The 144,179-nt window shown below is 39.8% G+C and overlaps 3 protein-coding genes across 7 annotated transcripts; 1 reads left to right on the top strand and 2 right to left on the bottom strand.

Annotated features, from left to right (window-relative positions):
• The first annotated feature begins 16,850 nt into the window (after positions 1-16,850).
• On the top strand, positions 16,851-18,025 carry LOC140889865 (uncharacterized). The gene is made up of 3 exons (XM_073297604.1): positions 16,851-16,881; positions 17,016-17,405; positions 17,511-18,025. Exons 1-3 carry the CDS (start codon positions 16,851-16,853, stop codon positions 18,023-18,025), a joined length of 936 nt encoding a protein of 311 aa, XP_073153705.1.
• A 28,912-nt stretch (positions 18,026-46,937) lies between these two features.
• On the bottom strand, positions 46,938-100,460 carry LOC140889864 (uncharacterized). The gene is made up of 7 exons (XM_073297602.1): positions 100,359-100,460; positions 100,159-100,293; positions 97,797-100,062; positions 97,343-97,679; positions 96,965-97,142; positions 96,771-96,863; positions 46,938-47,351 (listed from the first exon to the last, which is right to left on the bottom strand). The coding sequence occupies exons 1-7, from the start codon at positions 100,458-100,460 to the stop codon at positions 46,938-46,940; spliced, it is 3,525 nt and encodes a 1,174-aa protein (XP_073153703.1).
• A 4,850-nt stretch (positions 100,461-105,310) lies between these two features.
• Positions 105,311-109,633, bottom strand: LOC140891791 (uncharacterized). 5 transcript variants are annotated; one of them, XR_012152608.1, is made up of 9 exons: positions 109,470-109,633; positions 108,945-109,346; positions 108,787-108,862; positions 108,573-108,703; positions 108,399-108,469; positions 108,218-108,299; positions 107,050-107,096; positions 105,789-105,937; positions 105,311-105,617 (listed from the first exon to the last, which is right to left on the bottom strand). XR_012152608.1 is itself a non-coding variant. In XM_073300439.1 (8 exons), exons 2-7 carry the CDS (start codon positions 109,344-109,346, stop codon positions 107,076-107,078), a joined length of 783 nt encoding a protein of 260 aa, XP_073156540.1. In that variant the 5' UTR covers positions 109,470-109,633; the 3' UTR covers positions 105,311-105,950; positions 107,050-107,075. The 5 variants fall into 5 exon arrangements, 4 of the variants coding, with proteins under 4 accessions (XP_073156540.1, XP_073156539.1, XP_073156541.1 ...); XM_073300439.1 differs by having other exon boundaries at positions 105,311-105,950; XM_073300438.1 differs by having other exon boundaries at positions 105,311-105,937.
• Between the last annotated feature and the right edge of the window lie 34,546 nt (positions 109,634-144,179).

Genomic DNA, 144,179 nt, shown 5'->3' with positions numbered 1-144,179 from the left:
GCAATAATCCGATATTCAAAGCAGCCCGAAAATTCCCATAAATAACACCACATCGGCTCAACTCCACTAAAACATTATCTGTAACACCCCAAATTTATCTTAATTGACTTTATTTGAAATAATCGAAGATTAAAGAATTCAAGAGCCGATTTGTTTTTTATCAGGGTCTATTTTGAAATTTTTGGAATTTTTAGGGACTAAAATGTAAATATGGAGTTTATTAGATATTTATACTTTGTTTGACTTGTCTTCTTCATTCACCTTCCTCCTCCATCGCCTTTCCTCCATTGTAGACGCCCAAGTTCTTCTTCAAGCTTTCAAATTCTGGTTTCCTGTCGATCCGTCCATTAGAAATTAAATCTGAAGGTGGTTTAGCGATCACAACATTGAGAGCTCCGTTCTGAAGTAAGATTCTTTCATTTCTGCGATGTTCGAATTTTTGAAGGTTGTTAGAATCGATTGATTTTTGGAGAGGTTTTTCTCAAGCTAGCTATTATCGTTTACTCTCTGTCAGATCGGAATTAGAGCGTCGTTCGGATTTGTTACGAATTTATTGTTAAATTTTGAGAATTTAGGTTTTGAGATTTGTTTGTTTTGAGTTGTTATTGATGATGTGATATTGGTTTGAGTGTATTCGATGTAATTACGGCTCTCTGTGATTTCGGATTGATCAGAATATAGCCGTTATGTCGTCGGTTTGAGTTGAGGGCTATAGTTCGGTTTGAGTTGATTTAAGTCGCATTCAGTCGAGTTTGAATGTCGATTTTGATCTCGAGCCTTTATTACTTCTTTTATAGATTCGTTCAAAGGCTGTTGAGTTGCGAGGTTGCAGGAGTTGAATCATTTTGAAGATTGAAGCCGGTATAGTATCGATTTCTTATTATCGATTGAGGAAGTTTGAATGAGTTTTGAATGATTAATTGTTGTTTTACAGATTTGAAAATTGTGAAGCATAAAAATAGGTATAAGACGACTTAGACTGGAATGGAACGAGTGACTCGAATCTGACTTGATTCGAGTGTTTTGGAGAAATCACATACTTGCATGTTAATTGAATTACTTGAATTTATTGAATGAGTTAAGATTTACACTTGCATTCATATTGAGCCAATTGATTCATTTCATTTTGAATTAGATGTTATGAGAATTATAGTAGAGGGCATTGGTAGGTGATTTACTACAATGACCGACTTAACTCTCTATAATTGCTTCAGAGTCTAGAGGATTGAAATATGCACTATCCACCTCGAAGGGAGAGTCGGCATGATTTGTGGGATATTTCATCCTCGGGATCCCATTAGAGGAAGAGAATAATCGGAGTACCTTTTGATTATCCAGACTTGATAATCCCGGACTTTAAAGTCATGCACTTCATTTTAGATTCCTCTTGAATTGCATTGTTGATATTTGTATATCATGAGTTGATATATTAATTGATATTGCATGTTTGTTGCTTATTCTGGGAATATTATTCTCACCTGTTTATCCGCCTGTTGTCTTGTCTTTGTATGTGTGCTTGGAAATAGGTGGGGCAGGACCGAGTCAGAGATCGCATGGCTATATGGTTGAGTTGATAGAAGTGAGGACTTGGTGTTTTAGAAGTCGAATATGTAATCGAACTTAGATTTTATTTGTACTCGTTATGTATTGTATTGAATAAGCTAGACTGAAGCATGCTCTACTAAGTTTGAGATCGTACAACTCTAGATCTACCTTGTACTATTTATGCATGTTTTATTGAATTTATAGCATTGTGGAATTGAAGAATGGGATTGTGTTAGCATGGATTTTGTTCTGCTGAAGCTTAACTTTTTCTGGTGCAGCAGGGCACGGACCCCGTGCCACGTCCGTGCAAGGGTCCATGTCCCTTCGCAAGTTTTATAGTGTGCTTATTTTTTAGTGCACGGACCCCGTGCCACCTCCGGGTGAGGGTTCATGTGGTCGGACAGAAACTCAGGTTTTTAGTGCAATGTTTAAGCACGAACCCGGACACGGAGGTGGTGCGGGGTCCGTGTGCGCCTCAGTTAAATGCACGGACCCATGAACGGATGTGTGCACGGGGTCCGGGTATGTTCTTTAAAAAAAAATTTCTTCTATTGCTTTTAATCTTGGATCTTGTATGTTTACTTATTTTTTAATCCAAGATTAGATGTCTAGAACCGAGGTTTCACATTAATTGGTATCAGAGCAATAAGTTTTTGGTTGAACTAGAAGTGAGCGGGGTAGATCTAGTCCACTTGAATTGGCTCCTCGCATGTGATTGAGTTATTTAATTGTTTATTTAAATCTCATGAGAGCATGCTTTATTATTGAGAATTGTTTGAATTACATGATTATGTGATTTAATTTATAAAGCATGGACTACTTGAGATATAACTGTTTTTGTTTATCGACTTGTATCCAAAATTCTGAGAGGTTGAAGGGCACCGAATATAACTGTTTTTGTTTATCGACTTGTATCCAAAATTTTGAGAGGTTGAAGGGCACCGAATTGCAGCGATTGAGATATCTTGTGTCCTAACCTTTGATTATCAGATGGGTCCTTGTCGAGTAATTAACAGAAACCCACCGCCACTTACTCCTCCAAACGAGCAAGCTAGTACCGAAACTGATCAGATGGATGCCACAACAACGCCTATGGAAACCTTACTGAAGAGGTTTCAGTTGTTTAACCCGCCATTGTTGCAGTGTACAGAGATTCCTATTGACTGTGAGAGCTGGTTGGACGACATTGATCAATTGTTTGATTCCCTTGACTATACTGATGACCGCAGAACCAGGTTGGTTATTCATCAGCTTCGGGGTGTTGCTAAGAACTGGTGGATCACGGCAAAGAGAGCCATGAAAAATCGAGGTACAGCTATTAACTGGAATTTTTCAAATCTGAGTTTTATAAGCGGTTTTTCCCAGTTTCGTACCGAAAGGATAAGGGAGCCGAGTTTGCCAATCTGAGGCAGGGGAACTTGAATATCGAGGATTATGTATCCAAGTTTGATAGTTTGCTGAGATTTGTACCGCACATTGCCGACAACGAAGAAGCAAAAGCCGATCAGTTCATTAATGGTTTGAACCCTGATATCTTCACATTGGTAAACGCTGCTAGTCCTGATAATTTTGCGGATGCCATGAATCATGTAAAAGGAGCTGAAGCAGGTTTGTGGAGAAAGAGAGGAGCTCCAGTTGTGCCTCAACAACCTAGTCAGTCTTATAACCAACCACCTCATTACCAGTATCAATATTTTCAATTTCAGAATCAACCATCGAGTTCTAAGGGTGGTAGCAGTGGAGGTAATATGAAAGATTACTATCATCCGAAGAGGAAGCAGTTTAAGGAGCACGAAAGAAGTTCTTTGAGCTTGAGTGGCTCGAGGCAGTTTGGATCGGGACAGAGTTCGAGTCAGTCAGGCATGTCTTGTGCCAATTGCGGAGGTTGTCACTCCAGTGATCAGTGTAGAGGTATTTTTGGAAGCTGCTATATCTGTAACCAGGCGGGGCACTTTGCCAGATCATGTCCTCAGCGGGGCTCTGAGCAAGCACAGAGTGGAAGTTCTTCGAGACAGACAGCTCAGCCTCAGCGGCAAGCATCTGCGGTCCACTCTTTTCAACCTCAGCAGCAGAATAGACAGGAAGGTAACCATCATGCGAACCAACCTCTCAGACAGCAGACACGAGTTTATGCTCTGACTGAGGATCAGGCTCAGGCTCTACCCGATAATGACATAATAGGTAAACGTTCGATTTGGGTTTTTTTGCTCTTTTTGGACTGATAGATACTGGTGAGTCTCTTTCCTTCTTATTGAAGAATATGTTTAATCTTTATCGTGCGTCTAACTTTTGTCGGGTCATTTAAAGTGACGAACACTCATGTAGTGTTGTTAAATTTTCTATTAACCGGATCTTTCAGAAGTATTAGTTGAAGCCAGGAATTCTTATCAATGTTTTTTTTCTTGTCGTTTTGGAATAAGAATTGTACTGATCGTTCAGAGCTTTTGAGAATAGTATTTCAGATTTTGGTGCCGAGCAGTTGTATGCTATTATTCGATGTCTGAATTCTGATTGGATCGAGTTAAAATTTCCTCGATCGTATGATCTGGTGATGGAATTTCTGTTGATCAGAACTCCAGTATTCTTGAATTCAATACGGACGATCTTTCAGTACTCGATATTTCTTCTTATCGAGAATTTGGATATACTCTTATTCAGAGGAATCACGCTCTATTCTATACATCGAGTCAGCTGAAGATGCTCGAGACTCAAGGTCTGGCTCTGAACTTGAGCTCGCAGCGATCTTATTGATTGGAAAATTTGGCATCGTTTCATTACGAGGAGATTTCCGCGATCTTTTCTAATCTTAGACGTCGAAGGATTGTTCTTATTTTATCTACTATTTTATTTTGATTGACCGATTGATGAAATCTGCTACCGTATTCTATACAAAATGACTTTCAGTCAGGACCAGAGGATTGATATTTTAATCAGAGGTCATCAGATGTCATGTTTTGCCGAAGTCTGTCAGTTTAGACTGAGATCCTCGATGCACTCGTTCTTTCGGCTTAGACTTCGAAGAGACATTTTTTGTTTGATTACAACGTATTTTATTTCAATATCCTCAGAACGACGGATAGTCTAATCAGACGAGACAAACGTAGAGGAGATGCCATGAGTTATAGTGCTCGACTTAGCACTAGTTGAAAGAATCCTTGATTCTTGTGGAGACTTCGTACAACGACAACTATTTGATGAATTATTGAAGGCACTTTTCAAGAGTTGTATGAGAAGAGAGGAAGATCCCCGTTAATTCGAGATGATTTTTTTTGTGTGTCACATCAGTTAGAACTAGAGATGATTCGATTTGTTTCTGAGCATATAAGGATTTTCTGACGAGAATGAGACGACTTTCGATAGACGAACGGAGTGTTGCGGAATTAATCGACAAGAGTTCTTATGTTCTTTAATTGTTGAGATGCCGAATTTCTTGAGAAAAATGATTCAGAGTTTTGACCAGAATTAGAAGCAGATTCGAGACTAACCGAATTCAGTTTTTGATAAGTGCAGTGATGGTGTTTCGGACTTGAAGGAGTATTTGAGAGACAGAGTTCGAATTGGAGCAGAATTTCTGGACTTATTTGTGAGGAGTGAATTCTTATTGCAGTCTTTTGATTCTATCTCGTCCTTGTTTTGAAACCGTATTTGATTTCGAGGACGAAATCTCTTCTTAGAGGGGGAGAATTGTAACACCCCAAATTTATCTTAATTGAGTTTATTTGAGATAATCGGAGATTACAGAATTCAAGAGCCGATTTTTTTGATCAGGGTCTATTTTGCAATTTTTGGAATTTTCAGGGACAAATGCAAATATGGAGTTTATTAGATATTTATACTTGGTTTGACTTGTATTCTTCATTCACCTTCCTCCTCCATCGCCTTTCCTCCATTGTAGACGCCCAAGTTCTTCTTCAAGCTTTCAAATTCCGATTTTCAGTCGATCCGCCCGTTAGAAATTAAATCTGAAGGTGGTTTAGCAATCACAGCATTGAGAGCTCCGTTCTGAAGAAAGATTCTTCCATTTCTGCGATGTTCGAATTTTTGAAGGTTGTTAGAATCGATTGATTTTTGGAGAGGTTGTTCTCAAGCTAGCTATTATCGTTTATTCTCTGTCAGATAGGAATTAGAGTGTTGTTCGGATTTGTTACGAATTTATTGTTAAATTTCAAGAATTTGGGTTTTGAGATTTGTTTGTTTTGAGTTTTTATTGATGATGTGATATTGGTTTGAGTGTATTCGATGTAATTACTGATGTTTGTGATTTCGGATTGATCAGAATATAGCCATTATGCCGCCGGTTTGAGTTGAGGGATATAGTTTGATTTGAGTTGATTTGAGCCATATTCCGTCAAGTTTGAATGTCGATTTTGATCTCGAGCCTTTATTAATTCTTTTATGGATTCATTCGAAGGCCATTGAGTTGCGAGGTTGTAGGGGTTGAATCATTTTGAAGATTGAAGCCGGTATAGTATCGATTTCTTATTATCGATTATGGAAGTTTGAATGAGTTTTGAATAAGTAATTGTTGTTTTACAGAGTTGAAGCTTGTGAAGCATCAAAAGAGGTATAAGATGACTTAGACTGGAATGGAACGAGTGACTCAAATCCGAATTGATTCGAGTGTTCCGGAGAAATCACATACTTGCATGTTAATTGAATTACTTGAATTTATTTAATGAGTTACGATTTGCACTTGAATTCACATTGAGCCAATTGATTCATTTCATTTTGAATTAGATGTTCTGAGAATTATAGTAGAGGTCATTGGTAGGCGTTTACTACAATGACCGACTTAACTCTCTATAATTGCTTCAGAGTCTAGAGGATTGAAATATGCACTATCCACCTCGAAGGGAGAGTCGGCGTGATTTGTAGGATATTTCATCCTCGCAATCCCATTAGAGGAAAAGAATAACCGGAGTACCTTTTGATTATCCAGACTTGATAATCCCGGACTTTAAAATCATGCACTTCATTTTAGATTCCTCTTGAATTGCATTGTTGATATTTGTATATCATGAGTTGATATATTAATTGATATTGCATGTTTGTTGCTTATTCTGGGAATATTATTCTCACCGGTTTATCCGCCTGTTGTCTTGTCTTCGTATGTGTGCTTGGAAACAGGTGGGGCGGGACCGAGTCAGAGATCGCATGGCTATATGGTTGAGTTGATAAAAGTGAGGACTTGGTGTTTTAGAAGTCGAATATGTAATCGAACTTAGATTGTATTGGTACTCGTTATGTATTGTATTGAATAAGCTAGACTGAAGCATGCTCTACTAAGTTTGAGATTGTACAACTCTAGATCTACCTTGTACTATTTATGCAAGTTTTATTGAATTTGTAGCATTGTGGAATTGAAGAATTGGATTGTGTTAGCATGGATTTTGTTCTGCTGAAGCTTAAATTTTTCTGGTGCAGCAGGGCACGGATCCCGTGCCACGTCCGTGCAAGGGTCCGTGTCCCTTCGCAAGTTTTATAGTGTGCTTATTTTTTAGTGCACGGACCCCGTGCCACCTCCAGGTGAGGGTCCGTGTGGTTGGAAAGAAACTCAGGTTTTTAGTGCAATGTTTAAGCACGGACCCGGACACGGAGGTGGTGCGGGGTCCGTGTGAGCTTGATTTAAATGAACGGACCCGTGCACGGATGTGTGCACGGGGTCCGAGCATGTTCTTTTAAAAAAAAATTTCTTCTATTGCTTTTAATATTGGATATTGTATGCTTACTTATTGTTTAATCCGAGATTAGATGTCTAGAACCGAGGTTTCACATTATCAATAACAGAATATCAATTTTTAGCAAATATTGTATTTCACCTTATTTTTTCTGTTTAGAACGTTAACCCCTGAACATGAAATATTCACAATTTATGATATATGCATGACCTAAGTTATGCCTAAAACAAAATGTAATGTGATTCAACAATAAAATGCATGTAGAGTGTGTGCACACTACATGTTAAGCACTAGTGTTGGAAACATCTTCCAGCAACACTGTTGTCTTCAAAATTTATTTTGATGATTTTTTCACACTTTCAGAGCCATGTATCATTATTATTTTTTTTGGTTCAGAAGTTGTAGCCTGCACACTAAAAAAAGGGTCTTTCTCGGACTCATTTAGGTAGCTTTTTCCAATTTTCTTTTGATTTTTCTAGGAGTTTGATTTTCATGACAGATTGGTCAATGAAATTTTATCAAACTAAACTCTAAATTTGCGAAACCACTTTTCACATGGGACAAGATCATGGAATACACGAACATCCATCAAATACTCCGTGGTTTAGTTAGAGCACATTATCATGGCAAGTGTGATCTAAAAACAACTTTTGCAGAAAAACTACAACATGTTAGTCAATGTTATCAAACAGTGAAAAACATAGGACAAGATGAAAATGCAGTATGCCTAAAGTCCTAAAAATGCACATGCATGTTTGGTGTTGTCTTTCAGTGTTGGAAACACTTGGGGACAACAACCGTAAGCGATTATAATGAACACATGCTAAGAGATTTCCTTAAGTTGGAGAATCTCTCAAAATTTAATTATTTTGTGAATATATCTGCCAGTTGGTTATTTGTTCCAACAAACTCCATATGGATCAAACCTTTCTCTACTAAATCTTGAATAAAGTGATGTCCAATGTCAATGTGTTTTGTGCGAGAGAGTTTAGATGGATTCATTGAAATGTCAATTTCTCTCGAATTATCACAATAAACACTGGTACACGAACACATACTGAGAATAATATCAGGACGACTAGCATTCAAAAACAAAATAGTACCAATAATGTTGTAGTACCCAGTGTTGTCCACACAGTCCGCAACACTGTCCTTGCACAGCTTTTCACTCGACTCCATAGGTGTTTTCTTTGGCGCAATATTAGATATAAAACAGAAGTGATTTACCTGTGAGTACACGGAACTCATGCATACTAACCTACTCATCTTTCAATAGTCAACCTTCTCTTTTCTTTGGGTTTGTATGTTTCCATGTAAATCTCCAATTATTTGTGATGATGGATGGTTCTTTTGGATTTTACTGGGAATGTCCTTTCCATCATTGTTCACTATACCATCAGTGTCCTCTATATCATCAAAATGTTGATCACCATCCAGATCTGTCAAGGACAGAGGTAGTGTTGTGTTAGGTGTTGTGCTGGGTGTAACAACACTTGGGGCAACACTTGGATTTTCTTGAGGTTTGGAGAATTCCAGCAGATCATCTATCTCATATTCAACTATTTTTCTTCTATGATCGCGTACAACATCAAACTTGCTTAGTTTCTTCAGGGCTCTAAAGTTAGAATGTCCTAACTTTTGATGCCACAAGTCCAAATCATCAACTTTGGTGTGTTTGCGTGCAATATCTTCTCCAAGTTGATAACAGTTGTCAGATGATCTGGAACCTGTCAAAACACATGCATTATTCTTATCAAACACTTCACAAAGATTCTTATCAAATTTTACATAAAGATCATCATCACAAAATTGACTAATGCTAATAAGATTAGCATTCAATCCTTCAACATGTAAGACATTGTGAAGTCTGGGCAGTCCTTCCACATTCAATGTGCCTCTACCAACAATCTTTCCATTAGCTCCTCCTCCATATGTCACTTTTCCTTTATCTTGTTCAGCATAATCAGTAAGATACTCCTTCGATCCTGTCATGTGACATGAACTCCCACTGTCAAAGTACCAATGACCTGAAACATTAGTTTTCAAGGAAGTATAAACAACATTACAGTTGGATTTATCTTTTGGTACCCAAACCTTTTTCACAGTATTTTTCCTCTTGGCATTGTTTTGGTGCAGTTTTGGCAACACTAGTCGCAACACTTTCTTGGTATTCTAGTACATATAGTCATACCTGAGCTTAAAAAAATAAGGCTTGATGTGACCTTTCTTGTGACAGTAATGACAAACAAATCTATGCTTTATTTTCTTTACTTTCTGAGCAGGAACTTGAGCTTTTGATTTTGCCTTAGGAGTTGCATATGGAACACTACCAGAATTACAGTTATCTTTGATAAAAATAGTTTTTGATGATTCCCCTACTTCAAACTTGATGTTCTCAAAGCCTAGAACAACTCTGTCATCTTTTCCCATTATCAATATGGATTCCACCTTGGTCTTGCTTGAATTAAACTTTGCAAGAGTTTCATTAGATCTTCCAAGTTCTTCTTTGATCTTGCATAGTTCCAAATCATTCTTGCTTAGAAGAACTTCAAATCTAGCAACTGCTGCCTTTAGTTCACTGTTTTCTTTTGATAGAGCAGTGTTTGACTTGTTCCTTGTTACCCAATCAGCAAACAACACTTCATACATCTTCTGCACATTTTCCAAAGATAACTCATCCTCATCAGCATCCTGATTAATCGAGTCTTTAGTAACTGAAGCATTCAGACAAAATAGCTTTTGGACAGTGTTGTGGCCAAGTGTTGTGACACCTACGACAACACTGATTTTCTTCTGCATCAGAACAGTTAGATCATTGTGAGTTTCTTCTTTTCCTGGTTCATGATCTTCTTCAGACTCACAATCACTCAAGGAGGCATTCATACCCTTGCTAAATCTGTTGACACACTTATTTGCAAAGTTCCCATATCCTTTGCACTCATGACACTGTACGGAGTCAATTCTCTTAGCTATGGTAAGGACGCTTCCCTCAATTTATGATTGATATTGACCTTTAGTTGGTGACTTATTTTGATCTGGTATGCAAATTCTTAAGGGCATGTTAGCAGTAGGAGGGACCGGGACTTTGGATTTTTGTTATGGTTTCTTGGTATCCCTCATCCTTCTAAGATAATCCCCAAAATTTTTGGTAAGCAAGACGATGGATTCATCCCCTTGATCAGAATCATTGGTATCCTATTTAAATTCAACAAGTGTTAAATCCATCCTGTCAAAACACAAAAAGAAGAATCACACTTAGTATCGTCAAGTGAATGTCTCTGATGCCACTTGTAAGGGTTTTGACAGTTTTGATCAAGAAATACCAACAATAAATTTCAGAGTAAGGGTTATCTCTTAGTGTGGTCAACACTTCAAGAAACACTACGCAGCGGAATGATTAAATAAAAGTAAATAAATAAAACAAAAATTTATGCACAAGTAATCAATACTTGTGCGGTGCCTCAGGGAAAAATAATCACTAGAAAAAAACAAACCAGTTTACACAAAAACCAACTAGTGATTGAATATGAAAACCTACTTTTCTCAACTAGGTGAGAAAATAAATAACTTTCTAAAAACTAGAATATAAAAACCAATAGGAAGTTCTAAACACATGTGCCGAAAAACAAAAAAAAACCAAGGAACCAATTTCGGAACAACATTTCACTCGTGTATTCTTCAGTGTTTCCAACACTACTCGGCAACACTGTGTAACGACAAGGAGTACTTCAGAAATTCTTCAGATCTTCAAAGCTTCAACTTGTGAATCTCTGCAGTAATTAGCTTTTCTTTTCTGCACTCTATGTTCTCTAATCTCCGCACTCAACATTTGTGTAGGATTGTCTTCTTAAATAGATATTTAATATTTTTGGAAATCCGACCCAAAATTCAAATACAAATTTGTTAGGATAAAATAATTTATCAACAAATTTGATAAGGTGTAATTCATATCTTTAAACAAGAGATAAGATATTAAATGCTGATCAATTAAGATAAACATGATAAGATCAAATTAACAACATGTCAATGAAAGACAAAATTTAAAATTCTCAATTAGAGAATAACGTGATATACAAGTTCTTTCAAAGTAGTTAAAGTAAATTATATTATATTATTCATCAAAAAGTTAGAACATAAATAGATTAATTTCAGTTAACGCCGTTGAATAATTAAGAGAAAGCTTTATGTGAAATACTATGTTGTAAATGAAATACGAACTTGAATTAAAACTTATATAATTTAAGATGAATTTAAAAATTGAGTGGTGCTGATTCATGACCTTCAATGCACAACTGGTTTTCTTTTCTTGTCACATAGATCCTTTCACGATTGATTAAACTTCTAAAGATCTGTTTTCAGTCAATAACAAGACAAAATTTAACATTCTTTAGGCCATCATGAAATTATATTATGTAGCAATAATAAAGTAGTTTTTTTCCTGTTTATATTGTAGAGAAGCCAGATATATTGTGACAACTAAATGTCAACATTATTGACCTGATGGAGGCTGTAAATAAGAGGAATAAAAATCCTAAAATCAACTCCTAGAAATTAAATCTAACAACTACAATTTAAGCAATGAGCAAACATTTATATTTGCTGTGATCAAACTTTCTACACAATCAGCTCGACTCTCCGTACATTGACACAAAAAAGGTTGGGAACCAAAAAGAGCAGGAAATTTCTCGGAGAATCAAAATGAGAACATGCAACGAACCCCACGTAAAACACACCTCAAATAGCAAATCAAATATCTGTACATATCTCACAAGCAAAGCCAATATGTAGGATCAAGCGCTTGCCTCTTTACAAAAAGCTATAGTTGGTGGTAATGGTGAAAATAAAATCTTTTAAACCGCACATCAGCCCAAGCACCATGAATCGATTGCTCTATCTAGAAGGAACAATTATTGCACCCCAACAATATCTCTCCTAATAATTGCACTCCTTTCAATCAATGGGAATCAAACCCATGACCTTGGCTCTGATACCAATTGTAGAACCAAGCGCTTGTCGCTTTACCAAAATTTATAGCTGATGGTAATGGTGCAGCCCAAATCTTTTAAACAGTACAGCAGCCCAAGCACCATGGTTCAATTTTTCTACCCAGCAGGGACAATTATTGCATCCCAATACAATAAGATTCAACAAATTTCCATAAATTAGTTTAACTCACTTGTAGTTGTATTCCATTAAAACCCAAATTGATTTTGCTAAAAGAGAACCCAAACAAGAACAAGAGACAATAAAACTAAAGAGAGAACACCGAGAATGTCAGAGAACGAGGAAAAACAAAACAAAAACAAAATAAGAGAACACCCAATAGAATAAGGATCGACGTCGAGGATGTCGTACGCTGTTGAAGAAGCTGCGAGAAATAAGAAGAGGCGAAGAATGAACGAGGAGGTAATGACTTGATGAGTCGATGCCCTAGCCCACCCCGTTTTGATGCGTCTCTGTTATTGGGGCAGTGGAGCGAGCAACACATTTCCCAACCAGCCTAAAAAGTGGGCCGGCCCAACCCGCCCCGCCCTGCCTAGCCCATTTGACACCTACAATGGTATTATAACTTTTGACAAATTCATGTTAGATATTATTCATATGTAATCGATTTTGAAATAAACATATTTGTTCAATAATTTTTTTAAAAAATGAACTAAATTTTGTCATGTCTTCTTTTATCGTATCATTTTTTTTAGTTTGTCTTATTCTAGATATAAGTACATTTTTTTTGGTCTTTTGTTATTTGTCTTATGCTCTCAATACATTTATTTTTGGAAATATGATACAATACTGTAACATTCCAGATCCGAACACTGTCCTTGTAACGTCCCAAATTCTATTGGAACGTTACTAAGACATAGATACTTAAATCTTTGCGGAAAAATTTTCGAAAATAAAATTTTTTCATTAAATAAAAGTATTTAAAAGTGCATCATAAATAATGAAATATAAAATCTTCAAATTTTTCCAAACATGGCCATTAAAAGATAAATACTAAAACTTCTCTCCTTTCAAAAAAAAATATTGTTACTCCACATTCCTTCAATAGATATCGCACTCATGCATCGCCCACCAGCCCGACTCCATGCTCCACTTCATGCCCATTTTCATAATCATCGATGAAATCATCTAAATAATCGTCATTACCTACACCATTCAAGTATAGTGATTCCAAAGGTTCAGCAAAAAAATTCATATAAACATTATCATAAAAAGCTTGAAACTCAAAATTATGACATAATATGAACACATAGTAAAAACTTGACATCTTAGGTGATGAAATATGAAAGGAATTTTTATTCCTTGAAATTCTCGGTCTTGTGAATATCTCATATTATTTGATTTTGCTTTCTAGACAAGTAATTAGATTTGGTAAATATTCCTTGTGCAATTTGAAATCTATGTGGAATATATTTACCATGATCAAATATAGATAAGGAAATTCTTTGATATATTTTTTTATATGATATTATCAAGATATGATTTGATATGATTAATAGAGTTGTATTCCTACTTATAATTGTTTCCTTATTCATGTAGGACTCTATTCATGGAAATCAAATTATCTTGGATTCAAATATATTTAAAGAGGATTTCCACGCACAAGTTAGAGCTTCAGACGAAAACTCTTGGAGCATTGATTGAAGAATTCCGATCAAAGAGTTGGATATTTTTGAAGAAGATTTTGCAATCATCGTTATTTCTTGTCCCCGTGTTGCCGTTGGTGTTGAAAAAATCGGAGACAACACTTAGAGAATAGTGTTGTTTGAAGATCTTTATTGTCTCTTCAAATTTAGGCTACGAGAGTTGCATCTATTTGTTTTACTCTAATTTATTTAGTATGAAAATTTGATTTCTCAACTTGTTGAGAAATTTAGGATTTATTGACTTTTCTTAAAATCACTACTATTGCTTTGTAAGACTAATCTTATCTTTTTTAGTGATATTTAGCCCTAAGGCACCCGCACGAGTTTTTATACTTGTGTAAAATTAGGGTGTTGTCTTTAGTATTGTAACACCAAGTACAACACTGCTTGTTTTACATAACAAATTGCATACACTACTTTTTTCACGTGGCATCAGAGCCATCACTTGACTTTACTAAGTGAGTTCCTGGTTATTGTTGCAGGTTTGGAATGCATACTCCGTACTCCAATATTTCAATTCGTCCACCAATTTTGAATGGGACAAATTACGGCCCATGGAAACTAAAGATGAGCATGTACATACAATCTATTGATTCCAAGGCTTGGCAACGTGTTCGAGATGGTTGGTCACCACCAATGAGAAATGAAGAAGGGGGTGGACCCAAACTTAGAGCACAATGGATGGCTGATAAAATTTCCTTGGCTAATTTTAATGCTAAAGTTATTAATGCTATTTTTACCTCTGTTGACAATAATATGTTTATTGTGATTTGTACTTGTGTCTCTACTCAGGATGCTTAGGACAAAACTCAGACTCATTGTGAGGGCTCGGAAAGTATTAAGAAGACAAGGATGCGTCTTTTAACTTAAAATTTTAGAAACTAAGAATGGAGGAAAATGAGACCATCATGCAATACAATGCTAGATTGAACAGCCTTGATAATGAAGCATCTGTTCTTGGTGATCCTATTTCCGACGAACGACTTGTGTGCAAAGTACTTCGTTCTGTTCCAAAAAGGTTCCACACTAAAGTTTGAGCTATAGATGAATCCAAGGATACATCTATAATGGGTTTGTGTGAGTTAATAAGTTCTCTTCGCACATATGAGATGTAGATGGAATTAGAAGATGACTATAAAGGTAAGCCCATTCATTTTCAAGTGTCTAATGATTCTTACAATGATTTTTTTGAGATGAAGCAGGAAGTTGGTGAATCTGATCTGGGATACGACTCTATTTCCTTGATCACAAAGAAATTTGGTGATTATCTTAAGGTGATGAGAGAAAAGAAGAAAAGTTAGAAAGGTGCACAACCTTCAAAATTTCCTAATCTACCTACGATATAAAAACCTCAAAAACCAGCGACTAATCGAGGACCTCGTCCAATGTATGAGAGTCAGAATCAGTCCTCTAGTAAGAATTTTGATAATATTCAATGTAGGGAATGTCGTGGATATGGACATTATGCATATGAATGTGCCAATCGACTTCGAAAAGGTATGAATGTCTCCTTGAGTGATGAGGATTCTAAGGAAGAACAGAAAAAAGGTGAATAGGTAGACCTTATATATTTTACTGCTTTGCTGGAAGGCAAGAATTTTTTTTAAATAAATCCACTCAGTGTTGGCTCCGGTGTCGTAACACCTGGGCGCAATACATTTCAAAAATCTGTATGTTTTGTGGCTTCTAATTTTGATAATTCCAGTAATAATGAAGAACAGGTAGCTGAAGAGTTTACTCTAGAAGGCGTCTAGAAACTTTATGAGGAGTTGTATACTGACTGAATCAAGAGGAAAAAGTTAAAAAACACAACTATCTCTAAAAAGAATGCTGAATTGAAAGTTGTTGTGGCTAGGCTGGAAGTTCTCATGAGCAAGAAAGATCTGGAATTGGGGTTGCTGAACAGTGAACTTGAAAAAGCAAAAACAACTCTTGCCAGATTTAATTCAAGTTCAACCAAACTTGACGCTATTTTAACTATGGGTAAAGATGATAAGTTTGGAATTGGTTTTAAAAATAGTGTGTTTGAAATTGGTGAATCATCTAAATCACCAATGTTTGTGTAGGAAGGTAGCAATACTTTGAACCATCCTTCAGTTGCTTCTCAAGGTAAGAAACCTATTTCTGAGAAAACTGTTTCTGTCCCAAAGCCAAAAAAATGGAAGCTGCCTTTTGTTTGTCATTACTGTCTCAAACCTGGTCATATCAGACTATTTTATCACAAACTCAAAAGTGACTATATTTTGTGGGAGTCTAAGCAGATGTTTCCCCCCGTGTTGCACAACACCAAGCGCAACACTGACAAAATAGGACCCACAACAAATAAAATTTGGGTACCAAAGTCTGATGCTAAGTGTTTTGTTATTTATAATTCCTTGAAAGATAACACTGCAGGAAATTGGTATTTTGATAGTGGAAGCTATCGTCACAAGACAGGTTTGAAAGATCACCTCACGGAATACATTGAACAAATGGGTGGTAGATTGACCTATGGAGGTGGTGCAAAAGGAAGAATTGTTGGCAAGTGAACACTCAATGTGAAAGGGTTTCCAAAGCTTCACAATGTGTTGCATTTTGAAGGATTTAATGCGAATTTAATTTCGATTAGTCAATTGTGTGATGATGACTTGCATGTGATGTTTGATAAGAATAATTGTGAAGTATTTGATAATGCAATCGATGTATCATTACAGGTACAATATCAGCAGACAACTGTTACCAACTCGGTGAGGAATTGGCTTGTAGACACTCAAAAGTCGATGAGTTTAGTCTATGACACCAAAAGCTTGGTCATGTGAATTTCAAGACTTTAAAGAATTTGAGTAAGTTTGAGGCTGTCAGAGGACTGCAAAATTTAAAGTCTTGAGTTCCATACATCTGTGGTGCATTCTAAAAAGGTAAGCAGACCCATGTGTCGCACCCCGTGTTACAACACTATGGGACAACACGGTGCCTTGAACTTTTACTTATGGACTTAATGGGTCCTATGAATGTTGAAAGCTATGGAGGTAAGAAGTATTCTTTGGTATGTGTTGATGATTTTTCTCGTTTTACATGGGTAAGATTTATTAGAGAAAAGCCAGAAACTTTTGATGTTTTTAAGAATTTTTCAATAAGATCACTAACTTGCATGCCTCGACAGTAGCAAGGATCAGAACTGATCATGGAAAGGAATTTGAGAACTCATCTTTTTCGTCCTTGTGTGACAAGAAGGGCATATCTCAAGAGTTCTCTGCTTCAAAAACTCCTCAACAGAACGACATAGTTGAAAGGAAGAATAGAACGTTGCAAGAGATGGCTAGGGTGATGATGAAATCAAAGAATATCTCCAAGAGATTTTGGGCAAAATCATTGAACACGACTTGCCATATTTCTAGCCATGTTTATTTGAGAAATGGTTCTACTATGACTTCCTTTGAGATTCTTATGGGAAAGAGGCCAAATCTCAATTACTTTCATGTTTTTGGCTGTGTGTGTTATGTTTTGAATAATAGAAATCACATAGAAAAATTTGATTCCAAGATTGATAAGTGTATGTTTTTTGGTTATGCTACTAATAGTCATTCTTATAGGATGTATAACCTTAGAACCAAAATAATTATGAAATCTATTAATGTTGTTTTTGATGATTTTGCAGATTTTGAGGGCAAAACTGCTGAAGATGATGTTGAAGGCTTGCTGGAATTTACTGTTGAAGAACCCAGTGTTGTCCCTGATGTTACAACATCAAGCACAACACCAGTTCCAGCAGAAACTGATCATGAGGATAATCATCAAAGTGATGAAGAAACTGAGTTATTTATTGAAAAGGACATTCCAAGCAAGAAACAAAAAAATTGTCCTTCGTCACAGATTATTGGAGATGTTTATGGAACTAGGCAAACCCGAGCTAAGGACAAAGTGGACTACCGCAAGATGGTTGGGTTTGTATGCATGAGTTCTGTGTACTCGCAGGTAATGCATTCTTGTTTTGTCTCCAATATTGAACCTAAGAATGCCAATGATGCTTTGAATGATGAATTTTGGGTAAATTTTATGCATGAGGAACTTGAGCAATTTGTCCGAAATGATGTGTGGTTTTTTGTTCCACCTCCTGATCATGGAAATGTCATCGGTACAAAATGGATTTTCAAAAACAAAATCGATGAATAAGGAAACATCATTAGGAATAAAAAAAATTTGGTTGCTCAAGGTTATACTCAGGTTTGTTGGAAAACGGTGTTCAGATCAATCAGAATTGATACCCGGTGCAGCGGAAGTTTTAAAATTTTGTATGGAACGATTCCATATCATGGGTATCAAAACTTTACGATTAAATTGTGCGTGTAAAAATTAAATAACAATTAAATTTTTACCTTGAATCTCGAAACGAGATTATGGACACCAACAGATAACTCTGCTCTTGTTGTATATCCCAGGAACTGATGGACGAACAATTCTTCAATCAGGTCCACGAACAGAAGTTTAATACCTCTGATAGACTGCACTAGAAAGTCTATCAGAAGTTTCTACAATGAGAATTAACGAATTTGATCCGTTAAACCAGACTGCAAATTCAAAATTCACAGGCTGGATTTTTCTGACAGAGAGAGGAGAGGGGCAGCGGCCACTAGAGAGAAAACCCTAGTGTTTTCGAAATTATGCCTCTGTTCTATAATTTCTGTACTGCAACAACTTATTTATAATGTGGGCTGCTAACAGCTTAGGGCCCATTAGTCATAAGTTCAAGCCTGACAAGCAAAGCCCGCATGTTCAGAAATTAATATAAAATTCATCGTGACTCAGATTGATAAACCAATTTCACCAATGTGTACAGAAACCATTTCTGCATCTTTTAAAGTCAAGATAAATTTTCTGAATCCGAATTCAGTGATTTCCAAAAATGCCCATCCCTATGTCATTTTAGGAAATCTTACTCTTCTACTCTGATATAAGAAGTCCCACTTCTTTATTCACTAAATTTAAATCTTTAAATTTAATTATCTCAACGGGGATTAAAAATCCATTACTTGTGTGACCCTCAATGGTTCAGGGATACAGCTAGCCATGGGCTCACAACTCCTTGTGACTCGGAACAACAATTTCCGACTTGTCCATCGAATCATGGTAAGAGCGCCTAGCAACATCGCCCCATGATTCCCTAGGTATCACTGATAGTGCCTGCAAGAACCAATAGATTTTGGTTAGCGTACAGTACGGTCCCTTCATCCATATATCCCGATCGAATCAACAACTATTGGTAAATCAAGAGTCGTTCGAGATTCGATAACTATGCAATGCATCTTGAAGATCAAATAGTGACATCGCATGTGCTACTAAGAAACCATTTCTTAAAACACATCATGTACTCTGGCCAGAGATTCGTCACACTAATATCTCCTCAGATTGCATAGGATATCCACACTAGCAAGTATGTGATGAATCCTTGACAACAAAGCATCGACTCTTATATGTGTCGTAACTGTACCCAATCCCGACACCTGATGACCCCAATAGAGTCGGTAAACGAGTCAAAGTACAGTACTAGCATATAGAGTCTCAATGATGTTTCAAGTAGTAAGGACTAATGGTGTACAACCAAAACCGCGGACTTTATCCACTCGATAAGTAATAACCACTTGGAAAGTCCGGATAGGGTAGTTCGATCATTCATCGTATGAATATCCATTTGCATGCTTTGAACATCTCTATGTTCCATACCAATGAAACGTGGTACTCGGCATCACAAATGCTAGTCTCAATCTCGAGCGATCCTTATCCTTATTAACGGACGGCTCAATCGACTAGGAACTGTTTAGAATATACAGTGACTATAAGATGTGTTTTATGATAGCCATCCCCATGTGCCACCACATCTTACATACACTATAGTATATTCAAGGTCTTCATCTAAACATCTTATAGTATGTCACAACATAATAATATGATAAAAGATAAAGTAAACGCCATTATAAAATTGTAAATTATATTAAACAAAAGATTGTTTATACATAGAGTCATAAAAGCCCTTAGCCACAAGTTGGCTCACCGGGCACCCACTCTTTCAAGGTTGAGGGGGTTGATTTTGATGAGACCTTTGCTCATGTTGCCCGCATTGAGTCAGTCCAACTATTGCTTGCTATTGCATGTCATATGGATATAAAAATTTACCAAATGGATGTGAAAAGTGCTTTTTTAAATGAGATTTTAAGTAAGGAAGTGTATGTGAAGCAACCAAACGGCTTTGAGGATCCACACCACTTGGATCATGTTTACAAGTTGAAGAAGACACTTTACGGTTTGAAGCAAGCTCCACGAGCATGGTATGGTAGGTTGACTGAATATTTGCTGAAAATTGGATTCAAACGAGGTGAGGTTGAAAAAACTCTTTTTATTCAAAAGTCCAAAGGTGAAATTCTTATTTGTCAAGTTTATGTGGATGACATAATCTTTGGTGATTCTTCTCAAAATCATGTTGATAATTTTGTTGAATGCATGTCTTTTACTTTTTAAATGAGCATGGTAGGAAAATTGACTTATTTTCTTGGATTGCAAGTTAAGCAATTAAGTGATGGCATTTTTTTTTTCAAATTAAGTATGCAAAGAATTTGGTGAAAAAGTTTTGTAAAGAGAATGTCAAGCATATGAAAACTCCAATGGGATCGAGTGAAAAATTGGAAAAAGACAGTTTTGCGGCTGGTGTTGACAACACCATGTATCACAGCATGATAGAGAGTCTTTTGTACTTAACTGCAAGTCGTCCTGATATCATGTTTAGTGTGTGTTTATGTGCTAGGTACCAATCTGATCCAAAGGTAACTCATTTAAAGACTGTTATGCGTATTTTGAAATATGTTTTGAATACTTTGGATTTGGGATTGTGGTATACAAAAGAAACCAACAATAATCTTGTGGGTTTTGGTGATGCTGATTGGGCTGGTGATGTGAATGATAGGTAAAGCACAACTGGTGGTTGTTTTTACCTTGACAATAATTTGGTTTCATGGTATAGTCGTAAGCAAAATTGTGTGTCACTTTCGACAGCTGAATCTGAATATGTGGCAGCAGGAAGTTATTGTTCACAACTTCTTTGGATGAACCAAATTATTGAAGATTATGGTTTTAAGAGTGAACCTTCGTGGATAATCCTACCCTTATACACGGTTGTTCCCTGTGAGTTATCACCAAAGGTGATCTTAGGTCCAGTACATTGGATCAGTTCAGATAGTAGTTAAGCATTTCCCGTCATATGTATCGAGCAACCATTGTCTAGATACCAAACTGATTTCTTTATTTCTTCGAATCATGTTACCTGCATTCACAAAGTTGAATGATTTTGGTACCCAAATCTATTTGGGTCTATGCTGGATTAATCCTTTAGGTACCCAGATCTGGATCAGTCTCACGACCTTACCAGTTTCTGTGTTCCTAAAAGTTTGTGCAGGTGCAGGTGTTAGTGATCATGGTGTGTTATATGCAGTTGAAACTAAATAGTGTTTAACATTTCCCTCCTCATCTAGTTGCCTGTATCTTTTCTGAATGGGCCTTCTGTTATAGTTTCGGTTTTGGTTTCCTATCCTAGAATTGTTCCTTTCCCAACTGGACCGAGTAGGCATCCAGTTTGTCTTGGTCCTAGAATTCTTTGGAACAAAACCGATTCCAAACTTTTTTCCATTCGTCTTTCCAACTTGCCTTTCAACTTGAGGGATAGGTTTTTCATGAATTTCTCCATGTTCATATCCCATACTGGAATTTACAAAGTGTATGTATTTTACCTTTGCACATGTTCAGTTTTGGGAGAGTACTCGAGTCACCGATACAATAATTTTTTCCAAACCCAAGACCACTCTTGTCTCCAACAGATTTTTGAAATCTTGAATTTTGGTTAGCAATACTGAAGACCTGTTCCAGGATTTGCCAAATCATTCAATTTTTTATTTTCAACAGTAAGCTTATGGAAACTTGTCTTAACTTGCTCATTCTTAGTTTTCAATTTAGCAATCTCTACTATCAGACTGATTTTCTCTACTTATTGTTACCAATTGGGTTCAATCGAGATGGCTCGCAAATATTGTTGCTTCACTTTAACTTCCTCGGATGCTATAGAGAGTTTTTGTACTCATTTTCCATCTTGTGAAGTGCATTTATCAAATCATCTCATGTAAATTCATCGGAGCTAAAGTCAAATATTTGTTCACTGGTAAAACCAGTTCTTGATCATTGGCCATCAAGCAAGTAACTTCTTCATCGTCACTCGAACTTGAGGAGCAGTCTGACTCAGATAAGTCACTATCAGTCTTGGCCCACTTGGATTTGCTTTCCTCAGCAACTAGAGCTTTATGTTTCTTCTTGGAAGATTTTCTCTCATCTCTGGAACTTCTCTTCTTCTCATAGGGCTTATTTCCCTTGTCAGTTGACTTTCTCTCATATTTCTGGGCTTTGAGCAGTATGCTATCGTAGTGACCCGCTCCGGAATCACCTATTGATAGAGAATTAAGCATGCAATTAACTTAAACAACAATAATCAGAGATAATTGCGGAAAACTTAAATCAATACTAACTCGACAATATACAAACGGTAACAACTGGAACTCAAAATATTATAAAACCCAATAAAATTCCAATACACATGAGGGTCAATACTAACTAACTCTGTTGGCATCAACAGAGACCAAAACTCCTGGACAACCTGCAACTGCCCTCTGAATGGGGTGTCCAAAGAAAATACACAGAAGTGAGCGAAAACAATGGTCATCACGAAATTATAAGTATACACATGCTATGAATGCTAATGCAAATGAAAGGGTACCGAAAACCTATCACGGTAAAAATTACTGCTCAGTCTGGAGGCGCCATGATATCTAGCACGTTGGGACGTCGCATCAGGAGGTGACTCACATACCATAAACTGAGGAAATAATCGGATTCAAATCCATGAAATCCATCCACACAATAAATCGAGGCTAAGAGACCCCACTACGGGTAATTTCAAGGTAGAGGCTCAACATGATAATGCATGCATCATAATAATTGTGACATAATATATGCACATAATCCATTTCATATAAAACATGAAAAAAAACATGCATACTCAACCAGTATATCTCGGATATACGTTCGTACCTCTAATCAAGAAACCTAGCCACTCGGGTACTCAAGTCCAAGCCTATAAGTAGATAATCACCATATCACTTATCGCTTGCTAAAAGTACATAATCCATGCCATATAAAACATGCAAACATAGAACATGCATACTCAACCAAGATATCTTGGATAGTACGTCTGTACCTCTAATCAAGTAACCTATTCATTCAGTACTAAAGTTCAAGCCTATAAGTAGATAATCACCATATCAGTCATAACTGGCTAAAAACCTTAATTAGACTAATAGCTACTCACAAAAGCTAATCAGAGTTTAGCAATATACTTGCATCCGTCGTTAGACCTTTGATGGCAATAGACACCAAACCTAAGCACAACTCCGCTATGATACCAATAGCGCCTGGCTATCATCCAGCCTCCGAAACGACACCCAAAAATGCCTAAAAACCAACAAGAAGCCGAGAGAGAGAGAGAGAGAGAGAGAGAGAGAAAGAAGAGAATGGTGAAAAAATGGGATTCTCGGCCCTTATTTATAGACCACGATCGGAACGTCCGATATCTTGTTTGGAGCTTCCAAAAGCTCTTTGAAACTTCCGATCATCCTTTTGAACTCCCTCTTCCGAATACGTTTCTTTTGATTGGACAACAAAGCTTCCGAAAACGTTCGGACCTTCCAAACTAGGGGTTCGGAGCTTCTGAACTCACTTTTGTCAAACCGCCAATCAGAAACCCATATCTGCCTGTCGGGAGAAAGTTTGGATATTCAGAACTCAGGATCGGAGCTTCTGAGCTACCCGGAGCTTCCAAACTAAATTTTATCTTCCGAAGGATTTGGAACTACCGAACTGTTCCTAGCTCAAGTTTGGAACCTTCCAAACTGTTCCTATAACACATGCAAGAACATTGGATGCTCTATTATATATATATATATATATATATATATATATATATATATATATATATATAATTGATATACTTTTCAAATAAGACATGCATTTAATTTGAAGGACAAGGCATGTGCATGTACTTTGAAAATACAACCATTTCAATCAATTTTGCAAGAAAAGAGCCGTGTGATTTTTACCAAGATTATTATCAACTTTCTCCTCTCTCCTTGGCATATACTTTTCTCCTCCTTTTCTCCTTCATCTTGCTTCCTTGGTTTAAGGATTCTGGCAAGGAATTCTCATCAAAACTGTCATATATATTCTACTAAATATATAGGGTAGATCTAGATCGTCTAGTCGTGGACCTTATTTGAAGAAAGGAGTCCATAAAGATCAAGGAGTGCTCTTGAAGCTTTCAGAGGAGATCAATCTTTTGAAGAGCTAAGTTGTTTACAACTTGGTTGGAGCCATCATCAATCTTTTAATATTGATAGGTAAAAACTTATTAAACACCCTATGGTTGGTTTTGTTATAAAATACTACACAAGTGCTCGGTTTACATAAAAATTTTAAACTTCCGTTGCGTTTCCTGGTACTATAGTCTGAATCAAATGGTTACATCTGTTTCACGGATTGATACAGTAGTCCTAGTATTCAAACGAGAATACAGTTTATTTCTTACTGGCAAAAGCAAGTCTTATCATATCCTAACTCACCCGTCTTGGTGAACACAAACAAAGAAATCTGATATTGGCGAAGTCCTCAAAACTCTGCCGCGGTCTAGTTTACTCCTGAACCAACTCTGTCAAAACAGTGACATCAATGTTCTAACACATCAAAAGATACCTGGGAAGTCAGTGACAATAATCCCGAAAGACCTGAAAAAAACTGCAGGTCTCAGCTACTGTCATCTTCCACGTCTGATCACTAATTCTATCATGCTAGAGCCCATTGAAAACAATTACACTTGTTCTTACTATACTGCAGCTCCGAATCGCACAAAGAGACTATAAGAACTTCCTCACATTGCAGAGCAAATCATTCCTTGAGCGAACCAATAAATCTCACATAGCTAGTCTGAAAAGCCTCAGCTCACTCATCAGTGCACTGATATGCACCACTGTCCAAGATGACTAACACCGTTGCTACTCAAAAAATTCTCACTCCGAACAGAATGCATCTTAGATATTTTATCTGATCGTACTTAGATTCTAAAGATCAAACATCTCTTCCTTTATCTGTGAGAAAGATATTCATGTTCATTACTCTGAATAGTACAATATGTAAAACTGCTGGATGCTTGTAGTGACCCAACCCGGATCCACTATTTAATCAGAGTTTAAGTTTGCGCATGCATAATAAATTAATATAAGAAAATAATATACAATACATCCAATCGGCAGAATACAACCGAAGATAAGAACCGAGCATAATTCTGTTATACAACCAAATCGAATTAGGGTATCGAAATCCCTAACCACTGCACTCACTATGAAGCCCTAGCACTGGCCTCACTCCTGGTGCAAACCTCCTGGACCGTAAGCCTCAGACTTGCCCCGCCACCAAGGTATCCAAGATACACAAACACAGGGGCATGAGCGACTACTCTCAATACGGAAGCAATGACATATAAAATATATGCAACACATAAATGACTTTAAAACCATGGTAAAACAGTCTGCTAAGGGGCGCCAAATGAATACACAGTACCGTGCCAGAGAGCGACTCCGCGGGATACTCGTATATTACCCTATCACTGTAGCGTCTGCCCCACCATCGCGGCGTCTCCCAGTGATAGACAAAACATGGGGCTGAGCCTCCCCTCAATTGACATGAATCCATAGGGAATCACCCTCGTATGGAAACTGTCATGACTCACCTCTCACGAGATGCAGTCCCATATATAAAAACATGCATGTGCTAAAAACAGTAAACCATGGTAAACATATAGCACATAAAATGAAACACATATATCATATATCACGCCAGCTATCTCGGTCAGTACTTACGTACCTCTATCACCGTAGGTCAATCCTAGTACACCGCTCTAGATCCAAGCCTACAAGTCCACGCTATTGCGTCTACAATGCAGAAGACCCATGCATCACTATTTAAGCCCTAAAAGCCTTAACTAATCTATTACATACTCCTAAATATATTTAGGAAGCCAAAGCTATACCTGCGTCCGTCATCAGCCATCTGCTGTCGAGTGCCCCTACTACTAGGCCACAGCTCCGCTATGACTGTTGGAACGCTTTGCCAACTACGGAATATGCCTAGAAGCTAGGAGAAAGCCTAAATGTAATAAGATGCTAGAGGAAAGGAATTGATTTTGGTGCACCAAATGAGCTCTCGGACCTGCCTTTTATAGAGCTCGATCGGACTGTCCGATCTGCCCATCGGAGTGTTCGATTGCTGCATGCACGCCACGTGTCCTGCCAGTACATCAAAGCCTTCGATCGGGACATCGGATCGTCCGATCCCCCATCAATGACATCATCCCTTACGTCACATTGCTAACATCATTGCTGACATCATGTGTACAGCTGGCTGCCATAGTTCGGAGCCTCCGAACTCCAATCGGACTGTCCGATCGCACCAGAGCTTCTGATTCTTCGAACATAGCTTCCGATCTGCCATTTACATAATTAATTAATTAATTAATTGTGATTAATACCTTAATCAACTTATTTTGGGTATGAGTTACTACATTCTCCCCCATTTAAAAAATTTCGTCCTCGAAATTTAAGTTCTACGGAAAAACACGGTAAACCAAAACAAATTTTCTTTATTACAACTGAACAATACAAAGTACAAAATCAAAAAAATTCTGGATTCTCAGCACGCATCCGGCTCTCCAGTTCCCAAGTCGATTCCTCTGTCACTCTTCGCTGCCACTGCACCAAAACCAAGGGCATGCGCTTGTTACGAAGCACCTTGTCCTTTCTGTCAAGAATTCTAAGAGGTCTCTCAACATACGACAGATCCTGCTCTAATTGCACCTTAGTCGGATGCAAAATATGCGACTGTCCACCACGTACTGTCTCAGCAAAGACACGTGGAACACATCATGAATGCTGGAAAGATAAGGCAGTAAGGCTAAATGATAAGCCACATCAACAATCTTCTCAAGAATCTCAAATGGACCCATGAATCTTGGCGACAACTTGTCCTTGAGGCCGATTCTCATCACCTTTCGGAAAGGTGAAACTCGCAAAAACACATGATCTCCTACCTCAAAATGCAAAGGTCTGCAATGTGTATTAGTGTAACTCGCCTGCCGATCTTGGGCAACCTTAATCCTTCATCGAATCAACTCCACTGCATCAGTCATCTGCTAAATCAACTGTGGACCCTCAACCTGACGCTCGCCAACCTCATTCCAAAACAAAGGTGTACGAAAATAGCATCCATACAAAGTCTCGAATGGTGCCATGTCAATACTGCATGGTAGCTGTTATTATAAGCAAACTGCACAAACGCTAAATGGTCATGCCACGCTGGACCAAAATCTATCACCATCGCTCGAAACATATCCTCAAGTGTACAGATAGTCCTCTCACTTTGTCCATCAGTCTCTGGGTGATAGGCTGTACTCAGACTCAAAGTAGTACCAAGAGCACGCTGGAAGCTACCCCAAAACCTAGAGGTAAACCTCGGATCTCTATCGCTCACAATGCTCAGCGGAATTCCATGCAGACGAACCACCTCCTACAAATATAGACGTGCCATCCGATTGAAATTAAAGTCCCGATTATACGGTAGAAAATGTGCGGACTTAAAAAATCGATCCACAACAACCCATATCGCATCACAATTCCTGGAAGAAAAAGGCAAGTGGGTGACAAAATCCATCATCACATGCACCCAGTTCCACTCAGGAATCTCTAAACTCTAGAGAAATCCACCAGGTCATCGGAATTTTGCCTTGACCTGTTGACACACAAGGCATCGAGACACGAACTGATACACGTTGTGCTTCATTTCTTACCACCAGAATCTCGTACGTAGATCCTTGTACATTTTCATGCTGTCTGGATGAATAGAGAATCTACTACGGTGAGCCTGCGACAAAATCTCCTCTCTCAGTGCAGCATCATCAAGAACCACCACACGGCCGAAAAGACACAACAGACCATGAGCCTGGGAATGAAAACCAGAAGTATTCCCCTCCTGAGCCAATAGGGCTAGCTTTTGCGCCTTCGGATCATAAATCCGCGCCTCTCTAATCCGAGTATACAAGGCTGGATCGGAAAGCACTTAAGAAACGCAAACGTTTGGCTGTTCCTTCTCGTGTCGAAATGTAAACCCTAAGGAACAACATTCCTCCACGACTCGTGAAATTGAGCTGGTACAAATGGAACTCACGTACACTTTGTGACTAAGCGCATCAGCAACTGGATTCGAATATCTTGGATGGTACTTGATTTTGCAATCATAGTCTTTTAACAGATCCATCCATCGTCGCTGCCTCATGTCCAACTCAGCCCAAGTAAACAAATACTTCAAGATCTTATGATTGGTGAAGATCTCAAACCTCTCGCCGTACAAATAATGACGCCATAACTTCAGAGCAAAGACAATGACTTCAAGCTCCAGATCATGTATGGGATAGTTCTCCTCATGAGTCTTCAGCTGTCTGGAATCATAGGCAATCACATGACCCTTCTGCGTCAGCACACATCCTAACCCTTGCAGAGAAGCATTGGTGTATACCACAAAACCACCTGATTCAGATGGTAAGGCTAACACTGGAGCTGTCGTCAAACGACGATGCAACTCGTGAAAACTTTCTTTGAACTCTGCAGACCAAACGAAAGAAACATCATTCTTTGAAAACTGCGTCAAAGTATTAGTGATCCGAGAAAAGTTCTCCACGAATCGACGATAGTATCCGGCTAATCCCAGAAAACTACGAATCTCAAAAGCTGTCGTCGGACGCGACCAATTCAGAATAGCTTTCGTCTTACTAGGATCAACTGATACATCGTCTCGTGACATCACATGACCAAGAAAGACAACTCAGTCAATCCAAAAATCGCACTTGCTGAGCTTAGCGTGCAGCTGACGCCCTCTCAAAATCTGCAAGACAGTATGAAGATGAAAGCATGCTCGTCCACACTGCAAGAATACACCAATATATCATCGATGAAAACCATCACGAATTTATCCAATAAACCATGAAAAACCCTGTTCATCAAATCTATAAATATAGCTGGTGCATTCGTCAATCCAAACGGTATCACTAGAAACTCGTAGTGCCCATACCGCGTACGAAATGTTGTCTTAGAGATGTTCTCATCTCTAACACTCAACTGATGATATTCTGGTCGCAAATCAATACTCGAATAGACTGAAGTACCCTGCAACTGATCAAACAGATCATCTATCCATGGAAGAGGATATTTATTCTTCACTGTCACCTGATTCAACTGTCGATAGTCTATACACAGACGCATCGAATCATCATTCTTCTTGACAAATAGTACTGGGGCTCCCCATGGTGAAACACTAGGTCGAATGTAGCCTTTTATCAAGAAGATCCTGCAACTGTTTCTGCAATTCCCTCATCTCAAAAGGAGCTAATTGGTAAGGAGCTCTGGAAATCGGCGATGTCCCTGACAACAACTCTATGCCAAACTCGATCTCTCGCACATGTGGTAAACCTGGAATCTTGTCCAGAAACACATTTGGGAACTCGCGGACCACCGGTATCTCCTGAATGTCTGGTCCCTCCAAAGATTCATTAAAGGCGTAGATAAGGTACTCTTTCCCGCCAGACTCTAAAGCACGCCAGGCTTTCAGAGCAGAAGCCACTGGCATCGAGGGTCGCGCTTCCTCACCATAGAAATACCACGCCTTTCCATCCTTGGGACGAAACTGGACGAATCTTTTGAAAGAGTGGGTGCCCGATGAGCCAACTTGTGGCTAAGGGCTTTGATGACTCTTTGTATAAACACTCTTTTGTTTAATATAATTTACACTTTTATTAATGGCAATGACTTTATCTTTCTTCATACTGTTATATTGTGATATACTATTGTTGTTTTGATAAAGACCTTGAATATACTATAGTGTATGTAAGATGTGGTAGTACATGGGGATGTCTATCATGAAACACATCTTATAGTCACTGTATATTCTAAACTGTTCTTAGTCGATTGAGCCGTCCGATAATAAGGATAAGGATCGCTCGAGTTTGAGACTAGCATTTGCGATGCAGAGTACCACGTTTCATTGGTAAGGAACATAGAGATGTTCGAAGCATGCAAATGGATATTCATATGATGAATGATCGAACTACCCTATCCGGACTTTCCAAGTGGTTATCACTTATCGAGTGGATAAAGTCCGCGGTTTTGGTTGTACACCATTAGTCCTTACTACTTGAAACATCATTGAGACTCTATATGCTAGTACTTTTCTTTGACTCGTTTACCGACTCTATTGGGGTCATCAGGTGTCGGGATTGGGTACAGTTACAACACCTATAGGATTCGATGCTTTGTTGTCAAGGATTCACCACATACTTGCGAGTGTGGATATCCTATGCGATCTGAGGAGATATTAGTGTGACGAATCTCTGGCCAGAGTACATGATGTGTTTTAAGAAATGGTTTCTTAGTAACACATACGATGTCACTATTTGATCTTCAAGATGTATTGCATAGTTATCGAATCTCGAACGACTCTCGATTTACCAATGGTTGTTGATTCGATCGGGATATATGGATGAAGGGACCGTACTGTACGCTAACCAAAATCTATTGGTTCTTGCAGGCACTATCAGTGATACCTAGGGAATCATGGGGCGATGTTGCTAGGCGCTCTTACCATGATTCGATGGGCAAGTCGGAAATTGTTGTTCCGAGTCACAAGGAGTTGTGAGCCCACGGCTAGCTGTATTCCTGAACCATTGAGGGTCACACAGAGTAATGGATTTTTAATCCCCGTTGAGATAGTTAAATTTAAAGAGTTAAATTTAATGAACAAAGAAGTTGGACTTCTTATTTAAGAGTAGAGGAGTAAGATTTCCTAAAATGACATAGGGATGGGCATTTTTGGAAATCACTGAATTCGGATTCAGAAAAATTTATCATGACTTTAAAAGGTGCAAAAATGGTTTCTGTGCACATTGGTGAAATCGGTTTATCAATCGGAGTCATGATGAATTTTATATTAATTTCTGAACATGCGGGCTTTGCTTGTTGGGCTTGAACTTATGACTAATGGGCCCTAAGCTGTTAGCGGCCTACATTATAAATAAGTTATTGCAGTACAGAAATTACACACAACAGGTCACAAAATTATTTTCGAAAAAACCCTATTTTTCTAAGTGTGGCCGCCGCCGCCCCTCCCCTCTGCTCGAAAAAATCCAGTCTGTGAATTTTGAATTACAGTCTGGTTTAACGGATCAAATTCGTTAATTCTCTTCGTAGAAACTTCTGATAGATTTTCTAGTGCAATCTATCAGAGGGATTAATTATCCGTTCGTGGACCTGATTGAAGAACAGTTCGTCCATCAGTTCCAGGGAGATACAACAAGAGCAGAGCAATCTGTTGGTGTCCGTAATCTCGATTCGAGATTGAAGGTAAAAATTTATAATTATTATTTAAATTTTTACACACACAATTTAATCGTTAAGTTTTGATACCCATTATGGAATCGTTCCATATAAAATTTTTAAACTTCCGCTGCACCGGGTATCAATTCTGATTGATCTGATCGCCGTTCTCCAACAGTGGTATCAGAGCCAGGTTGCTCAGATCAAGCGATTAAATTAATCGATTGTACAAAAATTTTTAAGCCTCGGTTTTTGAAACAAAATAAATATTTTAAAAATAAAATTTTTTTTCGGGCAAAACCCGGGCAGCGATCCGGTGGGGCAGCGATGGTCGCTGCCCAGCGCAGCGCACGGCGCTGCCCAGGGCAGCGATCGTCGCTGCCCTAGGGGCAGCCGGGCTGCCCGGCCCGAGCCCCTTTGGGGCGCGGGCAGCCCGGGAGTGTCTCGGGCGGCCCGTGAAAAATTATTTTTAATTTTTAAATTAAAATTTTGATATGTTAAAATTCTATTTTTGGTCCGATCGAAAATTGTTTTTGATTGGTCCACGAGGCGTCGGATCGAATTGTTCGAGTCCGAAAATTTTAAAATTGATTTTTGGATAAATTTGAATTTTTTTAAAATTTTAATATTTTATCCGTTAAATTGAATTTTGATATTAATTATTTTTGGTACAATTGATGATAAGATATGATCTTTTGGATATATTGAGTAAAATATGATTTTATGTATAAAATTGGATTTTATAAATAAAATATGATTTTATTTTATAAAAAGATAAAATATGATTTTGTATGTAAAATAAGATTTTATATATGGAATATGATTTTATCCTTTTAAATTTAAATTGTTATTGCATGTTACCCAATAAATTAATTTTGAATTAAATGTTATTGGATAAGGATGATCGATTGTCATGACCAATTTTGTAGGTGTATGTTAGGAATTTACATTTGTTTTTATTGTTGTTGGATTTATTAATGGGCCTGGTTTATGGCCCAATATGAATTGTCATATGTAATAAAAGTGGGCTAGGTTTATGGCCCGTTCCCACCCCTTAAAAATGTATCCTCTACTTGTCATTGTTATTTATTGTAAATACATTAGATTTAGTGGGAGATGAAGATTTGAAGATGGAGGTGGGCCCAGCAGACAATAAAGACAGAAGAAATGTAAATTGGAAGCACAATGTAATAGGATTGCATTGCATACTGCATATTACCTAGGATTGGACTAAGACTCGTGATTGGCAACCACGGGTCGATTAGAAATGGAATCGATCATCCTATATAATATGTGATATTATTGTTGTATGCATGTTTTAGACAAAATTGTGTGAATCCGGCAAGCATACAAAATTTTAAAAATGATGAGACAAATTTTCAAAATTAAAATCCCTCATTTTAAATATGATTTAAAATTGATATCAAGATAAATAAAGGAAATTTAAATTTGTTTAAATGTTCCTACCTTCCATCAACGATCAATGTATGAGATGCTACCCGCGGATATGGTCCGGCTCATATTATTGGGGGGGCCCGTTCGTTGGAAAGCTGTACATTGGATCGACACATGTTGTAAGTTGGGTGGAACTCCCATGGGATCGGCTCATATTATTGGGGGATCCACATGGCGACCGTCCATCACAACTTAATATTGATGGGTCATCTTGACATGTCACAATAAACGACGTCATATTATTGGGCCCTTATTGGACATGAGGTAAAAACGTGGAGGTTGCTTTGGAAGCAATTGGGCTCTACCTTTTGAAAATTATGGTTGGCTGATATTATTCGGGACCATAGTTTGTCAATTGGACTCCATGTTCTCACTAAGGAAAACAGTTTCCCGTTTTCACTAGAGGGTAGTGAAATCGTTAAAATAGTGGGAGTGAGATTCATAAAATAAATTTCGCCTATTTTATGTCTTAGTAAATTAATTAAACAATCACTGATATTTGTCTGTTTCTTTTCAGTATTTCATAAAGATGAATTCGCGTAATCCACTCTTCTCGATCCTCGAACAAAATAAATTGACTGGCGCAAACTATACGGAATGGTTCCGTAAGTTGAAGATTGTCTTGACTTCGGAGAAGATGCTCTACGTGTTAGAAAAATCTCCTCCGAAGGAAGCACCCGCTGACATAAGTCCGAAAGAGTTAGCCAAACTTGATACATGGTGGGACCATGATATCAAGGCCAAATGCTATATGCAAGCCTCGATGTCTGATGAACTCCAGAGGCGATTTGAGGATATCGTGAATGCTGCTGACATTCACGTACAACTCAAGGAACTTTTTGGGGCTCAATCGAGGGCTGAAAGGTTCGCTACTGTAAAGGAGCTAATGACGTGTCGCATGCGTGAAGGGACTTCGGTCCGTGATCATGGGGTACGAGTGATTTGGCTCATACAGAAGTTGGTAACCCTTGATTTGGTGTTGGAGCATGAACTCAACGTGGACTTACTACTTCTATCTCTTCCTTCTTCGTTTGACGGATTTGTGGTGAATTTCAATATGAACAAGATAGAGGCCTCCCTTGAAGAGATGGTCAATATGCTTGTGACATATGAATCCACTTTAAAGAAGGATAAACCGGCTTTCTTGGTGGGCTCCTCTTCTTCTGCTAAGAAGGGGCCAAGTACAAAGGGTAAGAAACGTTCTGCCCCACCCAAGAAAATCGAACCCGAGAAGAAGTACAAGACAAAGGCTTCAAACATGGAAAAGTCCAAGGATGTTTGCCATTACTGCAAGAAGCCCGGTCATTGGAAGCGTAACTGCAAGGAATATCTAGAGCAGTTGCGAACTGCGAAGGGTATGTTCTATATTGAAATAAATTTTTCACTTAATACTACTTCTTTGGTATTGGATACCGGTTGTGGATCTCACATTTGCAATGATTTGCAGGTGATGACAAGAAGTCGCAGGCTTAGAATGGGTGAGACCCAGCTGAGGCTCGGAAATGGTTCCAGAGTTGAAGCTAAAGCTGTGGGAGATGTTTATTTAAATTTGCAGAATGGTTTTAAGTTACTTTTGAGAGATGTTTTATTTGTTCCAGATTTGATTAAAAACATTATTTCTGTTACTATGCTTGATAGAGATGGTTATTCTTGCAATTTTGTGAATGGGATTTGCAATATTTACAAGAATGAATGTTTTATTGGAAATGGACAACTTGAAAACGATCTATATAACTTAAAACTAAAAGACGTTCCAATAAATTATCTTGATAAACCGGCAACAACAAACAAAAGGAAAATCGATAGTCAAAACCCGGCAAACCTTTGGCACGCTAGGCTAGGTCATATTTCCTCAAGGAGGATGAACAAGCTAGTGGGAGAGGGCATGTTTGATATGTCTGATATTAACTCTCTACCTACTTGTGAATCCTGCCTAAAAGGAAAAATGACTAAATCTTCTTTAAGGGGAAACCTGAGCGTAGTCAAAATCTGTTGGATTTGATCCATACAGATGTTTGTGGTCCATTTAGAGTTGGTACTCAATATGGCCACACCTACTTCATTACCTTTACTGATGATTATTCTAGGTATGGGTATTTATATTTAATGAAATATAAGTCTGAAGCATTTGAAAAGTTCAAAGAATTCAAGGCTGAAGTAGAAAACAAGCTAGGTAAAAGTATTAAAGCACTTCGATCGGATCGAGGTGGAGAATACTTAAGTACCGAGTTTTTGGACTATCTAAAAGAGAATGGAATTCTCTCTCAGTGGAATCCGCCTATGACACCACAGCTGAATGGTGTATCGGAGCATCGTAATCGAACTTTGTTGGACATGGTTCGATCCATGATGAGCTTTACTGAGCTTCCACCATCGTTTTGGGGCTATGCGCTTGAAACAGCGGTATTGTTGTTGAACAACGTCCACACTAAAGCAGTGTACAAAACACCATACGAGTTATGGAATGGCAAAGCTTCCAAAGTGATGTGGATGACTCGAAGTCAACCTCTGGATTTGTGTTCATGCTCAATGGCGGTGCTGTCTCTTGGAAGAGTTCCAAGCAGGACACCACAGCGGATTCCACCACTGAGGCTGAATACATTGCAGCATCAGCTGCTGCTAAAGAGGCCGTTTGGATGAGGAAGTTCGTCCAAGAGTTGGGCGTCATTCCTGAATTTGTTGGTCCAGTCCCGGTGTACTGTGACAACACGGGTGCCGTTGCTCAAGCAAAGGAACCAAGGTCTCATCAAAGATCCAAACACGTACTGAGGAAATACCACATAATCCGGGAGATTGTGGAAAGAGGAGACATCATTGTCGAACGAGTGGCCTCTACAGACAATATCGCTGATCCGCTTACTAAGCCTTTGCCAGGACCATTGTTTGACAAACATCGCGAAGCAATGGGTCTACGTAGTATGACTAGTTGGCTATAGGGCAAGTGGGAGATTGTAAGAGTGGGTGCCCAGTGAGCCAACTGTGTGGCTATGGGCTTTGATGACTCTTTGTATAAACAATCTTTTGTTTAATATTATTTACACTTTTATGGCAATGACTTTATATTACTTCATATTGTTATATTGTGATATACTATTGTTGTTTTGATAAAGACCTTGAATATACTATAGTGTATGTAAGATGTGGTAGAACATGGAGATGTCTATCATGAAATACATCTTATAGTCACTGTATATTCTAAAAACCGTTCCTAGTCGATTGAGCCGTCCGATAATAAGGATAAGGATCGCTCGAGTTTGAGACTAGCATTTGCGATGCGGAGTACCACGTTTCATTGGTAGGGAACATGGAGATGTTCGAAGCATGCAAATGGATATTCATAGGATGAATAATCGAACTACCCTATCCGGACTTTCCAAGTGGTTATCACTTATCGAGTGGATAAAGTCCGCGGTTTTGGTTGTACACCATTAGTCCTTACGACTTGAAACATCATGGAGACTCTATATGCTAGTGCTGTGCTTTGACTCGTTTACCGACTCTATGGGGGTCATCAGGTGTCGAGATTGGGTACAGTTACGACACATATAGGAGTCAATGCATTGTTGTCAAGGATTCACCACATACTTGCGAGTGTGGATATCCTATGCGATCTGAGGAGATATTAGTGTGACAAATCTCTGGCCAGAGTACTTGATGTGATTTAAGAAATGGTTTCTTAGTAGCACATGCGATGTCACTAATTTGATCTTCAAGATGTATTGCATAGTTATCGAATCTTGAGCGACTCTCGATATACCAATGGTTGTTGATTCGATCGGGATATATGGATGAAGGGACCGTACTGTACGCTAACCAAAATCTACTGGTTCTTGTAGGCACTATTAGTGATACCTAGGGAATCATGGGGCGATGTTGCTAGGCCCTTTACCTTGATTCGTTGGGCAAGTCGGAAAGTGTTGTTCCGAGTCACAAGGAGTTGTGAGCCCACGGCTAGCTGTATCCCTGAACCATTGAGGGTCACACAGTGTAATGGAGTTTTAATCCCCGTTGAGATAGTTAAATTTAAAGAGTTAAATTTAATGAACTAAGGAGTTGGACTTCTTAAATAAGAGTTAGGGAGTAGGATTTCCTAAAATGACATAGGGATGGACATTTTTGGAAACCACTGAATTCGGATTCAGGAAAATTTATTTTGACTTTAAAATGTGCAGAAATGGTTTCTGTGCACATTGGTGAAATTGGTTCATCGATCGGAGTCACGATGAATTTTATATTAATTTCTGAACGTGCGGGCTTTGCTTGTCGGGCCCTAGCTTATGACTAATGGGCCCTAAGGTGTTAGTGGCCTGCATTATAAATAAGTTATTTCAGTACAGAAATTACATACAACAGCTCATAATTTTTGAGACAGAAAATCGAAACCCTCCTCTCTCTCAAAAGTTTTCGGCCGTCCCCTCCCTGTTCTCTGCCCGAGAAATTTCGGTCTGTGATTTTGAATCGCAGTCAGGAATAACGAATCAGATTCGTTTAATCTCTTCGCAGAAAAACTTCTGATAGATTTTCTAGTGCAATCTATCAGAGGGATTTAAACCCCATTCGTGGACCTGATTGAAGGAGTTCATCAGTTCCTGGGAGATACAAGAAGCGCAGAGAAATCTGTGTGGTGTCCATTAATCTCGATTCGAGATTGAAGGTAAAATTTAATTAATTGTTATTTGAATTTTACACACACAATAATTTAATCGTTGAATGATTGATACCCACACCATGGAATTGTTCCATGATAAAAATTTTAAACTTCCGCTGCACCGGGTATCAATTGTGATTGATCTGACCGCCAGTTTTTTCCAACAGTGGTATCAGAGCCAGGTTGCTCAGATCAAACGATTAAATTAATCGATTGTACAAAATTTTTGAATCTCGGTTTTTGGAAAACAAAATAAATATTTTTAAATAAAAAAAAAAAAAAAAATTTTCCGGGGCAAAACCCGGGCAGCGATTGGATCGCTGCCCGGTGGGGCAGCAATTGTTGCTGCCCCGGGCGGCGCACGGCGCCGCCCAAAGGGGGCGCACGGCGCCGCCCAGGACGGCGACCGTCGCCGCCCAGGGCGGCGCACGGCGCCGCCGCCCAGGGGCGGCGCTAGGCGCCGCCAGGGCAGCAATTGTTGCTGCCCTAAGGGGGCAGCCGGGCTGCCCCCGGCCCGCGCCCCGGGTGCGGGCCGGCCCGGGAGTGTCCCGGGCGGCCCGCGGGAAAAAATTTTATTTTTATTAAAAATTAATTTTAATATGTTAAAATTTTATTTTTGGTCCGGTCAAAAATTGTTTTTGATTGGTTCACGAGATTTCGGATCGAATTGTTCGAGTCCGTAAATTTTAAAATTGATTTTGGATAAATTTGAATTTTTGGAAAATTTTAATGTTTTATCCGTAAATTGAATTTTGAAATCAATTATTTTGGTACAATTGATGATAAGATATGATCTTATGATATATTGAGTAAAATATGATTTTATTTGTAAAATTGGATTTTATAGATAAAATATGATTTTATTTGATATAGAGATAAAATATGATTTTATATGTGAAATGAGATTTTATATATAAAATATGATTTTATCTTGTTTAAATTTGAATTGCCACTGCATGTTATCCAATAAATTAATTTTGAATTAAATGTTATTGGATAAGGATGATCGATTGCCATGACCAATTTTGTAGGTGTATGTTAGGAATTTACATTTTGTTTTTATTGTTGTTGGTTTTATTAATGGGCCTGGTTTATGGCCCGATATGAATGTCATATGTAATAAAAGTGGGCTTGGTTTATAGCCCGTTCCCACCCCTAAAAATGTATCCCTACTTGTCATTGTTATTTATTGTAAATACATTAGATTTAGTGGGAGATCAAGATTTGAAGACGGTGGGCCCAGCAGACAATAAAGACTGAAGAAATGTAAATTGGAAGCACATGTAATAGGATTGCATTGCATACTGCATATTACCTAGGATTGGACTAAGACCCGTGATTGGCAACCACGGGTCAATTAGAAATGGAATCGATCATCCTATATATAATATTTGATATTATGATTGTATGCATGTTTAGACATAAATTGCGTGAATCCGGCAAGCATGCAATAAAATGAATATGATGAGACAAATATTTTTATAATTAAAAATCCCTCATTTTAAATATGATTTAAAATTTATATCAAGATAAATAAAGGAAATTTAAATTTGTTTAAATGTTCCCACCTTCCATCAACGGTCAATGTATGTGATGCTACCCGCGGATACGGTCCGGCTCATATTATTGGGGGGGCCCGTCCGTCGGAAAGCTGTACATTGGATCGACAAATGTTGTAAGTTGGGTGGAACTCCCATGGGATCGGCTCATATTATTGGGGGATCCACATGGCGACCGTCCATCACAACTTAATATTGATGGGTCATCTTGACATGTCACTTTAAACGGCGTCATATTATTGGGCCCTTATTGGACATGAGGTAAACACATGGGGGTTGCTTTGGAAGCAATTGGGCTCTACCTTTTGAGAATTATGGTTGGCTGATATTATTCGGGACCATAAGTTTGTCAATTGGACTCCATGTTCTCACTAAGGAAAAAGTTTCCCGTTTTCACTAGAGGGTGGTGAAATCGTTAAAATAGTGGGAGTGAGATTCATAAAATTAAATTCGCCTATTTTATGTCTTAGTAAATTGCTTAAACAATCATCGATAATTGTCTGTTTTATCTCAGTAATCCACATGTTTCTGTTCTCCAACAAAACAAACTCATTGGCGCAAAACAATACAGAATGATTCCATAAGTTAAGATTGTCCTAAGTTCGGAAAAGATTTTCTAAGTGTTAGAAAGGGCTTCTCCGAAAAACAGCCCCGGCTGATGTAACTACCGAAAGGTTGGCCGAACTAGAGAAATGGTTGGACCATGATCTCAAGGCCAAATGTTACATGCAAAATTGGACAAGACTAAACAAGTTTGCCATTAATGCAAGAAGCCCGGTCATTGGAAACGTAACTGCAGGGAATACCTCGAGCAGTTGCGAACTGCAAAGGGTATGTTCTATATTGAAATAAACATGTCACTTAATACAACTTCTTGGGTATTGGATACCGGATGTGGATCTCACATTTGCAATGATTTGCAGGTGATGACAAGAAGTCGCAGGCTTAGAATGGGTGAGACCCAGCTGAGGCTCGGGAATGGTTCCAGAGTTGAAGCTACGGCCATTGGAGATGTTTGTTTGACTTTGCAGAACGGTTTTAAATTATTGTTAAGAGATGTTTTATTTGTGCCAGATTTAATTAAAAACATTATTTCTATTTCTATGCTTGATAGAGATGGTTATTCTTGCAATTTTGTGAATGGGATTTGCAATATTTACAAGAATGAATGTTTAATTGGAAATGGACAACTTGAAAACGATCTATACAACTTAAAACTAAAAGACGTTCCAGTGAATTATGTTGATAAACCGGCGACAACAAACAAAAGGAAAATCGATAGTCAAAACCCGGCAAACCTTTGGCATGCTAGGCTAGGTCATATTTCCTCAAGGAGGATGAACAAGCTAGTGGGAGAGGGCATGTTTGATATGTCTGATATTAATTCTCTACCTACTTGTGAATCCTGCCTAAAAGGAAAAATGACTAAATCTCCTTTTAAGGGGAAACCTGAGCGTAGTCAAAATCTGTTGGAATTGATCCATACAGATGTTTGTGGTCCATTTAGAGTAGGGACTCAACATGGCCACACCTACTTCATTACCTTTACTGATGATTATTCAAGGTATGGGTATTTATATTTAATGAAATATAAGTCTGAAGCATTTGAAAAGTTCAAAGAATTCAGGGCTGAAGTAGAAAACAAGCTAGGTAAAAGTATTAAAGCACTTCGATCGGATCGAGGTGGAGAATACTTGAGTACCGATTTTTTGGACTATCTGAAAGAGAATGGGATTCTCTCTCAGTGGACTCCTCCTATGACACCACAGCTTAATGGTGTATCGGAGCGTCGTAATCGAACTTTGTTGGACATGGTTCGATCTATGATGAGCTTCACTGAGCTTCCACCTTCGTTTTGGGGCTATGCGCTTGAAACGGCGGTATTGTTGTTGAACAACGTCCACATTAAAGCAGTGGACAAAACACCATACGAGTTATGGAATGGCAAAGCTCCTAAGTATTCGTACTTGAGGATTTGGGAATGTCCTGCTTACGTGAAGCGGACAGTGGGAGATAAGTTGGATAGTCGATCCAGCTTATGTTATTTTGTAGGGTATCCGAAGAATTCAATCGGATATTATTTCTATTATCCTGCTGAAACAAAGGTGTTTGTTTCTAAGAATGCCACCTTCTTGGAGAAGGAGTTCTTATTGGATAAGAAAGGCGAGATGATGGAACTCGAAGAAGTTCGAGAAGAACCCGAAATACAAAATAACGATCCTACACCTCAGGAACCATTGCTGGACACGCCTGCACCTAGAAGATCCGAAAGGACTTCTAGACCTCCAGTTCGATATGGTCTTCTTCTTGAAGGGGATCAAGATGAACCCGACATTGGATGTGATCCAAGAAACTTCAAGGAAGCAATTTCTGATGCGGATTCGAATTTATGGCTTGAAGCTATGCAGTCAGAATTGGATTCGATGCATACAAACCAAGTTTGGTCTTTAGTAGATCCTCCCGATGGAATTGTTCCAATAGGGTGTAAATGGATCTACAAGAGAAAGCTTGGGCCTGATGGTAAGGTATTGACCTACAAGGCGCGATTGGTGGCGAAAGGTTATACTCAAAGGCAAGGAGTTGACTATGATGAAACCTTTTCACCAGTTGCAATGTTCAAGTCCATAAGAATCCTGATTGCCATAGCTGCATGGTATGACTATGAGATATGGCAAATGGATGTGAAGACTGATTTTCTTAATGGAGACATTAAGGAAGAAATCTATATGAAGCAGCCTGAGGGGTACACATCCATGGGAAGCGAGCACAAGGTATGCAAGCTTCAGAGATCAATTTATGGTCTAAAACAAGCATCAAGAAGTTGGAACCAGAAATTTGATGAAACAATTAAAGATTTTGGTTTCATCAAGAACCCGGAGGAACCTTGCGTGTACAAGAAAGTAGTTAAGGATGCGGTGACATTCTTAGTACTTTATGTTGATGACATCCTACTCATTGGGAATGATGTAGGGATGTTGCAGTCAACAAAGATATGGTTATCAGGTAGATTTTCGATGAAGGATTTGGGAGAGGCATCCTACATTCTTGGGATACAGATCTATAGAGATAGGTCTAAGAGAATGATAGGACTCACTCAATCAACCTACATCGATACCATATTGAAACGGTTTTCAATGGATGGGTCCAAAAGAGGACATCTACCCATGTGTCATGGAGTTTCTCTATCCAAGTCTATGTGTCCCAAGACTGATGAAGAGATAGAGAATATGACACATGTACCATATGCGTCAGCTATAGGTAGTATCATGTATGGGATGATATCTACCAGACCGGATGTAGCATTTGCTCTGAGTGTCACGAGCAGATATCAGTCTAATCCTGGTCAAATGCATTGAAAAGCCGTGAAGGACATTCTTAAGTACTTGCGAAGGACTAAGAATATGTTCATGGTTTATGGAGGACGAGAACTCAAATTGGAAGGCTATACCGACTCTAGCTTCCAAAGTGATGTGGATGACTCGAAGTCAACCTCTGGATTTGTGTTCATGCTCAATGGCGGTGCTGTCTCTTGGAAGAGTTCCAAGCAGGACACCACAGCGGATTCCACCACTGAGGCTGAATACATTGCAGCATCAGCTGCTGCTAAAGAGGCCGTTTGGATGAGGAAGTTCGTCCAAGAGTTGGGCGTCATTCCTGAATTTGTTGGTCCAGTCCCGGTGTACTGTGACAACACGGGTGCCGTTGCTCAAGCAAAGGAACCAAGGTCTCATCAAAGATCCAAACACGTACTGAGGAAATACCACATAATCCGGGAGATTGTGGAAAGAGGAGACATCATTGTCGAACGAGTGGCCTCTGCAGACAATATCGCTGATCCGCTTACTAAGCCTTTGCCAGGACCATTGTTTGACAAACATCGCGAAGCAATGGGTCTACGTAGTATGACTAGTTGGCTATAGGGCAAGTGGGAGATTGTAAGAGTGGGTGCCCAGTGAGCCAACTGTGTGGCTATGGGCTTTGATGACTCTTTGTATAAACAATCTTTTGTTTAATATTATTTACACTTTTATGGCAATGACTTTATATTACTTCATATTGTTATATTGTGATATACTATTGTTGTTTTGATAAAGACCTTGAATATACTATAGTGTATGTAAGATGTGGTAGAACATGGAGATGTCTATCATGAAATACATCTTATAGTCACTGTATATTCTAAAAACCGTTCCTAGTCGATTGAGCCGTCCGATAATAAGGATAAGGATCGCTCGAGTTTGAGACTAGCATTTGCGATGCGGAGTACCACGTTTCATTGGTAGGGAACATGGAGATGTTCGAAGCATGCAAATGGATATTCATAGGATGAATAATCGAACTACCCTATCCGGACTTTCCAAGTGGTTATCACTTATCGAGTGGATAAAGTCCGCGGTTTTGGTTGTACACCATTAGTCCTTACGACTTGAAACATCATGGAGACTCTATATGCTAGTGCTGTGCTTTGACTCGTTTACCGACTCTATGGGGGTCATCAGGTGTCGAGATTGGGTACAGTTACGACACATATAGGAGTCAATGCATTGTTGTCAAGGATTCACCACATACTTGCGAGTGTGGATATCCTATGCGATCTGAGGAGATATTAGTGTGACAAATCTCTGGCCAGAGTACTTGATGTGATTTAAGAAATGGTTTCTTAGTAGCACATGCGATGTCACTAATTTGATCTTCAAGATGTATTGCATAGTTATCGAATCTTGAGCGACTCTCGATATACCAATGGTTGTTGATTCGATCGGGATATATGGATGAAGGGACCGTACTGTACGCTAACCAAAATCTACTGGTTCTTGTAGGCACTATCAGTGATACCTAGGGAATCATGGGGCGATGTTGCTAGGCGCTTTACCTTGATTCGTTGGGCAAGTCGGAAAGTGTTGTTCCGAGTCACAAGGAGTTGTGAGCCCACGGCTAGCTGTATCCCTGAACCATTGAGGGTCACACAGTGTAATGGAGTTTTAATCCCCGTTGAGATAGTTAAATTTAAAGAGTTAAATTTAATGAACTAAGGAGTTGGACTTCTTAAATAAGAGTTAGGGAGTAGGATTTCCTAAAATGACATAGGGATGGACATTTTTGGAAACCACTGAATTCGGATTCAGGAAAATTTATTTTGACTTTAAAATGTGCAGAAATGGTTTCTGTGCACATTGGTGAAATTGGTTCATCGATCGGAGTCACGATGAATTTTATATTAATTTCTGAACGTGCGGGCTTTGCTTGTCGGGCCCTAGCTTATGACTAATGGGCCCTAAGGTGTTAGTGGCCTGCATTATAAATAAGTTATTTCAGTACAGAAATTACATACAACAGCTCATAATTTTTGAGACAGAAAATCGAAACCCTCCTCTCTCTCAAAAGTTTTCGGCCGTCCCCTCCCTGTTCTCTGCCCGAGAAATTTCGGTCTGTGATTTTGAATCGCAGTCAGGAATAACGAATCAGATTCGTTTAATCTCTTCGCAGAAAAACTTCTGATAGATTTTCTAGTGCAATCTATCAGAGGGATTTAAACCCCATTCGTGGACCTGATTGAAGGAGTTCATCAGTTCCTGGGAGATACAAGAAGCGCAGAGAAATCTGTGTGGTGTCCATTAATCTCGATTCGAGATTGAAGGTAAAATTTAATTAATTGTTATTTGAATTTTACACACACAATAATTTAATCGTTGAATGATTGATACCCACACCATGGAATTGTTCCATGATAAAAATTTTAAACTTCCGCTGCACCGGGTATCAATTGTGATTGATCTGACCGCCAGTTTTTTCCAACATCTCGATTTACCAATGGTTGTTGATTCGATCGGGATATATGGATGAAGGGACCGTACTGTACGCTAACCAAAATCTATTGGTTCTTGCAGGCACTATCAGTGATACCTAGGGAATCATGGGGCGATGTTGCTAGGCGCTCTTACCATGATTCGATGGGCAAGTCGACAATTGTTGTTCCGAGTCACAAGGAGTTGTGAGCCCACGGCTAGCTGTATCCCTGAACCATTGAGGGTCACACAGAGTAATGGATTTTTTAATCCCCGTTGAGATAGTTAAATTTAAAGAGTTAAATTTAATGAACAAAGAAGTTGGACTTCTTATTTAAGAGTAGCGGAGTAAGATTTCCTAAAATGACATAGGGATGGGCATTTTTGGAAATCACTGAATTCGGATTCAGAAAAATTTATCATGACTTTAAAAGGTGCAGAAATGGTTTCTGTGCACATTGGTGAAATCGGTTTATCAATCGGAGTCATGATGACTTTTATATTAATTTCTGAACATGCGGGCTTTGCTTGTCGGGCTTGAACTTATGACTAATGGGCCCTAAGCTGTTAGCGCCCTACATTATAAATAAGTTATTGCAGTACAGAAATTACACACAACAGGTCACAAAATTATTTTCGAAAAAACCCTATTTTTCTAAGTGTGGCCGCCGCCCCCCCTCCCCTCTGCTCGGAAAAATCCAGTCTGTGAATTTTGAATTACAGTATGGTTTAACGGATCAAATTCGTTAATTCTCTTCGTAGAAACTTCTGATAGACTTTCTAGTGCAATCTATCAGAGGGATTAATTATCCGTTCGTGGACCTGATTGAAGAACAGTTCGTCCATCAGTTCCAGGGATATACAACAAGAGCAGAGCAATCTGTTGGTGTCCATAATCTCGATTCGAGATTGAAGGTAAAAATTTATAATTATTATTTAAATTTTTACACACACAATTTAATCGTTAAGTTTTGATACCCATTATGGAATCGTTCCATATAAAATTTTTAAACTTCCGCTGCACCGGGTATCAATTCTGATTGATCTGATCGCCGTTCTCCAACATCTTTGGTAGCAATCAACTACAGCCCTGTATGTAGTCAGAAGGTCTATCCCAATGATACAGTCGAAGTCATCCATGGCTAGGATCATCAGGTTAGCACTCAACTGATGTCCCTCAAAATCCAAAATGCAACCCATCACTAGACACATAGCTAAAACCGCCTGAGCCATAGGTGTTGAAACTACTAGCAATACATCTAAAGGAATATAGGGCAGTCTAAATTTCTTAGCGAACCGTGCCAAAATGAATGAATGAGATGCACCAGTATCGATCAGAACACATGCAGAAAAACCACATATACTAAAGGTACCTGCAATCATGCAATCACTATCAGCCTCTGTCTACTCCTGGTTCAATGCAAACACTTGCCCCTGGGTACGTGGGCGCAAAGAAGAATGACCACGAATGCAAGTCTGAGAATGCTGCCGTTGCGGCTGCTGGGGACTGCTGGGAACTGTGGCCTGATAACCACCACCACTCCCTTAACCACTCGCTGCTCCCATAAAGTTAGGACAATCCCTCTTCATATGACTCATCCCTCCACAAATAAAACAGGCACCAGTCACACGAGCACATTTTCCTGGGCGATGCCTCTACCTACACTGCTAGAAAAGATCCAAATTCTATCTACCGAAACGATGCACTCTGCCAGATCCTGAAGAAGAAGAAGAAGAAGAAGAAGAAGAAGAAGAAGAAGAAGAAGAATAAGAAGAAGAAGAAGAAGAAGAAGAAGAAGAAGAAGTGCCACCCTGTTTCTTGAAAGACTGGGCTCACGAACCCAAAGAACTAGTCAGTCTGGAAGAAAGCAAAGACCTGTTACTCCGATTGTTGTCCTCTTCTTGGAGACAACGTCTCACCAAGCCCTCGTAGGTCATGTCACTCCCAACAACCACGAGCTGATGAATCTCAGGGTTGAGACGCTGAAGGAAGAGATCATACTCTGTACTGGCAGCAAGGTGTGGGCAGTAGGGTAGAAGATCGAAGAACTTCTGCTAATACTCAGTGAAGGTCATCGTCTCCTATCGCAAACTCAACAACTCACTCGTCTTCGCCTTTTGAAGAGCCGGAGGAAAATAAAATTTCTCAAAAGCTGAACGGAACTCGGTCCAAGTAGCTACTCCTCGAGCTGCTACAATCGTTGTAGAAATAGATCTCCGCCATTTTCTGGCTTGACCCTCCAAGAGAAAACCAAGTGTTTCCATCTTTTGCTTCTCAGTGCAACGGTACTCTTGGAAGCAGTTCTCCATTCGCTCTAACCAATCCTCAGCAACCTCTGGAGTCTCGCCACCCGCCAATGGCTTAGGGCTCATCTGCAAAAATCGGTGCATGCTAAAATGTCTACGCTCTTTGTGGTGTTCACGGCGCCGTCTACGACCATCTCCATCTCCCCAGCATCCACCTCCGCTGTCATGGCTCTCGTTGTAGTCTGCCAACTGTCAAAGGACAACAGATATTATTCCAATCCTCTTTACTAATTCCCCAATGCATGCTCTGATACCAATAAATTTAGAGACCCAACTCGGATCCACTATGTAATCAGAGTTTAAGTTTGCGCATGCATAATAAATTAAATTCAAGCGTAATAGCATAAAATAATATACAACAAATCCAATCAGCAGAATACAACCGACGATAAGAACCTAGCATAAGTCTATTATACAACCAAATCGAATTTGTGTATCGAAATCCCTAACTACTACACTCACTATGAAGCCCTCGCACTGTCCTCACTCCTGGTGCAAACCTCCTGGACCATCAAGCCTCAGACCTGCCCGGCCACCAAGGTATCCAAGATACACAAACACAGGGGCGTGAGCGACTATGCTCAATACAGAAGTAATGATATATAAAATATATGCAACACATAAATGGATTTAAAACCGTGGTAAAACAGTCTGCTCAGGGGAGCCAAATAAATACACAGTATCATTCTAGAGAGTGACTCTGCGGGGTACTCGTATATTCTACTATCACTGTAGCGTCTACCCCGCCGTCGCGGCATCTCCTAGTGATAGACAAAATATGGGGCTGAGCCTCCCCTCACCTGACTCGAATCCATAGGGAATCACCCTCGTATGGAAATTGTCACGACTCACCTCTCACGAGATGCAGTCCCATATATAAAAACATGCATGTGCTAAAAATAATAAAACATGGTAAACATATAGCACATACAATGCAACACATATATCATATATCATGCCGGATATCTCGGTCAGTACTTACGTTTCTCTATCAAGGGTAGGTCAATCCTAGTACACCGCTCTAGATCCAAGCCTACAAGTCCACGCTACTGCGTCTACAATGTAGAATACTCATGCATCACTATTTAAGCTCTAAAAGCCTTAACTAAGCTATTACATACTCCTAAATATTTTTAGGAAGCCAAAGCTATACCTACATCATTCGTCAGCCCTCTGCTGTCGAGTGCCCCTACTACTAGGCCACAACTCCGCTATGACTATTGGAACGCCTTGCCAACTCTGGAATATGCCTAGAAGCTAGGAGAAAGCCTAAATGTACTAAGAATCAAGAGGAAAGGAATTGATCTCGGTGCACCAAATGAGGTCTCGGACCTGCATTTTATAGAGCTCGATTGGGCAGTCCGATATGCCCATCGGAGCGTCCAATCGCTACATGCATGCCACGTGTCCTTCCAGCACATCGGAGCCTCCGATCGGGACATCGGATTGTCCCATCCCCCATTAGTGACATCATCCCTTACTTCACCTCACTGACTTCATTGCTGACATCACGTGTACAGCTGGCTGCCAGAGTTCGGAGCCTCCAAACTCCGATCGGACCGTCCGATCGCATCGGAGCTTCCGATCCTCCAAGCATAGCTTCCGATATGCCATTTACATAATTATATAATTAATTATGATTAATCCCTTAATCACCTTATTAAGGATACAGGTTAATACAATTCTCATGTCGGTTAGTACAACTCCTGGTACTAATAGTCTGAATCGAATGGTTATATCTGTCTCACGGCTTAAGACAGTAGTCCCAGTATTCAAAACGAGAATATGGTTTATTTCTTACTGGCAAAAGCAAGTCTTATCATATCCTGACTCACTCGTCTTGGTGAACACAAACGGAGAAATCGGATATTTGCGAAGTACTCAAAACTCTTCCCCGATCTAGTTTACTCCCGAATTGACTCCGTCGAAATAGTCACGTCAATGTTCTAGCGCATCAAAAGACACCCGAGAAGTGACAATAATCCCACCAGACCAAAAAAAACTACAGGTCCCATATCCCAAATCTGATAATTAAATTTTATCATGTTAGAGCCCATTGAAAAAAATTACACTTGTTCTTACAATACCGCAGCTCCGAATCAAACGAAGAGACTGTAAGAACATACTCACATCGCAGAGCAAATCATTCCTTGAGCGAACCAATAAATCTCACATAGCTAGTCTCGAAAAAGCCTCAGCTCACTCATCAGTTCACTAATGTACACCACTGTCCAAGACGACTAACACCACTACTACTAAAAACGTCTCACTCCGAACAAAATTCAGCTTAGAAATTTTATCTGATCGTACTTAGATTCCAACGATCAAACATCTCTTACTCTATCCATGATAAGGATATTCACATTCTGTCAATTATACAAAGCCACCAGAATCTCTTGATTGTAAACACTCTAATGGTATGCGTTAACGGTCTCCCAAGGGTGATATTACCTTTTTAAGTCCTAAAGCACAACCAGCTCCCAGAATTCTTAACTTGTATCATCTACTGATAGCAAACGACAACAGCTTATGCTCAACCTTAAAATATCGATATGGATCAACATACTCTTGAACTTAGAGTTCCCTTTGATCAATTTTGGTAGGATCGGTTGGTATGAGTACTAAATTCCTAAACTGGATGTACTGTATTAGTTGACCCATGAAAATGAAAAACTAAGCTCAATTGAGGTTGGTAAATTGAGCTGCTTATTTTCTCGTATGTCGATGTTAATTGGCAAACAACTAATATGTACGGAAGGAGGCCAACTGATAGATTAGAACTAAAGTCAAATGAACAAATTGAATTTGTGAGTTAGTGAGTGTGCTCGACTGAAATGTGTGTAAACTTGGAAGGTAAAAACACAAGTGTTTTTTTATGGATGTTCGGATCTATAATATCCTATGTCACCCCTTATTTCACCTCGAAATGATTGACTCTAGAAGACTTTATCTATTACAATACTTTGCAACAGCCCAATCCAAGACTAGGGCTTACCCAACTGCCTATCTCAGAACTCCTAGACTCAATCTCAAGAACTCAGCCCTTGACTGATTTTTGTTACGATAGTAGTGTTTGACAGTTCACTAAACTAATATATTACAAGGTTACAACTCGATAAGCTTTGCACAAGATGTTACTTTGCTTGATCAAATATAACGATATGCATGTAGTAACCCGTGTAGTGACCCTTACCGAGATCACCTAGTAAACAGAACTTAGACATGCAATTAACTTAATAAAACAGTAATCAGAATTAAACTGCGGAAACCATAAACAATATACAATCCCAAGGAAAGGAATCTGTAAATACCAAAATAGTTATACAACCAAATCAAATAGCTTTATCAACCCAATACAAAAGAATAAACCTAGACGAAGCTCCAGCTGGCCAACAACTGCCTAGCCCCTCTTGGATCCACCCGCCTCATCCAATCGCAAACCTGTCCCATGGAATAGGATGTCCAGAAACACAGAGTACGAGATGTGAGAATATAACGCTCAGTTTGGCGGACAACTGCTCATCCCGAAGAGTCTGCAATACTAACCGCAATTGAGAAACATGCTCGTTCGCATTGCGCGAATACACCAGGATGTCGTCAATGAAGACCACGAAAAACTTATCCAAATACTCCCTGAAAACACGGTTCATCAGATCCATAAATATAGCTGGCGCATTAGTCAATCCAAATGGTAACACTAGAAACTCGTAATGCCCATGGCGAGTACGGAATGCAGTCTTGGCTACGTCCTGACCTCGGACTCTCATCTGATGATACCCAAACCTCAAGTCAATCTTGGAGTAAACTGAAGTACCCTACAGCTGATCAAACAAGTCATCAATACGAGGCAAAGGATACTTGTTCTTCACAGTAACTCGGTTAAGCTGCCGATAGTCAATGCACAACCGCATAGACCCATCCTTCTTCTTTACAAAAAGAACAGGAGCTCCCCAAGGTGATACACTAGGATGAATGTAACCCTTGTCCAAAAGATTCTGTAACTGATTCTTCAACTCTCGCATCTCTGACGGAGCCAGACGATACGGTGTTCGAGAAATAGGCAAAGTACCTGACATCAACTCTATGCCAAACTCGACTTCTCTAGCAGGAGGAAAACCCGGAATCTCATTTGAAAATACATCTGGGAATTCATCCACAACCGGAATACTCTCCATCCCAATGCTCTCAGCGGACAGATCAACTGCATAGATAAGGTAACCTTTCCCGCCAGAGTCTAGAGCTCGACAGGCTCTCAAAGATGATACCAAAGGCATCGGGGGTCGCGCTCCCTCTCCATAGAAAAACCAGCTATCACTCCCATCCAGATGAAAGCGTACTAATCTTTGATAGCAGTACACTGAAGCTCGATAGGTAGTTAGCATATCTATCCCCAGAATACAATCGAAATTGTCCATCGCAAGAACCATGAGATTCGCTATCAAAATGTTCCCTTTGAACTCTAAAGGGCAACCCATCACTAGATGCTTAGCCAAAGCAGACTGACCCGTCGGAATAAAAACAGAAACTACTACGTCTAGTGCAATGCATGGTAACTTATGCCTCTTAACAAAATGTGCAGAAATGAAGGAATGAGATGCACCAGTGTCAATAAGTAAAAGAGCAGGTATACCATAAAGAAAAAATGTACCTGCGATAACCTTCTCATTCTCCTCCACTGCCTGGTCATGTATCAAGGTAAACACCTAGCCAGAAGCCCGCAGCTTCAAGTGAGAACTCCCAGCAGACTGTCCTTGCGACCTCTGCTGAACGGTAGCCTGAGAACTAGATCCTGAACCAGAACCGCCTCCCCCAGATAGTGGGCAATCCCTCCGAAGATGACCCACCTCTCCACAATGGAAACAAGCTCCAGAAGCTCTATGGCACTTGTGTGACGGATGGTTCTTCCCGCAATGGTCGCACTTCTCCTTCTTCCCAAAACGAACAACACAAGCAGAACCAGAGGAAGAAGTAGATCCAGACTTCTTGAAAGACTGAGCACGGGGACCCAAAGAACTCGCAGGCCTAGACTGAGGGAAAGACCGGTTCCTCCGAATGCTATCCTCTGTGTGGTGACAGCGGCTCACCAAACCCTCGTAGGACATGTCGTCACCGACCGCCACACGATCATGGATCTTAGGGTTAAGGACCTGAAGGAACAGATAATACTTCATCTCAGAGCTGTCAGCAATCTCGGGGCAATAGGAAAACAGATCAAAGAACTTCTGCTGATACTCCTCAATAGACATGGCTCCCTGATGCAGACTCAGTAACTCACCCGCCTTCGTCTGACGGAGTGCATGAGGAAAATACAGCTTCTGAAAAGCTGTGCGGAACTCGGCCCAGGTGGCCACTCCTCTTGCCGCAATAAAGGGTGCAGAAGTAAACCTCCACCACCTACAGGCTCGCCCATCCAGAAGATAACCAAGCGTCTCCATCTTCTGCTCCTCGGTACAGCGATACGTCTGAAAAGTCATCTCCATGCGGTCTAACCAGTTCTCCGCATCCTCCGAAGACTCGCCTCCGACCAAGGGCTTAGGACCCATCTGCAAGAATTGGCGCATGCTGAAACGATCCTCATCACGACGACGATGATGACGTTCCCGATGACGCTCACGATCATCATCTCCCTAGCGTCCACCTCCACTACCATGGCTACTCTGATCATCGTAGTTCGTCATCTACAAAAGTACCTCACGATTACCTTATGCAGAATCTAAATCCCAAGAATACTATGCATGCTCTGATACCATAAATGTAGTGACCCTTACCGAGATCACCTACTAAACAGAACTTAGGCATGCAATTAACTTAATAAAATAGTAATCAAAATTAAACTGTGGAAACCATAAACAATATACAATCCCAAGGAAAGGAATCTGTAAATACCCAAATAGTTATACAACCAAATCGAACAGCTATATCAACCCAATACAAAAGAATAAACCTAGACGAAGCTCCAGCTGGCCAACCACTGCCTAGCCCCTCTTGGATCCACCCGCCTCATCCAATCGCAAACCTGCCCCATGGAATAGGGTGTCCAAAAACACAAAGTGCGAGACGTGAGCATAAAACGCTCAGCACGAGAGTATGAGTATACATGAATGCAAGTGAACCGCCTACTGACTAGAGGTCAAGAATAGATAACAGAGACAGACCGGGCCCTGGTATGTAGCATGCTGTGTCGTCGCTTCAGGAGGTGACTCACATACCGAAATACTAGTGGATACGCCGGACCCAAATCGATGGAAGTCCATCCACTAACAGGATAGGGTAGAACCCTACTAATAGATATCTCAAAGGAGATAGTACAAGATGCAAATGTATGCAACATATAATCATAGCATATAAATCATGCAGTCACATAATACATGCATACTTAGTCAGGATATCTCGAACAGTACTTTCGTAACTCAAATACTAGGCAAGTGCTATCAGCTCTAGGTCCACGCCTATAATCCGCACTTCACTGCCAAATGATACTAATATCATTATAGTGCTCTAAAAGCCTTTACTAAGCTATTGCATACTCCTAAATATTTTTAGGAAGCAAAAGCTATACCTTCGTCCGTCGTTAGCCCTTTGCTGTCGTTGCCTCAAAACTAGACCACAGCTCCGCTGCGACGTCTGGATCGCTACGCCACTTTCGGATTCCCCACGAGACACCTAGAATTCCCTAGATCTGAGCTAGAAGACTAAGGAATCGAGAGAGAAGAGTTGAATGGTGTGACTGAAAGTGAATCTCGGCCCTCCTATTTATAGATGGAGTTTGGGCCGTCCAAACCATGCTTCAGAGCGTCCGAACACGATCGGACCGTCCGATCTTGACTTCGGGCCGTTCGAAAACAATAATACGTCATTGCTTACGTCAGCACAATGACGTCATCCATGACGTTTGTCGGCAGAACGATCGGAGCTTCCGAACTGAAAGAGTTGATGCCCCGCTATCCAACTTGTGGCTAAGGGCTTTAAGAGTCTCCTTTTGTAAACAATCTTTGTTTAATATAATATACGTTCTTTAAATGGCGTTCACTTTATCTTATTATTATATAATGATATACTATTGTTATTTTGATAAAGACCTTGAATATACTAAAGTAAGATGAGATAGTGAATATAGAGAGATCACTGTCATAAAACACATCTTATGTTCATGTATATTCTAAACAGTTTCTAGTCAATTGAAACATACACAAATAAGGATAAGGATCGCTCGAGATTGAGACTAGCATTTGCGATGCCGAGTACCACGTTTCATTGGTATGGAACATAGAGATGTTCGAAGCATGCAAATGGATATTCATATGATGAATGATCGAACTACCCTATTCGGACTTTCCAAGTGGTTATCACTTATCGAGTGGATATAGTCCGCGGTTTTGGTTGTACACCATTAGTCCTTATTACTTGAAACATCATTGAGACTCTATATGTTAGTACTGTGCTTTGACTCGTTTACCGACTCTATTAGGTTCATCAGGTGTCGGGATTGGATACAGTTATGACACATATAGGAGTCGATGCTTTGTTGTCAAGGATTCACCGCACACTTGCAAGTGTGGATATCCTATGCAATCTGAGGAGATATTAGTGTGACGAATCTCTGGCCAGAGTACATGATGTGTTTTAGGTTACTTGGTTTCCTAGTAGCACATGCGATGTCACTATTTGATCTTCAAGATGCATTGCATAGTTATCGAATCTCGAACGACTCTCGATGTACCAATGGTTGTTGATTCGATCGGGATATATGGATGAAGGGGCCGTACTGTACGCTAACCAAAATCTACTGGTTCTTGCAGGCACTATCAGTGATACCTAAGGAATCATGGGGCGATGTTGCTAGACGCTCTTACCATGATTCGATGGGCAAGTTGGAAATTGTTGTTCCGAGTCACAAGGAGTTGTGAGCCCACGGCTAGCTGTATCCCTGAACCATTGAGGGTCACACAAGTAATGGATTTCTAATCCCCGTTGAGATAATTAAATTTAAAGAGTTAAATTTAGTGGATAAAGAAGTAGGACTTCTTATTTAAAAGTAGAGGGAGTAAGATTTCCTAAAATGACATATTGATGGACATTTTTGAAAACCACTGAATTCGGATTCAGAAAATTTGTCTTGACTTTAAAAGATGCAGAAATGGTTCTGTGCACATTGGTGAAATTGGTTTATCAATCTGAGTCACGATGAATTTTATATTAATTTCTGAACATACGGGCTTTGCTTGTCAGGCTTGAACTTATGACTAATGAGCCCTAAGCAGTTAGCAGCCTACATTATAAATAAGTTATTGCAGTATAGAAATTGAGAAAAAAGGTTCACAAAATTTCGAAACCTAGAGAGCCTCTTCTCTAGAAATCGGCTGCCCCCTTCCCTCACAGTGTTCGAAATTCAGTCTGCAAATTTTTGAATTTGCAGTCTGATTTAACAGATCATATCTGTTCTATGTTAGAAACTTCTGATAGATTTTCTAGTGCAGTCTATCAAAGGGATTAAACTTCTGTTCGTGGACCTGATTGAAGATTTGTTCGTTCATCAGTTCCTGGGATATACAACAAGAGCAGATTAATCTGTTGGTGTCCATAATCTCGCTTCGAGATTTTAAGGTAAAATTTACATTGTTTAAATTTTATGTTATCAATTTTAATCGTAGGAATTTGATACTCATGATATGGAATTGTTCCATATAAAATTTAAAACTTCCGCTGCAACGGGTATCATTTTTTCCGATCCGGAGAACGACCGTGTTCCAACAGTGGTATCAGAGCAAGGTTGTTCTCGGATTTTACGATTAAAATATTGTTCAATTGTACAAGCCTCGATTTTTCAGAAAAATAAAATGAAAAAAAAAATTTAAGTTTCCGGGGTGCTGCCCGCTGCCCGAAAAGGCAGCGGGCGGCCGCTGCCCTGCGCGCAGGGTGCCTAGGCGCAGCTGGGCTAGGGCAAACATTGCTGTAAGGCCCGAAAATATTAAGTTCTTAATTACGGGATTTAAGATTTAAATTCCGAAAATGAGAAAAGAGTTATTTGAAGAAGTTAAGAAATTAGAGATTTCAATTTCGGGTCAAAAATATTTAATTTGAGGATTTTTGGATTTTAAGATTTTAATATCCGAAATTTTTAAATTAAAAGATTACAAATATTTGAATTGATATTTATGGAATTTAAGATGTGAATTCCAAGATGATAAATATTAAAGATTGAATTTGAGGATGAAATCCGAGGAAGGACACATTTGCAAATATTGAGTAATTCAAGGACTAAAATGCGATAAGGTCCGAAATGATTTAATTTTAATCCGAGAATATTTAATTTGAGAATATTTAGAGTTTAGAATTAAATTCTAATATTCTTAAATTATTTAGGATTGAAATTGAATTAAATCGCTTGTCCGGGGACTGAATTGCAATTATGCCAAAGTTCATGGACCAAAATGAAATTCTCCTCAACTTGACATATAAAACGTGTAAAGAAAGGAAAAGGAATCAGAATGATCAGAAGAACCGAGAGAGAAGAAAGAAGGGTTCCAAAGCCAATTTTCGATTCTTTAAGCCCCGATATCTTTCGACCGCCCGGTAGAATTTTCAATTGATCGTATATTTGCGATCACAGCTCCGAGTGCTTCATTTTGAAGTAAGTTTTATGAAGTTCTACCATGTTTGAATTTTAAGTTATTTGTAGAATTAAGATTTGATTGTATAAACGTGTTCTAGCATATACGACGATAGCATATCTAAGACGGATCGAGAAAAGATCGTCGTTTGGACATGTTTTGGAATTTTAAAAGAATTTTCGAAATTCTGATTTTTATGAGTTGTTGGCCATGTGTATAATTGAAATTATTGGTGATGATATCATGTATAAATGATGGCATTATTGATGTCCAAGCTTTCGAAAAGACCGAGTTCGATCCGTTACGCCACCAGTTCGAGATTTTGACTTGTTACAAAGTCTACATGTGTAGAGTTGTTCTTCACATTTATGATTGATGAATTAAATATGAGATTATGTTGAGAATAAAGATATGATGATATTTGAATCGAAAGACTTATCGGACTCGGATAGTTGCGACGTCGGTTTGAATTCCGATCGTATTAGCAAGATTTGAATTGTATAAGCTTTAAAAAATCATCGATTCAGATTGGAAATTGATGTTTCGATATGTTATAATCTATTTCAGATTTGAATTGAAGATTATTGAAGTTGAATCGACGAGTTCGAGTTCGAATGACTTTAAGTGTTTGAAGTTGAATCAAAAATACCTTCAAGTAGCAATGATTGAAATGAGCAAAATTGTATGACCGATTTGGCTAGTTTTGAGATGATCATAATTGGAAACAGATTCAAGATATTTGAATCGCGATGAAAGGTATGAATCGACATTATTCATGCCAGGTAGAACAACTCGAGAACGTGGTGGTTTTCGAGTTATCCTGAAATCACATACTTAGTTGTTTCAGTGCTCTTATGTGAGTTATATGAGTTTTGATGCTTTGATTGATTATGTGATTATATGTTCAAGATGTTTTACAGTCTTTAATGCATATAGCTTATGTTGCATTCATCTTGAACTCCAGCCTGTAAAGCATAAGGGCAGATTAGCCTAGATTGCAAAATGACGTTTGGAGAATTATAGTTGAGTGGCATGGATTTCAGCCTTCGCTTTCAGAGCCAGAAGACTCTCTATAATTGCACCAAAGTCAGAGGATTAAAATACTTGATGCCGCCTCGATTGGGAGTGACGGCGGTTTGATAGTTATTTTATTCCTCGGGATCCCAAAGAACCAAGCTTTATTGATATCAGATTTGACAGCCTATTCCTTGGCACATGCATTGCATTTGTGCATTAACCTAGAGTTTTATATGGTTTAGATTATGCAGTTATAAATTCTAGCATGTTATGATACACTATTCTAGATATGAATGTGTGCTATTGCTTTAGATGAATCATTATGTGTTAAGAGTTTAAGCATCGATGATGATTCTATGATTTACATGTTCTTACGTGTCTTATGATTTTAGAGTTTTATAGCATATAGATTCCATATGCTTTCATGATGTATATGCATGTCTTTCATACTGAGATTTATTCTCACCGGAGTTATCCGGTTGTTGCTTTGTTTGTATGTGTGCATTGCATCAGGTTGGGGGCATGAGTGAGTAAGATGTGACTTGGATAGCACGAGATTGAAAGATTAGAAGTGGAGATTCGGGTTTTAAGCAGCTGATATGTATTGTATACAAACATGTTAGAAGACAAAAAATCTTGTACATGTTTATGTGAATCCTAGTTTATATTCAAGAATGATGTATTTGAATATTAGGATTTATTTTTCAATGCATGTATATTATTTGGTAGCTTATCAAAGAGTATATTTATGCATGTTCCTTGGTTGACAATAAGAGTGTTTCCTGCAGATTTTCTGGAAACACAGCTCGCTCGATCGATAGGATTTCATCGATCGAGCGAGGCCTTTTTGTTGCTCAACAGAAGGTTGAAATTTTGGGCTCGCTCGATCGGTAAGATTTCACCGATCGAGCGAGGCCAAAATGGGTGCAGGCCGAGAGTTTGAATATTTAGCTCGCTCGATCGGCAAAGTTTGCCCGATCGAGCGAGGGGCCTTCTTTTAAAAAAAAAAAATTTAGCTCTTGGTTTATTATTCATGTATTGTTTGATTAATTTTTAATTAATCATGTATTGCCCTAAGATGAGATTAGCAACCCGGGTCCCCACAACAGGTGGTATCAGAGCATCAAGTCTTGGACTAAGCTAGAAGTTGAGAGGGGTAGATTGAGTCACATGCATTTATAGTATTGCATGAGTTTGCTTTACTTGCGTTACAGAATGGTATGTGACTATGATTACTTGATGAACACTATTTGCTTTATTGAGATAAGAATTACATGCTTATATGCTGATATGTATACTTGAGTTATTGAATTCATTAGACTAAGTGAATTCGTTTTAAGCATGTAATATGTGAAAAAGCATGAGACTTTGCAAGCATGTGTTCTATTCAGAAGCATGAGAGTATATGTATGTTATTTATAATCTCTGCCATATATAAAGCCATATATATTGCTTCTGTTCTTGAATAAGACAGATTATGCAGAGAGCATGAGAACCTCAGACAGAACAGAATCACAGACAGAACAGAACACTGGTGAGGTAAGTTTTTGAGCCGATTGTACTGAGGAGTATGTTAGTTGAATAACTCCAAAGCTATGAATCATCAACTCAGAATGATACAGAATATGCTATGTCTAGAAAGGGGTTGATTTAAAGAGCTGGATCAGTTGTTCAAGAGAAGAATATTCAGATGAACATAGAATCAGCTTTATTTTATATCAACTTCAGGACTTAGCAAGAAGTTGGTGAAGCTGCCAGAAGAAGTACTGAAATTTTTTGGCAGGTAAGTAAACAGAATTGTTACTTTCCGTATATGCTACAAAAGATAGAACAATAGACTTTGCAGAATAGAAGCATAAGTTGATTTCAAGCCAGTAATAGAAAACGAAATCATGAACCGGTAGTACGAGGCAGAGTTGAATTGTTATTCACGCCTCTGTAATTGTGAAAACCTATAATCATCACCTTCACTAAACTTTCATAGCAGTATAGCTATGAAGCAAGCGATAGTGACAATAACAGCAAAGATTGACGTAGTCTAAACGCCAGCAGATGAAGACATATAAGCATAACTCCCCCAGCTGAAATAGATCAAGAGAAAATTTGAATGACAGATAATGTCATAAGCAATAAGTGATGAAACTTAAAATTTGTAATTATTTATATGTTTAAAAGTGTGTTTTAAAATTAAAGTTTCATTAAAATTATGAAGTTGTATTATTTTTGTGTTATGTGTTTATATTTAAATATTTTACTAAAAATGTTGTATTTTATGTTTTGCGCAGGTTTGGTAAAAATAAAATTACTCAAGCTACAATGGTCATATTGGAGTAATCTCAAATCCTGTAGAATTCCAAAAGAGGCATCTTCAACTTTGTAGAAGACAAGAAATTCCAAAAACCTCATTAAGATGATCAAAATAATCAAACATCAAAATGGAGACAGATTTACTTTTATTATGACCAGCTTGTAGTAAAAATATCATAACTATTTCACCTTTTACCCAAAAGAGGTGAATTATATGTCCAAACACATCTACACAAAATATCCTACGTGTTCTATGTTGAAAAAAAAGGCTGAATCGGTGGTCTAAGGCATCACACATGCCAATTAAAGTTGGGTCATGGTATTGACATTCAAGGAGACAAGCACCCACCAACTTTACTATTTCACATTTAATGAGCCTTGGACTCTTGCTCTCATTTGGCCTATAAATAGATGTGTTTTATAAGCTTTGTAGGGTGCAAAAGTGTATAGAAGTCCTCATTTGTAAAATAAATATTGTGTGTGTGAGAATAAAAGTTTGAGTGTGCATATTTCTCAAGTTCAAGTATGAAATTTATTTTATCCTTACTCTTGAGTTTCATGTTCATGGCAAGCTAAATCTTTTTATGTCAAGGTGAAAAGGTTTCATTGTTGGTCAAGTAAGATTGTTTATATTTTGTATATTCTTCTCTTTTTCTATTTCTATTTTGTTTTTTCTAATTGATCCTTATTTGTAGGTATAATTTTGGAAGATTTGTTGTTATCTATTTACATCAAATGCTTGGTACCTTGAATGTGGTTACCTTGATTTGTTGTCAAATATGATACAATAAATACTACAATAATTATATAATATAAATATAAGTATCTATTTATAATAAAGTCATATATATTATTTAGACGATAGCGTGACACTGTCGGTTGTTCTAAATAATATATTGTGATTTGAACTAACATTTACTTTCTCGCATCTAACTTTTAATTTATCGCAACTAACATTTACTTTTTCGCAACTAACATTTACTTTCTCGCATATAACATTTATTTTTTCGCATCTAACTTTTACTTTATCGCAACTAACATTTACTTTTCCGCAACTAACATTTACTTTCTCGCATATAACATTTATTTTTTCGCAACTAACATTTACTTTATCGCATCTAACATAAAGTCATATATTTTATTTAGACGATAGTGTGGCTCTGCCGGTTGTTCTAAATAAAATATTGTGATTTGATCTAACATTTACTTTTATGTCAATTTATATTTATGCATTTATATATATATTATGGGTACCATGTATTAAATATCGGCTGATATTAATATAGTGGGAACTATATTATATGATATACTTGTTTAAATATTTAATTGTTCTTTTTATGTTTATATTTATTCATCTATATATATATTATGGGTACCATGTATTAAATATCGGTTAATCTGATATTAATATAGTGGAAACTATATTATATGATATACTTGTTTAAATATTTCATTGTTCTTTTATGTTTATTCTTATTTTAGTTTCTTTTATTTATTTTTATTAAGAAATCTTAAATAAACCAACAATGAACCTTTGAAGCCTTGACAATTTTATAATTTGTGTATTTGAAGTTTCATAATAATATTTCCATCTATAATATATCATGCTAAAATTAAACTTACAGCATCCTCTCCGTGGATCGATCTCGTACTCACGAGTATATTACTTGCAGACAACCTACACTTGGGTGAATTACAATTTAAGTTGTAGCAATAAGCAAGTACAGAAAATGAGGCTCAAGTTGTATCAGATAAGAATATTACAGGTAAGTGAGTTAATTCCAGTTAACCGCTTATATATTGATTGCAAAGTATACATTCATAGATCAGTAATTTGTTATGCTATAAGCCATATCAGATGAGCCTTTATTCATCATATTTGCTGAAATTTTTGCCTTTGAGTAGATGGAATACAATTGTAAGATTAGTCATAGAAGATGAAATACAAAATTGAGGAAATAAGATTGAATGTGCTGATATCAGGCGTGAGATAGTAAGCTAGAATGCATTATAGATATTAATGCAATAACTGAGTACCAGTTACCAGTTGATTGAATCCGTGCAGCAATAGAAATGAATAGAAATTTATGATATGAGTTTCAGACATTAGATTTTGTTATTTTGGTACTGGTTATATCACGTTTGACCATGGAAGAATGTCAGTAGAAGTTTAGTCGATATATTGAACTAGTACAGAAGTAACCTAGAATTGACAGCTATGTCAATGGTTAGAATGTACAGAAATAGTTCAATGACATATATCGATTTTTCTACGACATGAATGCAGTTCTATATAGAGTAAGATCTAGTACGAAAGTATTATGACAACTAGTATAGAAGAGCATTACTTGAACTGAAGAATTTCAGAAACAGTTAGTAGATTGAGTCGAAAAGAGTTATGTAGTACCGAAATGATGATTAATTTCATGACAATAAGTTATGTCGAAAAGATTATATTCGATTATTGTCAGTTAAAAATTAATAAATGAACTCATATCAATAGAGAATAAGAAAAATCAGTTACAGTTGAGCTTTTTCTTCAATTTTGCTGAAGCTATTACATCATAGAAATCATGATTCTTGAATTTCTTGATATCAATTCAGAGGTTGTGTTATTTGACCTCGATTGATATTGATTGACTCTTATTCTTTTGCTAGAGTCTACTTTGATTCATTCGCTGTAATTCAGAATATTTGATTTTGACTGACATTTCCTTGAGCGAGTTCCTTTGATTTGAAATTTAAGAATTATTGATTATTTGATGTGTCTATTCAGTGTATCTTGATGTATTTGGCTCGTAACTGATAGAAATTCAGATTCAGACTATTAGCAAGATTTATGGGTTTTAGCTAATTGCTGGATTTATTTGGTACAGATCTGTACTTATTGAATATCTATGCTTGGCAGATACTTAAACAATCAGAATTGTTGTGATCCAAGCTAAATTCAAATTAGTTTGGACAGATAAAAGCAACATATTGATTGAGAACTCTAGATTAAGATAAAAGATAAGACAGCAGAGCAGAACAGATGAATTTTTTTTTTGTGGTGATTAATCGTTTGATTATGCCAGATATTCTAGATATGGAATATCAGATTTTGAAAGAGGCATATGACAACATATTTAATATCCATTTAGTTGTCTAAACATGTATGACTTACATGTAGTCATTACTTGGGAATCAGTATTGGTGAAAGAATTGAAAGCAGATATGACATAATTAACAGTACCAATACGAAAATTCCAGTAAAAGAAGCAGAAAAGAAGAACTCAAGTGGTTTATGTAACAGATTAGTTACATAAGAGTTGAAGAAAGATCAACTTTGTGAAAGATTTTAGTTCGAATCTATTCGAATCGTCATGATTTTGTGATTTAGAGTGTAGTAGATTTCGACAGATTTATGAATATGTTGTATTAGATATGATACAAACATAAAAAGATACTTGTCATGTATTTAGCAAGATAATCAGATTTCAGGAATCATTGAAATCTATTGTCAAGATATAGACTTTAGATTTGTTTTCTAGATTGTGGCATTGATTGTCAGATGTTCTGAGTGTTTGGTTGTATGAGATTTCATTATACCATCCTCTGATTAGTGGACTATCAGATGTGATTATCCAGATTTCCGAGGATATGCTCAGAACGATAGTACTAGATTCGGTACTAATTGATTGATTATTTTCCACTTGATTACTAAGATTCCTGTGACAGCTATTTGCTAGATATAAAGACAAGATTTGGATGATTGATTGATCAGAAACACAGAATTGTCTTTCTATTGAAACAATATTCCAACAATATTAGCTATCAGACCAGCTATGAGTCATGAAATGATAGCGAATATGAAGATGGCTTTGAACAGAATAAGAACAAAACATCATAGACAGAATGAGCAAATGAGTAACAGATAGAAATGTGAAGCCTGAACAGAATGATCAGTTAAGAATTTCTTTTCTGAGCATCATTAGGTTCAGAAAGAGGATTCAGAATTGATTCCTATGAGTATTTGATCTAGCTTATGGATTAATACTCGAATAGATGAATTTTTATCCATATGCATTGGCTGAAGAATATCAGTTAGAATATGTATATGCATTCAATTCAGATACAACCGAAGTCGATAAGATATTAAGCAAGACAGATTAAATGATGCAGAATTCGATCACGAGAAAGAGCAATTTAGATATAAGTTGACTCAGTGATTATATGTTTTGCAGAAGTAATCAGAAAGAAGATTAAGATTCGATAGAAGAGAAGATATCAGAATTGATATCGAAAGCTCAGAGACTTGAAGTCAGTATTAATTCAGTCAGCTATACAGCTTATGAGAATCAGCAGTAAGATCGAATGCGATTTCGAGGACGAAATCATTCCTTAGAGGGGAGGAATTGTAAGGCCCAAAAATATTAAGTTTTTAATTATGGGATTTAAGATTTAAATTCCAAAAATGAGAAAAGAGTTATTTGAAGAAGTTAAGAAATTAGAGATTTCAATTTCGGGTAAGAAATATTTAATTTGAGGATTTTCGGATTTTAAGATTTTAATATCCAGAATTCTTAAATTAAAAGATTAAAAATATTTGAATTGATATTTATGGAATTTAAGATGTGAATTCCAAGATGATAAATATCAAAGATTGAATTTGAGGATGAAATCCGAGAAAGGACCCATTTGCAAATATTGAGTAATTCAAGGACTAAAATGCGATAAGGTCCGAAATGATTTAATTTTAATCTGAGGATATTTAATTTGAGAATATTTAGAGTTTAGAATTAAATTCTAATATTCTTAAATTATTTAGGATTGAAATTGAATTAAATCGCTTGTCCGGGGACTGAATTGCAATTATGCCAAAGTTCAGGGACCAAAATGCAATTCTCCTTGCAACTTGACATATAAAACGTGTAAAGAAAAGAAAAGGAATCAGAATGATCAGAAGAACCGATATAGAAGGGAAAGAAGGGTTCCAAAGCCAATTTTCGATTCTTTAAGCCCCGATATCTTTCGATCCGCCCGGTAGAATTTTCAATTGATCGTATATTTGCGATCACAGCTCCGAGTGCTTCGTTTTGAAGTAAGTTTTATGAAGTTCTACCATGTTTGAATTTTAAGTTATTTGTAGAATTAAGATTTGATTGTATAAACGTGTTCTAGCATATACCATGATAGCATATCTATGACGGATCGAGAAAAGATCGTCGTTTGGACATGTTTTGGAATTTTAAAAAAATTTTTGAAATTCTGATTTTTATGAGTTGTTGGCCACGTGTATAATTGAAATTATTGGTGATGATATCATGTGTAAATGATGGCATTATTGATGTTCAAGCTTTCGAAAAGACCGAGTTCGATCCGTTACGCCGTCGGTTCGAGATTTTGACTTGTTACAAAGTCTACATGTGTAGAGTTGTTCTTTACATTTATGATTGATGAATTAAATATGAGATTATGTTGAGAATAAAGATATGATGATATTTGAATCGAAAGACTTATCGGACTCGGATAGTTGCGACGTCGGTTTGAATTCCGATCGTATTAGCAAGATTTGAATTGTATAAGCTTTAAAGAATCATCGATTCAGATTGGAAATTGATGTTTCGATATGTTATAATCTATTTCAGATTTGAATTGAAGATTATTGAAGTTGAATCGACGAGTTCGAGTTCGAATGACTTGAAGTGTTTGAAGTTGAATCAAAAATACCTTCAAGTAGCATTGATTGAAATGAGCAGAATTGTATGACCGATTTGGCTAGTTTTGAGATGATCAGCATTGGCAACAGATTCAAGATATTTGAATCGCGATGAAAGGTATGAATCTACATTATTCCTGCCACGTAGAACAACTCGAGAACGTGGTGGTTTTTGAGTTATCCTGAAATCACATACTTAGTTGTTTCAGTGCTCTTATGTGGGTTATATGAGTTTTGATGCTTTGATTGATTATGTGATTATATGTTCAAGATGTTTTATAGTCTTTAATGCATACAGCTTATGTTGCATTCATCTTGAACTCCAGCCTGTAAAGCATAAGGGCAGATTAGCCTAGATTGCGAAATGACGTTTGGAGAATTATAGTTGAGTGGCATGGATTGCAGCCTTCGCTTTCAGAGCCAGAAGACTCTCTATAATTGCACCAAAGTCAGAGGATTAAAATACTTGATGCCGCCTTGATTGGGAGTGTCGGCGGTTTGATAGTTATTTTATTCCTCGGGATCCCAAAGAACCAAGCTTTATTGATATCAGATTTGACAGCCTATTCCTTGGCACATGCATTGCATTTATGCATTAACCTAGAGTTTTCTATGGTTTAGATTATGCAGTTATAAATGCTAGCATGTTATGATACACTATTCTCGATATGAATGTGTGCTATTGCTTTAGATGAATCATTATGTGTTAAGAGTTTAAGCATCGATGATGATTCTATGATTTACATGTTCTTACATGTTTTATGATTTTAGAGTTTTATAGCATATAGATTCCATATGCTTTCATGATGTATATGCATGTCTTTCATACTGAGATTTATTCTCACCAGAGTTATCCGGCTGTTTCTTTTTTTTTTTTTTTAAAAAAAAAAAAACACCGCCGGAAGCGGGGGGTTAGGCAGATCCCTACCTGTATATAAACATAAAAAAGCGATACAAAAAAAACTAACGGAGGAGGGGGACTAGGCCAAGACCTCCCCAAAAGGCTATACAAAGGTAATAAGAACATCAGAACAGCTAGGGTGTCGAAAAATATACAACCAAAGCATCCCTAGGAAATAATTATAAACAAATAACATCAAAGATAGCTAACTAAGTCAACGTCAGCAGTCATCCTGAGCAGCAAAAGCTAGAAGAGAACCACAGCTCGGCCCAACAAAATCAAAAACGGACACTGAGGCGCGAAGAGTGGCTGGTATCAACCTGTGCAGTAAAACCTAGAGGAGATCCACAACTCCAGACCAGCAAAATCAAATCCGAAACTAAAGCGCGAAAAGAGGCTGGCACCATCCAGAGCTGAACAACAGATCAAAGCTACGCAAGAAATATGTCCAAAAGTCATGATCAGCTGGGAAGTCACTATACATAGGCCGCGAGGAAAAAGAGGAGCGACCGCAAACCAGCAGACCCAGAGCAAAAAAGCAGGAAAATGGCGAAGGAAACTCAAGCCATAACCTAACTCCCAAGAAGACTGGAAATTCAAAAAGCAAGGGGCACGAGAGACCGCCCACAAAACATCCAAACAACAGCAAGAACCAGGCAACAAGAAGCACAGAGAACGCCTGGTGATCCATCACCCTGAAGAAGCAAAGCAAGCGACAGGGGAACAGACTAACTCCAAAAACTCCGGAAAAGGGCCGGAGAGCTGTTCCTGCAAAGCAAAATAAATAGCTACATATATCTAAATCTAGGATGACCTAGACCAAAAAGGAGAGCAAACAAAAAAAAATAAAGCCCAAGAGAAACGGCTATAAGCGAGCGTGAGGCTCTAAGAAAACCTAGATCTAAGGTAAGGAATCCCGGAAGAGTCAGAACGGGCCAACGCAGCGATGGGAGTGGTTAAAGGAACACCAATATCCAACAAACACTACCTATGATCATGATCCTGCCGTGCCAACGCATCCGCAACCGAATTCCCTTCCCGATAGATATGCGAGAAATGAACCGGTTGTTGCTTTGTTGTATGTGTGCATTGCATTAGGTTGGGGGCATGATTGAGTCAAATGTGACTTGGATAGCACGAGATTGAAAGATTAGAAGTGGAGATTCGAGTTTTAAGCAGCTGATATGTATTGTATACAAACATGTTAGAAGACAAGGAATCTTGTACATGTTTATGTGAATCCTAGTTTATATTCAAGAATGATGTATTTGAATATTAGAATTTATTTGTCAATGCATGTATATTATTTGGTAGCTTATCAAAGAGTATATTTATGCATGTTCCTTGGTTGACAATAAGAGTGTTTCTGCAGATTTTCTGGAAACACAGCTCGCTCGATTGGTAGGATTTCACCGATCGAGCGAGGCCTTTTTGTTGCTCAACAGAAGGTTGAAATTTTGGGCTCGCTCGATCGGTAAGATTTCACCGATAGAGCGAGGCCAAAATGGGTGCAGGCCGAGAGTTTGAATATTTAGCTCGCTCGATCGGCAAAGTTTGCCCGATCGAGCGAGGGGCCTTCTTTTAAAAAAAAAAAAATTTAGCTCTTGGTTTATTATTCATGTATTGTTTGATTAATTGTTAATTAATCATGTATTGCCCTAAGATGAGATTAGCAACCCGGGTCCCCACAGTTGCCCTAGCCCAGCATGCAGCTGGGCTGGGCCCCCGGCCCGATTGTCGGGGACTGCCCGGGATCATCCCGGGCAGCCCAGAAAAATTAAAATTTTATTTTTTTTTTGAAATTTTGAATTTCAGCCCGTTAATTGTTATCGGGCCCAGTTTTTGGCCCGATTGAAAATTGTTTCAGTTGGTCCACGAGGCAATGGGTCAAATTTGTTTGAAACCAAAATTTTTAAGAAAATTAATTTTTGGATAAATTTTGAATTTTGGAAATTTATAAATTTAATCCAATACATTAAATCTTTAATTATTAATTTTGGTACAATTGATAATAAAATATAATTTTATGTATAAAATTGGATTTTATATGTAAAATATGACTTTATGGATAAACTAGATAAAATATAATTTTATATATAAAATAATATTTTATGTATGAAATATGATTTTATCTATTTAAATTTTATTTTCATTGCATGTTATCCAATAAATTAATTTGAAATTAAAATTATTGGATAAGGATGATCGATTGACATGACCAATATTATAGGTGTATGTTAGGTTGTTTACATTTGATTTTATTATTGTTGTTGTGTTTTATTAATGGGTCTGGTTTATGGCCCAATATGAATTGTCATATGTAATATAAATGGGCCTGGTTTATGGCCCGTTCCCACCCCTAAAATATGTATCCCCTACTTGTCATCGAAATTTATCGTAAATTTATAAGACTCAGTGGAAGATAAAGATTTGAATACAAAGGTGGGCCCAGCAGACAATAAAGACCGAAAAAATGTAAATTGGAAGCTCAATGTAATAGGATTGCATTGCATACTTGCATATTACCTAAGATTGGACTTAGACTCGTGATTGGCAACCACGGGTCGATTAGTAATGGAATCGATCATCCTAAAATAATATATGATATTATTGTTGTATGCATGTTTAGACTAAATTGTATGAATCCCGCAAGCATACAAATTTTGAATGATGAGACAAATTTTTCGAAATTAAAATCCCTCATTTTAAATATGATTTAAAATTGATATCAAGATAAACAAAAGGGCATTTAAATATTGTTTAAATGTTCCTATCTTCCATCAACGATCAATGTATGAGATGCTACCCGTGGATACGGTCCGGCTCATATTATTGGGGGGTCCGTTCGTCGAAAAGCTGTACATTGGATCGACACATGTTGTAAGTTGGGTGGAACTCCCATGGAATTGGCTCATATTATTGGGGATCCACATGGCGACCGTCCATCACAACTTAATATTGATGGGTCATCTTGACGTGTCACAATAAATGGCGTCATATTATTGGGCCCTTATTGGACATGAGGTAAAAACATGAAGGTTTCTTTGGAAGCAATTGGGCTCTACCTTTTGAAAATTATGGTTGGCTGATATTATTCGGGACTATAGTTTATCAATTGGACTCCATGTTCCCACTAAAGAAAATGTTTCTCGTTTTCACTAGAGGGTAGTGAAATCGTTAAAATAGTGGGAGTGAGATTCATAAAATAAATTTCTCCATATTTTATGTCTTAGTATATTTATTAAACAAATCACTGATAATTGTCTGTTTCTTTTCAGTATTTCATTAAGATGAATTCGCGCAATCCACTATTCTCTATTCTCGAACAAAACAAACTGACTGGCGCAAACTATACGGAATGGTTCCGCAAGTTGAAGATTGTCTTGACCTCGGAGAAGATGTTCTACGTGTTAGAAAAATCTCCTCCGAAGTAAGCACCAGCTGATATAAGTCCGGAAGAGTTGGCCAAACTTGATAAATGGTGGGACCATGATATCAAGGCCAAATGCTATATGCAAGCTTCGATGTCTGATGAACTCCAGAGGCGATTTGAGGATACCGTGAATGCTACTGACATTCACGTACAACTCAAGGAACTTTTTGGGGCTCAATCGAGAGCTGAAAGGTTCGCTACTATAAAAGAGTTAATGACGTGTCGCATGCGTGAAGGGACTTCGGTCCGTGATCATGGGGTACGTGTGATTTGGCTCATTCAAAAGTTGGTAACACTTGAATTGGTATTGGAGCATGAACTCAATGTGGACTTATTACTTCTCTCTCTTCCTTCATCGTTTGACGGTTTTGTGGTGAATTTCAATATGAACAAGATAGAGGCCTCCCTTGAAGAGATGGTCAATATGCTTGTAACTTATGAAGCCACTTTAAAGAAGGATAAACCGGTTCTCTTGGTGGGATCCTCTTCTTCTGCTAAGAAGGGGCCAAGTACAAAGGGTAAGAAACGTTCTGTCCCATCCAAGAAAACCGGACCCGAGAAGAAGAACAAGACAAAGGCTTCAAACGTGGAAAAATCCAAGGATGTTTGCCATCACTGCAAGAAACCTGGTCATTGGAAACGTAACTGCAAGGAATATCTCGAGCAGTTGCGAACTGCGAAGGGTATGCTTTATATTAAAATAAATGTTTCACTTAATACTACTTCTTGGGTATTGGATACCGGATGTGGATCTCACATTTGCAATGATTTGCAGGTGATGACAAGAAGCCGCAAGCTTAGGATGGGTGAGACCCAGCTGAGGCTCGGAAATGGTTCTCGAGTTGAAGCAAAAGTTGTGGGAGTCATTTGTTTAATTTTGCAGAATGATTTTAAGTTATTTTTGAGAGATGTTTTATATGTGCCAGATTTGGTTAAAAACATTATTTCTATTTTTATGCTTGATAGAGATGGTTTTTCTTGCAATTTTGTGAATGGGATTTGCAATATTTACAAGAATGAATGTTTAATTGGATGTGGACAACTTGAAAACGATCTATATAACTTAAAATTAAAAGACGTTCCAATTAATTATGTTGATAAACCGGTAACAACGAATAAAAGGAAAATTGATAATCAAAACCCGGCAAACCTTTGGCATGCTAGGCTAGGTCATGTTTCCTCAAGGAGGATGAACAAGCTAGTGGGAGAGGGCATGTTTGATATGTCTGATATTAACACTCTACCTATTTGTGAGTCCTGCCTGAAAGGAAAAATGACTAAATCTCCTTTCAAAGGAAAACCTGAGTAGTCAAAATCTATTGGATTTGATCCATACAGATGTTTGCGGACCATTTAGTATTGGTACAAAATTTGGTCACACCTACTTCATTACCTTTACTGATGATTATTCTAGGTAAGGGTACTTATATTTGATGAAATATAAGTCTGAATCATTTGAAAAGTTCAAAGAATTCAATGCTAAAGTAGAAAACAAACTAGGTAAGAGTATTAAAGCACTTCGATCAGATCGAGGTGGAGAATACTTAAGTACCGAGTTCTTGGATTATCTAAAAGAGAATGGGATTCTCTCTCAGTGGACTCCTCCTATGACACCTCAGCTGAATGGTGTTTCGGAGCGTCGCAATCGAACCTTGTTGGACATGGTTCGATCTATGATGAGCTTCACTGAGCTCCCACCTTCGTTTTTGGGGCTATGCTCTTGAAACGGCGGTAGTGTTGTTGAACAACGTCCACACTAAAGTAGTGGACAAAACACCATATGAGTTATGAAATGGCAAAGCTCCTAAGTATTCGTACTTGAGGATTTGAGGATGTCCTGCTTACGTGAAGCAGACAGTGGGAGATAAGTTAGATAGTCGATCCACCTTATGTTATTTTGTAGGGTATCCAAAGAATTCAATCGGATATTATTTCTATCATCCTACTGAAACAAAAGTGTTTGTTTCAAGGAATGCCACCTTCTTAGAGAAGGAGTTCTTATTGGATAAGAAAGGCAAGATGATGGAACTCGAAGAAATTCGAGAAGAACCCGAGATACAAAATAACAATCCTATACCTCAAGAATCATCACAAGACACGTCTGTTACTAGAAGATCCGAGAGGACTTCTAGGCCTCCTATTAGATATGGTCTTCTTCTTGATGGGGATCAAAGTGAACCCGACATTGGATGTGTTCCGAGAAACTTCAAGGAAGCAATTTCTGATGCTGATTCAAACTTATAGCTTGAAGCTATGCAGTCTGGAAATAGACTCGATGAATGCAAACCAAGTTTGGTCTTTAGTAGATCCTCCCGATGGAATAGTTCCAATAGGGTGTAAATGGATCTGCAAGAGAAAGCTTGGGCCTGATGGTAAGGTACTGACCTACAAGGCACGATGGGTTGCAAAAGGTTACACTCAAAGACAAGGTGTTGACTATGATGAAACTTTTTCACCAGTCGCAATGTTCAAGTCCATAAGAATCCTTATTGCCATTGGTGCATGGTATGACTATGAGATATGGCAAATGGATGTGAAGACTGCATTCCTTAATGGAAACATTAAGGAAGAGATCTATATGATGCAGCCCGAGGGATTCACATCCATGGGAAGCGAGCATAAGGTATGTAAGCTTCAGAGATCGATCTATGGTCTCAAACAGGCATCAAGAAGTTGGAACCAGAAATTTGATGAAACAATAAAGGACTTTGATTTCATCAAGAACCCGGAGGAACCGTGCGTGTACAAGAAAGTAGTTAAGGATGCTGTGACATTCTTAGTACTTTATGTTGATGACATCTTACTCATTGGAAATGATGTAGGGATGTTGCAGTCAACAAAAATATGGTTGTCAGGTAGATTCTCGATGAAGGATTTGGGTGAGGCGTCCTATATTCTAGGAATACAGATCTATAGAGATAGATCTAAGAGAATGATAGGACTTACTCAAGCTACCTACATCGACACTATATTGAAAAGGTTTTCAATGGATGAGTCCAAGAGAGGACATCTACCTATGTGTCATGGAGTCTCTCTATCCAAGTCTATGTGTCCCAAGACTGACGAAGAGATAGAGAAAATGACACACATACCATATGCGTCAGCCATAGGGAGTATCATGTATGAGATGATATCTACCAGACCGGATGTGGCATTTGCTCTGAGTGTCACGAGCAGATATCAAGCCAATCTCGGTCAAATGCATTAGAAAGCCGTGAAGGATATTCTTAAGTACTTGAGAAGAACTAAGAATGTATTCATGGTTTATGGAGGAAGAGATCTGAAATTGGAAGGCTATACCGACTCTAGCTTCCAAAGTGACGTGGATGACTCGAAGTCAACCTCTAGATTTGTGTTCATGCTCAATGGTGGTGCTGTATCTTGGAAGAGTTCCAAGCAAGACACCACAGCGGATTCCACCACTAAGGCAGAATACATTGCGACATCAGCTGCGGCTAAAGAGGCCGTTTGGATGAGGAATTTCGTCCAAGAGTTGGGCGTTATTCCTGAAGCTGTTGGTCCAGTCCCGGTGTACTGTGACAACACGGGTGCCGTTGCTCAGGCAAAGGAACCAAGGTCTCATCAAAGATCCAAACACGTACTGAGGAAATACCACATCATCCGGGAGATCATGGAAAGAGGAGACATCACTGTCGAGAGAGTGGCCTCTGCAGACAATATCGCTGATCCACTTACTAAGCCCTTGCCAGGACCATTATTTGACAAACATCATGAAGCAATGAGACTACGTAGTATGACTAGTTGGCTTTAGGGCAAGTGGAAGATTGAAAGAGTTGATGCCCCGCTAGCCAACTTGTGGCTAAGGGCTTTCAGAGTCTCTTTTTGTGAACAATCTTTGTTTAATATAATATACGTTCTTTAAATGGCATTCACTTTATCTTATTATTATATAATGATATACTATTGTTATTTTGATAAAGAACTTGAATATACTAAAGTAAGATGAGATAGTGAATATAGAGAAATCACTGTCATGAAACATATCTTATGTTCACTGTATATTATAAACAGTTCCTAGTCAATTGAGCCGTCCACAAATAATGATAAGGATCGCTCGAGATTGAGACTAGCATTTGCGATGCCGAGTACCACGTTTCATTGGTATGGAACATAGAGATGTTCGAAGCATGCAAATGGATATTCATATGATGAATGATCGAACTACCCTATTCGGACTTTCCAAGTGGTTATCACTTATCGAGTGGATATAGTCCGCGGTTTTGGTTGTACACCAATAGTTCTTATTACTTGAAACATCATTGAGACTCTATATGTTAGTATTGTGCTTTGACTCGTTTACCGACTCCATTAGGGTCATCAGGTGTCGGGATTGGGTACAGTTACGACACATATAGGAGTCGATGCTTTGTTGTCAAGGATTCACCGCACACTTGCAAGTGTGGATATCCTATGCAATCTGAGGAGATATTAGTGTGATGAATCTCTGGCCAGAGTACATGATGTGTTTTAGGTTACTTGGTTTTCTAGTAGCACATGCGATGTCACTATTTGATCTCCAAGATGCATTGCATAGTTATCGAATCTCGAACGACTCTCGATGTACCAATGGTTGTTGATTCGATCGGGATATATGGATGAAGGGGCCGTACTGTACGCTAACCAAAATTTTTTGGTTCTTGCAGGCACTATCAGTGATACCTAGGGAATCATGGGGAGATGTTGCTAGACGCTCTTACCATGATTCGATGGGCAAGTCGGAAATTGTTGTTCCGAGTCACAAGGAGTTGTGAGCCCATGGCTAGCTGTATCCCTGAACCATTGAGGTTCACACAAGTAATGAATTTCTAATCCCCGTTGAGATAATTAAATTTAAAGAGTTAAATTTAGTGGATAAAGAAGTAGGACCTTTTATTTAAAAGTAGAGGGAGTAAGATTTCCTAAAATGACATATTGATGGACATTTTTGGAAACCACTGAATTCGGATTCAGAAAATTTGTCTTGACTTTAAAAGATGCAGAAATGGTTTCTGTGCACATTGGTGAAATTGGTTTATCAATCTGAGTCACGATGAATTTTATATTAATTTCTGAACATGCGGGCTTTGCTTGTCAGGCTTGAACTTATGACTAATGGGCCCTAAGCTGTTAGCAGCCCACATTATAAATAAGTTATTGCAGTACAGAAATTGAGAAAAAAAGGTCACAAAATTTCGAAACCTAGAGAGCCTCCTCTCTAGAATTCGGCCGCCCCCTTCCCTCACATTGTTCGAAATTCAGTCTGCAAAATTTCTGAATTTGTAGTCTGATTTAACAGATCATATCTGTTCTATCTCATCGTAGAAACTTCTGATAGACTTTCTAATGCAGTCTATCAGAGGGATTAAACTTCTGTTCGTGGACCTGATTGAAGAATTGTTCGTTCATCAGTTCCTGGGATATACAACAAGAGCAGATTAATCTGTTGGTGTCCATAATCTCGCTTCGAGATTTTAAGGTAAAATTTACATTGTTTAAATTTTATGTTATCAATTTTAATCGTAGGAATTTGATACCCATGATATGGAATTGTTCCATATAAAATTTAAAACTTCCGCTGCAACGGGTATCATTTTTTCCGATCCGGAGAACGAACGTGTTCCAACACGAACTTGCCTTCGGATCGTCCGATCCTCCACTTCGGATCGTCCGAACTCGAGTTTAGCAAATGCGATTAGTTCCTTAATCTCTTTAATTGGTTACGGGCTACTACAACCCATCTCTAAAATAAGATAATAAATTTTTTAATTATGTTTAAGGGATAAAACCTGATTAAGGAATCCTCAAATGATTCTAAGGAGTTGAGAAATGGATTCAAAATGCTCGGAAATAAGCTGGAGGGTTCCAAGCAATCAGGTAGTTCGGAAGCATAATTTAGGATCGGAAGCTCTGTCACGATCAGAAGCTCCGATCATGGTTCGAAAGCTCCGAACTGCACCAAGGCTAGTTGTCATGGATGACATCATCATTGATGACATCATGACGATCGAAAGCTCCGATCGACTGTCGGCAGCCAGCTATTAGAACGACACGTGGTTGGCGGAGGGAGATCGGAAGCAGGGGATCGGACGTTCCGATCGGATCGGAAGCTCCGGTCGTACGATCGGAGGTTCCGATCGTTGTCTATTTATAGGGGTGCCGAGGCTCAATTTTCATTCCCCAAGTCACCTCTTTTCTCTCTATTCTAGTCCCTTCTAGTCAATTCTAGGGTTTTCTTGGCATCCTACTGGAAGTCTGGGAGTGGCGGAGCGCTACGGGGATATTAGCGGAGCTGTGCCTAAGTTTTGAGGCAGTCGTCATCAGCGGGCTGACGATGGACGCAGGTATAACTTTGAGTCCCTAATAGCTTTAGAGAGTATCTAATAGTCTAGTTAAGGCTTTTAGAGCAATACAAGTGATATAGCGACTATATGATTATAGGCTTGGCCTAAAGAGCAGGACTTGCTAGGTTGCTCTTATTGTTGAGTTTGAGGTACGTAAGTACTGACCGAGATAGCCGGCATGATATATACACTTATATGTTGCATTGTGTGTGCCATGTCTTACTGTTTTAATGTTTTAGCACATGCATGATTTACTCTAGACTGCATCTCGTGAGAGGTGGGTCATGTGAGGGGAGGCTCAGCCCCGTATTGTTTTGTCTATCACCGAAAAACGCCCGATGGCGGAGAATGATGCTATGATGATAGGGTGAGTATGTTGATGTACCCCGCGGAGTCTCTCTCCAGCCGGTACTGCATATTCGATTGGTGCCCCTGAGCAGACTGAATTTTACTCTGTTTTAAGTCATTCTTACATCATATTTGTTTATATATCATTGCTTTCGTATTGAGTGTAGACGCTCACGACCAGTATTTTTGTATTTTTTGGACACCCTATTCGATGGGACATGTCTCAGATTGGGCGACGCCGGAGGTTCGCAGCAGGGCGAAGACCAGGATTCAGGGTTCCAATGAGATTTCTTTAGTTGTTAGTATTTGTTACACTATTAAATTTGGTTGTATTATACAGTGTTTAATTATGGATTTTTTTGTCGGTTGTATTCTGCCGACTATATTAAGATTCTTTACCTTTTCGCTGTTAAATTATGATTATATTTTGCTTAATTTAAATGCATGCCTAATTAGATTCTGATTAGTAGTGGATCCGAGTTGGGTTGCTACAATGCGTGTGCTTGATTAGTTTACTTCAATAGATCTAACCATATTCTCCGTCTCATATTCAGCTCTGCCTGTGAAAACAAATACTTAAGGCTCTTATGATCATAAAAGATCTCGAAAGACTCACCATAAAGATAGTGACGCCAGATCTTCAAAGCAAATACGATCTCAGCTAGTTCAAGATCATGAACCGGATAACGAGCCTCGTGCGGCTTCAGTTGCCTCGATGCATACACTATCACATGCTTATGCTGCATAAAAACACATCCCAAGTCTCGGTTAGAAGCATTGCAATAGACAGTGAAACCTCCATTACCTAATGGAATAGATAGAATCGGAGCACTGGTTAGTCTCCTCTTTAGGCCAACAAAACTAGCCTCACAATCTGTAGTCCAGATAAAAGGCGCATTCTTCTGAGTCAGCTGGGTAATCGGCTTGGCAATAGCTGAGAATCCCTTGATGAATCGACGATAATAACCAGCTAAACCCATAAAGCTTCGGATCTCAGGCACTGATGTCAGTCTAGGCCAATTCATAACCGCTTCGATATTGCTGGGATCGACAAAAATCCAATCTCCTGAAATAATATGATCAAGAAAGACAACTCGATCCAAACAGAACTCACACTTAGACAGCTTGGCAAACAACTGCTCAACCCGAAAAATTTGCAAGACGATCCTCAAATGCTCTGCATGGTCAGTACGGTTCTTTGAATAGATAAGAATATCATCGATGAAGATAATAACAAACTCATCCAAAAACGCTGAAAGATACGGTTCATTAAACCCATAAAAATTGCTGGAGCGTTAGTCAAACCGAACGGCATGACTATAAACTCGAAATGACCATACCTCGTTCTGAATGCGGTTTTAGGAACATCTTCCTCACGCACTCTTAGCTGATGATAACCCGACCTCAGATCAATCTTCGAATAGACATAAGAACCCTGCAGTTGATCAAAAAGGTCATCTATTCGGGGGAAAGGATACCTGTTCTTTACCGTTGCTTGATTCAGTTGACGGTAATCAATACAGAGCCGCATAGAACCATCCTTCTTCCGAACAAACAGAACTGGAGCACCCCAAGGCGATACACTAGGTCTGATGTATCCCTTGGTAATCAAATTCAAAAGCTGTTCTTTCAATTCTCTCAATTCAACCGGTGCCATACGATAAGGAGCTTTGGAAATAGGTTGAGTACCTGACAATAAATCAATGCTGAATTCGATCTCACGAATAGGCGGCAATCCAGGAATCTCATCTGGAAAAACGTCAGAAAATTCTCTAACCACTGGTATATCAACCAATTCTGGGCTAGATTTCAGTACGTCAACTACATAAACCAAAAATCCCTCTGCACCTCTCTGTAACAAACGAGTCATCGATAACACAAAATCAAAGGAATTCTAGATCGAGAACACTTACCAAAGAATTTTCACTCGTCTGCCATAACAGGTCTGAATCTGACCACCTTCTGAAAACAATCGACGGTTGCCATGTACTTGGTTAAAGCATCTATACCAACAATACAGTCAAAATCTGATAGCCCAAGTACAATACAGTCGAAACAAATTCTCCTCAAATCAAAGTTCACAGTTCCTGACTAGTCTGACAGAAACAATTCCTCCACCCAAAGGTGAAGTAACAGCTACTACAGTAGGCAAAAGCTCAGTAGGCAAAGCATGTATCAACACAAATTTTTCAGAGATAAAGGAATATGAAGCACCCGTATCTATCAATACATGATCAGATAACCGAAAATCAAACAGTTACCTGCTATAACATCGTCAGGTGCTGCCTGAGCCTGATCCTCAGTCAAAGCAAAGACTCGTGTCAGCTGTCTCGAAGGCTGGTTCGAATTCGGGTTACCTCCCTGTCTGTTCTGCTGCTGAGGCTGGAAGGAGTGAACCGCAAAAGTCTGTCTCTCAGGCTGAGCTGTAGGTTCAGAAGAACTCCCACTCTTAGCTAGATCTTTACCTCGCTGAGGACACACCTTTTCAAAGTGTCCTGGCTGCTGACAGATATTGCAGTTACCAAAGACTCCTACACACTGATTGTGAGACCTCGTTTCTAATCAACTAATATCGGACAACAATCGATAAGTAAACAAGAAAACAAGATTAGAAGCAACCAATCATATATATATTTTTTTTTAAAAGGCTCGCGCCCCCGCGCTGACATCAGCGCGCCCGCGCTGATTTTGCGCAAAACCCAGTGCGCCCGCGCTCAAGGTAAGAGCGCCCGCGCCCTTACCTCGCAAAGAGGTCGCGTTCCTGCGCCGTCCTCTCGCCCAGAAAAGCTAAGGCACTGAAATAAACTCAACAAAACCTAAACACTTGCATTAAAAGTATTTGACACGCCAACAACAATACAAGTAAGGTTTAGGGAAGAGAAACATTCAATTCGGTAGTACCTACATCGTTTCTTGCTTACAAAACAAATACGAGAAGTTCGAATGACTAAACATGTTCGCAAAACATAACTAGGTTGACATGCTGATTCGACATCTAAACGAGTCTCACTTCTATCTCTTTCTCTTGATGTTAACCAGGTCTATGCTGACTTGATCCTGCCCTTCCTGTTGCCAAGTACACATACAAAACAAAGCAACAGCCGGATAAACCGGTGAGAATGATAATCCCAGTAAAAGCAACATATCAAGTAATACAACAATAAATATGCTTTCAAGACAACAACACAATCAATAGCAACGTAATGAAATGCATGTCTTTAAATCGGGATATCAAATCTGATAAACAAAGGATTGCTGCTGTGCTTTTGGGATCCCGAGGATGAGATCATGTGATGACTCACCGACTCTCCCAATCGAGGTGGTGTCACATATCTCACTCCTCTAGACTTTGAGCAACCATAATGAGTATGCTAGCACTAGGCGATACGACTACGACCTAGGCCACTCAATCATAGTTCCCAAACGTCCAAACAAAAAGGGCGGTTCTGCCCGCTGAATCAACGTAGGCTCAAGATGAATGCATAACAGAAACATAAAACATAAGCCACATAGTCAAAATCAAAATCAATCAACAAGACACAAGTTCCTCATGCTAGAACAAGTGTAGATGCAATATGTGATTTGAAAGGGAAACTCGAGAACCAACAGTCCCGAGTATGCTATCCCGCTACGATGACTGCTTTTACCTTTCAATGTCGTAGATCCAACTCATTACAAGCTACAACAAAAGATTGTATCAACAACTATACAACCTAAACAACAAACAACGGTTCAAGGAAATCTCTTTACCGTTCTTCGTCCAACTCTCGATGAACAATGCTGCTAACACAGGGCTCAAAAAAACTCCAACGAATCTGTACGAATACAAGAGTTGATCAACAACCATGATCACTCACAAGCCAAAGTTTCAATCAATACAAAAATGGTTCGAAATCTCCAAAACTCAAACCGACGGCATAACGGCTATAAACTGAACAAACCGGAAATGCAGACAGCAGTTCAATACCGATATAACCTCATATCAATGCCCAAAACAACAATAACAAAGCAAACCCATCAATCTCAAAATCCACATTTTCAAAAATGGCTTCCAAAAATCATAACAAATCCGAACGTCGCTCTAATTCAAAACCGACAGATAATAAATGATCAGAACTCTGTCTAGAACAACATACTCGAATCTCAAACAATTCTAACAACATCCAAAAACTAGAATGTATCCGATCGTAGAAGAACTTACAATATAACAGAGCTCTCACTGCGGTGATCGATAATCTGCCTTCAGAAATAAATTCCAATGGCCGGATCGAGCTCGGACTAAAATCTGGAAGCTTGGAAAAGCTTGGACGCGTTCTAATGGAGGGAGACGGCTTGGAGGAGATGAAGAGACTTTGTCAACCAAGTTCTAAGAGTAGATAATATATAAAATCCACAATTTGCATTTTAGTCCATGAAAAATTCAATTTTTGCAAAAAGGACCCTGATCAAAATCAAGTCGGCTCGTGAACTCTGTAATCACCAATTAACTCAAATAAACTCATTTAAGATAAAAATGGGGCGTTACAATTCTCCCCCACTAAGAAGAGATTTCGTCCTCGAAATCAACGAGAACCACAGCTCATAAGATAGAATAAAGAACTAAAGACAGAAAGAAGAACTCACATCATCCGAATAACTCCGAAAATCGTTGTCTCATGCCATATTCTGTCTCCCAAGTCGCTTCCTCGACTCCGTGACGGCTCCACTGCACTTTCACCAACGGAATCAACTTGGTTCTGAGTTGCTTCTCTTTCCGATCAAGGACCTGAATCGGTCGCTCAAAGTAGCTCAGAGTCTCGTCTAACTCGGCTTCGTCAGGCTGAAGAATATGAGAAGGATCTGGATGATACTTTCGTAGCATAGAGACGTGAAAAACGTCATGAATACCAGATAAAGACGGAGGGAGTCCAAGTCTATAGGCAAGATCGCCTATCTTCTCGAGAATCTCGTACGGCCCGATGAATCTCGGAGATAACTTCCCTCTCTTACCAAATCTGACAGTGCCTCTGAACGGAGAAATCTTCAGAAAGACTCGGTCTCCCTGATCAAAACTCAGAGGTCTACGCCTGACATTCGCATACTTTTCCTGTCTATCTTGAGCTGACTTCATTCTGGTCTGAATGATCTTAACCTGCTCTGCCATATCTCTAAGCATCTCCGGTCCCAAATCTGGTGACTTGGATAATTCATCCCAAAACAACGGAGATCGGTACTTTCTACCATACAAAGCCTCAAAAGGCGCCATACCGATACTCGCTTGGAAGCTGTTGTTGTAAGAAAACTCGACAAGAGGCAAAGAATCCTGCCAACTAGTGCCAAAGTCTAGAACTACCGCTCGCAGCATATCCTCTAACGTCTTGATAGTTCGCTCTGACTGTCCATCAGTCTGAGGATAATAAGCTGTACTCAGATGCAATCGAGTACCAAGTGCCCCCTGAAGACTGTGCCAGAAGTGAGAAGTGAATCTAGGATCTCTGTCTGAAATGATCGACTTTGGCACACCATGCAATCTCACAACATTGCTAACATACAACTCAGCCATCTGATCATGATGATATGTCATCCTGTACGGAATAAAACACGCAGACTTCATCAATCGGTCGATAACTACCCAAATGGCATCACATCCTCGAACGGATCGTGGTAGCTTCGTGACGAAATCTATGGAAATGTGATCCCACTTCCATTCAGGAACAGATAGACTGTGCAACAGACCTCCTGGTCTCTTCCGTTCTGCTTTAACTTGCTGACAGTTCAAACACCGAGATACGAACCTCGCAACATCGCTCTTCATTCTCTTCCACCAGAACTGGTCCTTCAGGTCGTTGTACATCTTACGACCTCCAGGATGAATACTAAACCGACTGCAATGAGCCTCTCGAATAATACGCTGCCTCAACTCCGAAATATCAGGCACAACATTACGGTTATTCACAAATAAAATGTCATCTCTAACCTGGAATTTAGACTGATGCCCAGATCTGACTTTCTCTACTGAAACCTGAATGCTCGGCTCAGACTTCTGTGCTTTTCTGATTGCAACAAACAACTCCGGTTCGGCTTGAATAGCAAACACTCTGATAGTCTCCCTATCTGTTTCAAACTCTAAACCAGAAGTGCAACAATCATCGATCAACTGAGAAACACCAATAGTAGAAAGAGATAAAGAACAAAGCTTTTGGCTCAAGGCATCTGCAACTGCATTCGACTTTCCCGGATAAAACTTGATTTCACAGTCGAAATCCTTCAATAGATCTAACCATCTTCTCTGTCTCATATTCAGCTCTGCCTGTGAAAACAAGTACTTAAGGCTCTTATGGTCAGAAAATATCTCGAAAGACTCACCATACAGATAGTGACGCCAGATCTTCAGAGCAAAGATGATCGCAGCTAGTTCAAGATCATGAACCGTATAACGAGTCTCGTGCGGTTTCAGCTGCCTCGATGCATACGCCACCACATGCTTATGCTGCATAAGAACACAACCCAAGCCTCGGTTAGAAGCATCACAATAGACTGTGAAACCTCCAGTACCCTTCGGAATAGAAAGAATCGGAGCACTGGTCAGTCTCCTCTTCAGATCAACAAAGCTAGCCTCACAATCTGCAGTCCAGACAAAAGGCACATTATTCTGAGTCAGCAGGGTAATAGGCTTGGCAATAGATGAGAAACCCTCGATGAATCGGCGATAATAACCAGCTAAACCCATGAAGCTTCGGATCTCAAGTACTGATGTCGGTCTAGGCCAATTCATAACCGCTTCAATCTTGCTGGTATCGACAGAAATCTCATCTCCAGAAATGATATGACCGAGAAAGACAACTCGATCCAACCAGAATTCACACTTAGACAACTTGGCAAACAACTGCTCAACTCGCAAAATCTGCAGTACGGTCCTCAAGTGCTCTGCATGGTCAGTACGGTTCTTCGAGTAGATAAAAATATCATCGATAAAGATAATGATAAACTCATCTAAATAACGCTAAAAGATATGGTTCATCAAACCCATAAAAACTGATGGATTGTTAGTCAAACCAAATGGCATGACTATAAACTCAAAGTGACCATACCTTTTTCTGAATGCGGTCTTAGGAACATCTTCCTCTAGCACTCTCAGCTGGTGATAGCCTGACCTCAGATCAATCTTCGAATAGACAGAAGAACTCTGCAGCTGATCAAAAAGGTCATCTATTCGGGGTAAAGGATACCTGTTCTTAACTGTAGCCTGATTCAACTGACGGTAGTCGATACAAAGCCGCATAGAACCATCCTTCTTCCGAACAAACAGAACAGGAGCACCCCAAGGCGATACACTAGGTCTGATGTATCCCTTGGCAATCAAATCTTCAAGTTGCTCCTTCAACTCTCTCAGTTCAATAGGTGTCATACGATAAGGAGCTTTGGAAATAGGTTGAGTACCTGGCACCAAATCGATGCTGAATTCGATCTCTCGAATAGGTGGCAATCCAGGAACATCTTCCGGAAACACATCAGCAAAATCTCTAACCACTGGTAAATCTACCAAAGCTGGGCTAGATTTCAGTACATCAACTGCATAAACCAAAAATCCTTCTGCACCTCTCTGTAACAAACGAGTCATAGATAACACTGAAATCAAAGGAATTCTAGATCGAGAACCCTTACCAAAGAATTTCCACTCGTCAGCCATTTCAGGTCTGAACCTGACAACCTTCAGAAAACAATCAACTGTTTCCCTGTACTTGGTCAAAGCATCTATACCGAGAATACAATCAAAATATGACAGTCCAAGCACAATACAGTCGAATTCTAACAAATTCCCCTCAAAACAAAGTTCACAGTTCTTGACTAGTCTGACAGAAACAATTCCTCCACCCAACGGTGAAGTAACAGCTACTATAGTAGGCAACAACTCAGTAGGCAAGGCATGCAATAAAACAAATTTCTCAGAGATAAAGGAATGGGAAGCACCTGTATCTATCAAAACATGAGCAGAATAACCAAAATTTGAACAGTTACCTGCTATAACATCGTCAGGTGCTACCTGAGCCTGATCCTCTGTCAAAGCAAAGACTCGTGCATGCTGTCTCGGAGGCTGGTTCGCACTAGAGTTACCTCCCTGTCTGTTCTGCTGCTGAGGTTGGAAAGAGTGCACTGCAGAAGACTGCCTCTCGGATTGAGCTGCAGGTCGAGATGAACTTCCGCTCTGAGCTCTATCTCTGTTATGCTGAGGGCACACCTTAGAGAAGTGTCCCGGTTGCTGACAGGTGTTACAATTACCAAAGACTCCCACACACTGATCTGGTGAGTGTCTTCCCCCACACTTGCTGCAGTACATGGATGAAGATCCAGAACTCTGTCCTGAACCGAATTGCTTGGAACCACTGGAACTAGAAGAACTGTTCCCCTGCCTCTTGAACTGTTTACCTCTTGCTTTGTACTGATCCTTTCTGTTTCCCCCACTGTTTCCACCTTCATACCTTTGCTGCTGGTTCTAATGCTGAGGTGGCTGATTCTGATACTGAGATGGTGGGTTCTGATACTGCCTCTGTTGCTGAGGTGCTACCTGGTTACCTCTTTGCCTCCACAAGCCTGCTTCTGCTCCCTTTGCTTGATTCATGGCATCCGCAAAGTTGTTAGGCCTGTTGGTATTTACCAACGTGAAGACGTAGGGGTTCAAACCATTGATGAACTGATCTGCCTTAGCTTCTTTATCTCCGGCAATTAGCGGTGCAAAACGCAACAGACTATCAAACTTAGCCACGTACTCTTCAATGTTCAGATTCCCTTGCCTCAGATTGGCAAACTCTGCTCCCTTATCTTTGCGATACGAGATAGGGAAAAACCGCTTATAAAATTCAGATTTAAAAAGAGACCAATTAACTTCCGTACCTCTACTCTCCATTGCTTTCTTTGTCATGATCCACTAGCTCTTAGCAACCCCACGTAGCTGATGAATGACTAACCTGATTCTGCAGTCATCTGTGTAATCAATGGAAACGAACAGCTGATCGATATCATCCAACCAACTCTCACAGTCAACTGGATTTTCTGAACCCATCAATAACGGCGGATTGAACGACTGAAACCTCTTCAGCAAGGTTTCCATAGGCGTTGCTGAAGCATCCAACTGATCAACTTCAGTGCTAGCTTGCTCAGTCGCAAGGATAACTGGCGGTGTGTTTCTGTTTATCACTCGACGAGGACCCATCTGAATAACAAAGGTTAGGGCACAAGATATCTCAATCGCTACAACCAGTGCCCCTTTACCACCGCTCAGAAAAACCGGATACCAGTCGATAACATAAGCAGTTATATCTCAAGTAGATCATGCTTTATAAAATTAAATCACATAACCATGTAATTCAATAATTCTCAACAATAAAGCATGCTCGCATGGAATTAATTATACAGCTAAAATAATTCAAACACATGCGAGGAGCCAATACATACAGACTCGATCTACCTGCTCACTCTAGTTCAACCAAGAATCTTATTGCTCTGATACCACTTAATGTGAGACCTCGTTTCTAATCAACTAATATCGGACAACAATCGATAAGTAAACAAAAAAACAAGATTAGAAGCAACCAATCATTTTTTTTTTAAAAGGCTCGCGCGCCCGCGTTGACATCAGCGCGCCCGCGCCTAAGCTTCGCTAAAACTAGTGCGCCCGCGCCTAAGGTAGCGCGCCCGCGCTGATTCTGTGCAAAACCCAGCGCCCCCGCGCTCTAGGTAAGAGCACCCGCGCCCTTACCTCGCAAAGAGGCCGCGCGCCCGCACCGTCCTCTCGCCCAGAAAAGCTAAGGCACCGAAATAAACTCAACATAACCTAAAAACTTGCAATTAAAGTATTTGACATGCCAACAACAATACAAGTAAGGTTTAGGGAAGAGAAACATTCAATTCGGTAGTACCTACATCGTTTCTTGCTTACAAAACAAATACGAGAAGTTCGAATGACTAAACATGTTCGCAAAACATAACTAGGTTGACATGCTGATTCGACTTCTAAACGAGTCTCACTTCTATCTCTTGCTCTTGACGTTAACCAGGTCTATGCTAACTTGATCCTGCCCTATTGTTGCCAAGTACACATACAAAACAAAGCAACAGCCGGATAAACCGGTGAGAATGATAATCCCAGTAAAAGCAACATATCAAGTAATACAACAATAAACATGCTTTCAAGACAACAACACAATCAATAGCAACGTAATGAAATGCATGTCTTTAAACCGGGATATCAAATATGATAAACGAAGGATTGCTGCTGTGCTTTTGGGATCCCGAGGATGAGATCATGTGACAACTCACCGACTTTCCCAATCGAGGTGGTGTCACATATCTCACTCCTCTAGACTTTGAGCAACCATAATGAGTATGCTAGCACTAGGCAATACGACTACGACCTAGGCCACTCAATCATAGTTCCCAAATGTCCAAACAAAAAGGGCGGTTCTGCCCGCTGAATCAACGTAGGCTCAAGATGAATGCATAACAGAAACATAAAACATAAGCCACATAGTCAAAAGAAAAATCAATCAACAAGACACAAGTTCCTCATGCTAGAGCAAGTGTAGATGCAATATGTGATTTGAAAGGGAAACTCGAGAACCAACAGTCCCAAGTATGCTATCCCGCTAAGATGACTGCTTTTACCTTTAAATGTCGTAGATCCAACTCCGGACAAGCTACAACAAAATATTGTATCAACAACTATACAACCTAAACAACAAACAACGGTTCAAGGAAATCTCTTTACCGTTCTTCGTCCAACTCTCGACGAACAATGCTGATAACACAGGGCTCGACAAAACTCCAACGAATCTGTACGAATACAAGAGTTGATCAACAACCATGATCACTCACAATCCAAAGCTTCAATCAATACAAAAATGGTTCGAAATCTCCAAAAATCAAACCGACGGCATAACGGCTATAAACTGAACAAACCGGAAACGCAGACAGTAGTTCAATACCGATATAACCTCATATCAATGCCCAAAACAACAATAACAAAGCAAACCCATCAATCTCAAAATCCACATTTTCGAAAATGGCTTTCAAAAATCATAACAAATTTGAACGTTGCTCTAATTCAAAATCGACAGATAATAAACGATCAGAACTCTGTCTAGAACAACATACTTGAATCTCAAACGATTCTAACAACATCCAAAAACTAGAATGTATCCGATCGTAGAAGAACTTACAATATAACAGAGCTCTCACTGCAGTGATCGATAATCTGCCTTCAGAAATAAATTCCAACAGCCGGATCGAGCTCGGACTGAAATCTGGAAGCTTGGAAAAACTTGGAGGCGTTCTAATGGAGGGAGACGGCTTGGAGGAGATGAAGAGACTTTTTCAACCAAGTTCTAAGAGTATATAATATATAAAATCCACAATTTACGTTTTAGTCCCTGTAAAATCCAATTTTTGTAAAAAGGACCCTGATCAAAATCAAGTCGGCTCGTGAACTCTGTAATCTCCGATTAACTCAAATAAACTCATTTAAGATAAAAACGGGGCGTTACACTGATCTTGGGCGTGTCTACCCCCACACTTGTTACATAACGAAGATGAAAAACCAGAACTCTGTCCTGAACCAAACTGCTTGGAACCTCTGGAGCTAGAAGAAATGTTCCCTGGCTTCTTGAAATGTTTCCATTTGGCTTTGAAATGATCCTTCCTGTTACCCCCACTGCTTCCTCCTTCATACCTCTATGGTTGGTTCTGATACTGTGGTGGCTGATTCTGATACTAAGACGGTTGATTCTGAGACTGTCTCGGTTGCTGAGGTACACAAAAAGTTCCTCTCTGTCTCCACAAACCTGCTTCAACTCCCTTTGCATGATTCATGGCATTCTCAAAGTTATCAGGCCTAGCTGTGTTTACCAACGTGAAGATGTCCGGGTTCAAACCATTAATGAACTGGTCGGCTTTTGCTTCTTCGTTGTTGGCGATGTGTGGTGCAAATCTCAGCAAACTGTCAAACTTGGCTATTGTGAGGACCTCGATTCTAATCAACTAATTTCAAATAGTAAAACAATCATCAACAAATAAATGAGCCAATTTTTTTTTTTAAAAGGAACAGTGCCTCGCTCGAGCGGTAGAAAAATATTCGGCTCGAGCGAGACCATCTCGTGCTCAACTATAAAAATCAATTTTAAACTCGTTCTTCGACATACATCAATTTTAAGAATAATCGGGGTATAAAAATACATGCAGTATTATAAATCAACAATAAAAGCATGCTTCAATAAATAACCGAGTTCTAAAAGTTATTCGACTCTAAATCGACGCCTCACATCTATCATTCGATCCCAAGCTAACCACGTCGACTCTGACTAGCTCCTGCCCCACCTGTTGTCAAGTACACATACAAAATAAGACAACAGCCGGATAACTCCGGTGAGAATAAAATCCCAGTAAAAGCGACGTAACATGTAATATCAAGTAAGTATATTAAAATCATAATATACATTCAAATTCTTCAATGAAAATGCCAATGAAATGCATGTGTTTAAAAATCGAAATTATCAAATCAGATAATCAAGGGAATATCGGACAATCGGTTGGGATCCCGAGGTCAAGATCACGCAACTAACCCACCTACGCTCCCACTCGGGGTGGTGCTACGCGTCTCAAACCTCTAGACTTTGGCGCAACTATAGGAGTATGCTGACACTGGGGGAACTCAACATCCCAGGCCACTCGATATAGCTCCCAAACGTCTAATTCGAATCTGGGCAACTCAGCCCTCTAAAAATTTAAGAAATTTGGGTCAAGATGAATGCATATGAATCAAATGCAATTTAATCGAATCGAAAACAATAAATCTGTGTATTCAGACATCAATGTATCGAAGATGTCAACACATTCAACTCGTATATTCAAACTCATGAATATAATATTGAAAATCATTGAAGTAATTCAAATAAGAAATCTCATGCTTTTCAAATCGAATATATAAATCACTTACTTCAAACAATTTCATATAGACAAACTCATGTCTTTCAAGTAATATTGAAAATCAATTAAATCATTCAAATTCACATTCAATATCAAATAATCAAATAAACATGCAAGTATGTGATTTTAATCGAGAACTCGAGAGTCTCAAACTCGCTCGAGTATTCATTCCCTTAGAAATCGACATCAGCTCATACCTCAATTTTTCAAGTCTGAAAAAGTCCAATCCCTAAACTGCTGATCTCTGCCTTTAAATATCCTCGACTGGCTTCCAATCTGCGAAAAATCACATAATATACAAAAGTCAGCCATAGTCAACTCTGGTCAAACTTTGACCAATAATTCGTCAACTTTATCGCGTTCTCACCGCTTCACTGTTTTGAATCTCGACTCGAAACCTGGATATTTGGATCTATCACGTCGAGACGATCAAAAATGGTTAACTCACCGGAGGTCGCCGGAAAATCGGAGAAGACGACGGCGACGCGGCGGCGTCCGGCGCCGATGTCAAAATTGCTCCAAAAATTATGAAATTTGTCAGGCTTGTCGAGCTCGATGAGACGATTCCAACCATATAAGCCACGATCAGAACGAAGCTCCGACGCGACCGGGATCGGAGAAAAACGAGCCGACTTCGGCGAAGTTTAAAAGCTTCGATTTTCTCGATTCCTTCACCAAAAATGCTACAATAAGCTTGGGAAATGTTCTTCACAACTCAAATAATCGATTACTAGCTTTAAAACCAACAAAAACGAGCTCGAATCGCGAAAAGCATACCGAGGAAGACGATGAACAGTACTCGCGTAGATCCCGTCTGTTCTAACTCGATTTCCCGATGATCCAACCGTCGGATCGTCGATTTATTTACACCAATAGCTTTGTATTGATGTTGTCTACAAAGTGACCGATCGGATCTTTAATCGGAGCTCCGGTGAATGTCCAGCAAAATCAAAAACATTGACTGCTATAGTACCCACGAAAATTCTGTGCAGAACTCGTCTGTTATTTCTCATTTTTCCGGCGATCCAACCGTTGGATTTTCGATTTATTTATGCCAATAGATTCATCTTGATCTTGGCTACAATCTGACTGTTCGGATCTTCGATCGGATCTCCGGTGAATGGCCGGAAAAATAAAATAACTACAGCTGCTACAGTAAAGTCGAGAAAATGGGAAAAATTGGGGAAAAAATCTTGATCCATGTTTTCTCAGTGTGAGTTTTCTATTTATAGTAACCCGATATTTTCGGGTCTCGCACTAATTTATTTGATATCCAACTGGTAAAAATTAGTCCTAAATCTGATATTTTCTGATACACGCACCCAATATCAATAACATCATTTTTCTGAAATTATACACTTTGACCAGTCAATTGAACTCATAAATTTTCAATTTAATTTCTAAGTCCAACTTAGACTCGGACCAGTCATCTCAGTCAATATTTTCCCAAATTAAATTTATCTGGCATAAATAATTATTTTTATTTCGATATCTCAATAATTATTTCAAAATGCCAAATAATACCAGATATCCAGAAATAGTCAAATTCATTGATTAACTGGTATGTGTATTTTATAAATACACTCTATAATCTCATTAGCAATAATAATTATTTCATCAACTCAATAATTATTTCAATTGCTAATTAATTCGGTAAATATATTTTGGGGCGTTACAGCTATATACTCCTCGATGTTCAAGTTTCTTTGTCTCAGATTGGCAAACTCGGCTCCCTTATCCTTTCGGTACGAAATTGGAAAAAACTGCTTATAAAACTCAGATTTGAAAAGATTCCAAGTAATGATTGTACCTCGATTCTCCATGGCTCTCTTCGTCGTGATCCACCAGTTCTCAGCAACACCACGAAGCTGATGAATGACTAACCTAGTTCGGAGGTCGTCAGAATAATCAAAGAAATCGAACAACTAATCAATGTCGTCCAATCAGCTTTCACAGTCAACAGGATTCTCTATACCCAGCAACAAAGGCGGGTTAAACGATTGAAACCTCTTCAGCAAGGTTTTCATAGGCGTCGCTGTGGCATCCATCTGATCAGTTTCTGTACTAGCTTGCTCGTTTGGAGGAGTAACTAATGGTGGGTTTCTGTTAATTACTCGACGAGGACCCATTTGATAATCAAAGGTTAGGGCACGAGATATCTCAATCGCTACAATTCGATGCCCTTTCAACGTCTTAGAAAATCGGATACCAGTCGATAAACAAAAACAATTATATCTCAAGTAGTCCATGCTTTATAATTTAATCACATAAACATGTAATTCAATTAATTCTCAAATAATAAAGCATGCTCGCATGGAATTAAATAAACAATAAAATAACTCAATCGCATGCTAGGAGCCAAAACACGCGGACTCGATCTACCCCGCTCACTCTAGTTCAACCAAGAACTTATCGCTCTGATACCACTTAATGTAAGGACCCGAATTCTAATCAACGAAACATAAATAAATCATGCAATCAATGATCGAGAGGTAAAAGATAACCAACTTTTATTTTTATTTTTTTAAAGGGAAGGGGCAGCGTAGCAGCGCCCTTGGGAGGCGCAGGCGCGCACAGCGCCCTGTCCGGGGGTGCAGTCAGCGCGGGTGCGCTGCTCCTGCTGTTTCTGCTCCAAAAACAACTCCAAAAGTATAATCTAACACCCGAAAGGACTCCGACATGATCCTACTAACATCTTTCAACAACAAAAAGTTCGGATGTATACAAAAGAGTCGAAAGCAAGAAGTTCGATACAAGGTAGTTCTAAAATTATACAATCTCAAACTAGTAAAACATGCTTCGGTTCTAGATTACAATCCGAATACAAACAAGTTCGAATACAAAACGACTTCTCAAAAACACCAAGTCCTCACTTCTACTCAACTCAACCCCTAGCCATGCTGCCTCTGACTTGATCTTGCCCCACCTGTTGTCAAGTACACATACAAAACAAAGCAACAGCCGGATGACTCCAGTGAGAATGATATTCTCAGTAAAAGAAACATAACAAGCAATACAAGTAATATATCAACAACATGCTTTCAAGACAACATAATCAAGTTAAGACGAATGATATGCATGTCTTTAAAATCGGGATATCAACTCTGATAAACAAGGGATTGATGCTATGCTTTTGGGATCCCGAAGATGAGATCACGTAACGACTCACCGACTCTCCCAATCGAGGTGGTGCCATGTATCCCAATCCCCTAGACTTTGGTGCGACTATAAGGAGTATGCTGACACTAGGTGAACTTCTACAACCCAGGTCACTCACCATATAGCCCCCAAAACGTCTAAACAAAAAGGGTCGTTCTGCCCACTGAAATCAAAGGTTTGGCTTAAGATAAATACATAAGAAAACATAAAGCATTAAGCCATATAACAAAAGCTCAAACAACAAAATACAAGTCCCACATTCTAGAACAAGTATTGATGCAAGTATGTGATTTTTAAGGGAAACTCAAGAACCAACTGTCTTGAGTGTGCTATCCCGCTAAACGATGTCTTCATGTACCTTTCGATTCGAGTAGCTCCAACTTTGGATACGCTCAAAAGAGGTTATATCAAAATCTATACAACCTAAACAACAACAACACTCAAGGTAAACTCTTTACCGCTCTTCGTCCAACTCTTCGACGATCGACTGTTGCTAACTCTGGGCTCGACAAACTTCAAACGAATCTGTACAGAGGCAAAATATGATCAACAACAACGAATAACCCAATTGCCAAAGTTCTACAACTCAAAAACGGTTCAAAATCTCAAAACTTAAACCGGCGGCATAACGGCTATAAACTGATCAAACCGGAAACACAAACAGCAGTACAGCATTGCAAACAACTCAATTCAATACTAAAACATCAAAAACAACTCAAATCCAACATATCTCAAAATCTCCATTTTCGAATTAGGCTTCCAAAAATCATAACAATTCCGAACGACGCTCTATTTTAAAACCGACTGAGAATAATTGATAAGAACTATCTCAAGAATGACATAACCGAAACTCAATCGATTCTAAAAACATACGAAAAATAAAATACGTCCGATCGAAGAAATACTTACGATAAAACGAAGCTCTCGCGGCCGTGATCGCTAATCTGCCTTCAGAAATAAATTCTAACGGACAGATCAACCGGAACTGAAATCACAAAGCTTGAGAAATGATTTGGGCGCCTTCAATGGAGAGGAAATGTGTTGGAGGGGATGAAGTGAAGAATGAATACCCAAGTCCAAGTCAAGATAATATAACAAAACTCATATTTGCGTTTTAGTCCCTGAAAATTCCAAAAATTGCAAAATAGACCCTGATCAAAATCAAGTCGGCTCTTGAACTCTGTAATCTCCGATTATCTCAAATAAACTCAATTAAGATAAATTTGGGGCTTTACAGTGAGCAAGTTGGATATGGACTTAGTTACTCACAGTATGAATGTAAGGAACTAGGAGAATGATCATGATCTTTTGGTACCGGCTCAAAAGTCTGAAAAAAAGAGCACCAATGAGGAACCTGAAACTAAATTAGTTGAGAAGTCCAAGACTGAAAGAGTTAATACAAGTTCGGGACCGACTATTAGCAAACCAATTATTGAAAAAGAAGTTGGCCAAACTGGACCTTCATCCAACCAGGCTGCTCCATCTTTCTAGCCAAATTGAAGAAGTGACCATTCAAGTTCCAAAAGTTCAAATGACAACTAAGCTAGTGAAGGAGGTATCTTTTATTAATGTTGATGAAATTTTATACTCCGTCATTGGGGACATTGATTAACAACATGCTGAGCAACTAGAGGATAAATAAGAAATTGAAATGGCTGAAACTAATCAATCAGTTGAAATGCCAAAAATTCCATACATTGAGATATTTTTGGAGAAATCAGAGAATGTGGGAGGAAGTTGAAATGGCCAAAGAAGAAGAATCAGTTCAGGCACCATAAACTGAAATCAAGAAACCATAAATATTAATGGATGTATCGGATGACAATATTTTGGTTGAAATCGAGAAAGATGTAGTTGAGGCAGCCTTCACTTCAATTGAATCAGTTTCAGAGTTAGCATTGATCACACAAAATGCATTGTTTTATTCATTTGAGATTGAGAAAACAACAGATCAGACAAAAGTTCAAAAGCCAGAGTAGCAGCTCCATTATTGTATATAAATCCAAAGAGCTGCCTGCAGAACCTGAATCTTCTGCTTCAGTAGAATCTGATGAGTACATTTTGAATAATATAGCTGAGAGCCTCACATTTCTATCTACAACTATTACTGCCATGAAGACCAGTCAAGATCTAAATGGAGCATTCGGAGAAAATTTGAAGGACAAATTCATGAAAGATCTAGATATTATCTCCAACGATGTTAATTCCATTTTCATCAGTCTAGAAAATATCAAGAAAAATTCTTCTTCACAATCTCAATTGGACGGCTCCCATGATGTACTATCATAGAAGATAAATTCAGTTCATGAACATCTCTCTTCCAAGATCAATTTAATGCAAGACAATCTTTCAGTCAAGATTGATACCATGTCAGCCAAGCTGTATACCGCTCTACATATGTTCAAACTCTATGTAGATAAGCCTGGTGTTGAAGGAGAAAGAGCGGAAGAAAACTGGGCAGTAAGAGAAAGAAAAGAAAAGGGGAGACTAAGCAGTGAGAGAAGAATAATCAGTAGTCTCAGTATTTATTTTATCTACTATCTATCAGTTTTTTGTATCGATAGTGAATTACAGAAGCTTTTTTTGAACAAACGGTTTTTAGTTTCTTGAAACTACTCTCAGTCAGTTCGACAACCATCAATATATAAGTTTCTCAGGCTATTAGTTTATCTTATCAGATTATTTGGTTTATCGGGATTCTATTCAGTTTTTCCTAAGACAATGAGTTCATATACATAATTTTGTCAAACAAAAAAATGGAAAAAATTGTTGGATCAATTAAGTTTTGCTGTTAACAAATACAAAAATAAAAAACTAAGCTAAACTGAATCAATTCAAATAAGTGTTTAAGCTAATATGTTTGATCTAAATTGGACAAAGGACTTAGACCTCGAATAGATATCAGAATTAACTTTAACCAAATCGAGTGACTAAGTTTCTCAGCTAAACTAGATGACTTAAACTGGACAAGGACTTAGATCACGAACTAGACAACCGAACTGAATGGTGAACTAGACTGGATTTTAAAGAAAAATACGAGTCAGTCAAGAGTCCAACCAAAATTCTCAAGGAAATCAGTTTACCCCGAGGTAACAGCTGGAAATGGATAAAGACTTCCGTACTTAATTGATTCAACAAAGACTCAAGCGCACTATGTTTTGTACAATTGTCAGAGAATGACGACGTGGACAAGGACAAAAAAACGACTAATATATTTGGAAGAAGATATTTTTTTAAGTTTGTGATCGTTGCAGATCAAGTCTATTAATAGATATGAAGACCAGTTTTGAAAGGCCTCTAGAATTCTCGCAATTTTTGAATTGCTATCTAAGTATTCAAGCTTCTACAAGCTAAACTGATCATTCATTCAGAGCACACATTTCATAGTTGATATATGATAATTGAGGATCACTTTATGCTAGGAATTCACAGTGAAAAATTATTTTATTCAAGACCGTTTGCATAATGTTCTTAGTTTAGTTTTTTTTTTTTTTTTTTAAAAAAAAACACCGCCGGAAGCGGGGGGTTAGGCAGACCCCTACCTGTATATAAACATAAAAAAGCGATACAAATAACACCTAACGGAGGAGGGGGACTAGGCCAAGACCTCCCCAAAAGGCTATACAAAGGTAATAAGAACATCAGAACAGCTAGGGTATCGAAAAATATACAACCAAAGCATCCCTAGGAAATAAGTATAAACAAATAACATCAAAGATAGCTAACTAAGTCAACGTCAGCAGTAATCCTGGGCAGCAAAAGCTAGAAGAGAACCACAGCTCGGCCCAGCAAAATAAAAAACGGACACTGAGGCGCGAAGAGTGGCTGGTATCAACCTGTGCAGTAAAACCTAGAGGAGATCCACAACTCCAGGCCAGCAAAATCAAATCCGACACTAAAGCGCGAAAAGAGGCTGGCACCATCCAGAGCTGAACAGATCAAAGCTATGCAAGAAATATGTCCAAAATTCATGATCAGCTGGGAAGTCACTATACATAGGCCGCGAGGAAAAAGAGAAGCGACCGCAAACCAGCAGGCCCAGAGCAAAAAAGCAGGAAAATGGCGAAGGAAACTCAATCCATAACCTAACTCCCAAGAAGACTGGAAATCCAAAAAGCGAGGGGCACGAGAGACCGCCCACAAAACATCCAAACAACAGTAAGAACCAGGCAAGGAGAAGCACAGTGAACGCCTGGTGATCCATCACCCTGAAGAAGCAAAGCAAGCGACAAGGGAACAAACTAACTCCAAAAACTCCGGAAAAGGGCCGGAGAGCTGTACCTACAAAGAAAAATAAATAGCTACATATATCTAAATCTAGGATGACCTAGACCAAAAAGGAGAGCAAACAAAGAAAAAGAAAGCCCAAGAGAAACGGCTATAAGCGAGCGTGAGGCTCTAAGAAAACCTAGATCTAAGGTAAGGAAGCCCGGAAGAGTCAGAACGGGCCAACGCAGCGATGGGAGTGGTTAAAGGAACACCAATCTCCAACAAACACTGCCTATGATCATGAGCCTGCAGCGCCAACGCATCCGCAACCGAATTCCCTTCCTGATAGATATGCGAGAAATGAACCGGCCTATTCCGCACCAAAACACGCGTCCTCGAAACAATATGGTCCAAATCCCAACGAAACCTCCGAGATCTAAGAATCTGAGTGGAAATCTGGGAATCAGTCTCAATCCAAAGGGGAAAAAAGCTAAGGTCAGAATAGAGAAGAATACCCCTCCAAATCGCCCAGAGTTCTGCACGGACATTGGACCCCAAACCAATGAACTCACTAAAAAATGCCAAGACCCTACCAAAAGAATCCCGGACAACCCCCCCCCCCCCCACCCCCACAGACGACTCACCCGGGTTACCTCTCGAGCTCCCATCCACATTGAGCTTGAAGGACCCAGGTGGAGGCCTCAACCAATGGACGATCGCAGTCTTGTGAATCCGTTGAAGGCCGACCGAAATGCCCATCTTCCTCGCAGCCTGCAAAGCCCCCAGCCAAAGAAGGGGCTTGATAACAGTTGCGGAATGAGCAAGTCTCAAATAAGACAAAATTTGGAACTTAACCTTCTCCGCAGAGTAGGGTAAGTGACGGTGCTTAGTATCATTGCGTGCAGTCCAGAGGAACCAAAGCACGACAAAAGGAATGAATTCCCTCACATTACCCCCCGAAGACCACTCGCGACCCCTTTTCCAAGCACTGAGAAACAGACTAAAGTTCTCAGTGGCAGGGATGCGAACTCTAAAGATAGCTCCAAAGAAATGCCACACAGAGCGGGCGATGGGATCGTCGATGAAAATGTGAGTAAATGTCTCCGACATCTCACAGCACTGGCACTTGGACACAAGGGAGAAACCCCGCTGCTGGAGCACCTCATCCACAGGCAACCACCGATGCCAAAACCTCCACAGAAAAAAGGACATGGTAGGCCTCATCCAGCATCCCCAACAGGGATTAAAGATATCCGAGACCAAGCCTCTCGGTCTGACCTGCTCCCAAGAAGATCTCACAGAAAAGGCACCATCGGTGCTGTGGATCCAGATAGTCGCATCCGGCTCATCCACCAAAACAGGAATCTGAACGATCTCCTCCGCCACCGAGGGAGCGACGACAGTGCAAAGGAGATCAAAATCCCAGTCTCCCTCCAAAAGGAAGCTGAAAACAAGCACACACCGATCCCCTCTGACATTACACCTGCTCGACAAAGGGGCATCACCCAACCAAGTATCATCCCAAAAAGAGACATCCCCAAGACCAATCCTCCACCGGATACCAGGCTCCGCACAAGGTCTAATCTGGAGCAAGCACCTCCAAGTGGGGGAAATGGCTCCACGAGAAGGAGCACAAATAGGGCTGATAGTCCGGCAATACTTTCTCGAAAGGAATCTCGCCCAGAGAGAGGAACCCTGCCGAAATCTGAACCACAGTTTCATGGAAAATCTGTCAACAATGTCCTTGAGCCTGCGAAAACCTAGGCCTCCTTCTTTCACAGGGAGACAAGCGCGAGACCAGCTGGCCCAGTGCCACTTATTCTCTAAGGGTCTGGAGCCCCAAAGAAAAGCATTGAAAATACGCTCCAATTTCTCCAAAACAGCCAAAGGAGGCTGGATCACCTGGCAGAGATAGATCGGGATCGAAAGGAGCACACTGCGGATCAGCGTCATCCTACTCCCAGGAGCAAGGGAACGAGACTCCCAGCCCTCCAGCTTTTTCCGAACCGACTGCAGAAGAGGCTCAAAGAGAGAGCACTTGCGGTTCCCACGGAAAAGCGGAGCTCCAAGGTATTTCAAGGGCAGCTGCCCCTCCGCAAATCCAATGATTTGCAGCAAATGGGAGCGGCGACGAGCGGTCCAGCCCGGAGGAAAGATCATAGCACTCTTGGCCACATTAACGAGCTGGCCCGAGCAATTTTCATAGTGAGCCAGAAAATCTTTGAGACGCTGAAGATCACGGGATCCCCCATTGGCAAAAATAATGACATCGTCAGCATAGGCCAAATGGGAAATCGACAAATCACACCCAGACCGATACCTCAAATCAGCATGCTGGAGGAACAACCGGTCCAAGCCACGGGACAGATACTCCGCTCCAAGAACAAAGAGGAGGGGAGATAACGGGTCACCCTGTCTCAGGCCCCTCGAGGAAGCAAAGAAACCAGCAGGGGTGCCATTGACATTAACCGAAAACTTGCAAAAAGAAATGCAAGCCCTCACCATTCTCACAACCTGCTCCGAAAAACCAAACCTTCGGAGGACATCCAGAAGAAAAGACCATTGGACTCTATCATAGGCCTTAGCCATGTCCAATTTCAGAATGACATTACCACCACGGGCAGGGAGATTAAGATTGTGAGTGAGCTCATGCGCGAGAAGGATATTGTCAGCAATCATCCGCCCCAGCACAAAGCCACTCTGACTCTGAGAAACGAGTCTCCCCACCACCGACCGCAGATGAGAGTATAAAAGCTTCGAGATAATCTTGTTGGAAACATTACACAAGCTGATGGGACGGAAGTTCGTCCAAGCTTGCGCACCCTCGACTTTGGGGATCAAAGTGATCGTGGTGGCAGTGAAGCCCTGGGGCATAAGAGAGCCCCGAAAGAAATCAAGGACAGCGTCCATGACATCATGCTGCACAAAATCCCAGCAGCTCTGAAAAAAAACCGAAGAAAACCCATCGGGGCCCGCCACACTATCCCGATGGATGGAAAAGACGACAGCACGTACCTCCTCCAAGGAAGGTGCGGCGGCAAAGCTATGGTTCTCCTCCTCCGAAATCTCCGAGGAGAAGCCAAAAAAATCCGGAAGATCCAGGACAAAAGGATCTCCAGTGAGGAGGCGCTCGAAATAAGCAGCCCCAGACTGCTTGATGAGACCAGGAAAGGGAGGCAATTACCATCCTCCCAAATACGAAAGATCTTATTAACCACATTCTTCTTCTTCACCATGTTGTGGAAAAGCTTCGTATTCCTCTCCCCGTCCTCAAGCCAATTACAAGCAGCTTTCTGTTTCCAAAAATCCGCTTCCATAGCGGTGACTCTAGACAGCTCCTCATTGCATCTGGACAAGAGGGTCCAGCTATGCTAAGAGGGGTCCGCTTCACAGGCAGCCTCAGCCAGTCTAACCGACCTCTCCGCCTCAGCGATCTTATCAAAAAGGTTCCCAAAAACATCCCGGTTCCACCACTTGAGGTGGCCCTTCAACCGTTTCAGCTTGGCAAAGAGCCTGGGCATGCCTTGCAAAGAGCAGAGCATGTTCCAGTTCAGCCTGACGGTTTGAAGGAACCCCGAGTGCCGAGTCCACATGCTCTGGAACCGAAACGAGCTCGGTCCCCCGAGCAAAGACAGGAGCAGACACCAAAAGAGGACAATGATCCGAAACCGTGCGACTGAGGTGTTCAACCCTGATAGAGTTGAAATGGTCACCCCAATCCACAGAAACAAAAACTCTGTCAAGACGCTTCCAAATGGACTTATTCGTCCAGGTGAACGAAGAGCCCTCAAAACCAGCGTCAACCAGCGCAGACTCCAAAACAAAATGATTAAACTCGTCCATGGGGAGCTGCCTCCCACCAGAAGAGCCAAGACACTCGGAGGCATCCCTCACAACATTAAAATCCCCCCCGACAAGCCAAGGACCACCAACAGGCTTGACCTGCAGCAAAGAAGCCCACAAGTCGCGCCGTAAAATGTAGTCACACTTGGCATACACGAAAGAGCAAAAAACATGGGTCGGAAAAAAAAGAGCCGACACGCGAAGATGGAGGAACTGAGCGTGATCAAGGACACACTCCGCCTTCACATCGTCCGCCAAAAAAACCCAAATATGACCAGAGACATTCGACAGAACTCTCTGGAAACCAAGGCGACGGGTCATGAAGCGCTGGTCAAGTGCAATCATCGGCTCCAAGATAGCCAAGATCTTGACACGCTTCTCTTTCACCAAGGCATGAAGCCTCTCCTGGGACTCAGAGCTCCTGAGTCCCCTGATGTTCCAAATTAGGCACTGCATTTGGAACGGGTGGAGTAAGGCCCCGTCTTCTTTCTAGACTCCTGGCGAGTCTGCTGTCGCTTTGTGTCAGAACGAAGCGTTCTCTTGGAGGGTGAGACAGAGAAATCAAAATCCTCATCATATCTCCCAAAATCTCTCCCATCACACGATTCAGTCCCACAGAAGGAACTTGAGTCATCCTCGCTGACAAACTCAGTGATCGGATCAACGTCCTGACAAATAGTACCCTGCTGAGAGACAAGCCCCTCAAAGGACGGGGCGGAGGACTCCACAGGAGTCCCAGGAAGCGAGGGGATGGAGTGGCTACTGTGATTCAAAGTACAAGTATCAGTAGCCTCAAAGGCAGGCACAGGAACAACCTGCGGAAAACCAAGCTCCATCTCACCAACCACTGAAGAGGCACCAACCTCTTCCTCCACCTGACGAGCCCAAGAAAGGGCCAAGCAAGGGTCAGATCCCTCATGGGGAGCGACAACAGACTGCGGGTCAGGAGCACCAGCATCTCCTCCCATCGCAGTATCACTGGACCCAGAAGCAATGTCCTTAACAACATCTCCATCCACATGGAGATCTGGACTCTGCTCAGTAGACTCGAAAGGTGCCTCAGTCCTCAACTCAGAGCGACAAAGATCAGGCTCCTCAGGTAAAGACTCAAGAACTTGGAAGGCATTCTGATTACGCAGGACAGCCTGAGGAGGTGGCCGCCGCTGCTGGTTACGCCTTCTCTTCTTGGTGGTCCAATTGCCCGCCCCAGGGGCAAAAGGAGCAGGGCCTTCCGGGGCCACTGAAGGACCCGACTCCTGAGGCTGCGGAGGAGGGTTCCCGATCACAACCTTTTCCTTCCAACGGAAGGCTTTGGACGAGGAGGTCTTGGATTCTTCCCGTGGGAATAGCACACAAAGATAGAATGACCCAACATCTTACAATCAGTGCAGAAGGATGGGACCTTCTCATAAACTACCTCTATTTCTTGGGTGTGCTCACCCCATCCAACCCACACATGCTTAATTCGCTCGTCAAGCACGTTCATTTCCACACAAACACGGGCAAAAGCCCCTCTCGATCTCTCCGCCGTATGCTCATCCAATTTAATTGGATTCCCAAGAATTCTGGCGATGGCATACAGGCTTTTCTTGTTATATAAGTGCAATGAAAGCTCAGAAAATCGGACCCAGACAGGGGCAATAGGCGACTCTGCCTCAAACTTGAATTCAGGGGTCCACTTGGAAAAGCGGATCCCAACTGCTCCCACAAAAATCTCTCCCTTCGTCCAAAGACGAGCAAAATCCTCTTCACAAGAAAGAGTGATGACCAAATATCCTCGAGGAAGAAATTTCAGAGTAAAAGAAGTCTTAAAACCCATTTGAGAAAAGGCAGTTGAAATCATGCTATTGGGAGCAGTGGACCGATTCCCCGTAATTTTGCCCACCAAGGCAAACTTAAAAGGCTCAATAAGGGATGAAATTACCTCATCCGGGAATTGAATACTCGGTTTTCCATCTCGAAAAGTCGGCTCCGGAAGATCCTCTATCGAATTGATCACATCTGCAAAGCTCTTCCTCGAAGCTCGAGGAGATGGAGGCGCTAAAGCATCCCGAAAAGAAACAGGGACTGAACCAACAATTTTGGAGCTAGAGTTGACTGGCTGGTCAACAATTTTGACTTGAACATCACCAATTTGGACTTGAGGGTCTAAGTCAACCATTTGAAGGTCCACATCACCAATTTTGACTTCAGAGTCAATAATTTTGATCGGGTTGACCACATGGTCAACAATTTTGACTGCGTTGATCGAGGGGTCAACAATTTTGACCGGGTTGACCAAGTCAACCATTTGACCATGACCAAGTCCAATTTTGACCGCGGAGTCAACGATTTTGACTGGGTTGACCACGCTTTGACCAGATGAGTTGACACAGTGAGTGCGGCCGTGTGACTCGTCCGAGTTGACTCGCAAGTAACCAGCCGGAGTACCACCGAGGGCCGGCGAGGTGGTGGAGAACACAAATTTGGGATCCATGTGAGCAGACTCGGGAGGCGGAGGGGGAAAAATCACCTGACTAAATTTATTTTGAAGTGAGAATTTGTTGAAAGTGTTTATTCAACCCCCCTTTTTAAACACTTTCACTAATCCTATCAATAAGCATGCATACTCGTTGGATATCTCAGTCAGTACTTACGTACATCTACTAGACATGTCGAGTACAATCAAGGTCTAGGGTTCAAGTCTATAGTTAAATGATTATCATATCACTAACACTGATCTAAAAATTTTCACTAAACTAATAGATACTCACAATAACTACTAGGGTTCTTCGACTATACATATGTCCTTCGTCAACCCTTTGATGTCAAACGCCCCAACTCTTAGGCACAACTCCGCTACGATCTCGGAAGCGCCTTGCTATAGCACAACCCTCGAATATATAACTAGAAACTCTCCGAAAACACAATATTCAAGAGAGGGATTTGGAAAGGTGCGCTTCAAAATGAATCTCGGATGACCTATTTATAGGTGGAGTTCGGAAGCACCGAACCCCAGATCGGAAGCTTTGATCCCGCATGTATGCCATGGCCTATGTTTATTAACGCTAGACTTCGGAATCTCCGATCGATACTTCGGACGTTCTGATCATCTTCGGAAGCTTCGATCTTCTTTGGAAGCTTCGATCTTGCCATTTGTCAACCTCGTTTGGATACCTCAATTGGTATGTGTTGGGTTGAGTTCGGAAGCTCCGATCTTGACCCTCTGATTCCGAACCACTTCGGTTGGTTCCGAACTATTCGGGCCTCCAGACTTATTTTATAATTTTTGAACATTCTAGAGTTATTTTTCACTTAGTTTTAACATAATAAAATCATTTGATCATGTTTTACCACTTTTAAACATGTTTTGACATTTAATCTCGTAAAACGGAACTAGTGTTACTACATATTCGAAGCTCAATACAATAAAGCACGTTTAATGAGACTCGTTAAGATAAACAAACAAAGCTCAAACTTTACAATCTTAGGCACGTTAGCTCGTGTACATGTTCGTTGGTAGGCTAATCAATTAGCTCTTAGATGAAAAAATAATAGTTTTGATATTTGATTTATAGATTTTACACTTTTACTTATGGAAATATATAAAAATCTATTAAATTTAACTATTAGAAATAAAATTACAAATTTTAATAAGAATATTATTTTTTTATCTAAAGCTCGAGCTCGGCTCGATTCGATTACATCCTTACTTTTATAAATAACGTTTTCAACGATAGTTTAAGTAGCAACTATTTACTATCGAGTGTTCAATAGTTTAATTATTGTAGATGTATCATATTTATTGGATTAAATCATTTATAGTTGTGTATATGAACTTGGACAATGCCCGCCTTAAACTAGTTTTTGGGGTAAAGTTAGACTCAAACTCATTATCTTAACATGGTATCAAATTTCATGTCCATCATTATGTGTTGGACTGTCCTGATAGATCATCCATTAATGTCATATAAACTTCATGCTCCAGATTTTGTTCCTGGGCATGAGAGTGTGGGTAGACATCCCACATCACTTAGGTTGATTTCTTAGGAGTTGAATATATAGACTTGGACAATCTCTCTTGAGCTAGCTTTACTAGCTTTTGAGGCGAAGTTAGACTCAAATATCATCTTAACAATTATTTCCAAATAGGCACAAGTTCTTAAGGTCACAATCACAACTCATGAAGTTTTACCTTAAAATGCTTATGCGCCCGCAAGAACAAGCTGCAACCAAAATAGCAACTTGACAGAAGAATTTTTTCACTTTATCTGAGTATACCAAGTTTTACTTTCCCAAAATGCACGATAAATTTGTTGTTTCTAACCAAATTGACCTTCTGAAACTCAGTACCCTAAATTTTACATTTCCCAACTAAAGTGAGCGTAAGAACTTATAATGCAAGTGCCAGAGGACTAATATTCCTCAAATTCTTTCTTGTACCAAAATATTAAACATAAGAGAACACAATGTGCATGTTATATGCCGGACATCTAGTACCTTAACCAAATATACATATCTGTGTTTAGCCTCTTCAAATTTCTATCTCGCAGTGCAGACGCTTAGACCTCAGAACGGCGAACGCCTGCATCTTTCAACAGGAGAAACTGCTCATTCCAGACTAACTTGTATTTCATGAACACCTTTTACAGCTGTAAACAAATGAAACGACAGTCCGAAGTAATCATCAGACTATGCTCCATGTAAGGAGTCATGGAGAATCAGTTGCTCTGTCAAGAATAGCTGAAGAATGGCCTTTCACTAAAGAGAAAATCACATAATTATGCCATCGTTTCAACTCTGCGTGAAATTAAGAACTTAACTGTGATTTGTCAACCAACTAACAGTATCTTTTTTCAATGGGGTTTAGTTCTGTTAAGCCTTGCGTGAACATGCTTTCTCCTTGCGAAAAACATCTTGTGATAGCAGAGAAATCAGCCAGTTCATCTATGATACCCAGATAAACATTTTCCTGAAATAACAATCTGTTTCTTATCCATCATGTTGCATTCATCAAAATAACAGTAACTTAATCTGAGTATCGAGGAACATGGTGTTATTACAAAATTTTTGAATGCACATTGACACAATTTGCTAATACATACAGTCATACAATAAGAATAATAAAATCATTAAGAAAATCATAACAGAAGTTCAGTTTTGAGTTTTAAACAAAAAAAAAAATTGCAGTTCTATTTCCACACAGATTTTAAGAATTTTCGACACAAATCAAATTCTCTAGAATTGGTAAGCTTACTTTATCTAGCGAAACCCACAAAAGGTAAAGAACAGATTTTTGGTAGCTGCCCATAAATAGCATATAGTTCAGACTGATCAGCGGACTAATGCCAAAAGCAGTGGCCGAACTTCATCAAAGTTACATTTTCATCTTTATCATTTACCATTTTCAAAAGCATATGATGATTCGTGAGTAGTTATTTAATCCCAAAAATGGCAGCTCGATAGTATCTCCAAATTTGATAAGCCGAAGGTGCAAATGGCCAGCAATTTAACACACAATTTAAAGCAACTAATCGAGATAGAACAAAAATCAGGACTCATATATGCAAAATTAAGTTTCATACAGTCATTAAACTAATACTTCTCACATTGAAGAAATTATCACAGTTTTGGCCTTTCACCAATTCTAACCAAATCCTGCAAATGCATGTATACAACTTGCATGTGCAGGAAGCACAGCACCCACCAAGGACTTATAGCTAGTCATTTAGCTAATTAGTTCAACAGAGTTGAGGATAATGTGAAGTACGAGTTTAGCATATCTCGATATACAGACGAAGGTAAGCAACACGCCGATCAAATGAGACAACCTAATGTTCAACTGATGTATGATACCATGATCCCAGGCCAAAACATCTGACAATTTCCAATTAAATCTTGGGTAAAAATTCCACATAAAAATGCCTAAAATCCAGGATTAGAAGAAACAAATTAATCAAAAAACATAATTTAACCAAAGAAGGAAAAAAAGGCTTTCATTGTTTTGGTTTTTCATGTGCGCATAGTTATCAAAATGAGATCACAACATCATCAAAGAAAAATTACATTAATAGCAATTAGTACCTGATATAGCTGTCTTCAGTAAAGTTCTACTTGAGGGGCTTCAGACCCTGTGCAATTTAAATGAAAAGTTACAATCACTTGGAAGTTGGAATAGGGTTATTTTCTTTTCAAGTTACCACAAGAAAAATAACATATCGATAGCTAGGTCAAAATATAAATATGAAAACTCTAAATTAATTGAAGTGACTAAATCATATCGTCATTCAATTAGCATACAGAGTACAACTAATGAATCTTTCTTCTCGATTTCGCTTGATGGGTTGAATCGAGAATTAAGATGCTAGTGCATATGCTATTCATGTACGATCTAACAACCCCCAATCTTGGTTGGAGCAAACTTCAAAACTAGTTCTTGAGAGTAATAAGCTCTCGAGCCCTTTTAATTAGCAATCCCACACCCATTGTAACTGGCTACGGGAAACTTCCCCTTGGGCTGTAGATCTTAGCATAATGTGAGAATTCTAGCACCTCCCATAAGGATTTCTTTGCCTCCACCTAAGCTGTGCAAAAATGGCTCAAACCCAATTCCCAAAAGACAGAGATAAGCTGCATAGTGTCTTTTTGGTGAGGTTCAGGTACCCCATCTTCACTTAAATATGTCTTCTTTCTACAAAGGCCCAATGGCATAAGATCCTTGTTTTGATTTGAAGTGTGTTGGCAACAATTGCACCCAAAAGGACATTCCTGATCTATTTTCACAAAATGATTTTTTTCACACGCCCTTCGCAAGTTCTACATGAACGTCATCTCAAAGCAACATGTTTGAAGCACGTCCTTTCATGTTCATTATTTTGTCTTCATTTTAAGGTCAGAATTACAGCGAATTGAAGCCTTTCAATTTCCGATGTCGTACTCCTACCACTGATTTCTAAGGTCGCATCGACTTTCCTTCCTGTGATTGCTTCAACCAGAAACAATTGCTTGCGTGTATAACTTTTACATGGTGTATTTGGAAGAGCAAGAGAAAATTTAGTAGCAGGGAACAATCTTTGAGTGCAGTAGATGACATTAGAACAAAAACTTGAATCAATTAACTTTTGTATTAGTAAAATACCAAAACAATATTGCCAACAGACGTTGCATAGGGAGAAGAGAAGAAAGAGAGATAGATGCAGAGCTAAATGTAATAGTCAGACATAAAAAGTGGATGTTTAATGCATTTGAATACCTTGGAAACTCTGAACTCATTGACAGCCATTCGCAGAGAGTCATCAGATAATATCAAACGTGATAAAGCCCCCGTGCTCATCCTGTTACTTGTTAGTCAGAAAGTGTATAGGCTCTTGTGCTATCCAAATGTTTGATTGAACAATCAATTAAATATAAGATTTCAAAGATGTATAATGCACCCTAGTTTCTTCGCAGCATCTGAGACTGAGCCCTCAACTGCAAATATCAAGTCAAGCAAAGCCTGCATTCCCTGTAGATTCATTAAAGTAGGGCCAAGGCTGTGGTGTAAGAGTTGAATCATAACATTATCATTCGGTCAACAAAAAATGTTACTGACAGGATTAGAAGCGAACCAAAGCAAATTTGGGATTATTTGGTCCAATCTGAGGGCCATTGTCAGATCCTCGCAAAGATGACTTTGCTGGAAGAATTTGAAGGAGTTCCAAAGGAGGAGCATATGTATCAAGTTCCACTGAGTTTCTCACTGGGTCAGAAGAAGAATAGTGGAGTTCAAGTCTTCAACTCACTAACTAAAAGAAACTAATAAGAAGAAAACCAAATGTACACCTTTGACAGCTAAAATCTTGCGCAATCGAGCAAGTGCCGAGGCTCGATTTTTGTGCTGCGATCTATCTTCCACGGCCTGTCCAAATGGAAACACGTAAATGCATATGCACCTAAACAAAATATAAGGATATAAAAAGCCGAGGATATTGAGCAAAAACCTGAGAAATAATGCCAGTTGGAACATGCTTCAGACGCACAGCAGACTCACGTTTGTTGCGGTGCTGTCCTCCTGGGCCTGATGCTTTAAAAGTATCCATCTCACACTGCCTCATAAGCTGCTCATCGCTCATTATTAGATACTCTCTGCCTCCACTTGCATCTAAGCTACTGCCATTACCACTAGAAGAAACAGTGGTGTAGTTAGAGGATAACACCAAATTAGTACAAGTCCTGATTCCGGGCCACCCTCTTCCATCTGCTTTCTGTACAAAGAGGGTCCTTGTATAATTTTCATAACCACTGCAACGATACCACCAAGAACTTGTCGAAATCGGCTTCGTAAAACCACAAATGCTACAACTTGGGGATCTCAACAACGATCTCAGAATCGAACAAGACATCTGGATTGAGTCGGGCCCCAACAAATCAATCAACACTCCTTTCTTATGAATGTATAATTAAATTAAAAATGAAGCAAAACAATTAATTAAACAACTAAAATGCATTAAAAAGGTAAAAATTACCTCTTGAGAAATATCGAATCCGCATACGGCGGCCACCGTTGGTGGATGGGTAGCTGCCTAGTGGCGGAGGGGAGTTCGTTGGACCGGAAGGGATGTTTCGGTTGGGAAGTGATCTGCTCTAATTCCATTGGGCCACGGAGAAGGTTATAGTGCAATGCTCGCGAACGAAGTGATAAAAATATGGTTGGCAGTTGAAAATTCATATATATATATATATATATATATTTTGAAATTTTTAGCTGCCAAACAAGTGATGCTTACTTCGTGTCAGATCACTAAAACTCGATGTCGTGTTTTAGTGGTGCGAAAAATCAAAAACAAAAATAACTAAAACCCGATACCAAGTTTTAGTGGTCGAAAACGAAATGAATAGGAATTTGTTGGGCAACTTAAAACTTCTTATATATATATTATTTAATAACATAAATATATACTAGGAAACCAGCATAAACTGATTAAACTCAACCATAATTTGAAGATAACACAATTATCGTTTCATTTGGTACAAAATCATTTACTAAACTTGGTGCCTTTTGAAATTCTATTCCATGTCGAGTTATAGGGATAAAATTTTCATAGTTTCTACTATCATGTTTACATGCATGCCTTAGTTGGTCGGGGTGAATTACAAGTTATGCAAGCCAAAACTCTAGCGAGTGAAATTATGAAGGGTTATTTTATATAGTTTTTTCGTATGTGTTTTTTCAGTCTTTACAGACTTTTATACGAAGAAAATTCGGTATAATGTAAGAAAAATTGAATGAAATCGCAAGTCCTTCAATCGGATAGAAAAGTAGTCGATTTTATAGGTATTGATTGATGTGAAAGATAAAAATTGATTGATTATTTATTTGTTTTTTGTTCAATTATTGGCTCAAGTTCTACAAAGTATTACTGTAATACACTATTATCTTATTCAAATATATTAATTTTTCATCCTTACATTATACATAATAATTCATTACTCCATCCACGAGCCAAGTTCTATCTATGTGTCTTCTCTTCTACCTTCCATCATTTATCTAAATTTTGTTTATTGATTGTTAAGGGCCAATGATGAATGAGCATCGGTCAGGAAAATCCAACAAAAAACTAACTTTAAGCGTGCGTTTGGTTGCTTGTTGTGACATGATAAATGATTGATTGATAATTTGGTTGATAATGAAATGATGACTAAAATAATATGGTTAAAAGTTATCTGTTTGGTGTAAATAATTATTACAATCTGATAATATGTATGATGTTTGTTTGTTTGTTTGTTTTTTTTTTTTGTAACGTGGGGACTCGCAGCAGCTATTTTTTGGTGCGCTCTGGGTAAACCCCCGAACTAACGCAATAGCTTGAAAACTACGCTAGTCAGGTAAACCACACTGGGCAAACCTTATGTGACAGGCTAGTCCAAGAAAGTGTTGGCAGGGGGAATCGAACTCCTGACTTCTGGCTAAGAGTTCACATACTCCACCAACTTAGATACCCCCTTGGAGGCTATGATGTTTGTTTCATTTGATAAAATGTTGTACATGTATATATATTACACCACATACCCAAAGCGCCCTTGGGTAATGTTATTTATTTTTAGAGTAAAAAGAAATTTTGGTACATGAACTTTTGATTAAATAGCAAACTGATACATAAACTTTTAGTAATGGCTCAATTGGTACATATATGTTAATTTAGGTTCAACTTTTGATAAATTCAACTTACATACCTATTTTATCCTTATCACAAAAAAATTATAAATTAAATTTTTTTTTGTTAAACTATGACCTAATTTTTGTACGAAGGGGTTTTCCACAACTAATATTTTTTTTTAATGTTCCCCTCGCGAGATCAATATTGCAACCAATCTTTATTACTTATTTGGATATGTTATCCACAATAATTGTTTTTATTTGAGCTTTTTGTTAAGAGTTAATGACATTTTGAGTTAATTAAAATATTTATTTATCATAATTACTATTTATTTGAATTATTTTATAAAAAATTAAAAATTTGCAAAATATACACAAAAACGTATGTAAATAATTTTAAATAACTAAATTGAAAAGAAAAAAATAGATGATTTTTAGTTTTCTAAATATTTAAAACCAATTTTCAATTCAACCATGTTTTTATTGAAAAATTTTCTATAGATTAATTGAAATTAATTAATTAACCCAAAAAAATGATTTTTTAAAATCATAATTACTATTTATTTGAATATTTTTTTAAAAATAAATCATGAAAAATTTGCAAGGCTTGCAAAAATTAACTAAATAAAAAATATAAGGGCAATATTTAAATAAAAGTGGAATAAGGACAACTACCATAAATTAAAGAGGAATAAGGGCATATTGTAATTGGTTATCACAATCCATGTTACTGTACAATTTCTGATTCATAAACCCATGTCCAGTGAGGAATTATTTTCCAATTTGAACAGTTCCATATCCCGAGCCTTGGGGATTTGTGGGAGTTACCCAAAAACGAGGCAAACAAGGGTTTACACATTTATCATACTCTAATCCATTACACCAAACGCACCCTAAGGAGATAAATAGGTAGGAGACTAATGATGCCTGGGTAAATTGGGTAGTCTAGGTAGGAAACTTCTCGGGTGAACAAATTTCTTCCCAGTCTAATTCACTATCCGGGTGGTTGATAACATGTCTTGTTGGGATCCACACACATATATACAAGAAAGGTTAGTAGAATGTCGGAAGAATTTCCGTCATGATCACTCTGACGCTCAAGTCAGTACAATGATCACACAAGGAAAGAAATTTACTTGAAAGAAAAGAATCCAAAGAGTGTTTCCAAATTGAAGTGAACTCTCTTGATTCTACCTATATTAGGTATATTTATAGGGCCTCGAGGTCGGTGGATCTTCCAGGATTCTCGGGTAGTGGCCACAATACAGGGTCGTGGACCAAGTTCTGGTCATGTCCAGACTGGTGGACGCAGAAGGGAACGTGTCCCATAATTATCGGTGGAAGTGATCCATGATGAGCTGAATTAGTCTCCATTCCTTGGTCGGACAGAGAAGACTATATTATAAGTAATCGGGTTGTTTGAACTACCTCGGATCTTGTCTCCCAGGGTTCTTCCTACCAGTTTATCCAACATATCTCTTCTCCCCAACCTGAGTTCAAGGATGACCCGATCATTTCTTGGGGTATCACTAATCCCTCCTTAAATAGTCAAGATATAGTCATACTCGTTGTCCCGATTAGTCAAACTTGGACCTAGGCAAAAAACATATTAGTTTTTCAAATTTTAGGCGGGCTTGGGCTAACACGTACATGAAGCTGGCCCTAGCAGTTGAAAGGACGCGTACTTGTCAGGTATCTGTCAGGCGTCTTTTTGCATACGAGACCCATCGCTTCGTCTTCTTGGGTGACCCGATTGAAGTTCCTAAGATCGGAGGATCCGAACCCTTCGGAGGCTTGGGCTGGGATCGGAGGATGCAGAGGGATCGGACCGTCCGAACCCAGTTAGGCCATGCAAGGGTTGAGGTGTCAAGGTTGATCAAACACGCTGCAAGATCGGAGCGTTCGAAGGCAGGATCGGATCGTCCAAAGTGTGCATGCAGTGACGTGTTACACATGCAAGGTTCGGACCGTCCGAAGTCCCCGATCGGACCGTCCGAACTCCGCCTATAAATAGGTCATCCGAGGCCTCATTTTCTCACACGATTCAAAACTTCTTCTCTCGTCCCTTAGTGTATTCTAGGTGTTTTGGGGTGATTCCAGCCTTCCTAGGCTTGGTCTGGAGGTTGGTGAGGTGCTCCCGGATTGCTGCAGAGAGGTGCCCAAGTTCTTGGGCAGTCGTCATCAGAGGGCTGAAGACGGACGCAGGTATAGCTCTAACTCCTTATAGTAAATAGGGAGTATGATGTCACGCCCCGGCCAGGCCCTCGCACGGGCCTGCGCGACTGCACAATGGGCCCCTATAGCAACTGCTTCGTATTTGTCCTCGCTTTACGAAAATGATTAACTCAAGTTGCTATAGAAGTCCATTGTAGCCCATTTTAAACTCATTTTAAACCTTTCATTTTTCCCATGTGGGATAGGGGTCTCACAATCACCCCTCCTTCGGAACGCGCAGTCCTCGTAGCGGCCTGACCGATCCACCAGCACCGGGAATCTAGAGATGGCTCCTACAGGTTCAAGAGGTGGCTCCTGTCATGTAGCACTTTGACCCGCAGGTTCAAGAGGTGGCTCCCACACACGTAGAACTTTGTCCCGCATAGCACTTATTTCCCGGGGTCTGCCGACTGGTGACCATCTCTGATATCATTCTGTCATGCCCCGGGCCTAGGCCCATGCAAGCGCGACTGCACAATGGGCCCCTATAGCAACTACTTCGTATTCGTCCTCGCTTTACGAAAATGATTAATCCAAGTTGCTATAGAAGTCCATTGTAGCTCATTAAAAACTCATTTTAAACCTTTTATTTTTCCCATGTGGGACACGAGTCTCACATATGATATAGAATAGTTAAGACTTTTAGAATAAGATTATAATGCATGAGTACTTTGCATTGTAGTGCGGATTATAGGCTGAGACATAGAGCTGGTTTAGCTTGCCTAGCATATGAGGTACGGAAGTATTATTCAAGATATCCAGATTGAGTATGCATGTATTATGTGTTTGCATGGATTATGTGATTGCATGTTTTATATGCCTTTATATACAGCATGTCACGAATATATGTTGCATACATGAGCATATTGAGCCTTTACCTTAGAGGTATCCTGTAGTAGGGCGCTCACCCTACCAGTTTGTGGATGGTTGGATACGTAAGTCTTGTGTCAGGTCACCGTTATGGTTGGACACTTGTACTAGTATTAGTTCACTATTATCCACTGGATATAGGAGCCACCTCCTGATGCGACGGCACAACGTGCTATATACCCTGGGCCCGGTCTATGAGCTAGTTTCTTGACATGAGTGTTTTGGTACCCAGTTCACTTACATACATGCACATATAATACCGTATACTCATACTATCGTATTGAGCTTATCATGCTCATGTCAAGTACTTTGTTGTATCTGAACACCCTATTCCTTGGGGCAGGTCTGCGGCTGGATGAGGCGGGTGGTTCCAAGAGAGCTTAGGCACTGGATGGCAAGCAGGATTATTGCCTAGGCTTTTGTTTCTGTTGTATTTGAGTTAATACATATTTCGATATGGTTTTATCATAATCATAATTATTTGGATTTATTTATGATTTTTCGCTGTTATTTCTGATGATTTATTTGATTAAGTTAAATGCATGTTTAAGCTTCTAATTAGTAGGTGATCACGGTGTTGGTCACTACATTTATGGTATCAGAGAATGCATAGTAATCTTGGGATCTAGATTGTTGGAATTGGGTTTAACCTTTAATCATCGTGTAGATGACGGGTCATGGTGAAGAGAGTAGCCACGGCAGCGTAGGCTGGCGTTGGGGTGATCAGGACAAAAGAGAGCATCGTCGGGGCCGTCATCACCATCGCCATGATTATCACTGGCGTTTCAGCATACATAGGTTTATGCAGATGGGTTCGAAACCCTTAGTCGGAGGAGAATCACCGGAGGATGCAGGGAACTGGCTGCGACGTATGGAAGTTTGTTTTCGGGAGTTCCGATGCACTGAGGAGCAACGGATGGAGACTCTTGATTTCCTAGTAGAAGTACAAGCTCGAAAGTGGTGGGATTTTGCATCTGCACCTTTTATTGCATCCCGAGGAATTGCTACTTAGGATGAGTTTTGAACAGCTTTCCATAAGCTATATTTTCCTCCTGCTCTCCGACAGGCAAAGGCAAGCGAGTTTCTGGATTTGCGATAAGGATCTATGTCGATCGACGAGTACCAGTTGAAGTTCTTTGAGTTGCTGACTTATTGCCCCCAGATTTCTGATAGCACGGAGGCGAAGTATAATCTGTTCCTTCAGGGACTTAATCCGGATATCCATGACCCAGTTGCTGTGGGAGATGACATGACTTACGAGGGACTAGTGAGTCGATGTCACCAGGCCGAGGACAGTATCCACCGTAACATATCTTTCCTTTCCTCTAGACTCCCGAGTTCTTTGGGTCCCTGAGCTCAGTCGTTCAAGAAGTCTGGTTCTACTTCTTCTTCCTCGGGATCAGGAGACGTGATGCACTTTGGCAGGAAAAATCAGGGTCCTTGCAGACATTGTGGCGGGAGTCATCCTGCCAACAGGTGCCGGAAGGTTTCAGGGACATGTTTCCGATGCGGAGAGATTGGCCACCTAAACAAGGATTGTCCACAGGCCGGAGGAGTTGGTTTTGGCTCAGGCTCAGGTTCAGGTTCTCACGCTTCAGTGCAGCAGAGATCTCAGGGACAGTCGACATGGGGTTCTAATCTGAAACCTCGTGCTTCCAGCCAAGTTTTTGCCCTAAGGCATGATCAGGCAGTGGATGAGAATAAGAAAGTTATAGCGGGTACGTTCATGTTATTTGATATACCTGCTTTTGCACTCATTGATAGTGGTGCATCTCATTCTTTCATTTCTGCACGCTTTGTTAAGAGACATAAGTTGCCATATATATCACTAGACTCAGTGGTCGTTGTTTCTACTCCGACGGGTCAGTCTGCATCGACTATGCGTCTAGTGTTGGGTTGCCCTTTAGAGTTTGAAGGGAATGTTTTGATGGTGAATCTTATGATATTAGCAATGGAGTATTTCGATTTCATTCTGGGAATCGATGTGTTAATTACGCACCGAGCTTCAATGGATTGTTACCAAAGATTGTAAGATTTCATCCGGTTGGTGATGATAGCTGGTTCTTCTACGGTGAGGGAGCGCAACCTCAGATGTCATTGGTATCATCTTTGAAAGCTTGTCGAGCTTTGGAATCTGGCGCGGAAGGCTACCTCATCTATGCAGTTGATACTTCCACTGAAAGCATTGATATTGAGAGTATTCCAGTTGTGAATGAATTCCCATATGTATTTCCATATAAATTCCAAGATTTCCTCTAGTGCGTAAAGTTGAGTTCGGCATAGATTTGATGCCAGGGACTTCACCTATTTCTTGAGCACCGTATCATCTAGCTCCGTCAGAGATGCGTGAGTTAAAGCAGCAGCTTCAGGATCTGTTGGACAAGGGTTACATTCGTCTCAGTGTTTCTCCTTGGGGAGCGCCTGTTCTGTTCGTGAAGAAGAAGGATGGGTCTATGCGGTTGTGCATTGACTATTGCCAGTTGAACAGGGTAACAATCAAGAATAAGTATCCTTTTCCTCGTATATATGATCTGTTTGATCAGTTGCAGGGTACTTCGGTCTACTCGAAGATTGATTTGAGATCTAGATATCATCATATGCGAGTCCGAGATTAGGATATAGCCAAGACAGCATTCAGGACCAGGTACGAGCATTATGAGTTTCTAGTAATTCCATTTGGGTTGACTAATGCACCGGCTGTATTTATGGATCTGATGAATCGAATATTTCAAGAGTTTCTGGACAAGTTTGTCGTCTTATTCACAGATGTTATCTTAGTATATTCACATGATGTGAATGAACACGCGTATCATTTGAGGCTTGTGTTGCAGACTTTGAGGGATAGACAACTATACGCCAAGTTGAGTAAGTGTGAGTTCTGGCTGGATCGGGTGGTGTTTCTTGGCCACATTATATCCAGGGATAGAGTTTTTATGGATCCGAGCAATATTGAGGTTGTAATGAACTGGTCGCGTCCGACGACGGTAGCTGAGATCCGTAGTTTTCTGGGTCTAGCATGATATTATCGCCGCTTTATCGCAAATTTCTCGCAGTTAGCTCTAACCTTGACACAACTTACTCGGAAGGGCATGAGCTTTGAGTGGTCCTCAGAATGTGAAGAGAATTTATGTGAGCTTCATAGTCGGTTGACTTTTGCTCCTGTGTTGGCTTTACCGTCTGGATTTGGAGGGTATGTGGTATACACGGATTCTTCTCTTCAGGGACTAGGATGTGTCCTGACTCAGAATGGGCATGTGATTCATACGCCTCTAGACAGTTGAAAGTTCACGAGAATAACTACCCAGTGCATGATCTTGAGTTAGAAGCTGTCGTATTTGCGTTGAAGATCTGGTGTCATTATCTCTATGGCGAGAGATTTGAGATCTTCACAGACCACAAGAATCTCAAGTATTTGTTCACTCAGGCAGAGTTGAACATGTGACAGAGACGTTGGATGGATTTGCTTAAGGATTATGATTGTGAAATCAAGTACCATCCAGAGGCTGCTAATCTCACTGCTGATGCCTTGAGTCGCAAGGTGAGAGTGTCCGCACTTCAGACCTGTTCTTTGGCAAGTGCAATTGAAGATTGTTGTTCTTCAGGGTATACCTTCAAGCATTAGAAAGGGATGCAGATTATCCAGATGTTTGAGATCTTATCTGAGCCAACTTTGTATTCTCGGATTAGATATGCTCAGATGCCTGATTCTAAATCCCAACGTTTGGCTCGTTTAGCCAGAGATGCTAGTACGTCTGGATTCCACTATCAGTTAGATAGTTTTCTCTGTTTGTCAGGCCGTATTGTTGTTCCGGAGGATGATACTCTGAGGGAGGAGATTTTATCCCAGGCTCATCGTTCTAAGTTGAGTATTCATCCGGGAAGCAACAAGATGTACAAGGATTTGCGTACTAGGTTCTGGTGGAAGGGAATGAAGAGGAGCATGTATCAGTATATTTCGAGATTTTTGGTATGTCAGCAGGTCAAGGAAGAGCACCGACAACCTGGAGGGTTGCTTCATAGTTTACCTATTCCTGAGTGGAAATGGGAGTTGATCACGATGGACTTCGTGACCCATTTATCGGTGAGCTCGAGGAATTGTGATGCTATCTGGGTTGTGGTGGACCGACTCACCAAGTCTGCACATTTTATTCCTTATAACCGGGATTATAGTTTCGATAGGATGGCACGTTTGTACATCCAAGAGGTTGTTCGATTGCACGGAGTGCCTGTGAGCATAGTCAGCGATCGAGACCCCAAGTTTACTTCTAGGTTCTGGGGGAGTCTTCAGCGCACTATGGGTACTACTCTCAGCTTAAGTAAAACATATCACCCAGAGACTGCCACGATTTGTACTCTTGAAGACATGTTGCGAGCATGTTCTTTGGATTTTGGTCCAGCTTGGCAAGATCTATTGTCATTGATTGAGTTCGCGTACAACAACAGTTACCATCGCAGTATTGGGATGGCTCCATTTGAGGCGTTGTTCGGGCAACGGTGTCGTACTCCACTATTCTGGGAAGAATTGGGGGGAGCGACAGGTTGAAGGACCAGAGTTAGTCCAGCAGGCTGTTGATATTGTTGGACAGATCAAGAAGAGAACTACGACTGCACAGGATCGACAGTCTAGTTATGTGAATGTCAAGCGCAAACCTTTGCAGTTTGAAGTGGGCAAGAAAGTGTTCCTGAAAGTCACCATTTCGCAGGATTTTGAGATTCGGTCTCAAGGGTAAACTATCTCTTAGGTTTATTGGTCCATTTGAGATTTTAGAAAGTGTTGGATATCTGGCTTACAGGTTGGAATTACAGCCGTATTTGTCAAGTATACATGATGTATTCCATGTTTCATTGTTGCGACGGTATGTGGCAGATGAGTCTCATATCTTACAACTAGATATGTAAATGAGCTAAGCCGATCCAAACAGTATCAGGCTCGAGCTCGGCTTGTTTGATAGAAATAAGGGCTCGAGCTCGGCTCGAGCTCAATCCGAGCTTTTATCATAAGGATCTGGCTCGGCTCGCTTAGCATATATAAAATCTCGGGCTCGGCTCGAACTCGGCTCGTTTATCATATTAAACGAGTTTAAATTGAGTTCGGCTCGTGTTCAGGATCATTAAGCAGGTTCGTTAAAGAGCTCGTTTACAAGCTCGTTAGTGAGCTCGTTTTTGGGCTCGTTAAGCAAGGGTCGTTAAGGAAGATCAGACTCGTTAAGTCAGCTTGTTAAGCAGGCTTGTTAGCGAGCTCGTTTTCTGGCTCGTCAGACATATAACAAAGCTCAAGTTTGATTTTTTTCGATTATATTTTTTTGATCAAATTAACTATAACTTGATTTATAATCTTACCATTATCCAAAAATTCAACCTCCAACACAGCCCAATTCGAAAAATCCGCCAATTTTATTTATCAAAGTTTTCGATCTTTATGATTTTACAACATCATTACTAACTGCTCAAGTCATGATATATCTTGAAATCTCCGAATTTATTTTAGATCAAATTCTAGATACAAATTTCAACCACAATTTTTCGACTGCTTTCAATATGTACAAGTTCAATATGTACTATCCTATGTTATATGGTATTTTAAAATTTTTTTAAAAAACCACCACACTATTATTTTTTATAATGATATATAAACATTACTTGTGATACGATCTGCCCGTATATGAAATATTTTATTTAATGATATTATATAACTTTATTAAAATGTTGTGCATATATACATATATTGAGTTAACAAGTAATAACTCAACAAATTTAATTTAGATAATTTCACAACTTCTTTTAACTAAAATTTTTAATATCATTCATCTATCACATATAGTTCTAATTCTCATAAGACATTTTAAATAAAATTGTTATTTCAGTTCTTTAAAAATGTATTGATTGAATTGTCATTCATTAGTAATATTTCACATATAAATATTTTATTTATTGTGTTTTTAAGAGAATTTTAATACAATGATTTTAAAGTTAAAATAAAAAATACAAATTGTGGCTACATCCTATATATTGTACATTCATCTTTATTTCAACAAAGTATTATGTTCTAATCATGTCGTTTGCATTAATATTAATATTTTTATTTGAACTCAAACTCAAACTAGATAAAGCCACATAAATTAAATGAACATATTCGTGAGCCTCCAAAACGAGCCAAGCCCAAACTGGAGCTCGCGAGCCTCCTAAACGAGCCGAGCTCGAGCCCATACTAGCGAGCCTCCTAAACGAGCCGATCCCGAGCTCAGGCTCCCGAGCCTATTAACAAACATGTTTGCGATCTCACGAGCAGAACATATTTAAGCTCAAGCTCGGCTCGTGAAAATTGTCGAGCTCAAAATCAAGCTCGGACTTGGCTCGATAAGCTTACCAAAAGAGCTTTCTACCAAGCCGAGCTCCGAATAGCTCGCGAACCGTTCAGCTCGTTTACATCTGTAACTCCCCAAAATTATCTTAATTGAGTTTATTTGAGATAATAGGAGATTATAGAATTCAAGAGCCGATTTGTTTTTGATCAGGGTCTATTTTGCAATTTTCGGAAATTTCAGGGAATAAAATGTAAATATGAGATTTTATATAATATCTAAGCTCCTTTGACTTGGTCTTTCACTTCATCTTCTCCTCCATCTTGTTTTTCCTCCATTTAAGCTTGGGAAACGCTTCTTCAAGCTTTCCAGATTCTGATTTCTGCTCGATCCGTCCGTTAGAATTTATTTTCGAAGGCAGATTCGCGATCCCGGCAGCGACAGCTTCGTTCTATCGTAAGTATTTCTCCGATCATTTATACTTCTATTTTCGGATGTTGTTAGAGTCTATTGAGTTTCGGTTATGATGTTCTTGAGCTAGTTCTTATCGTTTATTCTCAGTCGGTTTTGAAATAGAGCGTCGTTCGGAATTGTTATGATTTTTGGAAGCATAATTCGAAAATGGGGATTTTGAGATTTTTTGGATTGGAATTGTTAGTGATGTTTTAGCATTGTATTGAGTTGATTGCGATGCTATACTACTGTCTTTGTTTCCAGTTTGATCAGAATATAGCCGTTATGCCTCAGATTTGAGTATTGGGATTTTGATTCGTTTGAATTGCCGAACCATTGGCAGTTGGGTTTGATTGTCGTTGTTGATCTTATTTTGCCTCCGTACAGATTCGTTTGAATTTGTTGAATCCAGAGTTAGCAGAACTCGATCGTCGAAAATATTAGACAAAGAGCGGTAAAGAGTTTACCTTGAGCGTTTGTTTTAGTGGTTGTATAGATTTTGATATAACCTCTTTTTGTAGCGTATCCAGAGTTGGAGCTATTTGAATCAAAAGTACAAGCAGACATCGTTTTAGCGGGATAGCACACTCAAGACATATGGTTCTTGAGTTTCCCTTAAATCACATACTTGCATCAATACTTGTTCTAGAATAGGGAACTTGTATTTTTTTTATTTAACTCTTGTTATTAATTGATTTAGGGTTAATGCTTTATATTTTTTATATGCATTCATATTGAGTCTAAATCTTTGATTTCAGCGGGCAGAACGGCCCATTTTGTTTAGATATTTTGGGGGCTATATTGCGAGTGGCCTGGGTTGTAAAAGTTCACCTAGTGTCAGCATACTCCTTATAGTCGCACCAAAGTCTAGAGTATAGAGATACGTGGCACCACCTCGATCGGGAGAGTCGGTGAGTTGTTACGCGATACAAGTTATGTTGCTTTTATAGGGAATATCATTCTCACCGGAGTTATCCGGCTGTTGCTTTGTTTTGTATGTGTACTTGGCAACAAGTGGGGCAGGATCGAGTCAGCGAAGACTTGGTTAGCATCAAGATCGAGAGATAGAAGTGGGACTCGGTTTAGAAGTCGAACAACATGTCAATCTAGTTATATGTTGGAACATGTTTAGAACTGGAACTTCGTTGATTATGTTGTATCGATTATGCGAGTATTGAGATTGTATGCTGCTGTTGCATGTATTTTGTACCTCATTATGTATTGAATGGATTTATGTGGTTGAAGTTGGTAAGTTATTTCTGGAAATCAGTTCAGAGTTGCACTCGCTCGATCGGTAGAGTTTGACCGATCGAGCGAGATGTCTGTAGCTTCTTTTTTGATTTTCAAAAAAACATGCCCGCTCGATCGGTTGAGTTTTACCGATCAAGCGGAGATAGTCCTTGAGGTGGACAGCAGCAGGGTAGAACTTTCCCGCTCGATCGGCTGAGCTTTACAGATCGAGCGAGGCACTGTTCACCTGAATTTTTTTTATTGACTTATCTATTGGTTTATCTTAGCTTATTATTTTAAGTACTCGAGATTAGATGTTTAGAACGAGGTCTCACATTAAGTAGTATCAAAGCGATAAGTTCTTGGTTGAACTAGAAGTGAGCGTGGTAGATCGAGTTCGCTTGAATTGGCTCCTCGCATGTGATTGAGTTATTTATTTAATTATTTAAATTCCATGCAAGCATGCTTTATTATTTGAGAATTAATTGAATTACATGATTATGTGATTTAAATTATAAAGCATGGACTACTTGAGATATAACTGTTTTTGTTTATCGACTTGTATCCGAAATTCTGAGAGGTTGAAGGGCATCGAATTATAGCGATTGAGATATCTTGTGTCCTAACCTTTGATTATCAGATGGGTCCTCGTCGAGTAATTAATAAAAACCCACCGCCAGTTACTCCTCCGAACGAGCAGGCTAGTACCGAAACTGATCAGATGGATGCCACAGCAACTCCTATGGAAACCTTACTGAAGAGGTTTCAGTCATTTAACCCGCCAATATTGCAGGGTACAGAGAATCCAGTTGACTGTCAGAGCTGGTTGGACGATATAGATCAGCTTTTTTATTCTCTCGACTATTTTGATGACCGCAGAACCCGGTTAGTTATTCATCAGCTGCGGGGTGTTGATAAGAACTGGTGGATCACGTTGAAGAAAGCCATTGAAAATCGAGGTACATCTATTAACTGGAATATTTTCAAATCTGAGTTTTATAAGCGGTTTTTCCCAGTTTCGTACCGAAAGTATAAAGGATCCGAGTTTTCCACTCTGAGGCAAGGGAACTTGAATATCGAGAAGTATGTAGCCAAGTTTGATAGTTTGCTGAGATTTGTACCGCACATTGCCGACAACGAAGAAGCAAAAGCCGACCAGTTCATTAATGGTTTGAACCCCGATATCTTCACGTTGGTAAACACTGCTAGGCCTAATTTGCGGATTCCATGAATCATGCAAAGGGAGCTGAAGCAGGTTTGTTGTGACAGAGAGGAGCTCCGTTTGTGCCTCAGCTGCCGAGACAGACTCAAAACCAACCGTCTCAGTATCAGAATCAGCCATCGCAGTATCAGAACCAACCACAGAGGTCTGAAGGAGGAAACAGTGGGGGTAATAGAAGGGATAATTTCAGAGCAAAAGGTAAACAGTTAAAGAAGCCGGGGAACAGTTCTTCTAGCTCCATTGGCTCCAAGCAGTTCGGTTCAGGACAGAGTTCCGGATTTTCATCTATGTTCTGTAACAAGTGTGGAGGTAGACACTCCCAAGAGCAGTGTGTAGGAGTTTTCGGGAATTGCAGTATCTGTCAGCAGCCAAGACACTTTGCTAAGGTGTGTCCTCAGCAAGGTAAATATCGAGCTGAGAGTGGGAGTTCTTCTGGACCTACAGCTCAGCCTGAGAGGCAGACTTCTATGGTTCACTCCTTCCAGCCTCAGCAATAGAATAGACAGGGAGGTAACCCGAGTGCGATCCAGCCTTTGAGACAGCAGACACGAGTCTTTGTTCTAACTGAGGATCAGGCTCAGGCAGCACCTGACGATGTAATAACAGGTAACTGTTCAATTTTTGGTTATTCTGGTCATGTATTGATAGATACGGGTGTGTCTCACTCTTTTTTATATGAGAAATTTGTTTTGATGCATGTCTTGCCTTGTGAGCCTTTGCCTGCTGTAGTAGCTGTTACTTCATCTTTGGGTGGGGGAATTGTGTCCGTAAGATTGGTTCGAAACTATGAACTTCGTTTCGAAGTTAACATGATTATTTTCGATTGTATTGTGCTTGGGTTGCTAGATTTTGACTGTATTATCGGTATAGATGCTTTTACCAAGTACAGGGCTACTGTTGACTGTTTTCAGAAAGTAGTCCATTTTAGACCGGAGATGGCAGAGGAGTGAAAATTTTTCGGTAAACAATAACTAAGCATACAAGATCCAATATTTAAAACAATAAAAAAAATTATTTAAAAAGAATAGTGTCTCGCTCGATCGGTAAAACTCAATCGATCGAGCGAGCAAAGTTTCACACTCTGCTGCCCGCCTCAAGACCAGCTCCCTTCGATCGGTAAAACTCAACCGATCGAGCGAGCAAAGTTTCACACTCTGCTGCCTGCCTCAAGACCAGCTCAGCTCGATTGGTAAAACTCAACCGATCGAGCAGGCAAGCTTTTAAAAAAAACAGAGAATAGGCTACAGAAATCTTGCTCGATCGGTCAAAATCTACCGATCGAGCGAGGGCAACCCTGATCCAATTTCCAGAAAAATAAGCTTATAAACTCAACTCCAGTATCCATTCCAAACATAACAATGAATATACTACATGCAACGACAACAATCAATCCTCAATATTCGAATATTAGATACTACAAACATCAAACAAGTTCGAGTTCTAAACATGCTTCAAAATATAAACAAGATTGACATGTTGTTCGACTTCTAAACCGAGTCTTACTTCTATTCCTTGATCTTGATGCTAACCAAGCCTCTTCTGACTCGATCCTGCCCCACCTGTTGCCAAGTACACATAAAAAACAAAGCAACAATCGGATAACTCCGGTGAGAATGATATTCCCAGTAAAAGCAACATAACATGCAATAACAAGTAATATCTCAATATCATGAAATACAGACAACATATCAATGTTAATACGAATGAAATTCATGTATTTAAAATCGGGATATCAACTCTGATAATCAAGGAATTTCTGCTATGCTTTTGGGATCCCAAGGATGAGACCACGTAACAACTCACCGACTCTCCCGATCAAGGTGGTGCCCCGTGTCTCCACCCTCTAGACTTTGGTGCGACTATAAGAAGTATGCTGACACTAGGTGAACTTATACAACCCAGGCTACTTGCTATATAGCCCCCAAAATGTCTAAACAAAAAAAGCCTACAGTCCGCTGAATATCAAAGATTTAGGCTCGAGATGAATGCATAAGAAAAACGTAAAACATTAAGCCATATAACAAAAGTTCAAACAACAAAATACAAGTTCCCCATTCTAGAACAAGTATTGATGCAAGTATGTGATTTAAGGGAAAACTCAAGAACCATCTGTCTTGAGTGTTCTATCCCGCTTAAACGATGTCTGCTTGTACCTTTCTCGATTCAAATATCTCCAACTTTGGATAAGCTACAATAAGAGGTTATATCAAAATTCATACAACCACAAACAACAAACGCTCAAGGTAAACTCTTTACCGCTCTTCGTCCAACTCTTCGATGATCGACTTCTGCTAACTCTGGGCTCGACAGACTTCAAACGAATCTGTACGGAGGCAAAAGAAGATCAACAACGATGAATAAACCCAATAGTCAAAAGTTCAACAATTCAAACGGTTCAAAATCCCAAAACTCAAACCGGCGGTATAACGGCTATATTCTGATCAAACCGGAAACACAGACAGTAGTACAACATCACAAAAAACTCAAACCAATGCTAAAACATCAATAAAAATTCAAATCCAACACATCTCAAAATCCACTTTTTTGAATTATGCTTCCAAAAATCATAACAATTCCGAACGACGCTCTAATTCAAAACCGACTGAGAATAAACGATAAGAACTAGTTCAAGAACATCATATCCAAAACTCAGTCGATTCTAAAAACATTCGAAAATAGAAGTATAACTAATTGGAGAGAAACTTACTATATAACGAAGCTCTCGCTGCTGGGATCGCGAATCTGCCTTCGAAAATAAATTCTAACAAACGGATCGAGCAGAAACCGGAAAAAAAAAGCTTGAAAAACGTTTCCCAAGCTTTAATGGAGGAAAATGTGATGGAGGTGATGGAGAATTAAAGAGACAAGTCAAACATGCTAAGATAATATATAAAATCTCAAATTTGCACTTTAGTCCTTGAAAAATCCAAAAATTGCAAAATAAACCCTGATCAAAATCAAATCGTCTCTTGAATTCTAAAATCTCTGATTATCTCAAATAAACTCAATTAAGATAAATTTGGGGTGTTATAGTAAGGGTTCTCAATCCAGAATTCCTTTAATATTTGTTTTGTCGATGACTCGTTTGTTACAGAAAGGAGCAAAGAGATTCTTGATCTATGCAGTGGATGTCCTGAAATCTAGCCCATAATTGGTTGATATACCAGTGGTTAGAGAATTTTCTGACGTTTTTCCGGACGAGATTCCTGGATTGCCGCCTATTCGAGAGATCGAATTCAGCATTGATTTATTGTCATGTACACAATCGATTTCCAAAGCTCCTTATCGTATGGCACCGGTCGAATTGAGAGAATTGAAAGAACAGCTTGAGGATTTGATTGCCAAGGGATACATCAGACCTAGTGTGTCTCCTTGGGGTGCTCCTGTTCTCTTTTTACGGAAGAAGGATGGTTCTATGCGGCTATGTATTGATTACCGTCAACTGAATCGACCTACGGTAAAGAACAAGTATCCTTTACCTCGAATAGATGACTTTTTGAACAGCTTCAGGGTTCTTCTATCTATTCAAAGATTGATCTGAGGTCGGGATATCATCAGAGAGTGCGTGAGGAATATATTCCTAAGACTGCTTTTAGAACGAGGTATGTCCATTTTGAGTTTATAGTCATGCCGTTTGGTTTGACTAATGCTCCAGCAGTTTTCATGGGTTTGATGAATCGTATCTTTCAACGTTATTTGGATGAGTTTGTTATTATCTTCATCAAGGATATTCTAATCTATTCGAAGAACCGTACTGACCATGCAGAGCATTTGAGGATCTTCTTGCAGATTTTGCGGGCTGAACAGTTGTTTGCCAAGCTGTCTAAGTGTGAGTTCTGGTTGGACCAATTTGTCTTTCTCGGTCATATTATTTCAGGAGATGGGATTTCTGTCGATCCCAGCAAGATCGAAGCGGTCATGAATTGGCCTAGACCAACATCAGTGCTTGAGATTCGAAGCTTTATGGGTTTAGCTGGTTATTATCGCCGATTCATCGAGTGTTTCTCATCTATTGCAAAGCCGATTATCCAGATGACTCAGAAGAATGCGCCTTTTATCTGGACTGCAGATTGTGAGGCTAGTTTTGTTGATCTGAAGAAGAGACTGACCAGTTCTCCGATTCTATCTATTCCATCAAGTACTGGAGGTTTTACCGTCTATTGTGATGCTTCTAATCGAGGCTTGGGTTGTGTTCTTATGAAGCATAAGCACGTGATAGCGTATGCATCGAGGCAACTGAAGCCGCACGAGACTCGTTATCCGGTTCATGATCTTGAACTCGCTGCGATCGTATTTGCTTTAAAAATCTGGCGTCATTATCTTTATGGTGAGTCTTTCAAGATCTTTTCTGATCATAAGAGCCTTAAGTATTTGTTTTTGCAGGCAGAACTGAATATGAGACAAAGAAGATGGTTAGATTTGTTGAAGGATTTTGACTGTGAAATCAAATACTACCCGGGAAAGTCAAATGCAGCTGCAGATGCCTTGAGCCAAAAGCTTTGTTCTTTATCTCTTTCTACTATCGGTGTTTCTCAGTTGATCGATGATTGTTGCACTTCTGGTTTGGAGTTTGAAACAGATAGGAGGACTATCAGAGTGTCTGCTATTCAAGCCGATCTTGAGTTGTTTGTGGTGATCAAGGAAGCACAGAAGTCTGATCCGAGCACTCAGATTTCAGTAGAGAAAGTTAGATCTGGGCATCAGTCTGAATTCCAGGTTAGAGATGATGTTTTATTTGTGAATAATCGTATTGTTGTGCCCGATGTTTCGGAGTTGAGACAGCGTATTCTTTGAGAGGCACATTGCAGTCGGTTGAGTATTCATCCTGGAGGACGGAAGATGTACAACGATCTGAAGAATCAATTCTGGTGGAAGAAGATGAATAGCGATGTCACGAGATTTTTATCTCAATGTTTGAACTATCAGCAAGTGAAAGCAGTGAGGAAGCAACCGGGTAGTCTGTTGCACATTTTACCTGTTCCTGAATAGAAGTGGGATCACATTTTGATGGATATCGTCACGAAGCTACAGCGATCTGTTCGAGGATGTGATGCTTTTTGGATAGTGATTGACAGATTGACGAAGTCTGCTTGTTTTATTCCGTACAGGATGATGTATTGTCACGATCAGATCGCTGAGTTGTATGTTACCAATGTTGTGAGATTGCATGGTGCGCCGAAGTCGATAGTTTCAGACCGAGGCCCTAGATTCACTTCGCACTTTTGGCACAGTCTTCAAGAGGCACTTGGTACTCGATTGTATCTGAGTACAACATATCATCCTCAGACCGACGAACAGTCAGAGCGGACTATCCAGACTCTTGAGTATATGCTACGAGCAGTAGTGCTAGACTTTGACACTAGTTGGCAGGATTCTTTGCCTCTTGCCGAGTTTTCTTACAACAACAGTTATCAAGAGAGTATTGGTATGACACCTTTTGAGGCTTTGTATGGTAAGAAGTGTTGATCTCCTTTGTTTTGGTACGATGTGTCCAAGTCACCTGATTTGGGACCGGATATGCTTCGAGATATGGCAGAGCAAGTAAAGATCATTAAGACGAGAATGAAGTCAGCTCAGGATAGACAGGCGAAGTATGTGAATATCAGACGTATACCTCTGAGTTTCGATCAGGGAGACCGAGTATTCTTGAAGATTTTTCCTTTCAGAGGAACTGTTAGATTTGGAAAGAGAGGAAAGTTATCTCCGAGATTCATCGGACCGTATGAGATTCTCGAGAAGTTAGGCGATCTTGCCTACAAACTTGCACTTCCTCCATCTTTATCTGGTATTCACGACGTTTTTCACGTCTCTATGTTTCGAAAGTATCATCCAGATCCTTCTCATATTCTTCAGCCTAACAAAGCCTAGCTTGACGAGACTCTGAGCTACTATGAGAGATCGATTCAGATCCTTGACTGAAAGGAGAAGCAGCTCAGAACCAAGTCGATTCCTTTGGTGAAAGTTCAGTGGATCCATCACGGAGTCGAGGAAGCGACTTGGGAGACAGAATCTGACATGAGAAAGCGGTTTCCAGAGTTATTCGGATGACGTGAGTTCTTCTTTCTGTCTCAAGTTCTTTATTCTATCTTATGTGATTGATTTTATTGATTTCGAGGATGAAATATCTTCTTAGAGGGGGAGAATTGTAACGCCCCAAAATTATCTTAATTGAGTTTATTTGAGATAATAGGAGAATATAGAATTCAAGAGCCGATTTGTTTTTGATCAGGGTCTATTTTGTAATTTTTGGAAATTTCAGAGACTAAAATGCAAATATGAGATTTTATATAATATCTAAGCTCCTTTGACTTGGTCTTTCATTCCATCTTCTCCTCCATTTCGTTTTTCCTCCATTGAAGCTTGGGAAACGCTTCTTCAAGCTTTCCAGATTCCGGTTTCTGCTCGATCCGTCTGTTAGAATTTATTTTCGAAGGCAGATTCGCGATCCCGGCAGCAAGAGCTTCGTTCTATCGTAAGTATTTCTCCGATCAGTTATACTTCTATTTTCAGATGTTGTTAGAATCGATTGAGTTTTGGTTATGATGTTCTTGAGCTAGTTCTTATCGTTTATTCTCAGTCGGTTTTGAAATAGAGCATTGTTCAAAATTGTTATGATTTTTGGAAGCATAATTTGAAAATGGGGATTTTGATATTTGTTGGATTGGAATTTTTTAGTGATGTTTTAGCATTGCATTGAGTTTATTGTGATGTTATACTGCTTTCTGTATTTTTGATTTGATCAGAATATAGTCGTTATGCCGCCGGTTTGAGTTTTGGGATTTTGATTCATTTGAATTGTCGAACCATTGGCAGTTGGGTTTGATTGTCATTGTTGATCTTCTTTTGCTTCCGTACAGATTCGTTTAAAGTTGTTGAGCCCAGAGTTAGCAGAAGTCGGTCGTCAAAGAGATTAGACGAAGAGCGGTAAAGAGTTTACCTTGAGCGTTTGTTTTAGTGGTTGTATAGATTTTGATATAAAATCTTTTTGTAGCGTATCCAGAGTTAGGGCTATTTGAATCGGAAGGTACAAGCAAACATCATTTTAGCGGGATAGCACACTCAAGACAGATGGTTCTTGAGTTTCCCTTAAATCACATACTAGCATCAATACTTGTTCTAGAATGGGAAACTTGTATTTTGTTGATTTAACTCTTGTTATTAATTGATTTATGTTTAATGCTTTATGTTTTCTATATGCATTCATATTGAGCCTAAATCTTTGATTTCAGCGGGCAGAACGGCCCTTTTTGTTTAGACGTTTTGGGGGCTATATTGCGAGTGGCCTGGGTTGTAGAAGTTCACCTAGTGTCAGCATACTCATTATAGTCGCACCAAAGTCTAGAGTATAGAGATACGTGGCACCACCTCGATCGGGAGAGTCGGTGAGTTGTTACGCAATCTCATCCTCGGGATCCCAAAGCATAGCGGCAATTCCATGTTTATCAGAGTTGATATCACGATTTTAAAGACATGCATTTCATTCGTATTAACATTGAATATGTTGTCTGTATTTCATGTTATTGAGATATTAATTGTTATTGAATGTTATGTTGCTTTTACTTGGAATATCATTCTCGCCGAAGTTATCCGGCTGTTGCTTTGTTTTGTATGTGTACTTGGCAATAGTTGGAGCAGGATCGAGTCAGCAGAGACTTGGTTAGCATCAAGATCGAGAGATAGAAGTAGGACTCATTTTAGAAGTCGAACAGCATGTCAATCTAGTTATATGTTGGAACATGTTTAGAACTCGAACTTCGTTGATTATGTTGTATCGAACTCACCCTACCGGTTTGTGGATGGTTGGATACGTAACTCCTGTGTCAGGTCACCGTTATGGTTAGACACTTGTACTAGTATCAGGTCACCATTATCCACTGGGTATAGGAGTCACCTCCTGATGCGATGACGCATCGTGATATATATCCTGGGCCCAGTCTATGAGCTAGTTTCTTGACCAGAGTGTCTTGGTACCCAGTTCACTTGCATACATGCACATATAATATTGTATACTCATACTATCGTACTAAGATTATCATGCTCACGTCCCGTACTTTTTTGTATCTGGACACCTTATTCCTTGGGGCAGGTCCGCGGCTGGATGATGCGGGTGGTTCCAGGAGAGCTTAGGCAGTGGATGGCCAACATGATTATTGTCTAGGATTTTTTTTCTGTTGTATTTGAGTTGATACAGATTTTGATATGGTTGTATCATAATCATAATTATTTGGATTTATTTATGATTTTTCGCTGTTATTTCTGATGATTTATTTGATTAAGTTAAATGCATGCTTAAACTTCTGATTAGTAGGTGATCACGGTGCGGGTCATTACATTTCCTTACTTTGCAATCTGCATATTTTCGTCTCCCTTTCCTACTCTCTGGTGTTCGAGCTTTGCAGCCCTCCGACAACTCATCCTTTGCTTCTTGTAAGTATTGTATTTCCCCCCTTTTTTACATGTCTCAATCTACCTCTTCTACTTCTGGATCAAACATACACGACTCATCAGAATATGAGTCTGCGGCACTTCACTTTGATTCCCTCCCCCTTTCTCCTCCATCCTCCGATCCACCTCCACTTCTAAAAACCTTCTTTCAAGCTCCCCTTTTCCTGTCTCGGGCCCTGCCTCCAATAAATCCTCTAAACCCAAGAACCCAAAGCCTTCCCACCCTACTGTCGGGCCCTCTATTTCTCGGGAGAAGGGTAAGGGTAAAGCAAAAACCCCTTTGTCGAAGGAACGTCTAACCCTTCTTTCCACCCCTTATAAGAAATCCAGGACCCTATATGGGCACTGGTTTTCTAAAATGTCCACCACTCTTCATTCAAAATCAATATAGAATCTCCGAACCCTAAGGTCCATCCCACCTTCCTACTCTATACTCATCCCTAGACCTTCAAACTGGGCTGACTAGCCTCTTGAAGGTTTTTATACATTTTTTAGGGACCAATTCAAGAGTGGTCTCTGCTTCTCCATCCATTCTTTCTATTCTAAGGTAGCTTGCTTTCTTGGGGTACTCATCAACCAATTTTACCCCAACTCTTTCCACATAATAGCAGCCACCTGAATTCTTTTCAAAATGAATAATATTTTGATCAATCCCCTCAACCCTCCACTATTATTATTCTTGTTGTTTCAATGAGGGGGTCTTCTCCCTTACTACCCGGCTCAACTCCCGATTTCTCGATGAAATACCTTCCTCTCTGACGGGATGAAAAGATAAATTCTTCTATATCCAAATCCCCGCCACTTCAGCCAACCCCACCAAATTTCTATTAGAGCTGCCCCCTCAGTTCGACCTTTCGAGGGATTAAAAAATTGAGGTCCTCAGCCAAGAGATCGTTGAGGGCTATAATAATCCTCTTCTATTTTGATCGAGGGAAAATTTGGTCTCATAAGGGTTGGGTGCCCGGGGTTGTGGACCTTGTGGACAAGGTAATTTTAGCAACCCGACCTGGATCACCTACTAAATAAGTCTTAATAACATGCAATTAACTTTAAAAAAATAGAATCAGCTAAAAATTGGAACTTAAACAGAGTTAGTACAATACAATAAAAAAAACCTTTAAATATTGAATATCAACCATATAGAATGAAGTACCAAAACCAAAATAGAACCGAGACAAGATCGCCAATCCTTAGAACACTGCATTCGACTAACTCAATAATCGCTCGCACCGGGTCCGTCCAACCTAATGTGTAATGGGGTATTAGAGTATTATTGGAACATTTAATTTTAGTTTTAATTCATTTAAAAGATAAAACTGAGAACAATAAATCTAAATAAACTGTCCCTGAGCTTAACTGACGCGAAAAAACTGAACTTGACAACTGAAATGGACAAAAGACCGTGACTGGAAGCAGTTGAGTAAATAATATCTATAAACTACTACTGAACTCAGTATCTTGACTAAACCTTAACTGGATGAATATCTCAACTAGTAAAGGATTCTCAATTGAAACTGACCATAACTGAAAAGGACGTCAACTGATATACTTGAAGGAACATTCAAAATTCCAAATCATAATTTTAAGAGGATAATCAGTTGTGATTAAGCTACTTTTGGGTAAAATTTTCCGTACAAACTCAATGTTTATTTTAAAAGCTGCAGACACTACAAGTGTATGAGGAATAGTACTGATGACGTGGACAAGAGGACACAAAAACGACTACTATTTTCCATAGCAAATCCTTTTTGAATATTGTGACCGTTGCAGTAGTTTGTCTATAAATAGTCGTGGGAATTCAGTGTTGGAATACTGTGTTCAGATCAATTAGAATTGATACCCGGTGCAGCGGAAGTTTAAAAATTTATTTTATTAATATGGAACGATTCCATATCTGGGTATAAAAAATTTACGATTAAATTGTGTAAGTAAAACAAATAATCACTATTAAATATTTTACCTTAAAATCTCGAAGCGAGATTATGGACACCAACAGAATTTAATCTGCTCTTGTTGTATATCCCAGGAACTGATAAACGAACGTTTCTTCAATCAGGTCCACGAATAGAAAACAAAACCCTCTGATTGACTGCACTAGAAATCAATCAGAAGTTTGCGTAGAGAATAAACAGATATGATCTGTTAATCCGGATTGTAATTTTTCACAAAAATTACAAGACCGAATTTTCTCCGAAAGGGACAGAGAATTCGAAAATCCTCTAGAATAATATAGACTGAAATTTCGAAAATTTCTAGACTGAAAAGCTTGTAATTTTCGAACACTACAGTCCCTTTTATAGATAATTTCTAGACTAGATTAAGTTATAATTGCATTAGGACTCTAACTCCTTAAAGCCCACAATCCATAACTTAAGGCCAACTAGCCAAGCCCGTTGTTCTAAAAATTATTATAAAATTCATCGTGACTCTGATTGATAAACTAATTTCACCAATGTGCACAGAAACCATTTCTGCATCTTTTAGAGTCAAGATAATTTTTCTGAATCCGAATTCAGTGATTTCCAAAAATGCCCATCCCTATGTCATTTTAGGAAATCCCACTCCCTTTAGTTAAGAAGTCCAACTTCTCTTTCATTAAATTTAACTCTTTAAATTTAACTATCTCTACGGGGTTTTAGTAATCCATTACTTGTGTAACCCTCAATGGTTCAGGAATACAGCTAGTCGTGGGCTCACTACTCCTTGTGACTCGGAACAACAATTTCCGACTTACCCATCGAATCATGGTAAGAGCGCCTAGCAACATCACCCCATGATTCCCTAGGTATTACTGATAGTGCCTGCAAGAACCAGTAGATTTTGGTTAGCGTACAGTACGGTCTTTTCATCCATATATCCCGATCGAATCAACAACCATTGGTGCATCGAGAGTCGTTCGAGATTCGATAACTATGCATAACATCTTGGAGATCAAATAGTGACATCGCATGTGTTACTAGGATAACCCATTAACCTAAAACACATCATGTACTCTGGCCAGAGATTCGTCACACTAATATCTCCTCAGATCGCATAGGATATCCACAATCGCAAGTATGTGGTGAATCCTTGACAACAAAGCATCGACTCTTATATGTGTCGTAACTATACCCAATCCCGACACCTGATGACCCCAATAGAGTCGGTAAACGAGTCAAAGTACAGTACTAGCATATAGAGTCTCAATGATGTTTCAAGTAATAAGGACTAATGGTGTACAACCAAAACCGCGGACTTTATCCACTCGATAAGTGATAACCACTTGGAAAGTCCGAATGGGGTAGTTAGATCATTCATCATATGAATATCCATTTGCATGCTTTGAACATCTCTATGTTCCATACCAATGAAACGTGGTACTCGGCATCGCAAATACTAGTCTCAATCTCGAGCGATCCTTATCCTTATTTACAGACGGCTCAATTGACTAGGAACAGTTTAAAATATACAGTGACTATAAGATGTGTTTCATGATAGCCATCCCCATGTGCTACCACATCTTACATACACTATAGTATATTCAAGGTCTTTATCAAAACAACAATAGTATATCATAATATAACATTATGAAGAAAGATAAAGTCAATGCCATTATAAAAGTGTAAATTATATTAAACAAAAGATTGTTTTACATAGAGTCATAAAAGCCCTTAGCCACAAGTTGGCTAACCGGGCACCCACTCTTTCATTCAGTTAGGATCTCTCAGGATGTTTTCTGAATTGCTAAGTACTATCAAACTATCAAAAGCCAACTAAATTTCTCAAAACTTAAAAATTCAAAGATTTCAAAGCACACTCTTCAAGTCCATCATCTGATTAAGATCAAGGATCAATTTGTGCTCAGTATTCAAGTTGTAAACTTGTTGTAATAAAATTCAGTTGTATTTTTAATAGACCAATTGTAGTAGCCCGTAACCAAAATTAGTGATTAAGGAATTAATCATAATTACTTGGGAAGGGTTCGGAAGCTCCGAAGGCAGGATCGGAAGCTCCGAACAAGATCAGAAGCTCCGAAGGTGAGTTCGGAAGCTCCGAACAGGATCGGAAGCTCCGATCGAATTACGTCAGGCATGACGTGTGGCAGGATCGGAAGCTTCGATCAGGATCGGAAGTTCCGATCACCCCTATCCGAAGTCAACCAGTGAGATTTTGACACGTGGCAGATAAACGAGATCGGAAGCTCCAATGTCGGGATTGGACGTTTCGATCGTGATCGGACGTTCCGATCGAGGAACGGAGGTTCCGATCGTCGTCTATAAATAGGGGGTACCGAGCTCACATTTGAGTGCACCAATTCCTCTCTTCTCTCTCAATTTCTTAGCCTTCTAACTCAGATCTAGGGAATTCTAGGTGTCCCGTGGGGAATCCGGAAGTGGCATAGCCATCCAAGAGTCGTAGCGGAGCTGTGGCCTAGTTTTGAGGCACTCGACATCAAAGGGCTAATGACGGACGAAGGTATAGCTTTTGCTTCCTATAAATATTTAGGAGTATGCAATAGCTTAGTTAAGGCTTTTAGAGCACTATGATGATAGTAGTATCATTTGACAGTGTAGAGCAGACTATAGGCGTGGACCTAGAGTTGGTAGAGCTTGCACTGATTTGAGGTACGAAAGTACTGTTCGAGATATCCTGACTGAGTATGCATGTATTATGTGACTGCATGGTTTATATGTCATTGATTTATGCTGCATTCATTTGCATACTGAGCTATCTCCTTCGAGATGTCTGTTAGTAGGGTTTTTCCCTATCCTGTTAGTGGTTGGACTTCCATCGATTTGGGTCCGGTATATCCACTGGTATTATGGTATGGGAGCCACCTCCTAAAGCGACGGCACAGCGTGCTACATACCAGGGCCCGGTCTGTCTCTGTTATCTGATCCTTGACCTCGAGTTATAAGGAGTTCACTTTGCATGCATGTATACTCATACTCTCGTACTGAGCATTTTTTGCTCACGTCTCGTACTTTGTGTTTCTGGACACCCTATTCCATGGGGCAGGTTTGCGATTGGACGAGGCGGGTGGATCCAAGAGGGGCTAGGCAGTGGTTGGCCAGCTGGAGCTTTGCCTAGGTTTTATTCTGTTGTTATTTGGATTGATACAGCTATTCGATCTGGTTGTATAATATTTGGGTATTTACAGATTCCTTTACTTGGGATTGTATAATGTCTATGGTTTCCGTTGTTTTATTCTGATATCTGTTTTGATTAAAGTTAATTGCATGCCTAAGTTCTGTTTAGTAGGTGATCCGGGTAAGGGTCACTACATTTATGGTATCAGAGCATGCAAAGTATCTTGGGATTTAGATTCTACATAAGATAACCGTTAGGTTAATTTTGTAGATGGCTGATCGTGACGACCAGAGTTCTCATGGCAGTATTGGTGGGCGTTGGGGTGATGCCGACCGGGAGCCTCATCGGGAACGCCGCCATCGTCATCGAGATGAGGACCGTTTCAGTGTACGTCGATTCTTGCAGATGGGGCCTAAGCCCTTGGTTGGAGGTGAGTCTCCGGAGGATGCGGAGAACTGGTTAGACCGTATGGAGACGACTTTTCTGACTTTCCAATGCACCGAGGAGCAGAAGATGGAGACCCTTGGTTATCTTCTGGATGGACGTGCGCGCAGGTGGTGGAGGTTTACTTCTGCACCTTTTGTTGCGGCGAGTGGAGTGGCCACCTGGGCCGAGTTCCGCACAGCTTTTCAGAAGCTGTATTTTCCTCCTGCACTCCGTCAGTCGAAGGCGGGTGAGCTACTGAGTCTGCGACAGGGAGCCATGTCTATTGATGAAGTATAATATGTTCCTTCAGGGCCTTAACCCTGAGATCCATGACCGTGTGGCAGTTGGTGACGAAATGTCCTACGAGGGTTTGGTGAGCCGTTGTCACCAGGCAGAGGACAGCATTCGGCGGAACAGGTCTTTCTCTCAGTCGAGACCTGCTAGTTCTTTGGGTCCCCGTGCCCAATCTTTCAAGAAGTCTGGATCTACTTCTTCTTCCTCTGGCTCTGCTGGTGTTGTTCGTTTTGGAAAGAAGGACAAGTGTGATCACTGTGGGAAGAACCATCCATCCGACAAGTGTCGTAGAGCTTCTGGAGCTTTTTCCGTTGTGGAGAGACTGGTCATATCCGGAGGGATTGTCCACTATCTGGGGGAGGCGGTTCTGGTTTTGGTTCAGGATCTGGTTCTCAGGCCACCGTTCAGCAGAGGTCGCAGGGACAGCCTGCTGGGAGTTTTCATTTGAGGCCACGAGCTTCTGGCCAGGTGTTTGCCTTGAGGCATGATCAGGCAGTGGAGGAGAATGAGAAAGTCATCGCAGGTACATTTATGCTTTATGGTATACCTGCTCTTGTACTTATTGACACTGGTGCATCTCATTCCTTCATTTCTGCACGTTTTGTTAAGAGGCATAAGTTACCATGCATTGCACTAGACGTAGTGATGTCTGTTTCTACCCCGACGGGCTAATCTGCTTTGGCTAAGCGTCTAGTGATGGGTTGCCCTTTAGAGTTCTAGGGGAACATTCTGTTAGCGAATCTCATGGTCCTTGCGATGGACGACTTTGATTGCATTCTGGGAATAGATATGTTGACTACCTATCAAGCTTCAGTGGACTGCTATCAGAGATTAGTACGCTTTCATCCGGAGGGGAGTGATAGCTAGTTTTTCTATGGTAAGGGAGCGCGACCCCCAATGCCACTGGTATCTGCTTTGAGAGCCTATCGAGCTCTAGAGTCTGGCGGGGAAGGCTACCTTATCTATGCAGTTGATTTGTCCGCTGAGAGTATTGGGATAGAGAGTATTCCTGTTGTGGATGAATTTCCAGATGTATTTCCTGATGAGATTCCGGGTCTTCCTCCTGTTAGGGAAGTCGAGTTTGGCATAGAGTTGATGCCGGGTACTTCGCCTATTTCTCGAGCACCGTATCGTCTGGTTCCATCAGAGATGCGTAAGTTGAAGAAACAGCTACAGGATCTTTTGGACAAGGGGTACATTCGTCCTAGTGTATCTCCTTGGGGAGCTCCTGTTCTCTTTGTAAAGAAGAAGGATGGGTCGATGCGGCTGTGCATTGACTATCGGCAGCAGAATCGAATCACTGTGAAGAACAAGTATCCTTTGCCTCGTATTGATGACTTGTTTGATCAGCTACAGGGCACTTCAGTTTACTCCAAGATTGACTTGAGATCTGGGTATCATCAGTTGAGAGTCCGAGATCAGGACGTAGCCAAGACTGCATTTCGTACTCGCTATGGGCATTACGAGTTTCTAGTGATGCCATTTGGTTTGACTAATGTGCCGGCTATATTCATGGATCTGATGAACCGTGTCTTCTGGGAGTATTTGGACAAGTTTGTCGTGGTCTTCATTGATGACATCTTGGTGTATTTGCGTAATAAGGAAGAGCATGTTTCTCACTTCTGGTTGGTACTGTAGACTCTTCGGGATGAGCAGTTGTACGCCAAGCTGAGCAAGTGTGAGTTCTGGATGGATCGAGTGGTCTTTCTTGGCCATATCATATCCAGGGAGGGGATTTCTGTTGATCCAAGCAAGATTGAGGCGGTGCTTAATTGGTCGCGTCCGACGACAGTTGCTGAGATCCGTAGTTTTCTGGGTCTAGCAGGGTATTATCGTCGCTTCATTCTGAACTTCTCTCAGTTAGCTCGACCTTTGACGCAGCTTACCCGCAAGGGTGTGGATTTCGAGTGGTCCTCCGAGTGTGAGGAGAACTTCTGTGAGCTTCGACGGCGGTTGACTTCTGCGCCGGTGTTGGCATTACCGTCAAGATCTGGAGGGTATGTGGTGTACACTGATGCTTCTCTTCAGGGGTTAGGTTGTGTCCTGACTCAGAATGGACATGTGATCGCATACGCTTCTAGATAGCTGAAGCTTCATGAGGACAACTACCCAGTCCATGATTTGGAGTTAGCAGCCATTGTGTTCGCTTTGAAGATCTTGCGTCATTATCTGTATGGCGAAAAATTTGAGATCTTCACCGACCATAAGAGTCTCAAGTATTTGTTCACTCAGGCGGAGTTGAACATGAGGCAGAGACGTTGGATGGACTTGCTTAAGGACTATGATTGCGAGATTAAGTACCATCCGGGAGCTGCAAATCTCACCGCTGATGCATTGAGTCGCAAGGTGCGACTATCCGCACTTCAGACTTGTTCGATGTCCAGTGCGATCAGTGACTGTTGTACTTCGGGATATATTTTCAAACATAAGAAAGGTAAGCAGAGTATCCAGATGGTTGCGATATTATCTGAGCCAGCTTTGTATTCGCGGATTCGAGATGCGCAGATGTCTGATTCGAATACCCAGCGTTTAGCTCGTCTAGCTAACGAGGGTAGCTCATCTGGATTTCATTATCAGTCAGATGGCTTTCTGTGTTTGTCTGGTAGGCTTGTGATTCCGCAGGATGTAGAGTTGCGAGAGGAGATTTTGTCTCAGGCGCATCACACTAATTTGAGTATTCATCCTGGGAGCAACAAGATGTACAAGTTTATCAGTTTGTTTCAAGATGTTTGGTGTGTCAACAGGTCAAGGCAGAGTACCGACGACCTGGAGGATTGCTTCACAGTCTGCCTATTCCTGAATGGAAATGAGAGTTTATCACAATGGACTTTGTGACCCATTTGCCGGTATCCCCGAGGAACTGTGATGCTATCTGGGTTGTGGTGGACCGACTCACCAAGTCAGCGCATTTCATTGCCTATAGCCTGGAGTACAATGTGGATCGTATGGCTCGGTTGTACATTCAGGAGATCGTTCGACTTCATGGAGTGCCTGTGAGCATAGTCAGCGATCGGGACACCAGGTTTACTTCTAGATTCTGGGGGAGTGTTCAGCGTGCGATGGGTACTACTCTCAGTTTGAGTACTGCTTATCATCCAGAGACTGATGGTCAGTCAGAGTACATTATCCATACTTTGGAGGATATGCTTAGAGCGTGCGTCATGGACTTTGGTTCAGCCTGGCAGGATCATTTGTCATTGATCGAGTTCGCGTACAACAACAGCTATCATACTAGTATTGGGATGGCACCTTTTGAGGCGTTGTACGGACGATGTTGTCGTACTCCACTCTTCTGGGAAGAAGTGGGGGAGAGACAGGCTGAGGGGCCGGAGTTTATCCAGCAGGCGATAGACATTGTTGATTAGATCAAGAAACGGATTAAGACTGCAAAGGATCATCAGGACAGCTATGCTAACACCAAGGTAGGTCTTTGCAGTTCGATGTCGGGGAGAAAGTGTTTTTGAGAGTGTCACCTTTTCGCAAAATTCTCAGATTTGGCCTTAAGGGCAAGTTGTCTCCCAGATTTATCGGTCTGTTTGAGATTTTGGAAAGCATTGGCGATTTGGATTATCGACTAGCTTTGCCACCGCATCTTTCCAGTATTCACGAAGTGTTTCACGTATCTCTGTTGCGACGATATGTGGCGGATGAGTCTCATATTCTGCAGCGGTCTGAGGTTCAGGTGAGCAAGGATTTGACCTATGTTGAGAAACCTATTCGTATCCTGGATTATAAGGATAAGGTTTTGCAAAACAAAGTCATTCCTCTGGTTTTAGTTCAGTGGCAGCGCCGAGGCACTGAGGAAGCTACTTGGGAGCTTGAGGACAGGATGCGTGAAGACCATCCTGAGTTGTTTTGATTTCATTCTTAAGTTGTATTCAGTTGCAAACTCTGTAAACGTTTGATTTGAATAAAGAATGTTTCTGATTTCTGTATTGCATTCGGTACTTAAGATTTGATTTCGAGGATGAAATATCTTAAGTGGGGGAAAATGTAGTAGCCCGTAACCAAAATCAGTGATTAAGGAATTAATCATAATTACTTGGTAAGGGTTTGGAAGCTCCGAAAGCAGGATCGGAAGCTCCGAACAAGATCGGAAGCTCCGAAGGAGCGATCGGAAGCTCCGATCGAATTATGTCAGGCATGGCGTGTGGCAGGATCGGAAGTTCCGATCACCCCTATCTGAAGTCAACCAGTGAGATTTTGACACGTGGCAGATAAGCGAGATCGGAAGCTCCGATGTCGGGATCGGACGTTCCGATCGTGATCGGACGTTCCGATCGAGGAACGGAGGTTCCGATCGTCGTCTATAAATAGGGGGTGCCGAGCTCACATTTGAGTGCACCAATTCATCTATTCTCTCTCAATTCCTTAGCCTTCTAACTCAGATCTAGGGAATTCTAGGCGTCCCGTGGGGAATCCGGAAGTGGCATAGCGATCCAGGCATCGTAGCTGAGCTGTGGCCTAGTTTTGAGGCACTCGACATCAAAGGGCTAACGACGGACGAAGGTATAGCTTTTGCTTTCTATAAATATTTAGGAGTATGCAATAGCTTAGTTAAGGCTTTTAGAACACTATGATGATAGTAGTATCATTTGACAGTGTAAAGCAGACTATAGGCGTGGACCTAGAGTTGGTAGAGCTTGCACTGATTTGAGGTACGAAAGTACTGTTCGAGATATCCTGACTTAGTATGCATGTATTATGTGACTGCATGGTTTATGTCATTGATTTATGCTGCATTCATTTGCATACTGAGCTATCTTCTTCGAGATGTCTGTTAGTAGGGTTTTTCCCTATCCTGTTAGTGGTTGGACTTCCATCGATTTGGGTTCGGCATATCCACTGGTATTATGGTATGGGAGCCACCTCCTGAAGCGACGGCACAGCGTGCTACATACCAGGGTCCGGTCTGTCTCTGTTATCTGATCCTTGACCTCGAGTTATAGGGAGTTCACTTTGCATGCATGTATACTCATACTCTCGTACTGAGCGTTTTATGCTCACGTCTTGTACTCTGTGTTTCTGGACACCCTATTCCATGAGGCAGGTTTGCGATTGGACGAGGCGGGTGGATCCAAGAGGGGCTAGGCAGTGGTTGGCCAGCTGGAGCTTCGCCTAGGTTTTATTTTGTTGTTATTTGGATTGATACAACTATTCAATCTGGTTGTATAATATTTGGGTATTTACAGATTCCTTTACTTGGGATTGTATAATGTCTATGGATTCTGCAGTTTTATTCTGATATCTATTTTGATTAAAGTTAATTGCATGCCTAAGTTCTGTTTAGTAGGTGATCCGGGTAAGGGTCACTACACCAATCAACTAGGACTTTAAGTTGAGGTATTGTATAATTCCTAACTGAATCGGGGTCTTACAAATTGTTGTAATTCATAAAGTCTTCTAATGTAAACCTTCCACATATTGGAATAAGGGGTGAAGTAGGAGTGTTTAATTTTCCGAACATCCATAAACATTTTCTTGTGTTATTTTACCTACAGTCAAGCCATAATTTAAGTGTTCAAATCTGTCAGTTTACCTAATTCCGCACAACTATCTTGTTGGTTAGCTGACATCGACAACCAAGGAAGAACGATGGTTTAGCTGACACCTCAACTGAACTAATTTTTTTTTTTGTAGCAAAAAAGTTCAATTGTGTATTCTTCCCCCCTCTACACACCCTTACCGATCCCAACAAGTAATATCAGAGCAATGTTCTTTCTTGCTTTGAACACATACTTTAAGATGGCATCCTTCAGCAAAATCCCGATGTTCTAAATTTTTTTTGATGATTGTAAAATCAGGATTCAAGATCATCTTGCAGCATAGGACGGAGACATGTGGTTCGTGATCACTGACGGACCATGACCATTACTAAAGCCAACACCGCTATTGCAGTCAATGGTGGAGCACCACAAATAATTGAGAATACAAGAAGCAAATGAACTACTGAAGATAAGAAGAAAGCCAATCTGGAAAATGTAGCAAAGGATATTCTTTACAAGACCTTGGATAAAAACACGTTCAATAAAATAAAAATGTGCAAGACTGAAAAGGATATTTGGCAGAAACTGATCCAGCTATGTGAAGGAAATGAGCAGACGAAAGAGAACAAGACATCAGTGGCCACTCAGAAATTTGATAATATCAAAATGAAGCAAGGTGAAATAATGACGGAATTTGATGAGCGTGTCAGCAGTATAGTCATTGAATTGAATACACTCAAAAAAGTATATCCAAACCTGGAAATCATATGGAAGGTGATGAGAGGTTTTCCCAAATAATGGGATGTTAAGACCATGCCAATGAAGGAGCCAAAAGATCTCAATAAACTGAAACTGCATGACTTATTTGCGGATTTGAAGGCTTATGAGTTTGAGCTACAAATTAGGGAGGGTGATCAGCCGACCACCACAGTTACTAAAGCTCTTGAAGTAGTTAAGTTAGACTCATCATGTTCAGTTGAGAAGACTGTTGAACAACTGATTAATGATGCCATGTCATTATTTGTGAAGATGTTTGGGAAGTTTATAAGAAAAAATGAAGGGGGTCA

Source organism: Henckelia pumila, chromosome 3 (genome assembly GCF_033568475.1).
Source record: "Henckelia pumila isolate YLH828 chromosome 3, ASM3356847v2, whole genome shotgun sequence".
Lineage (NCBI taxonomy): Eukaryota > Viridiplantae > Streptophyta > Magnoliopsida > Lamiales > Gesneriaceae > Henckelia > Henckelia pumila.
Note: the sequence above shows the minus strand (reverse complement) of the source record. Positions and strands in the feature narration are given on the sequence as shown.

Coding starts and splice junctions, on each gene's coding strand:
- LOC140889864 (XM_073297602.1), bottom strand. CDS start 100,460: ATGGAAGCGGATTTTTGGAAACAGAAAGCTGCTTGTAATTGGCTTGAG. Junction 100,294..100,358: donor TGGTGAAGAAGAAGAATGTG/GTTAATAAGATC, acceptor CTCATCAAGCAG/TCTGGGGCTGCTTATTTCGA. Junction 97,143..97,342: donor CTTCCTTACCTTAGATCTAG/GTTTTCTTAGAG, acceptor TTGCTTCTTCAG/GGTGATGGATCACCAGGCGT.
- LOC140891791 (XM_073300439.1), bottom strand. CDS start 109,346: ATGTCTTGTTCGATTCTGAGATCGTTGTTGAGATCCCCAAGTTGTAGC. Junction 108,470..108,572: donor ATAATCCCAAATTTGCTTTG/GTTCGCTTCTAA, acceptor ATGAATCTACAG/GGAATGCAGGCTTTGCTTGA. Junction 108,300..108,398: donor GATGCTGCGAAGAAACTAGG/GTGCATTATACA, acceptor AACAAGTAACAG/GATGAGCACGGGGGCTTTAT.
- LOC140889865 (XM_073297604.1), top strand. CDS start 16,851: ATGGGTCCTATGAATGTTGAAAGCTATGGAG. Junction 16,882..17,015: donor GAATGTTGAAAGCTATGGAG/GTAAGAAGTATT, acceptor ATGCCTCGACAG/TAGCAAGGATCAGAACTGAT. Junction 17,406..17,510: donor TGATTCCAAGATTGATAAGT/GTATGTTTTTTG, acceptor ATGATTTTGCAG/ATTTTGAGGGCAAAACTGCT.